General features: G+C 32.2%; 8 protein-coding genes, 5 long non-coding RNA genes and 1 pseudogene across 18 annotated transcripts in view; 2 read left to right on the forward strand and 12 right to left on the reverse strand.

The window, feature by feature from the left end:
* LOC101245576 (pentatricopeptide repeat-containing protein) overlaps nucleotides 1-2114 on the forward strand; it is a 2808-nt gene extending 694 nt beyond the window's left edge. Inside the window, exon 1 of the mRNA XM_004246162.1 lies at nucleotides 1-2114. This exon is cut by the window's left edge and continues 694 nt beyond it. Within this exon, the coding sequence (XP_004246210.1) occupies nucleotides 1-2114 (2114 nt within the window).
* Nucleotides 2115-8944: 6830 nt separating this feature from the next.
* Nucleotides 8945-9911, reverse strand: LOC112940632 (uncharacterized). Its single transcript, XR_003244962.2, has 2 exons — nucleotides 9731-9911; nucleotides 8945-9238 (listed from the first exon to the last, which is right to left on the reverse strand). It is a non-coding gene; the product is annotated as an uncharacterized lncRNA (long non-coding RNA).
* An 8903-nt stretch (nucleotides 9912-18814) lies between these two features.
* On the reverse strand, nucleotides 18815-19388 carry LOC104648982 (uncharacterized). Its single transcript, XR_742928.4, has 2 exons — nucleotides 19286-19388; nucleotides 18815-19120 (listed from the first exon to the last, which is right to left on the reverse strand). It is a non-coding gene; the product is annotated as an uncharacterized lncRNA (long non-coding RNA).
* A 3443-nt stretch (nucleotides 19389-22831) lies between these two features.
* ABCE2 (ABC transporter E family member 2) lies at nucleotides 22832-28549 on the reverse strand. Of its 3 annotated transcripts, XM_004245968.5 has the most exons (12): nucleotides 28452-28533; nucleotides 28251-28369; nucleotides 27228-27313; nucleotides 27045-27142; nucleotides 26840-26957; nucleotides 26667-26756; nucleotides 25823-26127; nucleotides 25544-25739; nucleotides 25284-25469; nucleotides 24917-25186; nucleotides 23461-23706; nucleotides 22832-23271 (listed from the first exon to the last, which is right to left on the reverse strand). In XM_004245968.5, the coding sequence occupies exons 2-12, from the start codon at nucleotides 28354-28356 to the stop codon at nucleotides 23152-23154; spliced, it is 1821 nt and encodes a 606-aa protein (XP_004246016.1). In that variant the 5' UTR covers nucleotides 28357-28369; nucleotides 28452-28533; the 3' UTR covers nucleotides 22832-23151. The 3 variants fall into 3 exon arrangements, with proteins under 3 accessions (XP_004246016.1, XP_069144325.1, XP_069144326.1); XM_069288224.1 differs by having other exon boundaries at nucleotides 28251-28549; XM_069288225.1 differs by having other exon boundaries at nucleotides 25823-25979; nucleotides 28251-28495.
* A 2425-nt stretch (nucleotides 28550-30974) lies between these two features.
* LOC778320 (uncharacterized) lies at nucleotides 30975-33485 on the reverse strand. 3 transcript variants are annotated; one of them, XM_010327005.4, is made up of 3 exons: nucleotides 32537-33444; nucleotides 31811-32121; nucleotides 30975-31539 (listed from the first exon to the last, which is right to left on the reverse strand). In XM_010327005.4, the coding sequence occupies exons 2-3, from the start codon at nucleotides 32106-32108 to the stop codon at nucleotides 31283-31285; spliced, it is 555 nt and encodes a 184-aa protein (XP_010325307.1). In that variant the 5' UTR covers nucleotides 32109-32121; nucleotides 32537-33444; the 3' UTR covers nucleotides 30975-31282. The 3 variants fall into 3 exon arrangements, with proteins under 3 accessions (XP_010325307.1, XP_069143738.1, NP_001234119.1); XM_069287637.1 differs by having other exon boundaries at nucleotides 32506-32688; NM_001247190.2 differs by lacking the exon at nucleotides 32537-33444 and adding an exon at nucleotides 33447-33485 and having other exon boundaries at nucleotides 31092-31539.
* A 1418-nt stretch (nucleotides 33486-34903) lies between these two features.
* On the reverse strand, nucleotides 34904-35595 carry LOC138337801 (uncharacterized). Its single transcript, XR_011211271.1, has 2 exons — nucleotides 35496-35595; nucleotides 34904-35226 (listed from the first exon to the last, which is right to left on the reverse strand). It is a non-coding gene; the product is annotated as an uncharacterized lncRNA (long non-coding RNA).
* A 1133-nt stretch (nucleotides 35596-36728) lies between these two features.
* LOC101253817 (F-box protein SKIP31) lies at nucleotides 36729-43158 on the reverse strand. The gene is made up of 9 exons (XM_004245967.5): nucleotides 42795-43158; nucleotides 41510-41998; nucleotides 41247-41320; nucleotides 40190-40265; nucleotides 38322-38432; nucleotides 37843-38017; nucleotides 37618-37736; nucleotides 37008-37068; nucleotides 36729-36933 (listed from the first exon to the last, which is right to left on the reverse strand). The coding sequence occupies exons 1-9, from the start codon at nucleotides 42867-42869 to the stop codon at nucleotides 36863-36865; spliced, it is 1251 nt and encodes a 416-aa protein (XP_004246015.1). The 5' UTR covers nucleotides 42870-43158; the 3' UTR covers nucleotides 36729-36862.
* Nucleotides 43159-43518: 360 nt separating this feature from the next.
* IDI3 (isopentenyl diphosphate isomerase) lies at nucleotides 43519-64629 on the reverse strand. Its single transcript, NM_001366056.1, has 21 exons — nucleotides 64449-64629; nucleotides 63269-63448; nucleotides 61947-62024; nucleotides 60655-60751; nucleotides 57998-58131; nucleotides 57570-57651; nucleotides 56687-56773; nucleotides 54330-54436; nucleotides 53511-53682; nucleotides 53193-53434; nucleotides 53040-53121; nucleotides 52185-52250; nucleotides 51040-51117; nucleotides 50861-50956; nucleotides 49121-49227; nucleotides 48839-49007; nucleotides 48579-48662; nucleotides 46293-46387; nucleotides 46108-46198; nucleotides 45884-46030; nucleotides 43519-43985 (listed from the first exon to the last, which is right to left on the reverse strand). The coding sequence occupies exons 1-21, from the start codon at nucleotides 64541-64543 to the stop codon at nucleotides 43923-43925; spliced, it is 2352 nt and encodes a 783-aa protein (NP_001352985.1). The 5' UTR covers nucleotides 64544-64629; the 3' UTR covers nucleotides 43519-43922.
* An 808-nt stretch (nucleotides 64630-65437) lies between these two features.
* LOC101253218 (upstream activation factor subunit UAF30) lies at nucleotides 65438-68070 on the reverse strand. Its single transcript, XM_004245965.5, has 2 exons — nucleotides 67693-68070; nucleotides 65438-65919 (listed from the first exon to the last, which is right to left on the reverse strand). The coding sequence occupies exons 1-2, from the start codon at nucleotides 67939-67941 to the stop codon at nucleotides 65794-65796; spliced, it is 375 nt and encodes a 124-aa protein (XP_004246013.1). The 5' UTR covers nucleotides 67942-68070; the 3' UTR covers nucleotides 65438-65793.
* Nucleotides 68071-71105: 3035 nt separating this feature from the next.
* LOC101252912 (ribosomal protein L2 pseudogene) lies at nucleotides 71106-72109 on the reverse strand (annotated as a pseudogene). The gene is made up of 2 exons (NR_166584.1): nucleotides 71979-72109; nucleotides 71106-71898 (listed from the first exon to the last, which is right to left on the reverse strand). The product of NR_166584.1 is annotated as a ribosomal protein L2 pseudogene (transcript).
* Nucleotides 72110-72895: 786 nt separating this feature from the next.
* On the reverse strand, nucleotides 72896-79143 carry LOC101252617 (uncharacterized zinc finger CCHC domain-containing protein At4g19190). The gene is made up of 7 exons (XM_004245963.4): nucleotides 78781-79143; nucleotides 78502-78564; nucleotides 78111-78271; nucleotides 77876-77986; nucleotides 76314-76515; nucleotides 74356-74470; nucleotides 72896-74262 (listed from the first exon to the last, which is right to left on the reverse strand). Exons 1-7 carry the CDS (start codon nucleotides 78994-78996, stop codon nucleotides 73082-73084), a joined length of 2049 nt encoding a protein of 682 aa, XP_004246011.1. The 5' UTR covers nucleotides 78997-79143; the 3' UTR covers nucleotides 72896-73081.
* Nucleotides 79144-81174: 2031 nt separating this feature from the next.
* Nucleotides 81175-83441, reverse strand: LOC104648981 (uncharacterized). Its single transcript, XR_002028305.2, has 2 exons — nucleotides 83364-83441; nucleotides 81175-81383 (listed from the first exon to the last, which is right to left on the reverse strand). It is a non-coding gene; the product is annotated as an uncharacterized lncRNA (long non-coding RNA).
* A 1325-nt stretch (nucleotides 83442-84766) lies between these two features.
* On the forward strand, nucleotides 84767-92797 carry LOC112941982 (uncharacterized). The gene is made up of 2 exons (XR_003247719.2): nucleotides 84767-84972; nucleotides 92448-92797. It is a non-coding gene; the product is annotated as an uncharacterized lncRNA (long non-coding RNA).
* Nucleotides 86815-89864, reverse strand: ABCG22 (ABC transporter G family member 22). Its single transcript, NM_001366507.1, has 5 exons — nucleotides 89640-89864; nucleotides 88758-89550; nucleotides 88244-88420; nucleotides 87946-88133; nucleotides 86815-87717 (listed from the first exon to the last, which is right to left on the reverse strand). The coding sequence occupies exons 1-5, from the start codon at nucleotides 89775-89777 to the stop codon at nucleotides 87073-87075; spliced, it is 1941 nt and encodes a 646-aa protein (NP_001353436.1). The 5' UTR covers nucleotides 89778-89864; the 3' UTR covers nucleotides 86815-87072.
* Nucleotides 92798-111207: the final 18410 nt, after the last annotated feature.

Genomic DNA, 111207 nt, shown 5'->3' on the forward strand with positions numbered 1-111207 from the left:
GCTCAGCGGAGTGTGTATTTATCGATATAGAATGTAAAGATGTTGTTTCCTGGAATTCAGTAATTAGTGGTTGTCTTTATAATGGTAATCCTGAGAAGTCTTTATTGTACTTTAGGCAGATGGCTAATTTGGAAAAGGGTGCTGATAGCGTGAGTCTCTCTTGTGCTATCACTGCTTCTGCATGTTTAGATGAGTTTTATTGTGGTCATACTATTCATGGATGGGGTATAAAGCTAGGATATGAGGAGAGATGCCACCTTTCAGTGGCAAATTCCCTCATTTCATTGTATTTCCGATCTGGGGATACTGATGCTGCTGAATATATCTTTAATAAAATGGAGTGTACGGATATAATAACATGGAATTCAATGATAAGTGGATTCGCTTTGAATGGAAAAATTACTGATGCATTTGATGCTCTTCATGAAATGCAGTTCATAAGGACCATAGAACTGGATGCTGTGACATTAATTTCCATTATCCCGCTAGTTGCAGAATTCATGCTATTGAGAGAAGGAAAAGCTACTCATGCCTTTGCCATCCGTAGAGAGATGGGAGAAGAACTCTCCATGATGAATGCTCTCATGGATATGTATTTTAACTGCGGAAGGGTCAAGGACGCTGAGCAGCTTTTCTTAAATATGCCAAAGAAAGATATAGTTTCATGGAATACCATAATCTCTGGGTATTCCCAGAATGGCTGGTGTAGAGAAGCTCAGTCATTGCTTAAGAAGTTTCACAGTGGGAGCTCAGAATGCAGCCTGTCGACTCTCTTGGCTATTCTTCCTGCTTGTGATTCCCCCAACTTGATTCAATTTGGTAAGTTGATCCATTCGTGGGAGGTGAAGTTGGGATTTGTAAATAATACCATCTTAGTAAATTCGTTGATGTACATGTATACTTGTTCCGGTGATCTAGTAGCTTCTTTCAAATTGCTGGAGGAGATAGCTTATACTGCTGATGTGGATAGCTGGAATACTGTGATTTCAGGATGCACACAGAATGGCCACTACTGGGAAGCTTTAAATGCTTTCAAGTTAATGAGACTCAAATCAAATATCATCCATGATACTATTACTCTAGTCAATATCATACCAGCCTTTGGAGATCTTGAATTGACATGTGAAGGAAAGTCAATTCATGCCTTAGCTTTAAAGACCTCAGCTGGTCAAGACATTCGTGTGCAGAATGCTCTTGTTACTATGTATGGAAAATTGAGTAACGTGAAAAGTGCAACAAAAGTGTTTGAACTTTGCTTTTATCATAACTTGTGCTCTTGGAACTGCATGATATCTGCTTTAGCTCAGAATAAAAATTCTAAAGAAGCAATAGAATTGTTCCGTTTGCTTGAGTTTAAACCAGACGAGATCACCATCGCTACCGTTCTTTCAGCTTGTCGGCAACTTGGAATTATTAGACATGGGAAACAGATCCATTCACACCTCATCAGATCTGGTTTTTACAAAAATGCTTTTGTATCAGCTGCTCTTGTGGATATGTATAGTAGCTGTGGCAGGTTAGACATTGCTCTTCAGGTATTCCAGAGTTCAGCCGAGAGATCTATTGCAGCTTGGAATTCAATGATCTCTGCATATGGTTTCCACAGCAATGGTCAGAAAGCAATTGACATCTTTCATGAGATGATTAATTCGGGACTTACTCCGTCTAAAGTCACATTTATCAACTTATTAACAGCTTGCAGCCACACAGGGCTTGTTGACCAAGGCTTCTGGTATTACAATCATATGCTTGATGAGTTTGGAGTTCAACGTTCCACAGAGCATCATGTCTGCGTGGTTGATATGTTAGGCCGATCAGGGAGGCTGCACGAGGCATATAATTTTGTAAAAGAGCTTCCAATCCCACCTGATCCAGGAATCTGGGGTGCTTTGCTCAGTGCTTGCAATTATCATGGTGATCTTCAATTAGGGAAAGAAGTAGCAAGTCTACTGTTTCTGTTGGAACCTGAGAATGTCGGATATCATCTTGCATTATCCAACATATATGTTGCTACTGGAAGCTGGAAGGAAGCTGGAGAATTGAGGGACATTGTTCATATAAAAGGGTTAAAGAAATCTGCTGCTTATAGTATTATTGATCTTGGCTCCAGCTGAAGCCTCATGGTTTAGTGGAGCAAAACAGCTAACAGAGCATTTAGTTGAGTGTCTACAAGAAACTATCCAGCTCCTATTGGCCTTTGCTGCTGATAGAACCTGAGGTTCGTTTTCTTTTCTTCACCCCTCGTAGGTGCTCCCACCTTTTTGCTCCTTTGGTTACTCGAACCCATAACCCTAAATTCGGAGATGGAGGGTGCACCTACGAGGGGTAATTTTGATCCTTAACTATGCTTTTTCGATAGATCAATTTGCAATCCTTTGGAGTTATTATCTGAATGTTATGTATCTCAAATACTTCGCGTGATTGCCTAAAGAAAATACATCTTTTGCACCCTCAACTTATCCTTGAATCTACTTTGCAATAACATAAAATCTCAATATAATATAAGAACATTGAAGAAATGCATACTTAACAATAAGATTAAAAATCTCATTTTCAATATTAATATTTGTATGAGGATCACAAAATATTCATATACATATATACTACTTTTTACAACTGGGATCCTGAGGATAAAGAGTGCATTTTTGGTTTACAAAAGATTGATCAGAAGACAAAAAATCTGGTGGTGGGAATAAGTTGCAACGTTGACAGTAGCAAGTGCCGTGTGCACAAATTGGTGTCTCATTGTCTCTGCACCTAATATTGCAATTTACTGTTTCCTTACATGGTGTCACTGAAGGTGCATAACCTGTAAAATATAAACAAAATTTTCATATCATAACTTTGTAAAAAATGAACAATACTAAAGCAACATCTAGATGTAGTTGTTCTTAATGTTATTTGCTTTTTCAATCGAGATGGAACAATACTTTGATTCCAAAAATAATCGAGATATATTATCTTCTGCTTCGATCGAAAAATTCAACTTTGTAATGGTAACAAAATATTTGAAACTAACCTCTGGAAAGGAGCAAGAGTGTGAACACAAGGGTCAACTTGAATGAAATCATATTCATGTTTGGAGATGATACTTAGTGACAATATGAAATGAATATTGGAATATCAAAACCTTTTGCAGTTTATGTTATATATATGTAGGGAGAATTGCAGTCTACAACTTATGCTAGTCTTTAAATCAATCACTTTAAAAAAAATTCCTTATTAGGAAATGCATGTATATGTGGTACTCAAAGTTAATTTGGTGATAAATTTTTTTTAAAAATTCCATATTAATATATGTGCAATTGTGCATAACCTTTAAATAAGAGGATATCTATAGAAAAATGATTAATTATTGGCAGTGATAAATGAATAATTTCAATCGGATGGACAAATTAAAATGAATTGAGCTAAAATGGAATAGATTGAATTGTATTGAGTTTGAATGGATTGAAGAGCCTTAGAGCCTATTTGGCATTTTGATTAAAAATTGCTTGAATCTAGAAGCGTTTTTTTTTAAAATAGAAAAATCCTTTTGAAAAAAAGCATTTTGTATTTGACCAATCATTTTTGAAAGTGTTTTTAAGAGTCAAATTATGAAAAAGATAAGTAGCAATGTATTTTTAATATTAAGATTATTTCTATAGAGAAACTATTTTAAATATCTATTATAAAAATTTAATTGTTATAAAGTTGAAGCTCATAACAATATAAGTATAACGGAAAAAGATATCTAAGAGAAGTAGATGTGGGAGAAGACTTTCTTCTTGTATACTTCAAATGGTGAATGAAAATCTCTATTTATTGTATTGAGATATCACTTCCAAAGATCACCAAATTAATAGATACATGTTTATCCACAATGGATTATACGTACATGAATACAAGTAATTCATGAATATCAGATGGACAATCCACTTAATTAGTTCAATGGATTTATAACATTAATTAATTTTTTTATTAAATTAAACGTAAATATTCAAAATTCTAATCAATGAAATCTTTCATTATTTGTTTTCTTTTTTCTAGTCTTGCAAAAATGTTTTTGTTACTTTTTTCTAATACTACAAAATAACATATGAAATATAAAATAATACTGTATAAACGTAAAATAGAATTCAAAATTTATTATATAAAATTTAAAAATAAAAATTCTTAAATGAAATCTAATCAAACTTATTATATGTGTTAACTTTGATAACAGATATATCGATAAATATAAAAATATATGGAAGTGATAGTTTACTCTTGAAAAAAAAATAAGGATAAATTACTTAAATACACACCTTTATTTTTTATAATTTTCATTATTCTCTACTATTTTAAAATATCTCCAAAATCCCTTCTTTTCCTTTCAAATCCCATTGTTATAGATACATTAAGTTTCACATTCAAGCACACGTTTCTATTCCTAATTTCACTCCCTTAATCCCTCCCTATTACACTCCATTTAACCTCTTCCTATTTTCACTCCCTCAATCTTTACTTCCTTCATTTTTTTTTAATTTTCAGATTTATTCTCTCTTCATAAGATTTTTCAAGAATCAAGTAAGTTTTCGCTTCACAATTTTTTTCGAAGAACTACCAGATCTCTTCCCTTTCCACACTTTTACAAAATATATAAGGAAAAAGTGAAATAGATGATGTATCTCCATTGCTCCTTGCAACATCATCGTTTCCAGTGATCCTCTTTTGCTGATGAAATCATTTCCATTGTTGACAGTGAGACAAAGATACAAAAGTTGATATAGAAGAAAGTAAAAGTGTAGGGGGATTTCTTGGTCATTTGTTTCTTTTTGCTTTCAACAGATCAATTGTTGATTATTTTTTTTTTTGTACTTCATCCTTTATAATACATATGATTTCATATTTAATATATTTAGTTGATTTTGTTTCTTAAACTAATGTATAATGCCTTTGTTGATTTTCAATGTAACTCGTTTATTTTGATTCTTAAATTAGTCTTTATTAGTGCTATCAGTGACTTGGTACATCATCCTGTTACAATAACTTTGGTTTTATTCAATGTCTCATATTTATATTTAAGGTGTTGATATATAATTTTAATGTTGTTGAATATTCTATTAGTTTTATCATATTCAATACAAATGTTGTTGATACATAAACACTACCTAATGTATCATCTACATGTATCAAGTTCTTTAATATATCATCAATCTTAGTCAAATTTAAAAGGCTATTAGCCAATAACAAATTTGTCGTGTGTTATGTATCTACACTCTTTAACATTTGTTCGATCTTACCCAATTTAGAATGCGATGAATATTTACATTTACCTAATAATAATCTTGAAACTAACTCAGAATGTTCTATAACTGGAGCACTACGTATTAGATCAAACAATAGGTATATAATATATATTCATTCTTTGGCAAACTACAATTACATGTATATGATACTTAATAACTGCCAAACAATAATGCATCGATCAACAAATATTTACTTCTCTAATGTATCTAATAGGATTACAACATTTAGCAATTTCTAAATATTTTAGGAATAGTAATGTATCATGATTAATATATCTTTTTTCCATAACGTTCACAAGGTATCTCGTCAAGTTGAAATCTACCACAATTACATATTTTAAGATTAAGGCAAACAATGTTTTTTCTTCCAGCACCAAACTAGCACATAGCGACACAAATTTGTAACCGTCTTATCTTATGCACCAGATACATTACAATAATCAATGATACAACCATTCAACAAAATCCAAGATGGATATATATTTGTGTATCATCTACACTTGTTTCTCGATCAAAACAAGTAATTTACATATCTTGATTGTTACACTATTTATTTGTACCGTATACATAATAATAGTCTGAACTCTAATACTTTTATATGAATTTGTGATACATGTACTCGATATTCAACACCTATTTGATCTATCTCAATTGCTAATCCATTTAGTACATGTATCATATACAATATAGTATGATGATACATTATTATACAAATTCCATCCAAATACAAAATAATGACCAAATCATAATTCATACATTCAAAATTACAATACACATGCGTCGTATAACACTAATGTATCATGACTAACATATTCACACCAAAATGACAAACAAAACAATGACCCTGAGCTTTTTTATGATATTGATCACTATATTCTGTTTCTGTCAAAGAAAAATGTCTAAAGGTAATGACCATTGCTTTGTTTTAGTTCTTGTAGTACCAGAGCTTCATCGAACATTTTACTCTGCACAACATCAATCAATTAAACTTGAAATTTATTAACTACACTATGGTTCATCACGCTGTATATGCGCTTCATTTGATCAATAACAACCCCAATTTAGAAAGGCTTTGATTGATGATACGTCTTATTTTATTAAATATGTTGAATTGATGTTGTTGCATCTGACAATTAATCATTAGCCTTCATTTTCAGTTTCTCTGGTGAAATGATTCTAAGAATGTTGTAAACCGTTTTATTCATCACTTGTAATCCCAAATAATGACATATAATGCTAAAAAGATGGATATATAAAGCTGAATCTATTTTCATGTAATAAATTTATGAAGCATACATTGGCATCGGCATCTGCAACTGCACTTGAGAAAATATGTGTTGTTAGCATTTTTAGTAACTTTATATATTCATTAATTTTCTTTAAATAAGAAATAAATTAACTTTTCAGAAATCAAATTAAATTTTAATAAATGAAAGATGAAAAAAGGAGATAACATTTACTAGTTGACAGAAGGATCATGTTAGCAATGTTAACAGCAACCAATATTGTCCTTGTTTAATCAGATTTGTGTGATACATTGAATTCAAATTACTCAACGATTTATTATACTCAATAATTTCAAATTGATGATTCGAAATTGTCAATCGTTTGTTCAATCATCTACAACGACGGATTTGAGACTCAAAATGACGAACCACGTTTTTGTAACTTTTTTTGGACGAATATGAATAAATAAATCAAAATTTGTATTTTCTAATTATTTTAGTGTTTGATATAGACTAAAATTGAATATTTGAAATAACAAATTTAAGCACATTTTGGGTGACTTGATTATGTCAGCGTATTTAGAGGGGATGAAATTAAATTTTCAGGTACTAATCCCATACTTCACGCAACAAACGGATAATGCTGCATCAAAAAAAGAATGTATCCTAAAATTACTAAAAAGGTGGGATTTCTGTAATTTGTGAAAGAATAGAGATAGGATGTAGTTTGTGTTTTACACTATGTGATTTGCATACTTTTTTACTTTTTTTAAGAAGCAGAAACTTAGGTTTTCCTCAAAAGCAGAAAAATTATTTTTATTTATTTCAATTTTACTAATTTATCAAACGCTTGATTTATTTGTTTTTTTAAAAAAATTAACACCCCAATAACATGAGTCCGGAGCCTAAAGGGTATAAATTATTAAAAAAAATTCTAAAAGGTATATGAATTTTTATTTTAACCAAAAGGGCAAAATCGCTAGAAGAACAGCGATGTTGCTCACCAAAAAAAGCAAAATCACTGTAATAGCAGCGATTTCCAAAATAATTTTTTAAAATAATTTTTTAATAAATCGCTGCCTAAGCAGTGATTTCTTTAATTTTTTTTTCAATTTATTATTTGAAATTTTTAAAAAAAAATGAAAAGCAAATCGCTGCATATTTTTTTAAATTAAATTTTTTAAAAAAATAAAAATTTGATTACTACTTATTTGTAAAAATCAATAAAAAAATTATTTTGGAATAACTAGTCAATTTTTTTTTAAAAAAATTATTTTAAAATAAAATTTTAAACATTTTTTAGAAATTTTAATTTTAAATTCATTACTACTTATTCCAAAATAATTTTTTAAAAATAATTTTTAAAAATAAGTAAGTAATCAAAAAAAATTAAAAAATTTTGATTTAAAAAAACATATAAAGAATTGGAGACAAATCGCTACACTTGCAGCGATTTGCTCTTCATTTTCTATTTTTTAAAATTTCAAATAAATAAAAAAAAAAGTTAAAGAAAATCGCTACTTAGGCAGCGATTTATTAAAAAATTATGAAAAAAATTATTTTGGAAATCGCTACTAATGCAGCGATTTTGCTTTTTTCGGCGAGCAACATCACTGTTCTTCTAGCAATTTTGTCCTTTTGGTTAAAATAAAAATTCATATATCATTTTATATTTTTTTTAAAAATATTTTATACCCTTTAGACTCCCTAAAGCAGAGAAAGAGATGTCCTTGTCAGAGGACCGAGCCACTCGAATAAAGTGAGATTAGCGGAATGCAACTTCTTGACCGACGAGCTAACTCCCAATAATGTGATAATTATCGTATAGGCTCTTCTAATAGGATGCAAGATCATATCTTCATAACATTAATTAATGATTGTATGTATCATTGTTTGCAACAAGTTGTAATAATTTTATTAATAAAATAATGTGGGTACAAATTTATGTATTTCCTTATTCTCTCTTTGAATTTTCTCTGAGATTCAAAGGCTGTAAAAAATGTCTTTCTAGGATGATTTAGACCTTTCTCTTGATGTATATATTTAATTGTCAAGAAAAGTTTGATTAAATTTAATATAATTTTTGTGAATATTTAATAAATTTATGTGATTTTTTAGATGCGTGAATATATTATTCTTCCATACACGTGAATTAAGATTTAAGATATAGTAGCCTTCGAAAATCTTTACCCTTTCAAAGTCCTATTCTTAAAAAATTACAATAATATTTTTGTTGTAGTTGTTGTTTTTATTAAGATAATTTAGATCAAATTTATCAATTCTCTAAACGCATTGAAGTACAAATTGAAAGAATAATTGTATTGTGAATTAAATGTGGAGGACATATTCTTAAATAAAAAAATCATGATTTGAGCTACCTTAATATACCTTATTTTATGGTTCTTACCGCAAGATAATAGAAGAATTGCATTAAAAAAAAATCCATACTAAAAGAACAAGATAAAAATATCTTTTTTTTTTATTATTATAATATTATATTTTATTAGAATCATCATCAATATTCATATTAATTGATGTTTACATCGCGATCGGGATGGGAAGAATTAATTGCTCAATTTTTTCTTATAAATTTAGGTTCTTCATCATCAGAGGTTAGTGGAGGGAATAAGTTGCAACGTTGGCAATAGCAAGTGTTGTTTGCACAAATTGGAGTTCCATCATTGCTACACTTAATATTGCAATCTGCTACTGTTTGACATGGTAGTACTGAAGGTGCATAACCTGATAAAAAATATATGTTATAAGTCGTAACAATTAATAATTCAAAATATTTCTTAAAAACATTAACAAAAAACAAAAAAATTATTCAATTATCCAAATAATAACTTGTCACATAAAATGAGTCGGAAAAAGTATGAAAATAAAAAGAATAGGAAACTTCTTCTAAAGATAAACAATACAAATGAAGATGTTAGTCAAAATAAAATTTAAAACTAAACATTTTTGTACCATCAAATTATATAAAAAATCAAATTTAAGAAAGAAAAAACTAAAGCGAAAAGAATGTGTTTCGGATATAGAAAATGAAGAAAAATCTTTATATACTCTCGAAACATCAAAACGATCTTAAAAAAGATTATTCGAAATCAGACACCATAAGAAATAAAATAAAATAGTACCAAAGCAACACATAAACTATATTAGAGGGGTAAATTTTTTGAAATAACACGAAACATACATAGGAACCAAAAAGATCATTTACTTAAAACTTACTTTGCCAATTGAGCAAAAAGATGGAAATCAAGATCACTTGGAATGAAATCATTTTCATCATTTTTAGATAATAATACTTAAGTGACTATATAATAATTTTTTTTTTAATGTTAAAATCAGCTTTACAACAATTGTATTTATAGAGAAGTAAAGACAACCCCCCAAAAAAAGTCTATGTAGGTTATTAAATGTAAAACACCAATTTTATAAAATAGTCAATATATATATATAATTTCTTTATAAATGATAGAAAGTTACATAATAAAATATGCTAAGAAATAAAAAAAAAAGGAATTTGTAGAGATAAGAACAGTTTTATTAGTAATTTACCAGTCAAATAGAGAGGAAAATAATAGTTACTTTCAAATCCTTTTTTTTTGTTTTTGAAAAAGGAAAATTGTAATAACATCATAATAATAAGAAAGATTTGTACTTATTTCTGAATTGTTTCTTGCTTTTCTTGTTTAAAAAATGGAAAAACAAGTGGACTCGTACAAGTAGATTCTTGTCTTTTAATCAAGATAATTAACTCATTTTGTCAGTTTTAAGTTCGTATAAAAGGCGAAGGATTGTTGAATATTAACTTAAAATAATTTTTTTATTTCATAATTAATTTAGAAGTAAAGTTGCACACATTTACTTTTTTAAACTCCACTTATAAAATTATAACTGATTTTCTTGTTGTTATTGTTATTTTAATTAAGATAATTTAAATTTAAATTGTCGATATACAAAAATTAAGTACTGAAGTGCAAAATGAAAGGATAATTGATATTGTGTATTAAAATTTGAACATGACATACTTCTTTTCTGATAAGAGAGCATCATTCCAGCGTCGTCCACCTAATTGTTTAACGGATGTCGGAGCCTAAAGGATGAAAAATGTTAATAAAAAATTTAAAACAGTATATATTTTATTTATTTTTAACTAAAATCGTAAAATCGCTCACTAAATAGCAATTTTATTTGTCGAAAAAAGTAAAATCGCTGCTATAAGAGTGGTTTGTTAAATTTGACTTTTTTAAAAAAAAATTTTAAACAAAACCGTTCCCGAAGGAGCGATTTTCATATATATATATATATATATATATATATATATATATATATTATTATTATTATTATTATTATGTTTTGGTTATGTCGCTGCTGAGGCACCAACTTCAGTTTAAATTTTCTTTTTTAACTTTTTTTTAAAGTTTAAATATTTTTTTAAAAAAAAATTAAATTGCACCGGTTTTTAATTAAATTATTTATTTATTTTTTAAAATCAAATTGCTGCCAAGGCACCGATTTTAAATTAAAATCTATTTTAGCGATTTAATTTTTTTTAAAAAAAGAAAAAAAATTAATTAAAGCCGCTGCGATTTGATTTTTATTTTTTAAAAAAATATTTAAAATTAAAAAAAAAATTAAACTTAAGTCGCTGCCTCAGCAGCGACATATTAAAAAAAGAAAAATTTAGTTTGGAAATCGCTCCTTTGGGAGCGATCTTGTTTAATTTTTTTTTAAATATAAAAATAAAATTTAAAAAATCGTTGCTATTGCAGCGCTTTTACTTTTTCAAGCAGACAAAATCGCTATTTCATGAGCGATTTTACCGTTTTGGTTAAAAAAAAAATTCATATACCGTTTTGAAATTTTTGTTAACATTTTTCACCATTTAGACTCCGGACTCTTGTTTAATGTTTTATGCCCAAATATATAAACAAATTTCTAAATTTGTTAGGTTTTTTTCCTCAGGTACTTTAACTACGTCATTTTTCTATTGAATCATTGAATCATCTATAATTTGTTCCTTCAAAACACTGTTGGTTGATTTTGATCAGTTTTTTTTATTATTATAAATGCCTTCAATTGTGTTGGAATTGTAATGACTTTGATTGAAGGAATTAAGACAAATCGTGTTAGTCTCATTTGTTTTCTAATGTGTTCAAATGACTTGAGTAAAACATAATTATTCATTGGACTAAAATGAGTTCTGAACAACACATGTATCCTCTATCAATACCCTCACAAATCTGGTTCCACATCAGACAACGGTATTTGTTTAAAAGGAACAAATTATGGGTGGTTCAACGATTAAGTAAAAAAATAACGTAATTGAGATACATGGAAAAAAAAACCAACAAGTTTAGAATTCTAATTATGTATTTGATCATATTTTATTATTATTATTTTATCTTTTGATTGTATTACTATTTTTCTTATTCTTATGTCAGTACTTTTCTTTTCTATATTTTTTTATCGTAACTTTTGCACTTAAATATGTCAAATCTATTTTCGAATAATACTTTTTGAGTAGAAAATACATCAAAAATGACATTCTTATACAGCAAAAAGTAGGAGTAAAAACGTTTCGTACTCTCATTATATTGAATAAGAATAAGTTATTATTATAGTTGAGTTGAATGTTAACATTTTACGTTCGTAAAGTTATCGTTGAGTATATAATTAAATTACAAAAGCGCACTCTCTCTAATACTGTAAATTTTTTAATGATAAGATCACATACTTAAATATAATATCAAGGCTTGCAAAGATTTTGAAATCAAATCTCATCGTCATTTATATTAAAATAAATTTCTACATATTTGACTCGTAAAAGAATAACTCAAAAATTCAATTCAAAATTTATTTTTTAAGATTTTTTATAAATATAAAAGACATATATCAGTATATATATCTATCATTCTTCGCAAAGCTAGTGGTAAATCAAATCCTTCAGATACATCAAAAATAATTTATCTTTTGCAATTTGCTGACTAATTTAAATTTCTTCTTTTAATATTAAATTTTATTTTCTCACCCATATTCTTATTAATAAATCTATTATATATACCTGAAAACAAATTTATGCATATACAAAGAATGAAGTACATTTTGAGATTTGTTAGAGGTTCCCTCGAAGCCTCGAACCCTCTCGATAAAAAATTACATCATATATTTAAGATTTTTAAGAATTTTTATGTTTATATATTAATTTTAAATCTTCTAAATGTAAGATTAGAGGTTGACTTAGAGATCAAAAGTTTCAAACCTCAACTTGAGGTTCCAAGATCAAATCTTAGGCATTTTTTTTTTCCGAACCCCATTAATGAAAATCTTGAATTCGCCACTTGACCCTAATTTAAAATTTGTTTATTATTATTTCAAAAGAGAATCACTTTTTAATTATTTTTTACATTCACTCTTCTTTCTTTTTATTTTTCATATTTTTACACTAGAAAGAAAAAAAAATGAGATAAGAAAATAGATCCATAAGAATGGATTTATAGTTATATGTAACGACCCGCTAGGTCGTTTTGAGAACTAGGACTAGTTTGATTCCTTTTGAAAATTTAAAGGGGTATTTTTAAATTATTAGATAACTATGAGTACCCAATTGATGAAACTTTTATTAAATAAATAATTAGATAATAGGTTAGTAGAGTTTCACGGTTAATAATTTCTTATTTAGAAGAAAAGGAAAACGAAAAGTGGGGAGGCGAAACCTTACCACAGGCGACCAGCGAGAGGGAGAAAAATCATAGCCATTGTTCAGGTAAAGATATGAGATATTCGTTCTTTTGAATTCTATATATAGTAATATATTGTCGGAGTGCTTGGGATTATGTTATTATTTTATGCTATATTGATAATGGGTGATAAGAAATAATGGGTAAGTTGGTAATGATTACTAAATTATATTACATTGTTAGCAATTGGATTAGTATTCAAAAATATATATATATATATAAAAATCGATCGAAGTCGAATAGTTGAATGGCTGCAGGTTAATGTTTTCTGTGATTTTGTCAAAAGAATTTATTATATATATTGTTAGTTTCAGAATGGTAGGAATAAGATTGAGCCAATCATTGTCAATGATTGGAAATGATAAATATTCTAGAAAATTAGCATTTAATTACAAATGGGTTTCTGCAAAAAAAAAAAATAATGTATACAATGATAATAAATTTTTTAATTGGAAATTAATGGTGGAAGTTTTTATTTTTTTTTATGTTTTTATGTTTGGATTATATAGTAGGGGTGATAAAAATGGATGCCAATCATTGGGGCAACCATATGCCAATGATTGGCATGGGAGATGTTTGAAATGGGCAGTGCCAACGAAGAAAGAAAAAAAACGTGAAAAGGGGGGGAGGGGCGTCCCACTTCTGCCAATGGGTGGGAAGTTGGTTCGTGTTTTATTCGTATATTAAAATGCTAGTTTTTAATATATATTGGGATTGGTAATTAATTATTAGGTGTTATTTTATATGATCTAACATTGAATTTTAGTCCATTTGAAGAGGTTAGAGTTAAGTTCTTGGCTTGAAATTTAGCAGGTATGAAAAATTTGGCATGCCAATATATATCAAGATTTGGAGTTTGTTGAAAAAAATGAGTGAGTGTTAGCGTCTATGATAGACATATAATAATTTGAATGTCTACAAAAATTGCTTACTTACGAATATTGCAAAATTGGTAGATTGGGAACGTTCCGAAACCTTGCGAAAAGGAAAGGAAAAATCTTAAAAGATTCGTGGCACAAGCTCGGCATCTAAGGTATGTTAAGACTTGTTAGACTTGTTGAAGGACGTTTTCCTAATTAAAGATTAAAAATAAAAATGGACAAAGGGGTAAGGGGAAAATATGGTGGTCTCGTATCAATGGTGTGACGGGCATTGGTACGAGTACCGGTGTTATAAAACGAAAAATTTCTATTATAGAATGTGGGTTGAAATTTGAGAATGCCAAAGCATATGGGCATTAGCTGATATATTATTGACTTGAATTCCTTGTGTGATTGTGTTTTATTTATTTCACCCGTATAGTTGAGATAATTGAGGTGGTTATGTATTATATTCATATTGATTGATTGAGATGCATCATCATTCCCTCTATTGAAACAATATTGTGCACATGCATAGAGATGAGACTGAGTATAAGTTGGGCACGTGGAGATCGTTCGTGCTGGGGATGGTGAGATGTTAAGATTGTAATTTGGGCACGTGGAGACCGTCCGTGTGAAAATTGTTTGATATTATGATAGTGCGTTGAGATCGTCTGCACAGACACGAGGAGATCGTCCGTGTCGGTATATGGACCTCGCGAGTCCCCCATGGGTCATGAACTCTCGATGTATTTCCGAGGAGTATCATGTATATACAGTTGAGTGAATACTGGGTATTCTGAGACATATCATTACATGGCATCATATTGCATTGCATTTCATCCCATCATTCATTCTTGATGACTATATGTTTCGTTTGGTGTTTGGAAAATATTAAATGTTGATTTCCTTTATTGATGAAACTTAAATAGTAAGTGTAATATATATATATATACTTGTACAATCTAAGAATTTATTTTCTTATATAACTCCCGTCACTACTTCTTCGTTGTCGGTCAATGAGACATACTGGGTACACGTGGTTTCGTACTCATATTACGCTTGTTGCACTCTTTGTGGTGCAGATTCGATTCCGAGTAGAAGCACATCCCGTGGAGCAATTTGAGTCCGAGCTTGGAGTTGTGGTGAGCTGCTTGGCTGTTCCGTGGCCCACACCTCCCTCTATCTTTTATTTATTCTGTTATTAGTATTCAAACAGGATATCCCTTATGTTAGATTTGTCATTTAGTTTCAGACTTGCATCGAATTTTAGAAGCTCTTGTACTTAAGACACCAATTCTTGGGGTGATATATTTTATCTTCCGCATTTCGTACTTATAAGGAACTCAATGTTGGAGATTCTTGCTAAGCGTTGGTCTTTTTACTCATTTGTTGGTTTAGTTGGGTTAATATGTTGGGTTGTCTTACCTATTGGTTGGGAACATAGGTGCCATCACGACTTGCAAAATTTGGGTCGTGACATTATATCAGCAATAAGTTTTTTTTTTTTGTCACTTTATTATTATTTTCATGGATTTTGCCCTTATATTGTTATCACCGGATAAAGACGAATTTAAAATTTAAAGATTTTGAAATTTCACCATTTCATATGTGAAATATCATTCACTAATAATAAAAATCAAATATAAAGAATGGATCGTGTCAATTAATTTTGGATTAATTCGATTAGATCTTTAATTTTATTCGTAAAGAAATATATAAATTCAATAATTTTGTTTTTTCTCACATTTATTTAATATATTTACCTAGATTCTAGTCTAGAATAAAGTTGCAAAAACAAAAATCAATAATTCTAGCAAGAGCACTGTTTGCAACAAATTTTAAAGTGATATAATTTGAGTTGAGCATAATTTGTAGAGTCTCAACTCGAATTGAACATAAAGTCTCACAAAATTTTAATGTCTACAAGCACATCTAATTAGAAAATTTTCTCAAAATGTAGCTTAATTTAATTTGTAGATATTTTTTGTTTGACTAGATTAATTTATCTTCAAATATTCTTGAATTAGTTTTTCTGTTTTTAATTATCAATTTTTATGTTAACTATTTTGAACCAAAAGCTCCAAAATTTTAATCATTGAAAATGAGTCCAAATGTCTAGTAAACAAATTTTATACTCCAGTATAGATCAATATAGTGTCAAAAAGATAAAATATATGTGTTAAATAAAATAAATTTAAATTGTTCGTTAAAAGTAAAACTTACATAAATATACTAAAATAAAAAAATATTTACCATTTATAGCAATAATATCTTTTTTTCACTTGATCACTTTTAATTCATTTTTAATACAAGTTTAATACATATTACAAATAACAATTTATTATTCATATATAATACAAATTTTAATAATGGATAATACATTTATCGCACATTTTAATACACTTATAATACAATATGTCAAATTTTTACCAAACAAACATAATATATTTCAAAAAACAATTATAATTCATATATATTGCATACATAATTCACTTTTAATTCATATTGTAGATTTGACATAGCATTGTTATAAATGGTAATAAATAAAAAGTATTGCTAAAATCAGTAATTATTTATTAAAATGTACTAATTTATGTAATTTTTACTTCTCAATATACAAGTCAAACATTATTCTAAAATTTATTTTATTTTACGATGATTTTTTTTAATCCTAAGTTATTTATAATGTTGAATTAAGTCGAATTATTATTGCATGCAAAGTATCCACTTGAAAATATTCATGATAGGTATTCATACATGGTCACATAATTGTGATTAATTTTCACCATAATCGCCTAATTATATTTTTTTAAAATTATAAAGTTTTGCCTTAACTAACACAAAAATCACATATACCGAAAAATCTATCTTGTTTATAAATTCTTCTTTTTATATATATATATATATATATATATATATATATATATATATATATATATATATATATATATATATTCTTCTTTTTATCTAATAATTGATACAAATTCAATTAAATAGATTGACCCAATTTGAGTAAAGGATCAAAATTATCCTTTATGTTTGAATTAAGAATCAAAGTAATCCTTGTCGTTTTAATATGGAGCACTAATAGATTGACCCAATTTGAGTAGAAGATCAAACTTTGAATAACTTTGTGTCAATTTCAAAGTTTGGTAGAGTTGGTAAGCAATGAAGAAGAAAAAACTGTCTTCTGTCAATTTCAAAGTTTGACAGAGTAGGCAAGCTATGAAGAAGAAAAAATTGTTTTTCTTCTGTAGCACATTTGGAGGGTAGTGTATTTGTTCTCTATAAAAGGGAGGACAATTCTTCATTCTAAAGTGCACCAAAAAGAATTACAAAGGAGAGAAAGAAGAGTGAGGTATCACAGAGGAAAATAATCTGTGAGAAAAAATAGAGAGTGTGAGCGATATTGTAGTGGGGTGGAAAAATCAAAAGAGTGTTATTTCTTTTGAATGTGTAGTGGTCTTTGGAATTTAACTCAGACATACAAGTGTAAAATCCTTATTCATTGCTCCTCTCGGGTTGTGGTTTTTCCCTTATTTAGGAGGGGTTTCCACGTAAAATCTTGGTGTCATTATTTCTCTTTTATGCTCGTCGATTAAACGTATTGTTGCGTTCCGCATTTATTGCCTATATTACCGCAAATATTATTTCTGTTACGGATTTATTCCCAACAAAAACTACGTCAAATTTGTACTAGAACGAACAACGCTAGAATTTTAGTAAACCTTTACCAAAATCGCAATAGAGTACCGATAATGCGTCAAAATAGCTCTAAAAGTTCACCAAAATAACATTAGAATTGCACCTAAGCAATATGGTTGCACCAACATAGCAGCATAATAGATTCAAATTACACCAGAAAAGTATCAAAACAACATTTGAATTAAACCAAATCAACAGTATAACCTAATCTGAGTTTCTTACCACTTAATACTTTGTAATTTCTTTTTTGAATCTGACCATTCACTAACCTAATCTCTATATTCAGATTAATAAGAGGGTGTTCTACAAAAAAAAAAAAACTTTTTTATCGAGATATCTAGTTAAGGATCGAAAGAAATTTAACCATTCACCATAGCTTTTAATGGTAGGATCAAGTTTTTTCTTTTGTTTTTACAACATCTCATGAAAAAAATGCGACTAGAAAGTGATGCAAAAGAACAGATAATTCTGTAAAATATAGAATTATATTCCTTCGTATAAAAATATTTTTCTGTAAAATATAGAATTGTATTCCTTCGTATAAAAGTAATAAAGATATGTTGTTATCTTTTTTAATTAGAGATTTTAAAATATCATCTCATCGAGCTATTATCTTACAATCTCATATTTTTTTTAAATTATAATTCACTATGATTAAATGTAAGTATCTAGTAAGGAATAAATATATATAAATCAGTTCATGCATAGATGATTTGACTTACAATAAAAATACACAAAAGATAGAAGTAATAACGATTAATAAATTAATTAAAAAATATTTTGAAGTAGTGTTCTGTAAAAGGGCAAATCGTCACTCCTCTTTTAATGAGTAATTTGATAAATTAATTTTTAACTTAAGAGGTTTTTATTAATATAAAATTGTTACATATTGTTGTATAGTAAGAAATAAATTTTTTTACAGAGTAATAGTTATTACTACTTATAGTTACGTGGTCATTGTGAAATTTACCCTTTTTTTTAAACTAAATTTCGAGACCATAGAAGAACGATCTTTGATTGCATAAAGAAATTCATACTAAAACAGCAAAATGAAATCCTTTTTTCCAATATAATTATATTATTTTTTCAAGGATCATCACCGATGTTATCATATGTAATCGGAATAAATAATAATAATCAATTATTTTTACTTATAAAACTAGATTCATCATCAACTATAAGATCATCTGGAGGGTATAAATCACAACGGTTGCAGAAGCAAGTGTTGTTTTTACAAATTGGAGTTCCTTTGCTGCCACAATTAATATTGCAATCAGCTACTGTCTGGCATGGTATAGCTGCATAACCTATTAAAAAATATAAAAAAAAATTATAAGTCATATCAATTAACAATATAAAAAAATTTGTGAATATCTGTTTATATGCTTAAAATATTTAATCGATCATAAAATTTTTTATGTAAAATCAAACGCAATAAAAAGTAAATAACAGATATACGATATTGAACTTACACTGCGAAATGAACAAGAAGTTGAATATCAAGATAACTTTGAAGGTAAGCATATTCATCTTTTTTTGGATATTAGTTTGATAATTATGTAATAATTTATGTCTGTGTAAATCATCTTTACAACAATTGTGTATTTATAGAGAAGTGAAAACAGTCCAAAAAAAATAATCTATGTAAGTTCTTAAATGTAAAATACCAATTTTATAAAATAGTCAGTGTTGACTATTTCCTTTTATAAATGATAGGTAAGTGACATAATTTAATGTGGCAAGAAAATTATACTAAAAAATAAAATAAAAATGTCCTTTATTATTTATTGGGTGAAAAATATTTATATCTGTTTGAATTCTGAAATCCCACCCCCACCCCCACCCCCCACCCCAAAAAAAAAAAAAACTAATTCATGTTGTCTAAAACTTATTTAATTCTTATATTATCAAATCTTTTTCATTTTATATTTTTTAAAATATGATATTTTTTAAATTTTAAATTCAAATAAATAATTGTTTGTACAAAATAAATATATTTTTTAGACAAAAAATATTGAGAAATACTAATTGGTATTTATGTATACTCCCCTAGTGACGTTCTAGGATAAAATAAATGAGCAAAATATAAATTTATAGTTTGATAAACAATAATCAAAACTCTGACATCTATTTACACAAATTAAAATAACACAGAGTTTTATAAATAAATTTTATATATATAAAAAAAGATAAATAAAACTTAATGTAATGCAATATTAAAATAACAATCATATACATACATACAATGCACATCAAATTTATAGAAGAATTTATTTACTCGGATTATGTTTTATTAAGATAGAGATAAAATCTAGGCAAAATACATAAGCGGCCCCTTGAACTTGTCAAGATTTTTCGTATAGACATTTTAACAAGAACTCCTTTCTACTGAACACTTAAGCCACTCTAAAAGTGTACCTATCAAACACACTTGGCTGACTTGTCACTTAAGAGCGCGTGAAGTGAGAAAAAAAAATTGATGTGTCTTATTGACACACTTAACGGTCCAAATCTTCCCTTCTATTTATTCAAACCCTAGATTTTCCCCTTTATTTTTTATTTCTCATCTCTTTCTTCTCCACATCTCACCATTGTTGCTGAAAATAAATAAAATAAAAAATTTCATTCATCTTCATGATTAAACAAAACCCATAAATAAAGTTGCTAAAAATAACTAAATACGGAGTTGTATCTTTTTTATTTTTTGGTAATTTCAAGTTTTAATCATATTTGTTAATGATAAAAAAGAGAGGAAGAAGAAGAATTGAACTATGCAAGTTAGAAAATATTGTTTGGGAGGAAAGGGGAGGATAAATTATGAATTATTTTTATAATAAAAATAAAAGAACGAATAGAGAGTTCATAAAATTATTAGTGGTGGAATTTAAGTTGGCAGTGAGGAGGAGCTTCAAAGAAGAAGATTTGGGTTTGAATTTTTTTTTTTTGTAAAAGATACTTTTTTTTTAATTTACCACATGTCACGGTATGATTGGCTCTTTTTTTATAGTGTTTGAAAGTCACGCACTCTATACATTTTTGGGTAATGTCATTGAAGCGTCTAATAGACACAATTTGTATATACATAAGATGTTCAATAGGAATATGACCTCATTAAGATGTCTAACGAAAAAAGCGTGCAAGTTCAAAAGTCCGCGTATATGTTATTCGATAAATGACAATATTAACTCTGTCAAAACACGAGTCTCGACTCTTGAGCCCTACTACTCCTCTTCTTTTTTATTTGAATTTGATATGAATAATTGCTTATTTTATTAATATATTAATAGATATAATTTATTTTTGTTAAATATTGATAAATATAAAATATAAATAAATTGATGATTAATGTTAGTACATACAATGATAAAAACATAGATGGTTGTTATTAACATGTTACTGATTCAAATGAACTCGTAATTTTATTACGTGAATTAGATATTCACGTAAAAGATTATAGATTTTTTCAATAAATATAAATTATAAGTACCTTATGTTTAATGTGTCATGAGTTTGATGGTAAGAATAAAAAGATTGAACTTGTTAAATCAAAACTCTAAATATTCTTCTACCCATAAAGCATGAAAAAAATATTAATAATTTACTTGGTGCTGTATTAAAATATTTAATTAAAGATTTGAGTTCATCAATCTTATTTGTTCATCACTAAGACACTAACGGTGTCATTGCCCACCATTAGTAGCTCCCCTGTTGTAATAACTACGTACAATCATTAGTAAACATCATTATCATTATCATCAACCATCTTGATCGTAATAATCATTAATTATTATTGACAATCACTATTTATTATTATATACCACCCATTAGGTAATCAATATCATCATTTATCGTCTCCATTAACTATTACTATTAACCGAAATAACTATTAGCCACTATCTGACTATCACCATCTACTATCATTAGTAAATACCATCTCCAATTAACATCCAACCACCACCGTTACTATCACTACAATTTCGTATAATTTTTTAACTTTATTGATATATAACTATTAATTTAATATTTAATTTTATATTTATAAATTTTTAGACAAACACAAGTTTTATTCTTTCAAACATTGAAAACAATCTTAATCTTTAAGGAGTAATATTTATATTTTGTTATGTTTAGTTGTTCAGTAGAAAATATTCATTAAATGTTTTTTTGGTAATTGTAAAATCTTTTCCAAAAAATATCTTTTATTTTTGGGTAGAAACTAGAAAATACTCTTTAGGAAATGATTTTTGATTTGAAAATCAACCCGATAATTGATCACCGTGATGCCTGAGCTAGGACAAGACTTCGATGACTATTCTGAAATTTGAACCTGAGATCTGACCGACACTTTCGCCCTGGATATATTTTTTTTAAAAAAATATATTTGACGGGGGTGGCCTATGTGGTGGTGGGGGGTGGGGGCAACGTGGCTTTTATAAAAAATTGAAATATTTTTCAAAAATATTTTTTTTCGAAAAAAGTTGAAGGTGGTACTAAAATTCTCACGTTAAAAACTTTTCTAATTAGGTAGTTACTAAAATTAGGTTAAATATTTTTGTTCAAATTTGGTAAAATCCTACGCTAAACAGTTTTGGAAACAACTTTTAATTTATATATATATATATATATATACACGTTTAAGTGACAAAGAGAAGACAACTTATTATTTTGTTTTAGGTCAAAAGTAAAGCCTAGGATCATCTTCTTCGAATTCAACCACAACTATTTTTGTTTAAAAACAGATGCCTTGTCATGAACATCTTACTTCATACATATAATGTTTTATTCTGCTTTTTCAATCTCTTGTGCGATTTAGCTAATTTAGAATAAATATGTTATCTATGTAACTAAATATAGACTTCGGTATGGTATTCGAGTCATCTATAAATATATCAAAAAGAATTTAAATGTATACCATGTACCAATACTAAATACCTTAATACCAAATCAGGATATCAAAGATTTTGATTTGGTATGATAATTCAGTATATGCCACAACATAACCAACCACCTCATGCAAATTAATCAAAATAAATGCCTCAATTATTTGCCAAAAATTCATGTACAAAATGAAAATCTGAGGAGAGAGTAATCTCTTAACGGTCAAAATTGGAGGACAAAATTGCGGTATTTTGAGTACATGATACCAGTAATAATTACTATAAAAACCAACGATTAAACAGAAACGTATTCTGCTGATATCGAATATCTGTTCACTGAGAATCAACCTACGATAATCACGTTAGACATCTATGATATAAATAACCAGAGGCTGCTCATGATCATCGATTAGCACCTAATGGAAGAGGTAAGCAAGGATCATGGATGCAACTTGGTCTGGTTAATCATCCAAATAATAATAGGATCCAGCTAACTTCTGCTCTCTATCCTTGGCTGATTCAAGTTTGTTAATTCTAGGACGAAAATTAGTCGGGTCCCTTCTAAATGTGATGTTCAGATGCTGCACAATTTGGATAGCAAGAAAAAGAAAACAAATCAGAGAAGAATATAAAGCTAGCAATTGTTATAACATGAGATAAAATATGTCGATGAATCTTGAAATACTAAAAATGTTAGTAAAGGAACTATTTCAAGTAATGAGGCAGGGCTAATAAATAGGTAACAAGCAAGATATATGCAGAAAGCTTACTGATAAAAATAAGTTCATTCCGGTCAACAATGATTGAGGTGCATTTGCAACACAATCCATAGAAGGCGTCCCCTCGTATACAATGACTCTATCTGCCAGGTAAGCTGCCATTATAAAGTCATGCTCTACAACAAATGCAGTCTTCTTCGTGTGAAGAATGAATCTCTTGATGACTTTGGAAGCTACAATACGTTGCTCAGAATCAAGATAGGCACTTGGTTCATCAATCAGATATATATCAGCAGGCTGCGGAGTTAAGTAAACAAGTTAGGTTACAATTTATAAATACATGACTAGAGTATGAGAAATGAGTGCAATAGTCTTCATATTCAGCCCCAGCAGACAAACTTTGTTCTTCATCTACACTTCACTACTAAGGGGTCGTTTGGTAGGATCCATTAGCTCCATGTATTACTAATACCTTGTTTGACACTTCTTTTCAACCTAGATATAACTAATGTATACACTCTATTTGGTATTACGCTATGCATAACTAATACATGGGAAACCATGGTAGTACTAATGCAAGATTTTAATGCATGCATTAGCATGGGTAAAGACACAATTGCTCCTCAAAACCTTTTCCACATCATTACCTTTGTATTCGGGAAGTTTATTTTTGTAAACAAATTCTTTTTTGAGAAACATGCAATACATATTATTTTTAATATACTAAACCAAACACTGCATAAGAAATAAACTTAGCATTAGCATTACTACTAATGTCAGCATTACTAAAACATCCTATTCAGCACAGTTCTTATACACTACCAAACGACCCTAAGAGTACCCTCTCATGTTTATTTTTGTGCAGTAAGAAACATATATTTTCAATAATAATAATAGCAGCACATGATTGGACTTATAATAAACAAAATGGAGGCAGAAGAGCAGCAAGATGCAATACGGATATTAACTACCCAAATGCAATCCAAGAAGCAAGGGGAAATTTCTTGCTTGTTTTGTCGATTAAACTTGCAAAACCCTCAATTTGACACCCCAGACAAGGGAAGAAAATAAAAACAACAAACCTAAAAAAAATGCTACAACATCAACATACAGATGGAGAGGACTTGTTGCATTGTTGGATCAAATGCCTTCATATTGCAACAGAACATATCTTCCCTCTAAGTTAAGAGGAAATTTCATTAATATAGAGTACCAAGAAGGTACTGCAAAATACAGAAAAGAACATCAACAAAGCTGTTACAGTTTCATCTCTAATACATATTCTAAATTAGGGTTTTCTAGCCAAAACTTGCAAGGCCATTCAGCCAAAATAGGATACAATGCAGTAAAATTAAGAGAAGGATAGAAAGAAAGAAATGAAGTATCTGTCATTGAGAGACAAAAAGGAAAAGGGTATGCAGAGTTTGTTTGATTGGACCAAGACATATACCAGATCAATGTATAAAACAACCAAAACTGCAGTTCTACAAAGTGGAAGAAAAATTACCTTTCCAAGGCACAGGGTTAAGGCAACTCTTTGCAACTCACCACCAGAAAGATTCACAACTTCCTGGTCCATCAATTGCTCAATTTGGAGAGGCTTCATCACATCTGAACAGAACTGGGGGTGCATATAAGAATCGCGTATTTTCTGATGTAGCAAATGCCTCACGGTGGATTGAAATTTTGGACTAATTTTCTGGGGCTTATATGAAACATTAAACTCTGGTATCTCAAGATTAGAACCTTCCACCACATCAGGCTTCAATAGCCCAGCCTGCAGTATACACAAACACAAGAGGGAGTCTTTATAACACAGAAGACTGGAAACAACAGTCATCTCAGACATGACATAATTGTAAGGCAAAGCATACCAGCATGCGAATGAAGGTTGTCTTCCCAGTCCCATTCTCACCAAGCATCACAATAATCTGTGAATCAGTAAATTCACCCTCGGCAACCTTAAGCTTGAAATTACCCTGAGTCTTAGTCATGGTTGGATATCTGTAACGTGCATATGATTCAATTTCCTCAGCGACCTCTTGTGGGATCTCAGCAACCTATGGAAAAATATTAACGTTCAGATTATAGTTTTGCCATGACGTGTGGGATTACACAAGAATCTGAGTTTTACCTTAAAAGTAAGAGATTCATCACGGAAACGTAGATTTTCTGTAGGAACAAATCCAGCCAAAAATATATTAATTCCTTCCCTGACCGAGAAGGGTAGGGTCACAACCCCATATGCACCAGGCTTCCCATATAAGCAGCAAATGAAATCCGACAAATAATCAAGCACACTAAGATCATGCTCCACAACGATGACATAGCTGAAACATAGAGAATATTTCAGTATGTGACTAATAATTAGAAATCTTGATTGTTAAAAAGTCATACGAGAATGAATTAGAACCTATCTGGTCGAAGCAAGGATCTGACTACATGGGCAGCTTTAAGCCTCTGCCTCACATCAAGATAACTCGAGGGCTCATCAAACATGTATATCTCTGCATTTTGTATTGCAACAACAGCAATAGCAAACCTCTGAAGCTCTCCACCAGATAGATCACCTACATTACGATCCAAAACCTGATTCAGCTCTAGATCAACACAGAGTTTTTCCTTTATGTCTCTCTCATCTTTTTGGTCAAGCACTTGTCCGACATTTCCCTGAACTGCCCTTGGAATATGGTCGACATACTGAGGCTTAATAATTGCCTGTTTGAAAAAACTTCAAACTACAAATGAATAAAATACTACATGGGTGATTGGCGCAACAAATAACAAGCTAAAGAAAAAAGACATCTTGATGTACAATGGTGTGATGAATTTTAAAATTTAAGTTGTTCAGCAATTTTTTGAATCACGCATTCATCATTTTCTTACATTAGCTCAGCATCCTTTATTACTTGAAACAGAAATGGCCTACTGAATATTTTATTCGGATGTAGCAGGTGGTCTTGGATCTCCCTAGTAGTAAAAAAGAATATGCCAGAATTTTTATACAAGTTACGGACACCGCCGCACTACTATTGGAACAATGAAATACATAACAGAACTAGGTCAGGACCAGAGTTAGGTGGATAACTAGTAATGATTTGACCTATCTCAATGGTACAGCAGAAGACAACCTATTCTGGAGAGTTACAACGCTCTCCTGGTCAGACAACTAAATCCAAAGGTGAGTGATACTCACAATGAAACCAACAAAAAAAAAGGAGCATTTAGGATATCTGAAACATTGAATCAGAAGTGACCTTTAAGTTATCTTCCAGAATGCGAGTGAAATAGTTCTGCAGTTCGGATCCTCGGAAGTGAGTCAAGATCTCTTGCCAATCAGGAGGGTTCTGCCACAGAAGAATTAAAGAACGCATAAGCAAACTGTATGGCCATGAATTGACTAGTCATGCAGGATGCAGAAGAGTAGTACACTGAAGCGTCCCAGGTTTGGTTTCAATTTTCCAGCCAAAACTTTTAGGGCAGTTGACTTCCCAATACCGTTTGTGCCAACCAGACCAAGAACCTGTCCTGGCCTAGGGACAGGTAACCTGCAACAATTTTTTCAAGAATTAACTTTAAAAACAAATATTTGATTACCGAAAGACTTCTCCAGAAGAGGTGTAGCTTAAACAGACCTGTGCAATTTAAAAGTGTTGGCACCATAACGATGGGTTGTATCCTTGTCTAAATCCTTTGGCAGATTGATGATCATAATTGCTTCAAACGGACATTTCTGTATCATCAAGTACAATATTAGTTACCCAGCACAATGACCTATCTGCAGCAAAATGTATCCCCACATTGTAATATACACAAACCTTCACACAAATACCACATCCAATACACAACTCTTCCGAGATGAAAGCAATCTTCGAGGTTGCAGTGACCTCTATACATAACTTACCTGCAAAACAAAGCTTAATTGACTGAAGAGCATATATGTAAACACTGCATATAATACAAATGAGCAACCATATTTCTCTGCTATACAAAAGTAATACTACACTCAGCTGTACATATTCCAAAATCGACCCGTTGTCCCAATATCTACTTTCCCAAACACAACCTCTAAGTGACAGAGGAAGGTTTTCAACCCTTGTTTCGTTTTTCCTTTTTTTCTTGTTTGGTGCATGTATTCAGGAACAGTTATAGTGCATGCCTATCCACAGAAAACTACATAGTAGGACATCTACTTTCTATTCATTTTTTTTTATGACAAGGAAACCCACAGCTGCCACCAACTCTGCAATAGCTCGCAAACCACACCGGAGAGGTAACACGCACTAAACAACTCCAGTACGATGAGATCGACACAGAAAACAAACCCCTAGTAAAGAGTTTCGAACTTTAGACTTTCAACGTGAAAGTCTCAAGTTTAACCACTAGGCCACCCCAAAAGGTATCTACTTTGTATTCATTTATTTATAAATATAATTGAAAATCAAGAATAAATGTCAAATCCCAACTACAGAACGGTCAGCACCACTAGGCTAAATTCATTATAAAACATAAAACAAAAATCAAAAGTATTTTATATTTAAACAATCAAAACTACAACTTAAAGTGTCATCAACTTCCAAGACAAAACCTTTTTTAAAAACCCAATAACTCATATCAACAATAAACTCCACAATCACTTCGAAAGACTACACAGCAAAAATATATAAACTTACATTAATAAAAAAAAAAAACTCCCTCATTGATTTACCCACGAAAAAACCAATACTCATACATGATTGCAACTTTAACTTACAAATTCATAACAAAATTTTTAGCACAAAAATAACCAAACACATCATCAATAAATTAAGCAATAACACATAAAAATCAAATATGTTTACCAGTTTTAACAACTGGGCAGCACTTTTTACATTGTAGCCCGCACTTCTTCGGTTTGCACTTGTCGCTGTTAAGGATGGCGATACGGCTCAATCTCTGATTCGACATATCTCTCTTTCACCTAAAAAAAAAAATCAAACTGAATACAGAAAAAATTGAAAAAAACTGCAGAATTCATATAGAGAAAACAGGGGAACTTATACACTAAAAGGATCGATTTTAGAGTTGTGTTTTACAATTCCTAGTTGGGATTGTTTTGAAGGAGAACTACAAAATATAAAACTTAACCTTAATTAGGATCAAATCAACTTAATTAATTGACAATTATAAAACTAATAGAATTTCAATATTTTAATTTGTTATATATTCTTTATTTTTAATTTGTTACGTATTTGATTTATATATTTTTTATTTATTTGATTTTTAAGATTTGCATTATTCAGAGGGAGAAGCTCAAAGTATCAAACTTTCACAAAAGGCTCATATATGTCACCAGTTAAAAATTTAGATCATTTATGCCATTATTGTAAAAGAAAAAGTTCATTCATGCCATTATTTTTTTAACGGTGATTTTGTAAAATCATTTTTGACATGTGATCAATTATAATTCGGCCACATCATCAATTTTTAATCGATAGATCTGAGCAAATTGGTATGAACTTGAATAAGAAAAAAAAATTGAAAACCTTAAAGATGAGAATAAATTTAACGGTATTAAAGTTGAGAAAATTGTATATAAAAGCAAACTAATAACCTAAAATAAATGGAGTAGCTAGGGTTTGATTTAACTATGCTCCATAGCAAACGTTTGCGAAAAATTGTCAGGCGTCTCTCTCACAAATATCTCGCTCGCCACTCTCCTCCAATTTCTCGCTCGCTTCCTCACTTTTTATACAAATACAAGTGTATAAAAATTATTTCTAATTATATAAAGCAGAGAAAATTGTATAAATACATATATCTTTGTTCCCTTCTCTCCCCTCTTCCAGATCTCGCTCGCCACCCTCGCCTTTCTCACTTATACAAACAGAAGCAAAATGTATAAATGGCGTTTCTGTTTGTATAAAGCGTGAGAAAATTGTATATACACATGCAAGTACGTATATTTTCGTCCTATACACTTATAATTATATAATAAAAATACTCCCCTGCTCAGTTTTTTTGTCTTTCTCTCTTCCTCGTTTTATACAATTTTCAAATTGTATCTAATTTATCTCTTTCTCGTTTTATACAATTTGATTCAATTGTATATTCCTTGTCAAGTCTCTTTTGTCTTTCTCTCTTTCTCATTTTATACAAATTCAAATTGTATATACTCGTTTTATACACTTATAATAATACAATTCGTTTTATACAGTTTTCTACCCAAGTGTCTTTCTCTTTCTTGTTTTATACACTTCGTTTTATACAATTTGCTCCAACTGTGTATGTATAGCGAATTATACAACAGTTTCTATGTTTGCTATGAAGCACAATTATGCAAACTTTGTTTTAGCATACAAATATGAATTTTTTATTTGTTATACGTGAAAGTTGCCCATTAAAGTTTAGGAAGAAGTCTAAATGGATAATGAATGTATTTAATGTAAGACTGTTTTGAGAAATAAATAAAAGGAAAGACAAATAATAGTATTTGAATACAAGTTATTCTTAAAATATTAACATTTTAAATAAATATTTTAAAGTGTAGATATTTGTACTAATTAAATTAGAAATTGTGACTAGTTTACTAATCAATTCTTTTTAATATGTTACTTGACAAAAATATCTTAGGGATTTTACATATATATTCTTGGTGTAACAACATGATTATAATTTATAATACTTCAACAAATTGTAAATTTATCTTACTAAATAAACACCAAGTTCAACCCATTTTTTCATACTTGAAAAACAACAATATATTCCACATTTAACAAATCATAAATTTATCGGAGTGTTTGTTATTATTTGAGTTTAAAGTTTCAACTTTCAAGTAAAATGTCCCTATTGAATATCGATAAATTAAAGAAAAAAATTCAATAAATATTTCTTGGGGCCAAAGCATTTGAGACCAAATAATAATATAATAGATAGGCCCAATCTGAGAAGCAAATATTCAACATTTATAATAATAAAAAAAAGTAAATCCAATATGAAATTGAAATTCCAGGAGAGTGATTTTACATGAAATAATTTGAACTTATTTGATACATGAATTTAATATTCTGAAAGTACATATTCGATGAAACAGTATATTTGTCGTATTAAGAATCTATCTCGTGTTTGATTTCATGTGCAATAATCCACAATTGTTTTGAAGTAATTTAGACCAATATGAAATCTAAGAGATTTTTTTTTAGATAATCACTTGAAATGGATGGTACATAAAAATGTTCTTATAAATTATTAAAATTTGTAAAAAGATTAAATGGATATATATACACATTTTTGTGGAGCTTGTCAAATATTATGCAAAAATACATAAAACGTTTTGTAGTGGGAAATATAACTAAAAGAGATTCTTCCCCACTAAAAGTTCACCATTATGGGCCAAAAAGCTCTTCCTCACTGAACATTTTAATCCAATTGTAGAGGTAACCCACACTAGTCCGGTGTGATAGAGCTCAACCCAGAAGGTAAACTCTTTGCCAACTTGAGACATCCGATATAAAAATCCCAAACACAAACAACTCGGCTTCACAATTTATTAAATTCACACAGAAACAAACAATTGATAACAAGACTAGAAAAAAAAAGTCTGCAACTTTTTCAACCATGGAGTTAGTAGTACTGCAATACTGTACAAAAAAGCTAGGAAACGAAGCGAATGAGCGCGAATACAGAAGAAGATAGGAAGAAATAAGGAAAGTTTATGCCCCTATGGGAGCTTTTCGACTGCAGAAACTCACTCAAATTAGTAATTGAAAATGCATAGCAAGACAATATCTCACAGGCCACATATAGGCCATAATAACATGTAGTATGTCTTATTTAAAGAGACGAACATTAGAACACTGTAAAGCCAGCTGAAGTCTTCGATACTGTACCTAGTTTACTTCCACTTCTTGAATTTACCTCCGAACATCCCTCCCTTGCCATGCTTAAACTTGCCGTGCTTTCCATGTTTGAATTTCCCTCCCTTGCCATGCTTAAACTTGCCTCCTCCATAATGACTGGCGCCTCCAACAAATGGCATACCATGTCCTCCCATGTGAGATCCACCGTGTCCGTGAGACAGCTTATGAGCGCCATAAGCAGCAGCTGCAGCTGCAGCACCTCCAGCTAACATTACCCCCATGCCACCATGTCCTGAAAAGTAACAAGCAAACAGACACGAAAAATTAATAATGAGGAAATTGCCAAGATGTACTTGGTCACAAAAGTCGCAACATATTATAAATGTTCATTATTTTCCTGCATCTACTTGTTGAAGTGATACCATTGCTATCAAAGAAACTTAACTAGACAAATCCAAAATAGACAGTACCTTATTGGGATGTCCGGGGGCTGATGACAGCTTATAAATTACTAAATGAAGTCTTTACAACTCGCTTCAAATAAACTCGGGAAGAAATAATACCTGAATGATGCTGTGGAGCACCATGATGACCTGCAGGAGGATACCCTTGTGGAGGATATCCTTGTTGTGGAGGATATCCTCCTTGCGGAGGATAACCCTGCGGTGGATACCCTTGCTGTGGAGGGTACCCTTGTTGAGGAGGGTACCCTTGAGGAGGATACCCTTGCTGCGGAGGGTAACCACCGTGCTGTGGAGGATACTGTCCTGGATGTCCGTGATGACCACCAGCAAGATGACTCATACCTCCCGCTATATTGCTAAAGATTCCCTTATCAGAATCATCCTTACCACCTCCCATATTTCACTAGTACCTAAAACAGATAAATACTTGTCAGACATATTACAACAATAACTAACTCGGAATGAAATGAAATTCAGAGATGATAGAGACTATGGCCACGAGATATCAATTACTACTCTTAACTTCAAAACCTACATAATGCTTTCTAAAACATCCAATCAGTCAAAGAAGAATTATGTGCACAACTAATGATCAAGCAAACCACTGAGTGAACTTATAGTACATGATATATAGATAGTGCACATCAAGAAACAAGAAAGGTGGACATCAACATAAAGCCTGATTGCTAAGTAGGAGAAAGTGTTAAGCAACAAACTACAGGTAGAATTGCAGGAAGACAGCTAATATGTTCTGAGCAAGTGAAAATTAAAGAAACAGGAGTGTAGACATAAACATTTTTATGAATTTCTATACAGTGCCCTTGCCTCCAGTACTGAATAAGTTTTCAGATCACCCTTAGGGAAAAAAAGACCTTCACAACTAAAGATTAGAAGCATCAAAAGTTCTTTTTCTTTGTTTTGGATAAGTTGGAAACAACTTGCATTTTTGAGGGGAAAGTAGAGGCCTTTTTTAAAGGGGTGGATAATAAAGAAGGAAAAGTGACTAAATCTAATGAAACAAAAGGAACTAATCTAAAGTTGCATGACTATTTGTTTATAGTACACCTGAAAAAGACAAAACTCAAATTAAAACAGATCTCTATTCCCTTCTACAGCAAAATCATGCAAGAGGACAAAATCCTCATTTGCTAAAGCATCCAAATTCAGTTTCAGAATAGGACAATCCTCAACCCAAAAACAGTCTCTTCTTCCAATTCAACAAAACCAAAATTCAAACCCAATGAATCAGCTCATCAGCTAAACAGAAAATACAGAGAAAAACACAAAATCAGCTCTAATGGTTGATCCTACCAAAAAAAAAGGTAAAAAAAAAAATCTTCTGTTTTCTCATTTAATCAAATTAGCCCCAAATCCAAATAAATATCAACAAAACATCACAACGGAAGAACCAATCAAACTTAAAAATTTTCAAAATCATTTTTTTTTTTAAAAAAAACTTATCAAATCTTTAGTCGGTGGTCATAGAAACAAAAATTAAAAGGGTTAACCCAAAATCGTTTAATCTTCCCATTAACCAAAACCCAAATCCAGAAAACATCAAACATCAAAAGGGTACAAAAAGATCAAAATTTTCAATTCTAAAAAAAAACAGATCTTGAATTTCCAAACTCATGATCATTATCTGGTCAATTCAGATTATTCATGCATGGCTCAACAAATAATCAAACAAGAGAAAATCATCATCAATGGGGGGTAAAAGGAGAAGAGTTCTTACAGATTTTTCCCCTTGAGAAGTTGAACGAAAGTTTTGTTTAACAATACGATTGGACCTACGAATGGAGTATTTGAAGGCTGTTTTGTGAATGAGATATTTTAATGATTCCACGCGTTACTTAAACGCGTACGTGACGTGTGTTATTGAATAAAGAAAAAATAAATAAATAAATACTATCCAAAATCTTAGCAATACCTTCTTTAATACCAATTAAAATATTCTTTGTCACTTTCTTTTTTTGTATTTTTAGAAAAAATATTCCTATAATTGGAAAAAAGCTTTTTTGATTATATATATATATATATATATATATTCTTTCGTTTTTTTTACTTGTTAAATTTTGATTTGATTGATATATTAAGAAAATAATGATTGATATAGTGAGTTTATAATTTTACCATTGTAGTGTCTTCAAAAACGTTTTTTTTGGGTGAGTCTCGAAGCGGCGCGTAACAAGAACGCTCCGACGAGCAAATTGAAGATGTAAAAATCATAGGGCGTAAAGTCCTGGAATTTGGAGCGTAAGCTCCAAGTGTAAAAATGTAAGTCATGCTTCTTTTTTATTTTCAACTTTTTTTGGTTTGAGTCATATTTTTTATTATTGATGGAATGATATTTTTAAAAAAGTAATTGTAATACTTTTTCTTCATTATTCGTTATTAATATCTACCTCAAATAAAAATCATAACATAATTTTTTTTTTTGAATAACATTATCTATATATAAAAAGAATTCTAAGTCCATCTATGGTTTATAGGATTTTAAAAAAATTATTTATTTTCAAAATTAGTCTTTCCCTTATAAAGTCGTGATAAAAAGTTTGTGTATAAAGGTTTGCGACTTTTATAAAAAATTGTGATCTTTCTAAAGTGTTATAACCTTTTTAGTGATATTTTCGATAAGACATAAAAAATATTTGTTCACGCCACTCTTTTTTATTTAAATTTTCTCTCATTTTAAAAAAACAACGAAAATTTTAAACTTCTTCTCTACGCTATTAAATATTTATGAATAGATTGTTCAATGCAAGTTCACCTGCATGCTTAAGCATATAGTACTTTACTAATGAAAACATTACCCACGGAAGAATGAAAATTCATGCAATGTTTAGAGTTAAAACGGATGAGGCCTTAGATGAAATTTTTTAAGTTAAAGGAGGAATCGATTGTGTTCCCGCTAAAAATCATTTTTGATGGTCGCTCGAGCACTTTAATGCAACAAAAAAGCAAAAATATTTTTTTCCATATAAATCTTCATCCTAAATCCTTCCCAATACCTCCTAGTAGGGTTGTGTATCTACAAATGATTGCGTTTACATACTATGAAATATAGGAGTTACAAATGTTATTTTGTAGCAAATTTAAATAGATTACTTTTATAGTACAAATTTTCTACAATTACTTAATTAAATCATTAAAATAAAGCATACCATGATAATATCGCCCCCTTGGACCATATAATACAAACTCATTTTAATTAAATGTATTTTACCAATTGTAAATTTGTAACATTTCAAAAGAAATATAAGTCAAATCTCAAAATCTTATCCATATATAACACATAAACTCCAACGCCAATATATAGATCATATCATATAAAATGTGTACTAGCTACTCATTATTCCAAAAAAGACACAATCATAATCATAATAGCAACGTATCTAATATAATTTCCCACTTAAAAAATCAAACAAAAGGGGGAAAAAGTGCTTATTTCCACTTCTTAAATTTCTTGCCATGCTTCTTGCAACACCATATCCAGCCGCGGATGTTTCCGTGCCCTAAAAATGTGACATGTACATACACAACTTATTTTACTAATTTAGACGATACAAAAATTACTACTATAATATAGTCGTTCATAATTTGTTACTATAACGTAACTCAGTACATATCTAATATTGAATAGAAAGTATATATATGGTCTCACAAAAAGTTAGGTACATACTAAACATGTCACATGAGTTATCACGAGTAATTAACATTCTCTTTTTTTATTTTTTATATCCTTAGACCTTATGTTATTAGTTTAATTAATGAAGATCGATACCTGATTTGCTTGAAGTGTAACCTGCTGGAGGATAACCATATTGTTTATTTTTACCGCCTCCCGATTTTTTTAACGAATACCTAATTTTCATATCAGTATAGAAATTAGAACATATTACAGGAAATATGGGTGATTATTAAATTAAATATTAACCAATGACTTTGGTGGGTGATTATTAAATTAAATATTGAGGTAATTTATTGGTTGGTTCACATACATCAAAAGTCAAAAATCATACTAATTAATGAGCAAATATGGAGGAGTATATTTTAAGAAAGTGTATGCGTACAATTACTAACATATATATATATATAACTTAATTGTTTTTAGTTCTCATCAAATATTGGAGACATTGAATTATAACATATTGTGACCCAATGGAAAATCGGAAACTAAATGTCTTTTAAGTGTAAAATTAAATGTCTCTCGTAAAAATGACATAAAACTCAATTTTCTTTTATAACAAATTAAAAAGATCATCTCTTTTTTAAAAAAAAATGTCAATATCATCGAAAAATTAGTATATTTAATTGTCAGATGCACGTGCCTTAAGGGAGTCTGACTTCAATATAAACAATGAATAAGGTGGGTCATTACTCAAATAACCATTTTTGTTTATATCAACATTCTCCCCCCCTTTTCTATATCTCAACATTACTCAAATTCTAAATAACTTTTTTATGTTCTAAATATGGGTGCTAAAAGTGGCTACTTGATGTCATTTCTACCTCTTCCTTACTTCAATTGGACTTTAAAAGCTTAGGAAAAAATGATGGATCACTAACAATAACCTATCAAAACTCTACTATATTTTTTCATTGGTTTCCCACCGAATATCTGAAACCACAAATAAATTCAAATCGCACATAGCAGAACCATTCAGAGATGACGCTCCCAATAGAATTTCTCCAAATCCAGAGGTCAACCCAAGACCTCTATTAAGGGTGAAGCAGTCCCACCACTGCACCACAACCGATGTTTGCTTGTCGCTTTCTCATGACAATGATCTCTAGAGAGTTGTATACGCATAAAAGAAAGCAAAAACAAATGTACCATATAACTAGTAACATATGTACCTACTACCTACCATGCATTAAGTCCTATTTGTTTCTATTCCCCTCCAGGATCAATCCAAGCTCCCCCAAAACATGGTTATTTCCTACCCATTATAGTTTTGAGAATATCTCCATCATGAGCACCCAAAAGAAGATAACAACACATGCAAGAGAAATATCAAGTGAAAAAACCAAACTTTGTAATACTTTGATTTAGAGATCTAAAGTTACAGTACAAGATTGAAACAAGACTGCTCGAATGTCATTATTGGAAACCAAAGTTTTTTAACTATACTCATCAGCAGTGGGGGATCAGCAAAAGCGCAAAGCATCTTCTAGTTCTTTCTCATCATCACAGTTATATCCCAGTAAATAAGCTCGAGCTGAAACAGAAAAATGATATTAGGAGAAGAGCTATCAGGAAGATAGAAGGAAAAACTGATAGAAAGGTATATACCAAAACGACCCGATCCCATGAATGGCTCTGCTTCATCTGTAGTGCCAACTTGTTGCTGCTCCTGTTATAAACTTAAAATTAGCTAATATTATACAAAATTAAACATTACAAATGCAAAACATTCAATTTTTAACATTTTTAGCGGTATTACACTTGGTAGCAAGCACATTATCACATATCGGAGATGCTACTATCAATTCAAGGATGTACTTACAAAAAACGCATTATACATGCACTAGGTGCAAATAGTCGATACAGTAACCAAAATCTGCTGCAAGATGCATCATGCATTCTCACAAATCAAAATCAAGCATGAACAAGATTCACATAAAACATCACAAAAGAAGAACGAGAGGAATTTAGATAGTCAAGGAGATAGTTGACTTGCTTTTAGTTCCATCTTTCACAACTGCTGTGTTCTAGTAGTGGTTAACATATCAGTGCAACAACAGAAAACCGTAGCCTTTGAAGTTTATCTTTTACTTTTGCTGTAGTTCCAAGTTGCATTAGAACAACCAATGAACTCTTTCAGCTATGGAACATGAATTTTCCTTCTCTCATAAATTTTGTTTCTTTCAAAAATAGCATCCTCAAGTTAATTGTTTCTTACCCCATCTAGTTCCATTTCGGAAGGTGACAACATCCTATCGAAACAGTGGCCTGAAATGGTACACACCAGAAGACCATTTATAGGATCAGATACAACTTCCTTGCATGTGTCATCACAAACTGCACAACCACACAAAAAAGAGAACCCATAAGCAACAGTAGGTTAAGATCACTCTCATTATACGTATCTAAAGAATAGGTTGCAATGAAGCAAACCATTTCTTACCATGGACATATCCAGTTTTCTCACAAACATATACATCTCCTATTTGATAGTAAGTGCACGTCTCCCCAGAGCACACATGATCAATCACCACTTTATCACCCAGACCTTTGCTTTTCTTCCAAGTAGAGACTTGATCAGCAACTGTCTTATCAAGAATTATTCGGTCATCATTTACCTGTACATTAAAGCCATAGAAAGACAAGTACTCATAAGAAATCTTGACGCATAACTAAGGGAAATAAACATGAAGGGTCTTAACAGTTTATTTAAGTTAGTATCATTTTTCTCGCTGTTTATTTCTTGTTTTCACCCTGGAAAAAAAGAAAAACTAAAAGGAGTAACATTGTTCAGGAAATGAAAAGGAAAGGTTCCTGGACAATTTACAGTCAAAAATCAGAGAAGTGAAATTATGAACATATTTGCAATAGTCCATATTCATGTGCAGTACTATGAAGCTCTTTTAGAAGACCTTCAGTTACCTGAGACGGAGGAGGAGCTTGGCTTCTTTTTGCTGCCTGCATTTGGATGTAATACTCCTTAAATTCTGTAGGAGTATTCCTGACAAACTCCATCATATCATCTGCATCACGCTGCATAAGAAGTATTCAATTCGACCAAAATTAAATTAAATCTGAGGATACATAAAACTAGTAAATCATAAAGCACATTTAATGTTGCTGTGTTAGGTACCGTTATACAGAAATACACACACTACAGAAAATGAAATCAAAATTAACATTCCACTTAAGTATCTCGTTGACAGAAATGAGGAGACAGTTCTCCTGGCACTTCCCCTATATACTTTTACCATGTCCCTTCAAAACCTTGATTAAGTGTTCTCCGGGTCAAAAGTTTGAAATATTTTTCATACTGTATCCACTATGCTTCAAATTTTGCATTCCTTAAGCTAGAAATGGCTGGTGAAAGAGCAGTAAGTCTAATATGACTCAATTTACAAAATGATCAACTCAATTTAGGAATTTTTTTGAAATGTGCGTTCATTTGATCTAAAAGCTCAAACCTTTACCGAGTAGCACATTTTTATCGACTTAGTTGTATTACGTCTCAACATATCGCCTCACATTTTGGCTTGATTACTATTTCATGGGTTAAACACGTGGAATCTATTTTAGCTTTTTGGAAGGGCAGTGAGATTTGAACATAGGACCTCCTGCTTGCCCTGTTATGAGGAATGACAGTGAGATTTTGGATTTAATTTACCCCAATGCTAGCTCATGAAGTGAAAATTGTCCACGTTTATATAAAGAGACAATAGCACATTCCCTCAATCAACGTGGAACATTCTAACATCCATCGTACTTCCAGGAATAGACATTTGGAGCATGAAAAATATAACTTAGGAACTCAATATTCTTTAAACCAAGAATAGGGACGGATCCATCTCTAATACTGTGTTGAAGTGTGTGACCATCTCAACTAAGAACTTAAATTGTTTGAGAGAGCACTATTTTAACAACTTATTATATTATGTGTAACGGATTAACCTTCTCCAAGATAGTTTGATTTCAATTTCAATTTTCAGTTCTAGTCTCAAACTTAGAACTACTCACAAATAGATAGATAAAATGGATGAGTATATGCTTACTCTAGCTAAGATAAAAAAACCAAAAAAAAAGTAAAACCAGAATTTATGTAGGTGGTGATTTCTCGAATAATCCTTCAACTTTATCTACTATAGTAGTATAGTAACAAACTATTTTTGTCACATTACAATAACTCAGCTTTACACAGCATAATAATTGAGTCACTAAACTTGATAGGAAGGTTTTGTCATCTATGTTGCTGGGACTCTCTAAAAATGCTGCTGCACCCATGTTGAATCCTCCAAGAATGCACTATTTTGAAGATCTAAGTTCTGACACACACCCAACAACATTTTTGAGGAGCCCGAGCAACATAGTTTGTCGTTATAGTGGGTAAAAGTTAAGTGACTAACTGTTATAGTAGGTAAAATATAGTTAGTTTGAGACAAAAAAAGATAGTTTTGTTACTTTACTGTTATAGTGGATAAAGTTTAGTTAACTCAATGCAACAAAAAACAATTCTGTAACTTAATGTTAATAATTAGTAAACTTCAGTGTAACATTCCAGAAAATTACATGTCTAGTGAAGAGTCCAATAGGTCTTTAAGAATGCGTATTGGTGGTATATAGGGCATTTGGATGTCTATGTACCACCAATACACATTCTTAAAGACCTATTGGACTCTTCACTAGACATGTAATTTTCCGGAATGTTACATTCAGTGACAAAACATGAAATTAACTCATGCAGTTTTAATGCTTAGCCAGTGACAAATGGAACATACACTTGAACAGAAGGATACCTGGATGTAAAGCTTCTTCCAAGCACAGTCACGTGGCTTTCTAGTTGGGAGCAACAGACCCCATCGCATCCGATACCTAAATGAAATACATTTACCATACATCAGTAGATTTAAATGAAAATTTCAGCTCCAGAAATATGCTTATAGGCGAGAACAATCAAGTAAATGAATGAAAAGGAGCCCTTTTCTCAGCCTATTCTAATTTCACTATTCTATTAGTGAAAGTCAAGGTTGTAGAAAGAAAGTCTACGGAAGTGGGAAAACTGACTTCTAGTTAGGGTTGGCGGTCTTTTAACACAAAGGTAGTCATGGTCCATGAAAGCAATCTTTATTTGTCAGGGGATATCAAATGATTCAAATGTTAAAAACACGCAGTGAGGGAGGAATTGAAATTTCCACACCAGTCATTGGGAAATGAACTCCCACTTCCCAGGGTACCAAGGAAGGTATGCCTCCTCATGTGGTTGACAGCCAGGGGAGTGATCCTGACAGCAGAGAACTGAGGAAGAGGAGAATAACATGTGCCAGTTGGTACTACATGTGTAGATGTTTGGGAGAAAATGTAGATAACCTTTTGTTGCATTGCCAAGTGACTACACGATTATGGTCTGTTGTCCTGAAATGGTTTGGGATACTATGGCTGATGTCAGGTACAGTGAAGGAGGTGTTGCCTAGTTGAGCTTTAAGGAGGAGGAAATGAAAACAGGGGGTCTGGAATGTAGTTCCACTAGCCACTATGTGGGTTCTATTAGAGAGAAAAGAAACATGAGAGCATTTGAAGGAGTGTAATTGATTTTGTTAAGTTGCGAAAGTCTCTTGTTTCTAATGTCTTTTTGATGCACCTAATGTGGTACTCATGTGTATGGAGAATTAGTGTTCTTTTGTAGAGAACCATACTTTAGGTGTAGGTTCTCTCATTTTGGTATACAGCTTTTATATAATCTTTTCCCATCATCAATAAAATAATTTACCTTATCAAAAACAAGTGCACATCCATTTAGAGGGACATAGGAAAGGAGGAGACAAAGGGAGCAGACACAAGGTGCAGAATACTTACAGCCAGCGCCACAAGGATTCATCAGAAGCAGCAAAGTTTAAAAACTTGCAGACCATTGTACATGCCACAAGATCCTGTCAGATTTATCATAGAACAGAAAAAAGTTTTAGACAACAGAAAATCAGAAAAGAAATGCACATCGAAACCACAAATGGATCTAGCCCTCCATTCCCTATCTGTTCTCCTTGTTTGAAAATGCATATATTTTGACAAGCAATATAGAAAAGCTAAAAGATAATCAACAGAAAAAATAACGTGGATACCTCTGGTGAGAGGAACTTGAGGATGTGACGGAGCAATTCTGGAGGGACTTTGCTGAGAATTCCAGTCTCTATTCTACTTGGGACCTGACTCATGTTGTCACTTGTACTGGCAACACTGTTATTATTATCCATGACACTCTGACTCATCCTTGGAGGTGAAGATGCACATTCAACTTCAGCTGGTGCTGACAAAGATGGAGATGATAGTAATGCCTTCACCTTTTCCTCCTCGTCTTCCTCCTCCTCCTCAATTTTCATTACCTTGGCTTCCCTCTTCTCTTCCTCCTCCTCCTCATCTTGTTCCCTCTTCTCCTTTCCCTCAATCTCATCCTCATACTCAGACTCATCCTCATCCACCAGAACTCTCATTTTCTTTGTTACTCGCTCCTCCTCTCCTTCAAATCCATCATTACCATCTTCAACTTTAAGGCGCTTACCTTTCCTCTTTACATCACCTTCGTCCATGATATCCTCTACGATCTCTTCATCCTGAAATAGACAAATAGATTAACAAATTCTAATTAAGTGCTTATAGCTTGTACCAAAAGATCAGATGCATACTGGACATAGATAGACACAAATTCGAAAGGAATGAAATGAAATACCCTCCAACTCCACCCACGAGAAGAACACAAGAAGTGACAGATATTTCTCCCCAAAAAGAGAACACGTCTGCACCTAGTACTCTCCTAGCATATGATCGATCACCCTTTTACCAAATTTTCCCCATAGAAAATAACCATTTCCCTCAATTCATGGCTATCGCAACAACAAAGAGAAAGGGAATATCTTGAAATCAATTCAGAGAAACACTAAAACCGCCAATAGATCATTTATTTTCCCCATGTGTTTTACTAGCAGCTGAAAATTAACAAATGAATAGGATCTTCCTCACGTTTAATATGTATAAATTTCATACTCATCTTTATCTCTCTTTTGTAATTATAGATGAAAACAAGAAGCTGGAAAGAATCCTGGTTCAGCCCTATATCTTCTATTCCATCATATTTTCCTCTAAAGAAACTTAATTTCAGCTGAACAATCAACTCTTCGTTCTCCCCTTTTCTCTTGGTAATTAAAATAAGGAAATTAACCAGATCCACTAATTTCTCTCAAGTACCCAATTAACTTACATTCTTCTTCTTAGCTCAAGAACCCTATCATAGACAAACAACATAAGGAAGCTCATACCGATCAAGAAAATTCTATTTCTACAATTAATTATCCAAAACACAATTCTTATAACTAATTGTAGAATCAGAATGGAGAGATTCTGATAATTTACCTGGTCGGAGAGAGTGAAGATCTCCGATTCGAGAAACTGAACAAGTGGTTCATCTTCATCATCGAAGATTGCCATAATTTAAGCTTTAACTCAACCTAGTCCATACACAGATATCAATATGCTGATATGACCGGAGAATGAACGCCGGTGACCGGATAACGTCGGCCAATATAAGCCGTAGATTGAATAGAGGTCTCATGGATTGGAAAAAAAAAAAATTTGGAAATTTGCTTAGCGAGGAAGATATCGGGTCGGGTAGGATCCGAATATGTTAGACCGGTTCGTTTAGTGCGTAAATTGCAGCCATTCGGCAGGAATTTAATTTTTTCACTTAATTAATTATTATTTTCATGATTTTTCCAATAGATAGACATGAATTTTTCATATTGTATAGTCGTCCGCTAAAATAATAAATGGTAAATAAATAGGTATCTTTTGTATATTAGCTTTCGCGATATAATTATTTATAGCGGAGCGAAAAATATGAAAAATAATAATAATAATTGCGTTGAACTTGCAATTTTAATAAAAGCAATAGCTTCAGAAATTTGAATAGGTTAAACAAAAGAATAAACATTCGTATTTTGATTTTGATTTATTGATGATAATAAAAATAAAATCAAATGCATTACTCAAAACAAGAAAATTGATATATCATAGATTGGTCTAAGGCCATAGACATTGTAAACAAACTGATGATAAATCAATTCTGCATTCACTGGAATTTCAAGACTGCATCAGAGATGGAAACAACAACATTCATTCAAGTTCATTCAGAAGTCAGTATTCATCATGAGAATCGTTACTCGTGAATACGATACAAGTACGAAGTCATCGGAAGATTATTTTGATGTTAGGACCAACAGGAAAGAGGGGTGTGTCGTTGTCTACACAGTACAATAATAAGACATCCATATTTTGGAAATAAAACATTGCAAATGAATTCACACAGTTTTGGAGGGTGCATTAGACATGGAAACAACATTCACAGAAGCAGGCTGAGGAAGTCCCCATTTATCACAGAACTGATCTTTTTTTGCTGTGAGGGCCAACCGGAAGGAAGGATGTGTGCTTTAGCGACTCTTCCATGATAAAAGGAAGGTGTGGTGGATTGGGACAAGAGTGTCTTCAATTGATATCGCGTAAAATTTGGTTAGCAATGGAAAAATCAGGAACTATATCCACCGGAACCTGAAAATTAAGAGGATTCAAAAAATTTCAACGAGAAGTCCATAGGTTCAAAAACAAAATTGAATCACAATCAATAGTCAGTCTAGGAAAAAAATTTCTTTTTGACAAGGTAAAAAAAAAGATCTTAGACTGCAGTTGATTCCCTATTATCATGCAAACTATGCATGCAGAGGCTTAAACCAAGATTTTGCCATTGCGTTGAGCCACCAAATCAGAGAACAGGAAATTTGTTGACGCAAGTAGAAACCAGCTGCTCTTTATATATTCAATCACAATATTTTCTCTATACAGGGTCGTCTATAAAGCAAGGCCATTGGAGCCCTTGCTTTAAGCCTCAAATTACTAGAACACACACACACAAGCACAATTTGCATAAATGTTAACTAAAAGGTTTCTAATTACTTGTACTAAGTTCACTGTTAAAGTGAAAGGAGAGGGGCACGACTATTTTGAGGGGAAGAGACTAGAGAGGCCTTTGGCAAGGGACCCTAAGTCTCCTCTACTCTTTTGCTAGTAAATGGAGTATTTAATTAGAGCTCTCAGGAAAATTATGCCAGATTTCCAGTTCCATCCAATGTGCAAAACTACTAGGCTTACACACCTGATTATTGCTGATGATTTGATGCTATTTTGTAAAGAGAATATATCTTCTATCAACAGTTACAGAATCATGGAGGTAATTAATCACTTAAGTGATGAATCTGGACTTGTGGCTGATCTGGACAAGTTAAGTTTCTTCCTAGCAGGTATTGGTGAGGTAACCCAAGGATACAGAGCAGTACAGGTATCTCTTTAGGCTCTTTACCTATTAGATATCCAGGACTTCCTTTATCCTCCAACAAGTAGAATAAGGTGGAGTGTCATATGCTGGTAGACAAAATTACAGGCAGGATTAACAATGGTTACTCTAGACAACTTTCTTATATTGGAAGATTACAAATTATTAGTGCTGTGCTCTTCTCTATTCACAACTTTTGGCAGGCTTTGTTTATTCTGCCTCAAAGTGTGCTAAATGTAGACAGGAAGAGCAGGAAATTTATCTGGGGTAGCTCAGAGGGCATTTGTATATAATCAAGACAAATACTATGTGGTGGGGATGGGGGCTATGGGGGTGAAGATGAGGTTTGTTGGAGGGTTGGGAGGACACAATTAATATGGAATATCACTTATAAAACTTGTTTTCCCTACTTCCATTCAGGAAATCACTTTCCTCATTTTTGAGAAACTTATTTTCCTAGAGAAAATATTTTCCAAATATTTTGACCAACCGAACATGGAAAAATCAAAAAGCATTTTCCAGAAAATGTTTTCCTCCATATTGAACACACCCTAAATGCAACTCAGTCTCCTCAGCTATTTCTCGTTGTCCCATTTGATTGATCTGTAGAACACAAAGCAAGTCCTTCCTCTCATTAATACAGGAATTTTATTAAGTTCGTTTAAGGTCTCTTATAAAGGTTGATTTAAGATCACAAATTGCATTGTGCCGCCTCAGTTTACGGCCTCTTATGATGATATGTTACGTTGAAGATAGTAGCAACCCTCCATCTAAAATTAATCCTTGGAGTTTTAGCTGCTTGAGAACATGGAAGACACTCAATGATAAGGTCAGGCTATTTCCCTTTCCACGGTTATATGCTTAATACACAGATCATCATTTTTCATCGGCAAATGCCCATCTACGTCAAATCTCCTTTCATTAACACCACACTACTTATGTTACCATTATTAAAAAAAAAAAAAAACACCACATTATAAAAATATTGAAATTAATAGTATAAAGGCACCCGAAACTTAAACGTCAGAAATTAGACAAAAGTAATTTTAGGCCAATTGCACTCCGGCCTCAGCATTGAATTACTAGAACAGCTATTGGTGATAACAAAGAGGGATTATACCTGAACAGTCTCCAGCTTTTCCAGTGCGTGTTTCAGTGGTGATGTCATCACACCATATTTCTGAAGAAGTGTTTTAGCAGCTTCTTTGTCACCTCTTGCTTGTATTGTCAGAATTTCTCTGCTTAAGCTCGCAACACTATCTTCAACCTTTGAATAGAAGCAAACAGTGACTTCATTGGAAGAATTGAGTGAAATATGAAATAGTGATAACCATTATCTCATACCTTCCCAAAATCAACACCAAATGTTTTATCGGGATGCAAAATAAATGCGCCTTTCTCGAACAGATAATTGAACTGCAATGCCTGCCCTTTCCTGATTGTGTTTGAAAAATTAAAGGCTGCTGAGAACAGGGACAATGTGGAAGATTAAAGACTAATGAGAATAACAAACTGACAACAATGCCTACCCATGAGCTTCCTCTAATCCAAAGCGTACTGAGCGGAAACATCCAGCAAGAAAAGAGACATACATTGACTTTGCCAGGTTCTTTGGAAGCAAATCCTGAGCCATATAAGAACAAGGATCGTTGTCTTTTGATTTTGATTATCACAAGGGAGATAAGGAATGTAATACTGGTATAGTGGTATTCATTCTCAAATTGAAAGATCTTATGAACTTCTACTAGTAACCTTCAGCCAGACAAATCACATATATTTGCCACAAGTTTGTACATGGAAAGGCAATAATATAAATACATAGATCATTAAAAAATCCTCTAAGAAGTGATATTCTAACAGTTTCATACACTAACTATTGTTCTATTGAATACAATCTTCCACTTTCTGATGATCCCCATCTCCTTTCAAAGACTAGAAAAGGGAACAAAATACTTTCAAAACTCAGCATTGTAAATTTACCAAAAGAATAAGTTAGGGCAGGAAAGGAGCCCAAAAAACTGACGAGGCTAAAAACTTTTACGAACCATTAGAAGTTCATCCGAGAGAATAACGTGATTTTCTTAGTATGTACGTGCATAACAGATCTCTTACTTGGTTGGGACTGTCACAATGTTAATAAATCTGCCATAATGAAAAAGGAAATGCTCTCAGGCATGAGTCCCAAGGTGGAAAGTTAGAAGTCCCTTTCGGACTTCTGAATCTACTCTAGGGGTCTTGCACCATTGAAGATCCATCATTTTTCTTCCTATCTACCTTTTTCCTTTCTTTCTGGTCTGAGATGGAAAATAGCATTTTCTTCAGCATGGGGGGAAGTCTTATGACATTACAGCCTCTACTACAGTGACCAGGGTGTGGTTTGATTGAGTGGAGAGTTCGGAACTCAATATGAGCAAGACAGATCCTCAGCAGAGGTGCTCTGTTATGGCTATGTAAGAGGCTCCAAGAAGCTTCAGCAAATAGGGGAAAGAGTTTCAAGTCATGGAGACGCAAGGACATCACCACCTATATTTATTGCACCCAAAAGTTCAATAATATGGTTATCTCATTATTACAGTTAAGGGCTCAGCAGAACAGTTATCATAGTACCAGAGACTAAATTTAATGAAGGTTGGGAGAATCTAGCAGGTAGAATTGAAGACTTCATTAATAAATTCTCAAGCACACAGTACACCACTGAGGACAGGACACCGTGGAAGGAAGTCATTGTAAGAGTATGGTAAAGCTAGCCCCTGGTGCACAAAGATGGTAATTGATACCTATGGAGTGGGTGTGGAGAGTTATTAGGAACTTATGATAAATTGGTAATCAATGGAAGCCAAATCTGCCTCAAGGTTGGCAATGGTGCAAGGATAAAATTTTGGAGAGATAGGTGGAATGAACAAACTCCTCTAAAGGAGGAATTCCCTGACCTATTTCTTATTTGTTTAAATCCTGAGGTGACAGTCTAGGAGTGTCGGTCCACACAGGAGTGGGGTATCCCTTTTAGGGGGCTTCTAAATGATAGAGAGATAAAGAGGGTAGCCCTTATACTGGGGAAAGTAGGGCAAGTTTTTATCAGTAATACAGAAGCTAATAGAGCTCATCGGAAACACAATAGTAATGGGATATCGTCTGTAAAGAGTGCTTACATAAGAGGCCTTCAGGTGACTAATGAGAATGATCAGTTCAAGTGGAACTACTTTCGGAAAAGCATTTACAAAGTTAACCGGAATTGTATTGTATCTTTACTTTTTTGGTGTAAACAGTAATGTATAGAGGATTCTGAGCAGATTATAGAGCTGATAGGGAGTTCTTTTATGGTGGTCAGCATTTCCGTAATGCTGATTCATACAAACTTACCAGCTTAAAAAAAACAGATCAATTACTTGGTTTCAATAAGGATTGGACAAACTAGGCTTTGTTGGAGGGTCCACGCGCTGTGTAAATAGAGGCAAAAGTCTCTCTCATAAAGATGCAATCCATATGGAGACCTTCTAAAACATAAGCTACACATATATCTTGAAGTAACTAGATAATCGTATAACTTGATTTCTCCGATAGATTTCAAAACAACCAATAAGTATATATTTTGAACAAAAAAGCCCAACTGGTTAAGGTTACGTTTATAAAGAGGTAAACCACAATATTCTATTTCTCTCCCTAAGAAATAAAGCCTCAATTATATTTCCTCAATAAACCACAAAAACAGATATAAAAACTAAGAAAAGCAATGTAAGTCAGCAGTCCCCAAGCAAAATTGTAACTCCATATGCAAGAGTGAAATGTTCTTAATCAGATGTCATTTAGTTTCTTACCTTATCCATTAGAAACCTAAGCGCCCAAAGCCCAACAATATCTGCCTTTGCTTCTTCTAGTGATGAATGAAGTTCTTGCAGCTCCTATACAATAAGGTACAGGAGAATATTATGTCAAAATGACATGACAACAGATGAAAAATACAATATTTGAAGAAAAATAATCTGTCTAGAAGCAATCAGATGGAATCTTATTCTTTAAACAACAACTAGATGAACAAGGACAAAATTTGGAGAAATAAAGCACAGTTAAAACTGACTAGTCTGACTGTCGACTTCTGCCCATTCGGAAGTGTAATTGTGTGAGGCCCGATTCCATGGCAGCATTCATGACAAATTGTGTGAGTAAAGAAAGAGTCGAAGTCCACAAGCTCTCGTTGTTCTTCCATAATACAGACATCAGCTATAGGCTTAAGGATAAGCTTGAACCTGATCAAAGAACCAGAGGAATACATTATATAAGCATGTCACAGGTACCTAAAACTGTTTGTTTGATAAGTGACATAGGAAATCACAGGAAGGGGAGGAAAACAAATTCTTACTTTGCTTCTGAAACATTCTTAAGCATGACCATTGACGTTCCTCGATCTTTTACTATACGTTCATCATTAGGAAGATTAAATGCAACTGTCTGAGGACCCTTCACATCCTGCCAAAGAAAGGAGTACTTGGATTATTGTAATATTTGGTTGTAGTTACTGTTCAGTATGCTTTCTGATGCTTTTACCTTGATTATTCTAATTTGGATTGCTTTGGACTATTTTTCTTGATCCGAGGGTCTATCAGAAACAACCTCTCTACCTATGAGGTAGAGGTAAGGTCCGTATACTTTATCCTCCCAGACCACACTTTGTGGGACTAAACTGGGTATGTTATCGCTGTAACCTGAAATGATCTATTTCCCTTGTACCTCAATTATCATATTGTAGTTTCTGTTCTGTTACTATCTAAATTTTTGTTATTATCTGATGTTTCTTGTACTTTTACTTCTTTTTTCTGGACTGTTTTTCCTTGAACCAAGGCTCTATCGGATAAAGCCTCTCTACCTCTAAAGTAGGGATAAAATCTGTGTACTCTACCCTCTCCAGAGATCCCACTTTGTGGGACTACACTGGGTATGTTGCTGTTGTTGTCACCTGAAGTGGCCTACATATTGGTCTTTATTCCTACTTTGGTGTAATGTGATTTCACAAGATAGGAATGAGGTGCCAAGTAGGAACTGGCTGTGCTGAATTGTTGGTAAGAACTAAGAACAGAGAACAATGCTTTTTCAAAAATAAAATAAAATTAGCATCAGTTCGTGTAAGGCTAACACTAACTTCGTGTGCAGTCAAAAAAAACAATTTGCAACTTGTCAAACAAAATATATGTTATACATTGGGTTAGCTTGGAAGTTCCTAATCCAAGTATATGTTAAATTGTTCCCATTTCAGCACCTAAGTTTACAGATTTTTTAGCAAAAGAAACAATCTAGACTCTAGTTTTCAAGGAAAGAAATCCAACTATAGAAGAAATCAAAGAGAGCAATTTTCAGCCTATTTCTTTTTAAGTGGAGTTAAATAGATTAATGTCATTTGCCTTTGGGAAGTCCAGACATTCTTTTGGAAGGCATCATCTCGTGATTTTTCCTGACTCTTAACACCTCCCTTCTCGCCCAGACCCAACTGGAGCATGGACCAAGCCCAAACGAGGATAAACCTGGCACTGATACCATGTAAAGAACCTAAATCTACCTCAAAAGCTAGCTCATAAGGGGAGGATTGCCCAAGTCCATATAAGCAGGACCACCAGTCCATTCCCCAATACTTTAAAAGCCCACTCTAACAATCAGTAAAAGTATCTTTCCCCTCCATATCTACCCACTTTTATATGGGAAAAAGCTTGATATTAGATACAGCAAAAATAAAACAAAATAAGATAAAATTTATCCCTCCCTCCTTTGCATCCCTAAGTCTGCATTGCTTTTCTCCCTTTGTTTCAGTCCTAACAGTGAGCAATATTGTTCCGCCGCATCCAGCAAAAGAGCAGAGTTCACGAGATTTACTCAGAAGAAGGCTTGAAAGAATAATCCCATAATTTTGGGACAAAAAACCTTACTTTGTGAAGCCTTGGTGTACAAAATCACAGACACAAACTCACGGTACATATGTAAGATTTTTATCTGATATTTTCTTCCCAAAAATGCAGTTTTTGTGAGATGAAGATAAGAAAACATTTGCTTTTAGATGAGTTGCATAAGGAGAAAAGAAGATTTAAAAGAAAATGTAATAATAGAGACTCACCCCTGCATTGTAGAGAAGCTGAATAACCCGGATGGGGGCAGCTGTAACATTTTCTGACTTGTAAATATCGTCTAGAGGAAGATTCTTCTCCAAAACCTAATATAGCTTATTTTCAGGAAACAGAATAAAAAAGAAATTACAGAGCAAAAGCTGATCTAGCATGGGAGGTCTATAGGCACCTGCAGCTGATCCCCAAACAATTTGAGTTGTGCTGTTGCTTCGTCATCACGAACTCCTATAAATGCCTCAAATGTTGCCTAGCAGATAAGATTACATTAGCTACATGTATCACAAGAAAAATGTACAAGGCCCACATTTCTAATAACAATTTATTGTCAGCAAGCAAAAGATTTTCATTAATATCAAAGGGAGCCAAACACTAGGACCATGCGGGACATTAAGAAAATGATCCATCAGTTACAAGATACTTAAGGTAATGAGATAATGAATCATATAGATCCAGAAGCTTGGGTCATTTCAAAAAACTCTGGCATATGAGCTGCTTCATGGATACTGACTAGGATAAATCACCTGTAGAATGGCTATACACGCAAAGTCACGTTCCACAAGATTCTAAATAAAGTGCGCTTCCCGAAAGAAAACTAAGTGAAAGGCTATGTATAGTATATGTGACTCCCAGAGAGGAAAATGCATGTAGCAAGCAGTGATTGTTAAATTTATATATACTACGTACTGTATATGCGACTAGATATGATATTAAGTGGAATAATGCACCTTTCTTTTATATATGTTTCTAGTTTACTAATCAACTCAATAAATCAAGAATATGATATCAGTTTTTTGATAATGATTTTAATATCTCAATCTTGGCCAGCATCCGAAAACCAGCTGAACTACTACTTAGTTTTAAAAAAATAAAATATTTTGGAGCAATGTAGTTTTCTATCATACCAAACACACCCTTAATTACTTCAATCTTTTTCCTTTCTTTTATATTCTTAGCTGAGGGTTTTTGGTAGAATCTCAGAAGAAAAGAGCTAGAGAATAATAAACACGGTGATGAGATGAAGTGATTTATCTGACGTATTTGATATGTTATTCACGTCAGGACAAATGAGAAACACATGGAGTGAAGGTGTTTAAAATGTACATTCTGATCAAGTTGAGGTGCTATTTGAGAACTATAAATGGTCAGAAATAGAAATCTGTAAATGATACTGCATAATGTTTGACCCTCATTATCAAAGGTAAGGCAATGTGGTACTACACCAAATAGTTAGGTTGAGCATTCTGGATCAAGGAAGAAAATTGAAATCACAGAAGAAATTGTAAGCAAGGGTAGAATTTCAAAATTTGTTGATACCTTGTATCCAAAAAGTGCATCTTCATAAGTTTCATACGGGCCAATGGTGACATCCAACTTGGAGTCCTTCATAAGTTAGAAAGCAAAAGAACATGTCAGCTCTAAGAATGACTGTCAAACCTAGAATGAACGCACATAAAAGGGCAACATACTGCTTACATAACAAGCTGAAACTCACCAAGGCATCCCCCCCCCCCCCCCCCCCGGACATCAAGGTATTTAACTTGGAAAGAGTTGGAAAAACCAACACATTAAAGAATTAAGGAGGAAATTGGTTACACAGTTTAAACAAATGTGTATGGACAGTACAGACACAAGCATCAAGTTAATGAATTTCATTTGAGAATCATAACTTGGCTAAGCTAATAAATAAAGTTAAGTCAAACAACTGAATTTGATAATCCTAGCTTTGCTATCACAGCCTAGATCACAAAGTAATTGAAAAAGAAAAATTAAATAAACGAGAACCCAAAAACATAAGTAAAAGGCAACAATATATAAGGAAGGAAAAGATTTCATTATATATAAGGACAGTTCTGATGTCAATTTCCAAAGTTTCGATGCCAAAGTTGGAAATTTATGGGTAATCAATTAGACTAATTTTGGTGCTTCCCGTTCTGCCAGCACCATCTTACTCAACAGTTTGACAAATCAATAGCAAAAGTTGCTCAAATTGTTAAAAGTTAAAGCATAGTCATGCGTACGATTAATATTCATCTGATAAGCTTTCTTAGCCATTGCATACGAAATGCCTACCCATCAGCTCAAAAAAAAGTCACTCATTATAGATCTTCATGGATATAAATAGTTCCAACACATGCACTACAGACAGATAGGCAGTAGTAGCATACTAACCAACTCCATCCAAGCAATATCTGAATCATAATAGTCATTTGAAAGAAAAGCATCAGCCTTGCTATGAAGAAGTCTCTTTAAACTGAAAAGCAGAGCAACTTACTAAGTCAACCTGTACTCAACATAATTAAATACCTACAACAAATTGAATACCTAGATGAGCTGGTCTTATCTCCTGCTTTACGAAGCAAGGTCGCTGCTTCAGCAAGAAGAGAGTTGTACTCTTGAGAATAAGGAACCACATACAGATCTTGAGGAGAGCTAGTGACATTTCCCATTTTTTGGGATACTGAATCTTCAGACAATGATTCACTATGCCTTCTAATAACATTGAAAAAGCCCATTGCTTCTTCCTGTTTATCTTGTTGAAGACTATCTTTCCATAAGTTGAATTCCTAAAAAAGAAAAAGGCTTAGATAATGAGTGTAAAGACTTTTATACAGCAAATAACAAGTGATTACCATGGTATACCATTTTGTCCATATCTGGTGGGTAAAAATTTGCACCAGGAGGTTTCACAGCAGGAAATGCTGTTCTATATTCAAAACCCTTCCAGCCTGGTACAGGCTTTGTTGCATTCGGAAGAAGCTTGACAGCTGAATCTGCAGTCGTCAAAAAAGCCTCATTTTCATCCAGGCAAGACCTAACAATGACAAAGTGAGCTCAGAAAATTTCAATCAATAGTTTTTCGGAAACTAAAAAAAAATAAAGACACAAAATTGTCTTATGCTACTATGTTTTTAGTGTAATCAGTAGCACTCAAATGATACTATCTCCATAATTGATGTACTAGACTCAATTTAGGAAAAGATAGTAGAATTCAAGTACATGTTGTATATATTGACAAAGAATATACAAAATTACCAGTTTCAAAAAAAAAAAAAAAGGAACTTTTCATTTGCATTCAAAGCAGGGTATTAAGCTACAGAAGCAAATAGTGCAACCTCAACCTTAGGCGAATCCCAAATTTTTGAGATGATAAACCTCAGTGAGGACACTGAGTCCCTAAAGAGTTTTTTTTTTTTTTTTTTTTTTTGGGGGGGAGGGGGTATGTTTGCAAATACCCTTGGAAAACTTCCCTTATGAAAGTATAAACTAGTGACTAAAACAGACCTAATTTGCTCGGATGCGGGTGTGAGCACCCAACACACACCAGGGGCGGACCAGATTCGCCATCACCTAATTCTTAGGATGCTGAGATAGGGATATAGAGTATGGGCAAATATAGACACAAGGACACAAAGAGGAAGGAGGATTGAAGGAGCATAGCTTTTCATAAAGAGAACATACCATGGACTTTTGTTAATTACATAGTACATCCATTTCAACTTGTCCAACTGTGATTTATCGGCATTCTCCTTTAGCCAGTCTCTCAAAGATGGATTGCTATACCAAACCTATGTTATGGAATTAAAAAAAAAAAGAGCATATCAATAGGAGTTCAAAAGAGGTTCTCTATGAGCCACTGCAAGCACTGAAAACATAACATATATAACACCGGTTAGTCATATTCCTCAACATGGATTTTATAAAGGATCATTTCATCTAGGTTGAAAGAACATAACACGGGTCTGGGAGTGTAAAGACTTAAGAACCAAAATAAGTGGTTTGCATCTCTCTCCTCCAAACCTAAAATTGGAAGAAAGGAAATTTCTTTCTTGGATAAAATATTACAAGTTATAAAGGCACCTTAAAAATGTAATGCATCGTTTAATTATATGCCACATTTACATAGCCTAAGACTCCTATATAAGGAGCTCCACTTGTACAATGTTAATCATCAACTCAACAAGTTTTCTCCTTCTATAGCCGCTACAATCTTCATAAAGACGTAACTAACTTCTCGTCTAGTCAAGAAGTACAACTCTTTTCTCAATATGGTCCTTTTTACGATACATTGCTAGTTGTACCCCTCCTCCTGCACCCATTTTTGGAAAAGGTATATAAAATTATTGACGTTGAAAGAGAACTCCTGTATACAAGCAGAGTATCCCAAAGAAAATAGAGAACCTACATCAATTACTTTGAAATGAATCAAAGTCAAATGTTACTAATTTCTTTGAAATATATCAAAGTCAAATGTTACTAATTTCTTTGAAATGAATCAACAATAACGACGTGGTAACACATGGTTTGAAACTCCTGTGTCTCATGTCAAAGAAAAGTCAAATGCATACTACTTCCACAGAAATCCATCAGCAATAACACTTGGTAACACATAGTTTTGAACTAGTTTAATGCACCAGATTAAAAAACTTTGTTCAATTTTAAGGTTTCTAAGATCTACAGGATCTTCAATATATAGCTAAAATATACATATATTTTTTTGATAAAGTTAAAGTTAAATTCTTCAGGATTAAGGGTGTGCTGGCTACCTCCAAAAAGTTACAAGCTAAAACCATAATTACATAGATCCTAGGAAATCTACCAACTGTTCTACTTCTTCTATACCCTCTTCTTTACACCAAAAAAACAACATGTTAATGCAATTTTTTTTAACTTCCTATAAAGTGTTAGTAATATTCTCATGACACATAACACTTCTTTCTCTCCAAATAGCCCACCAGACACAAGTAGGTACTATAGACCACCATCCTTTTTGAGTCTTGCCCCCCCCCCCCACATCCAGCAGCTCAAAAGATCAGCAGTATGTTCTGGCATCACCCAGGGCTCTTGAGAAATGCTGTAGACCATAGACCATGCACCACACCTGGACAGTAACCCTACAGTGTAAGAATAAGTGGCTGTTAGTTTCTTCCTTCTCATGACAAAAAAACATCTGGAGACAATCTGGAAGCCTCTTTTCTTGAGTTTTTCCTGAGTGAGACATGCCCTTCTGGTGACCAACCAGGTGAAGCCCTTTCACCTTGGTTGGGGTGTTGCCCTTCCATATTTGTTCCCATGGACCATGAATTCCCCCAGAGTGAGTCATGACCTCTCTCTTATACAGTCTACGTACAGAGAACTTGCCATCAGAGTCATGTTTCCATCTTATACCATCTGCTTCTGTAGTAAGGCCCGTGAATTCACCCAATTTGAGTAGCAGTTCAGCAATTCTATCCACTTCCCAATCATTTAGTTTTCTCCTGAAGGTGAGGTTCCATCCCTGAGGGGACCAAATCTCAGCAATTTTAGCCTCGGGGTTGGTACAAAACAAAAAGAGATCGGGGAAGACCGAGTTGAGACACTCTTGTCCAATCCACTTGTCCTTCCAAAAAAATATTTTGTTACCCTCTCCCACTTGGGAATTGACTGAACAATTCCGACAAAAAAAACACGAACCTATCTCTAACACAATAATCCCATCCTTCAAATTCATTTTGACGTGCATCATACAAACTTGGGAATGTCTAAGCACATTCTTCCATGAATATGACAACATGCATTATAAGTGATGTCAGTTATGATAATGCCATCTACTATAGCTATGTCCTCAAGATTTCACATCACCGCTGGAAATCCCACACCAAAATGGGAAAAAAAAGAATCGGACTTCTTGCTCCATCGAAAAATAAGACGACGGTAGTAACTAAAGACATACAAACTTAACTGCAGAAACATAGTAGACTACTTGCTTATCTAAACTGATATGCACTCAGCAAAAATACATCAGAATTTGAACTCTCACTAAAAGACAGTGATTATACCTGCACATAAAAGATCTTGTCCATGATTGTTGCAGCTTTAACAAGTAGATTTAGTGCTTCTTTGTCTGCTGCAGTCAGCCCAGTTAACTGTACAAAAAAAACTGGCATCAGAAACCCCCATTTAAGAGAAACCATAACTGTTTTCCAAACTTTATTTTTTCTATGTCTAAATTGTGTAATTCTGACACACAGAAACACACACAGAAGATAGATGATAATCCTGCATAAGACCAAAGCAGCAGTAATTCTTTAACCGGCAGAACCCAAAAAGGAAAGAATAAAAGAAATGACATACGTAAAATGATCTTTTCATTTCTTTTTTCTAATTGTTTATAAAGATCATTTCTCTGTTGTAAAATACCAAACAAGATGAGATATCCGTCACATACTCTTGAAGAATATGCAACAGCTGACATCTGACACTTCAGAACTATAGGCAGAGGAAATTAACATACGGGAGTATAAAGCATCTGTCATAATTAGTGAACTAGTGGTCTGTTTATCTACAAGCACTATATATTCTAGTAATCCTTAAAAGCACTTCTAAGCTAATCCAAAAAGAGAAGTAGGACTATTGTTTCAGTGAGGAGGTGATACCTTTAGTATTTTTTTCTTTTGAGAAGGTTACTTTAAGTAGTCTTAGTGAGAATTCACATCCTTTTGTTGATTAGCGATCTGAACGACAGGTTAACATTACTCATTGAACTTTTTGTTTTGACATTAGCACCCTAGACACCAGTTTTCAGTTTTACTTTTATTGAAAAATCTAAGAAAACACACACACACACGATAGCAAGAAGTAAATCTGGAGGGTAGAGCATTCTTGCATCAGATTTGTGATCAAGATTTACTGTAAGAATGACAACATGATTTAGAAGTAAACCTCTGCAGAGAGGGAAGTACTAGCGTAGCGGTTTAGCTGCTTCTGAAGAGACAAACTTCTAGCTTCAGCATTTTCCTTGTACCTGTAGATATCCCACACCAGCTAGCTCAGGTACACAAAGTAATAAGTCAACAAAGACAGGATTAATATGTGATTATTAAGAAGAAAACTGAAGTTTCAAGTAGATATTGTTACAGCAAGACAAAGTTTATGCACAACAGAAAAGGAAAAGAACCAAGTGTGGAACATAGGAAAAGTTTTGAACAACAGATACATTGTTGAAGTAGGAAAAAATGAATGTATATTTGAAAGGCTCCTTAAAGTAAGGATAATGAACTCATATTTAAAGCTCAAGTAACCATTCTATAAGAAGATCTGATTAGTCAGTTACATAACTAGAACTTTTTCTTCGGCTATGTAAGACATACCTCTTCTCAATTATCGTAAAGAGCTGACCATATTCCCCATTCACATCATAAGGAACATACTCAGGATGTTCTTGAGCAAGCACTCTTCGGTACTCCTCAAGAGAGAGATATTTTACAGCTGAAACTTCTGATTCCTACCAAGAAAACATACGTCAGTAGTGACAATTTGCACTTGGTGCAAAAGAAAAAAAAACTAGCTGAAAAGGGAAGAGAAAAAAGTAGCAACTTATTATTTCAGAGCACTATATGGTTTCAGTACTACCTAAGTATGGATATAATACGAAGTTACTGTTTATCAAAAAAAATCAGAGCACTTGTACTCACAGTCAACAAACAAACTTTCAGACGTTTATGGTATCGGAGTATCAAGGGATAGTGAAACTAATAAAATTATAAGGCATTGTACTTCACTTCTACAGCATTTTAAGATTCACTCTTTGGACAGTGGGTGCAGAAAACATGTAAAACTCATGAAAATTATTACTTCTACAGGAAGATTAAATACATGGTAAAGCACCTGACTTCAAGACTTCTTCATGGGTAAGTGAAACATGAGTGAGTAGTAGCCTAGAGTGAGAGTCGTGGCAGGCCATTATATAGGTGAGAGAACCTATGACTAGCGTAACACAATTAGGCACCGGAAGACTTTGAGAAAGCAAACACGTAACATTTATCAATATATTTGTTGAGTGGCTCCTCAAGTTCAAGTCAAAAAAAATAATTATTGAGTGGCTCCTGAATAGTTGAATAATTCAAGTGTGTGCTTGAATGATTCTAGAAAGAGGACTGAGAGCAACGCCTGAATGGTTTCTAGAGAGGAGAGATAAATTAGCATGAACAGTCACCGAAGAAAAGAATGCTACAAGAACTGTCGCTCGGAGTTTCTTGTGACCTCCTCCATAGTCAAGTTCCTTGCACTTCTCAGTTTGGATTCCCAAGGAGCAAAAAGATATATGTTTTTTTACTTGATTGGCAGTGAGAGTAGCAATCTAAACATCTCAGGATTTAAATAACAGGGAGGAGAATCGATGTGAACGGTATTTTCTGTCCAAAAAGAATCCAGGCAAAGCCCTATATAATCTCCTCCTACATTATCAGGTGACAACTCATTTATCGTGGAAGATTTCGAGATGGTTCAGGATGCAATGGAAGATGTCAAGCACTCAGGAGGCAGTCTTCAACTGCTACTTTATGTGCAAAAATCCAAGCAAAGACGTGGATCTCTCCTTCTGCATTATCAGGTGACAACTCACTCGTTCACCATGGCAGATCTTGAGATGTTCAGGCTATAATGGACAATGCCAGGCACAGTCAATTAGGTTATCAGAGAAGGAAGAGAAAAAGAAGAAGAACGTGGGATGTTGCCCACTAGCACTCCTCCGTAGGTCTTCGAAAAGGAAAGAAACAAGAGAACTTTTGAAAGGTTAGCAAATGATTGTACATTTGAGGAATAACCTCAGTTTTGGTTTTGTTTTCCTTGTGCACCCATAAGGTTTCACTAGCTAGGTGTTCTGGTAGAGAACCATATTCTTCTACAGGTTCTATACATTTTGGTAAAAGCTTGTATATGGGAGATTTTCCCATCATATAAATTTGTTACCTTATCAAATTAAATATAAATGACTATAAAATTTTAAGAATTCATCTCCAACACCGCTCAAGATAAAATAAAAACTAAAAAAATGTTACAGTTAAAGATATGCTAGTCCATTTACATTAATTTTGAAATGGTCCTTTACATTCATTCTTATTGCAGGAATTCTATTTATTTATTTTTTTGAAATTGGTAACTCTTATTGCATATTTCCAATAAATGAACAATAAACCTAAGAAAAAATGAAAATAGCATCGAGAATAATTGGAACACTGTATACAAGACCAGAATAAAATTTGATCATTATGAACAAATCCTAAAATTTTATAGATTGAGCCCTCAATGGGAAATAAAATGGAGCACCTAACAATGCATTTTCATAGACCAGGACTATGAGATCATCCCTTTCATTCTGGGCTGACGTAGGGATTGTACTATTTGAACTGCTTTTTTTCTTGACTTGAAATCGAAATGGGAGCAGATTTGAACAAAGATCTTAGAGTGTGTAGGGTTGGGCCAGGAGGGTCTCTGTTTGTTAAGGCCTTCTTTTTTCTCCTCATTGGAGTTATTTCACAAAGACTTGTCAGGGCAAGGAAGAAGGAACAAAGGGGGAACAAGTACACTTGGAGAGTAAAGTACAACGGGGAGTTGTATGTTGCATTCGGGAAGGATGAATTGCTACTATTGATTCTCTCCCAATTGGTTAAGTGGACTTAGGTGCAATGATTCACTTCACAGGCGAGGTCTCTGGTTCAACTCCAGGATGGCCCAGCTTCGCCAGGGAAAAGAATAGAAGAAGCATCTGACTACTTCATGCATGCTCCACTTGGCTCGAGAGATATAGCTCAGTTGGAAGAGTTCCGCTCTTGCAATTGGGTCGTTGCGATTACCAGTAGGATGTCTAATTGTCCAGGTGGTAATGATTGTACCTGAACCGGTGGCTTCACTTTTTCTAAGTAATGAAGAAGAGGACTGAAACGTTACCAAGTGACAAACACATAGTGTTCTCAGGCAAGTGCCAGAGCAACTACAAGAACATTTAACTACAAACAGAAATACTGACCTGGAGAGTAAAGGCCTCCAAAGGAATTGGATCTATTGTTGTCACCAGATATACATCATTGTATTCATTGTTGATGAACTTGCCATCATTGATAGTGCTGCAATTTATTGTGACATTCAGCATACTCCAAAGACTGACATAAACTCATGCTTTGAAGCACAATAGCTTGTGAAAATGTTATTGAAGTGATGATTAGACATATTCCAGAATATCTGTATTGTTTTCCTTTCTTCCTGGTAGGTTATTATATAACTATCACGAAAGTATATGATTACAACCAAAAAAAAAAACAAGAACTATCAAGAAAGTGCTCCAATTGTTAAAAGTCCACTAAATTGTGTATAGCGTAAAAACCCTCAAAAATTTGGACAAAATGGACAGACATTTGAACAACATTTGGGAGAAATACTTCAAATATTAGTAATAACTAATAACCACATGTCTGATGTCACAGATATGCTTGAGTTATATCTGCAAAGTAGAACTATATGATACTATACCACAGTCTAGTACCCTCCAGGGTGGCCCAGTGGTTTGGGCTTGGGACTTCCATGTTGGAGGTCTCAAGTTTGAAACCCCTTGCCAGCGAAAGCAAGGGGTTTGCCTTCTCGGTCGAGCTTGTCGCACCGGTCTTGCCTAGTGCAGGTTACCTCTCCTATGTGGTTTTGAGAGCTATTGCACAGGAGCGCGGGTTTTACCTTGTGCGCACCCAAAGCGGCTGCGGGTTTCCCTTATCATCAAAAAGAAAAAAGAAACTATACTATAGTCTAGCGCATGGGATCAAATAAAACAATCAGAACCAATAACTCATAAGAGAATGATGGACCCCAAATTTAATGACTGAGGCTTGGTAATTCTAGGCTTCAAACACACATCCAATAGTACCGCATACTCTAATCTTTTGGGAGCTAATTAGTAGTGGACTTTTTCAAAAGAAACTAATGAGATTAACGTTTCCAATACTGTAGCTATCAATAGTTTCTTTTCTTTGTTGTTCCACTTCTCTATGCCATCAAGCTCCCTGACAGCTCAAAGGTGCATATAAAATAACAAACATCTACTTCGAAACTTATAATTTGGTAATTCAGCTGCATTATTCAATTGCAAAGAAAATATTGGCATATATAATGAGATCTTATTTCTAAATTGACTGATAAAGGAATAGCCATTTGTCCAGATGATTCAACAAGGAGGGGAAGCATGAATTCACAGCTCTGAGTCAACAGACAATTGCTACTGCTTAATACTGTATAATAAGAAGACATGAAGAAGTAGAGCTTTAGTATACCAACCACTCTTGAAGAAAAACAAATATTAATTCAAATGCATCTTTTGGAAGAGTTACACCAAGTTCTTCTTGAAGCTCTCGCCTGCAACAATGTATAAGTCAACAACAGTAAAAGCCCCATCAGAAAAGCATTTAGAAGTGTGATGTATGCATTCACACGGGAGAGAACATGTAGCATTGCAAAGGAGTGTAAACTTTCACATACAGACAATCTCGTTACATAAGAAATGTGTATTACACAAAATAAACATATTTAAATATTCTACATAATTACAGAGTATTAGAAGTTGCAGTTAGTGTTTTTACTTGGGCAGTTGAAACCAAATGAAATAGATGATACTTGAATGATCATATGCGCTCCAAAATTGTAACAACTGATCATTACTTAAGAAAACAAATAAGCAAGTTGTAGGAGATGAACATTTGTGAAGTGTAAAAATTCATCAGCAAAGCTATTTTTGAAACTGTTTTTTTATAAAAACAAAACTATTCATCAGCAAAGCTATTCCACTTTACGCAGCACATAAAGTGTTTACATAAATTTGCATGACAAAATACTAGAGGTGTTATTGGTGTGTGATCCATTTCATTATGAATCGTGTCAGATACTGCATTTTTCTTTTTTGAAAATTTAGAGTGTGTGTGTTTTATGATTGTAAAAGTAGTACAAGATAGAGAGAAAACAGTTGTCATTTCAATCTCATAGCGTTAAATTTAGAGAGAGCGCATTTCATGATGGTAAAAGTAGTACAAGATAGAGAGCAAACAGATGTCATTTCAATCATCATTGTGTTAAATGCTAATAAACCAATCCGCATTCCATATATATTTTTTCTGATTTTTTATGACTTTATCTCAGTAATAATCCCTAAAGAAAAGAAGCTAGAACACAGCCTTACTGAAAATGAAGCAAATTGCTGATTGTGTCAGACACATAGAAGGTTGGTTCACAATAGTGGCTTCTTTTTTTTATTTGAGAAAGAGAAGGAAGAAAAAGGAAATCCATTGGTAGATGAAAAAGACGGCAACATATAGAGACAGAAGAATATGGAACTCTGAAATTTCGAGTAGCCCCGCGACACAATTTTATTTTTTTTTTGACAAGGTAAATAACTTTATTAACAGTTATGGAAACACTGGATATAAGTCACATAACAACTACCAGACAATCTATGATCATGGGATAAAAGTTACCAAATAATGATAACATACAGAAAACGTTATACTAAGAATTTGCATAAGGCCATATAAAAGCAAAATCAGAAAAATAAGTCCAGTTCATTTGAAATTATATCTAGAAAGCTCAGCTACATGCTGGAAACCTACATTGCAGAAATAAGAGATGAATCTCCAGCAGATATATGACCTGCACTCGAGATATCCCATTGACCAGCCCAGGAATCCTTGCAATCAGCACGTCGTTGTAGAAGTAGTTCTTGTGTACTTTCAGCAAATATCCACACATGAACAGCTCGATGGTAGTCTCCATCTCTGTGAACATCCCCTCTGAACAAGTAGCACAATTATAGACATCATTATCCCCATAAGTTCATTGTTAATAAAGCTTGGGGAACAGAATTACAAACCATAGTTTTTTATGACACGTGATATATTTGGGCAACTATGAGCTTAGATTTGTTAAATTCTGCCAGTCAATTTAATAAATTTACTATCTTGCCCAGATCCAATTCACTTTTCTACTGATCATTTATTTTGGAAGAATCATTCTTAGTAAAATAAGAAAGGAGATTCATTAAACAGTCTATGAGGTTCGCATTTCATGCAAAATAAAATCCGTAGTATCATCCCCTTTACATGAAAAGCATGCAATAAGCTACTTTTCTATCCTATATACACCAAAATTTGATCCCTACAACCCAAATAAAAAAAAAACATACACAATTCAAATACTCCATTACTTATGCCAACATCTTACTCGGCTAAATCTTTGCATTCCATTAATCTGACAAACCAATAGATACTACCAAAAGATATTGCTCTTCCCAATCAAGTGGGGTAAGAAAGAACAAGAAAAGAAAAAAGATCAAAAGTCACAACCTTCAACTGGACTACTTTGCCCAAGACAAGAGGGGGTTGCTTGAATTATTAGCACCCTTCACCTCCAACCCTAAAGTTGTCACCTAAGGAGGGTTCGGAAAAAAAAAGTCTACTTTGCCCAAAAATATTACAATACATTCAAGCATAAATGATCGGACATTCCCCAACCCCACACATAGCAGGAGCTTTCGTGCACTGGGCAATAACTATGAAAAACAGGTGTCTGTAAAGTTGCTCTAATTGCTAAATCAAAGCATAAAAGATGAGAATAGCAATAAGTAAGTTAATGGACGAGTAAAACTAGTCAATTTACACTGAATCGCACAATTATATAGCCCAACTAGTTTGGATTCAATCATAATTATTGTAATCAAAATTACACCAATAATATCAATATTCATCATAACCCATATGAAATTTTCTTTGTTTTTGATGTGGGGTTTTTCACCTGGGTTTAGAGTAGCCGGTTTTTTCTCCAGTTTTTGTAAGGACGTCAAAATGCTCTTCTTCCTTCACTGTCGTTTGATCAAATTCGGCAGCCATTGATACTATTTTTTAACTTCCAAAATAAACCTACAATTTTGTTTCTTGAAGAAATGCTTGTAAATGGGGGTTTGTTCGATAGAGAAGTGAAGATATTACTACAGAAAATTAAATGAAAGTGTCAAATAAGTAATAAGTCGCTAATTACTACTCAATCCGACTTTTGAATTTTGTGGTCCTAAATTAAAGTTAGATCAAATATACAAAATTATTTTTGGATCTTATAATTTTAAACATGTCAGTATGAAATTAAAATATTATCAAAACAGATTAAAACAAAAAGGAGTTTATTCTTTTTAAAACAGAGGAAATAAAATTTTATATTTGTCCAATATTACTAATCCATTAATAAAAATAATTTTCTGATTTATTTATGATTTAAATAAAAAATAACTTTTTTCTCATTTTAACTCTAAATATATTTTGTAAAATTAAAAAGATTTTCAAAGAATAAATTAATATATTTTATTTATAATTTTTTAAAATTTTAAAAAAGTGAACAAATAAATATAAAACAGAACGAGTAAATTTCTTGCCTATCATGTTCTATATGTTTCTGAAATGGAAATCACCTTTGTAAGCAAGCATTTTACTCGCAAATTCAAATTTAATTACCAATATAGCATTTAAAATGATAAATATGCATATAGCCAAAAGGTTTAAATCTTTTAAATCTTAAATGTTGTATATCTGTATTCTCATTATTTATCCGGAACCTCCATAAGAAGTCCTTGTGTAGCATAAAGGTTTTGATGGGATGGTTGGGTTTCCTCAAACCTTGAACAAAGGTCTCGAATTTCAGCCTTCGAATATAGAATATTTTGGTAACGAGCAATCTGTATCAAATATTTAAGCTGATAAAAGAAAAAGAAAACACTAGTAAATAGACTAACATTTTATCAGCAAAATGAAGAGAATTAGAGAACTAACTGCAATAAGAATTTTACATTTCAACTGGTACAATTTGTGTTTCAAAAGTATCTAATCCTGCATACCTAGCTTAACTTCAAATAAGGAGGGAACTTAGGGGTGGAGGAACACTAAGGGTAGCAGTTCTGTTGCTTTTTGTTCATCTTCAAACTACTTCATTTAAAGAGCATCTGGATCGACCCCGTTTGAGAATTCAAACAATGGTGAAGGCAAATAGTAGAGCTACTAGAAACAGAAAGAAGCTAGCAAGCTAGGTAAAGAACAATGTCCAGTATCCAGAAGGTGCGTAATGTTTACAGAAGTTCCCACTTGACTAGAACTTAAGCAGCCTTACGAAAATGCTGGGATAATAGCCTCGCAATCTCAAGAAAACCAACCTTGTCCTTGCCATCAAATATAGTTTTCAACTTGTCGTCACAATGTATCTCTCTCTTGTTTGTGGGATTCTGCAAGCCGCAAAGTTACAATCACCATGTCAGTGTAACCATGGAAGAAAAGTACCATTGAAGAAAAAATGAAGGGAAAATCACAATCAGTTAGCAGTGATCAAATTGATAAATTCAATTTCTTCTCGCATACATCAGATATCTCTTGGATTGAGTTGAGTCCATAGATAAGAAAGGTCAAATGCCATTTTTTATGACAGTGATATTTGGGCCAACTTGCACACAATTTGATTACTCCACCAGGTACCTACTACCTCCCACCAACATGGGTACTGGGTAACCCTATAAACCAAGGTTTAGACATTAGACAGATGCCAAGAAATCACCCAACACTTTGGTCTCTGCTAAGATTTGAATCTTGATTTGCCATGTTTTTCACCTACTTTATCGACCAATAGGTCATAGCCTTGGATGCAAATGCCAAAGGTCACTTTATGTACTTAATCCTCTTCAGGGGGAGAGGGCAGTTTTTAACAATGGGAGTCATCTAAACATACTTACTGAAGCAAGTGCCAGGAAAAAAGAAAAATCCCTCTTCAGGGTCTAAGTACAATTTTCTGCACAAACAGGCTATCGCAGCAGGCCCCTGAAGGTAGGGATTGCAAATACAAAGAGCCCGTACGTATGGCTATGACCTATGTACAGATCCCAAATTCATTAATGGTGAAGAAACTATTTCCAGACAATCCATGGTGATCCCAATAACTTATTTCCTCTCAGACAAGAAACTACAAAACAATCTTTAGAAGCTTAAATGGACCTGTAGATAATCATGGCTGCACTCATTATGATTCCACTCAATGCATCTTAGGAAGAATAGGAATTCTAGTCTGTAACTCATACCCATCTATGGACAATGCACTCCTTGATCTTCAGGACTTCCCTCGCAAGAGGGTCGAAAGGAATTTTATAGCTTTATGACTTTCTAGGTCGTACAAAGTGTCAAAATAGTTTGAAAACTTGGTGATAAGTAATGACTAAAAGTAGGATACCATAGTATTAGTATCATTCGGGCTAGGTCATGAGCATTCTAGCTCTTCATCATATAACGCTATAGAAGTATGCTTATAAATAGAAAACAATCATAAAAGGGCATAAGACCAGCTCATATCATGTGTAGAAAACCTAAACCATTCGCCTAAAATGATAACCTTAAATCCCTAACTCTCATCAACCACCCACTCACTCGCACTATTGCACTCCAGCTTATGAAGTAACAACTTCCCTTCTTCTTCTTCTTTTAAAAGGTCAACCACTTAATTCGATTCTTAAAGACCTCCAAACCATTCAAAGAAACAAAAGGAGGAAATAAAGATAATCATCTCAAGAAGCAGGAACTATCTCAACTTTGCTTCCACAAAATCAAAAGACCCTATCACATTTTTCATTTATATTTTGAATATGGTAATGTAACAATAATTTATTGATAAAAAAAAAACACCATCACATGTTGATTTACTAGCCAAAATCAATGTCATGCCTACTGGACAACTAAACCAGCATTCTACCGGACAACTAAACCCAATTTAAAATGTTTCTGTCAAAAAAATTGAACTATAATGTCTTTACAGAAGACCATAAAATTCTCCAAGTAATTAACAGAACCACCAAAAGGATACAATAGAGTTAACTTTTGGAGTTGAGTTAAGGTTTTGAAACGATAGAGTTAAACAATCATCATGAAGTTAACAAAGTAAAAATGAAAATGAATAGTGCATCAAAGCTCACCACATTCACTAACGAACTCCAAAACAAAATGAAAAAATTTCAGACCTGAAGATTCTGGGTTTTAATGTATTCCCAAACTTTCTTGACCGCATCAGCGCGGGAGGATTCTTTAGTACCTAAGAAGCTTCCTAGTGCAGTCGAAACTGGTTGAGGCTTCAGTATTCCAGTAGGGCGACCTCTGGCTTTGGTCACAGTGGCTGTTGCTGCCGCTGTGGTTTCAGTTGCTGCGGAAGTTTTAGCAGCAGCCATTAAAGCTCGACAGCAGTTACCGAAAATCCGAGTCGATGACGCCATTGATTACTTTGAAGTTTTCGTAAAACCCTACGGCTGATCAAAGAGGAAAATAGGGTTTTGGAAAGAAGGTCAAAGTCGTAATTCGTTTGGGAGAGTCGAATGATATTTTGAATCATACCTCTTCTTTTTAATACTCTCTCCGTCGTGTTTCCTTTTTTGGAGTCAAACAATCAAAATTTTGACTAATATTTTACGAAGTAATTTTTTATTATATTGATATATAAGAAAATTATATTTTACGATATTTTTTTAATAGTTTTTAAATATTTATTTTTTAAAAAATATTGAATTAATATAATCTAATTTAACTTTGAATATTAGTTAAATTGACTTTCGAAAAGTGTAACATGAGAATTAAAAAGTGGACGGATAGTAATTAATATAAATTTTACTTAATTAAATGATTATGGATGGATTCAAAAGAAGTAGAAGTGGACCTTAGATAGGTTATGACACAATTACAACTTATCAAAGATATGACCTTATATTGGAAAGTATGGAAGACTTAAATCAGGATAGAAGGTTAGTAGGTAGGAGTGTGTCCATCGAGTAAGTGTGAGTGCTTTGTCGTGTCGCTTGTAGTTTCTTGTTCATCGATTCTTGTGACTAGGGTGAGATAGAAATTGGGTTGGGTCCTAAGCAGCCCCATGTATACTTTTGGCTCAATTGGATTGAATTGAAATGAGCTTAAAACATATTGAGTCTTGAGCTGCCCAATTTGACCTGCTTACTCCCAATTACTTCTTGTAGTTTGTTTGTAGTAATATTTTGTGGTAGTATTATTATGTTCGTATTTGTTATTTTATTATTATCTATAGTAAATTGTACATTCATTATGTCTTTTCTAGAGTGTTTTTGCTTTAAACGAGTCTATTTAAAACAACCTCCGAGGTAGAAGTAAAATCCACATACACTTTATTCTATCCAAACCCAACTGAGTGAGACTACATTAAATATGTTGTTTTCGTTGTTAAACTTAATGAAATGATTTATACTCGTACATATATCTAAACTTTATTTTAGATTGGGAGTAGTATTTTAAGCGTAATACAATGATAACACCTAAAACTTGTAGGCATTCACATTGATTTAATTTCCACAAATCCAAGTGGAATCTACACATTTAGACTGTTAATTGGCACAACTAGCCCGATGCCCTTTCATATTTTTTATACCACATAGCCAACTCAAACTTAACTTACGTAGCACCTGAATCTTTCTTTTTAATGACCGTTGTGTTCGACTAATTCCAGAAGATACATGTTACCTTCCACCAGCAACATGACACAAACAGGACAGATGAGAAGAATCACCAGTGTTTTTTGTCTCCACTGAATTTTAAACCTGAAAATTCAAGATACCCAACCACTTCATTAACTACTACGCCACAACGGCACAACCTCTAAACTTCTGAAATTTCTGCACTCCAAAGTATAAACTGGAGGTTCCACATCTAAAATTAAGGCAATTGTCATATGTGGATCTGTTTCAAGTTTGAACACTTCAGGAGCACTTGTTTGCTTCAAAATGTTCTCCTTCATAGCTTCCCTGATCAGCTTAATATATCAACGACGCAGAAATGATATTCTGTGGAACGTTGAACTCCAAACTCGTCAAGCATATATGATTGTAATACCAGAAGCCTTGGTCAACCAGCCCTGGGTGGCTGCAAGCTGTTAATAAGTTGATAAACGTGACTTTTAATGGAGTGAGTCCCGAATCAATCATCTCATGAAAGATGTCAATTGCTTCTAAGCATTGCTGTGGAAACCATATGCAGAAATCATTGAATTCCAAGCTGCAATAGATCTCTCAGCTAAACTTCGGAATACCTGACGAACAATGTCAAACCTGCCCACTTTTCGTCTGTCTTTGAGAAATAGTCACTCTCAGGCAGTTGCCAATCCAGAACCCCAAAACAATTTGAAATTCAGACATTGACTATTTTTCAATTAAAGAAGCTAAAAAGGTAGCTACCGCATTGGAAATAGCAATAACTACATGAGGGGCCAACACTTCAAATGTTGCCAATGATGTAAACTTGATTGCAACAGTTACACTACACTCAGGTTTCCAACATTTAAGCCTAAGCAATATATCAACAACTTATAAACTTTAATAAGGGGAGAGGAGAAGACAGGAAGCTAACATGGCATGCATGAATAAGATATTTTTCTAACTGTTTTTCCAGTGATTCATGAACTGGTTCCTACTGCAGTTGATCTACTGCTTTCAGATTGCATGAGGCATGGAATATCTCCACTCGAAAATGATCAAGGAACAAAGTGTATCAAGTTTTCTGAGTAGTGGTGCTCAGTTCGCGGATGATATACTTTGAGTCTTTAACAGGAGTTACTTTTGAAGATAGCTAAGAAAAGATGTGGCGAAACATGAGGACAGAACCCACCAAAGTATGTGACAAGCTTGACAGAGTCGTCTTGACACAATGATCCAATCAACAAACAAGTTCCCCATTCATCTGCAGGACTTTCCGCTATGTAAAGAAGTTATTAGTGATAAACTCTAATCACAACCAAATGGATTCACCATAACCGCAAGTTTGAGTACAGTGACATCAAGGTTGGGATATTAAGGACCTTTCCCTCCTGGGAAATTCTGTTCTGATCTTTCATCGGTCATACACACTTCTCCAATTGTTCGCTCACAAGGTGACTAAGAACGAAGAGAGTAAAATAAGTCACGGAAACAAATTCTGAATCAGCACCTGGCATGTGATGCAGCTTTAGCCTGTGGAACGGCAGATAACACACTAAGATTACCAACTGAAAAGAAGTGGATTATGTCTACTGATACTTCGGAGCAAGAGACGATCTGCACATGTCATCAGGCTGAGGTCCTCTTTTATATAAATATATAGATGGAAACTTCCTCATCAGATGCTATGGACAGGCAAACGCAACAAAATACATATATATTCCAGCGTGGATGCATACAAGCACAAAGGGCTATAAGAGGGAAAAGGATCACATACCTTTAATTCCGCAAATGCAGAGCAAGAATCAACACAAAATCCAAGTTATCCTCCACATTTAGGAAAATGAACTGTACAGGACATATAATATAGCAGCATGGAGAAAGAAACTTATATTAAGCAAATGAAATGTAATCATCTTTGCCTAGGTAAAAATAACAAGGGAGTAATATCAAGGCATATAAGATCCTCAGAACTTACAAAAACAATAGCTTACAAGGTGTTTTTCTAATGATCGTTCGAGTAACCATTAGTTCAAAACAATCAGAAGTTACACAATTTCTATCAAACCAAAATGCGGAAAAAACCTCCATCATTCCTAAACAAGTTTCGGACTTGATTTGCTCATAATTATTGTCTCCCCATAAACTTCATCAAGAAAACATAACATTGACAATTAAGTATCCATCAAAATACCCAAAAAAAGAACTACTTTCTCCTCTTAAGCGGCCCAGTTTTATACCCACCCTTAGTAGGTTTTCCCCAAGGTGTCAACGAACCTCTCCCATGACTTCCACTACTCTTACTCCTCCCTTCACCACCACCATGTGGATGATCCACCGGATTCATCGCCACACCACGAACAGTGGGTCTCCGTCCAAGCCACCTAGATTGTCCAGCCTTCCTCAACTTCTTCGTCCCATGTTCCGGGTTCGAAACTTGCCCAATCGTCGCCCTACATTTAACATCAATCAATTTCTTCACACCGGATGGTAACTTCACTTCACAGTACTTCGTAGAAGCATTAGGTTCCGTAAGGATCTTAGCACACGTCCCAGCTGAACGAACCAATTTCCCACCTTGCCCAGGTCGCAACTCAATATTATGAATTAGGGTTCCGATTCGCATCATACCTAATGGCATACAACTTCCGATTTGAGAACTGATGTCTAATGAGAACTGCTCCATCATTGATTCAAGCTCCTTCGATGGTTTCATTTTCGATATCATTGCTTCAAATGGACCTGTTACATTGTTAAAAAAAATCAAAAAAAATTGTGTTAAATTGTAGAGATTGAAATGAACATATAGAAATCGAGATTACTTGTAGAGAAAGAGCGATTGATGACATTGCGAAGAAGGAAAGATGAAGCCATTCGAGCTCTGCAAAGAGCCATTTTTTGTTCTTTTTTTTTCTGCAATTCGTTTGTGTGTTCTTGCAGGGGTAGGGTTTAACAATAGTGAGCTTTTCTTAGGAGCTACGAAAAATATATTTCTGGGATAAAGTATAACTTTTTAAAATTTAACATTATTCCAATTCTTTTATTCTATTTATGATTTCAACTAATTTTTTCAATCATTTGATTAGAAAATGCATGATTTTTACGTAAAAAGAATATTTGTTAAAATAAAAAATATATCTACAAACTATCATAAATAATATTTAAACATAATTTTCAAGTTGATGTTAGTATTTAAATCAAAAGTATAAGCATTTCACATATTCTAAATATAATTTGTAAGTTGTATTCGAATTTTTCATTTTATTTTCAAATAAAGTGATAAAAAAGTTCCCCAAAGAAGTGAAAATTAACTTTTAAATTAATAGTAAAGACTAAAGGTAATATAACTAAATTTAATATGGAATATCCTATTTCCAACTTAGGGGATATTGTGCATAATCAAACAAATGTCATTACTTAGTCTCATGGAATAGTTTGTATTTTATTTAACTTTATTCAAGATCAGTTTGGAGTTTTTGAATTATGAATAATCATTTTAAGTAGAGTGAACGTTTTATTTAAATTAAAAAATTTAAAATGAATTTAAATTAATTGAACTCAAAGTATGTTTAAGAAAAATAAAATAAAAGAAAATGACAAAGGTTTTTTCCTGGTAAACCGTGAAAAAACATGTATGCACTTAGTCTTTTGCACTTTGTATCCTGACCATCTTTCCAGCTCTCCTTAAGCTCTCATAGGAGGAATAGAAAGGCTGGTAACAAAAGAAAACTCAGTCAAATAATCCCAAATTGAAATGAACACTTTGCATAGACAGAGGGTACATAGAGCAGAGTCCATGATTGAACTGATCACTTTGTTCAATGGTTTTACACGACCATTTCTTCCTTTTACCTGTTTTGCATTACAAGTGAACGCTAGAGCTCTTTTTATAGGAGGAAAACATCTACATACTAAAACTTCATGGTCATGAATAGTCAGAATGATTATGCCGCTGATGATGATGATGACTACGGTGATGGTGATTCTTCTTCCCGTGTTCCTTATCCTCAGGCTCAGGTGACCTTGAACGTGAACGTCTCTGTCTCCTACTCCTTTTCTGATGCCTGTCATTATCATTGTCGTCTCTGTCACAATAATGAAGGAGATTCTTCTTCTTCTTACTGTGTTCCGTATCTTCAGGCTCGGGTGAACGTCTGCTTCTGTTACTCCTCTTCTGATGCTTGTCCTTGTCATCTTCCTCTCTGTCATGATAATGATGGTGATGATTCTTCTTCTTACTGTGTTCCTTATCTTCAGGCTCGGGTGAACATCCACGTCTGTTACGCTTTTTCTGATGCCTGTCATCATCATCGTCCTTTGAATCGAGATAATGGTGGTAATGATTTTTCTTGCAGTGATCCTTATTTTCAGGCTCGGGTGAGCCTGACAGTCCGTGTCTGTTACTCCTTTTCTGGTGCCTGTCATTATCATCATCCTTAGAGTCGTGATAATAGTGGCGATGATTATTCTTCCTGTGATCCTTCTCTTCAGGCTCGGGCGGACTTCTCTGTCTGTTATTCCTTTTCTGACACCTCCCACTATCGTCATCCTCTGAGTCACGATAATGGTGGTGATCGTTCTTCTTCCTGTGATCCTTCTCTTCGGGCTCTGGTGAACTTGATCGTGACCGTTTCTGTCTATTATTCCTTTTCTGATGCATGTCATTATCATCGTCCTCTGAGTCATGAGAATGGTGGTGATTCTTCTTCTTCCTGTGTTCCTTGTCTTCGGGCTCGGGTGAACTTGACCGTGAATGTCTGTCTCTGTTACTCCTCTGGTACCTGTCATTGTTATCGTCCTCTGAACTTGACACAGAATGCTTTCCCCAACTTGACTTTTGATGTCTCTGTCTGTTACTTCGTCTCTGATGCCCATCAGAATCATCAGAAGACTTGGATTGCTTTAGAGACTTCTTATGTTTTTTCTTCTTCAGTGATCTTCCTCCATCATCATCCGAAGATGAACTAAAGTCTTTATCATCACGTAAATCTGCTCTGGCTGGTGAAGACCGCTTTCTGTTCTTGCTTTTACTGGATTTCTTTTTCTTCTTTGGCTTGCTTGATAAGCTGGCAAGCAAATCAGGCATATTATCCCCAGTAAGAAATCCTGCATAACAAACAGGGCATTAGGATTCGATGTACACAAAACACTACTAAAGAATTTAAGCTCAACAACCATGGCACGAAAAGAAGAATTTACCTCCGTACTCATCAAATATGTCCTCAGCAACTATCTGTTGGTTGGGGTCGTCAAGTTCGAACCCACCTCGTGGAGGACTGATTCCAGGCTTTTGTTTGAGCTCCCACTTCAAAGGCTGCAGGGAAGGCCGCACAACAGACAAACGAGACATTAGGATCTTTTAGTTTGGTAAAAGAAATTTACACTTTTTTGTGGAACACATAAGAAGAGAAAGTCCCTTCCCTTGATTGTTTCAGTAGAAGAGGAGCACAAAGCATTAATACTAAGAAAACTTTTTTTCCTCCGAGCGTCTCAAAAAGTAAATTCATGAGAAAGTCAAATATTTCCCGTTTTCCTTACTTTCCACTCAATATTCATTCCTAGTTCCAACTATAGGTTGGACTAAGTATCAGCTTTCTTTCAAACATTTCTCATTCAATGCCATCTGGGACTGTGAATCATGTTTTCAGCATTTGTTTTGAAGTCATCTTCCAGTACCAGCTCCAAATTACTTATCTTAGGAAGTTCTTGGCATCACCAACTAAAGACCAAAAAAAGTTTGGAAAAAGTATTCTCCGTCCATTACAATTTATATCTTCTGTTTCATTTTGGAACATCTCAAGGTGCTTGGCATCGTTCCATTTATATACAGCGTTAGCTTTGATGTGATATTCTTTTGATAAGCCATTATATTTTCTCTATCAAAATAATTTTTTAAATTAGTTTAGTTAAATATATCTACCACAATTACTAAAATATAACACAAGTCAAATTACTATCTTAACTCCGTGCATACTAAAGCTCCATTGCAACTACAAACTATGCAAAATAGGTTATTTGCATCCATCTGCAGCACAAATAAAGCCTCCTACCCTCAGGTGTTCTTGTGTTTGACAAATTTCATGCAACCATAATAAGATATTGGGGACTTGGTTTTTCCACAGAATTCCATGTTATTCCTTTCCAATACTCACAGGCCAGGTTCACCCCTTAATTAAGAATCTTTAAATTAATGAGGTCTAAGACTTTGGTTTTCCAGGACAACTACACAACTCATACATTCATTTCCTTTAATTTGTTTTGAAGAGCTTGTGGAAAAAATGCAGGTACCCAACCAAAAACCTTAAGCAAATGAGCAGGGCAGATCAAGACCTTTATAAACCCTTCAAGTCGTTGAGTGCCCTAATATACCCAATGTGGGATGTCATATACTTCAACACCATCCAGCGCATGGAACTAAATTTTGAGGTTCACATGCAGACTTGATTGTAAACATACACATCCTAGAATGAGCTTCTCAATTTGGCTTTGATAACGTGTGTACATATTGATAGTAGACATGACATATCCATGCTAAAAAGAGTGTCTCGACTTGGTTTTGGGAACACATGAACGGACATGAGTATCCACTCCAACACTTTTAGAGGTTGTATCCTAAAGGTTTAGATAGAAAAATGAACTGAGCCTAAAGACTTAAAAACATAATGAATTGTGCAATCGGAAAGATGAGACAGATATACACCTTGATTTCGACAAAACTACAAGAAACAAACCAACCTTCCAAGATTAGAGCTCCAAGTTCAAAGAGGAGGCTTGGCATCCTTATGGATCAACCTACAGGTGCTTTAAGTGAAATTGCATAGTTAAAACTAGACGAGGAGCTATGCTAGGGGGTTGTTTCTCCAAAAGGACTTCCAATCCTCTGATTCCCACTTCCATCTGGTGACAAGTTCAACAAGTTAACTTTGTTGAAAAAGTGAAGCTACCTCTGTTAAGTTCACTGTTTTAACCACTCTCCCCCAAACTTTTCTTCTTTCTGGGAGGTCAGCTGGTGAAGTCAAAAAGTCTATGTTAGACATCGGTCCATTACCTCTGTTGAATTGGACCCTAGGAATTTGAATAAATTTCAACAGACAGAGGGGGGGAAGGATACGAAAAAGAAAGAGTACATGCGCACACACATACATAGACCACTTTACCTCAGAAGCATCTGTCTGAGCCAGGATAGCAGTTAAAGGGTCATCTCTTTTTATTCGACTCTCTTCATTTGGCATTATAGCATCTTTCAATGGACATTCACGATCACCACTCTGATGGCCAAAGGTTCCACATCTGACGCACTTGACATTACGTATCTCAATTCCAAAGGGTTTGGCCCTTCCAACTACACCTGTTTCCAGCCTAGAGGTGAAGAACAATCATTTGTGTTAATATATCTTGGTATCGTAAGGCAAAAACTGCCATAAGTTTAGTTACAATTAGAAAAAATAAAAAAGGACAGAAGAAAGATGAATATCCGTAACCAAAAAGATCTTAAATCACACAATCACACTATTCACAGTGTGTTTTAACTCAAAGAAAAGAATTGGTTAAGCACTGGAAAAAAATTATTTGAGTAACTACCACCAAAGAAGCCAATCAAAGACCAGAAAAAGGTTAGGACAACAACTCTGATTATTTTATCCTCCAAGTGTGCTGGTTGTAATTACCGAACATGCTCATATCTAATCTTATCAAATCTTGTATGACCGCACATCCATCTTAACACTATTACTCTGCAACACTCATCTTATGGATACAGTGGACCTTAGATGCACCATACTTACTTTCAGAGACGAGAGACGAAACAGAGAAGGCCCTTGATAGTGTAGCCAGAGAGGTAGCATATATGTGTAATATGAGGGATCCTATGGCCATTAGAAATAGACTCAGCATTTTCTGTAGTTTCCTCCATAGAAGAGGTTGATGTCTGAGTTTTTATACTGTTTGGTAACAAACTGTGATTAGGTTTGTTATGGTTTTGTAAATACTCCTTGGTGATTAATGAATATAGTTAACCAAAAAAGGTGGAATGCCTCAAATTCTCATCATCCTGTATAACACTAATTTTAGTTCGATTCCTAGTTCCGCAACCAGGACAGTAGAAAAGTAGTAGCATCATTGATAAAAAGGAGGTCAAAACTGCTTGCGCAATGACAATGACAAAGGACGACGACAGCGAGCAGATTTAGTCTATTTACATAATTGTGCCTAAGGATAATAACACCATCTTGGTGAAGAAGTGATGAGTAGCTTTGACTTGTTACAACGACAAAAAAAAAGTACCTACAGAATCAACTTTTCAGAAGTTGATAGCTAGACAAATTACTCCATCCATGTCTTATCAGTATCTAGTATCTACTTTCCTCCAAGTTCTGCCCAACAATCCAATTAATGATTGAAATTCAATATTGCAAGCTAATTGAGATTTAAGGGAGAACTATTCTCTTCTACGGATCACAAGAGAAGCATTTTTCCTAGTTTTGATTCCATACAGCTCCTTGAAAGGGAGCAAGAAAAGAAAAACAAGCATGAAGTATATATAGAGCTCATAAAACTGCCACAGCAACAAGTGGTTCTAAACAGCTTTAGCAAACCAAACTGGTAAACTGTTATAGCTTCTCAAATCTCAACTCACAATCAAATAGCTTAAAACTGAAAAATTCATATCTCAAATAGCTTTATAATTTGGTTATCGGCTCTGAAGGAAAACAAAACATACCTAGGAGCGTTTTTAAGCACTTCAAATTCTTCTTCTGTTGGCAACGGACGGCCATATATATCCTTTGCCCTTGGTTTTTTTTTCTCCTGATCAGGTGGCACTTCAGGTCTCCTATGAAAGAGTTAAAGCAATCAAAGTGACTCCAGATTTTATAATCATGATACATTGCGCTTCAGTTTTTTAAACAAAATTGAGATTTAGAGTCTCTAAAACTACAGCAGCTTAGCAGCATTACCCAGAAGTGGAGGCCCCTGCTGCAGATATGTCTTGAGAAGTGCTGCCATGCCCCTGCCCCTGCTCTCTTGCTTTGTCAGCAATCTCGGCAGCTTTTGCACTTTCTGGATTGTAGCCAGGTGGTCGAACATACATAAAGCTAACAGCTTTCATCATCTCCATCTGACAAAATGTCACACAACCAAGTCAAAACCCCCAAAAACATCCTGGAACACCACATATTCAGTCCACATTTACAAAATCCTAACAGTTTCATATCAATACAAGCCTGAAGTGAATATACCCATCTTAAGGCACCCAAACTCTTATGTCTGTTTGTTTTGGATTATGATACTGATTCTAAATCTTTAAACAAGTAAATAAACAACAGTGGTTACTACTTACTGGGTTACCTTTTCTTTCTCTTTTTTGGAGACGAGAGCAGTCTGACGAAAAAATTCCTGTTCTTGAGCATACTGATACACACCCACCCACAAGAAAAGATAAAAGAAGTTAGCTAATTTAAGAAATCTGATAAATCAATCAAACTGAAACAAACCCAAATCACAAAAACAACAGAACCGAAATTGAAATCAGTTTTAACAAGCAAACTACCAAAACCCCAAATCGAGAAAATCGCCAATGAAAAGGGAAATAGGATATATGGGTCGGTTGAAAATAAGAGTAAAAACCTCGCGGGCTATTTCCTCAGCTCGTAGTTCTCTCTGAGCATGAGTCTGCTCGGCAATCCATTTTCTCCTTTGATTTGGGTAAGAGAGAGGATGCCAAGGCTTCTGGTTAAGGAAAGAGTGAGACCACGCTGTACCAGCTTTGGTTTTGTAATCAACTTCCCCTCCTTTATCGGAAAACCTCTTGCTTAGCCGGGGTCCAACTCCCTCCTCCTCCATGGCGGCTGAGTTCCGGTTTGGGGGTGGACGGGAGCTGCTGTTGGGATGTATATGGTCCTTCGTAGATGAGTATTAAGTGCAATAAAAACCCATAAAATGTTGATCAAACTATATTTGTGTTGTCTAATTTGGCTCGCATCAATAATTATCTCTTTCAATTTTAAATGTGTATATTTAAATTTGTATAAAATTAAATAAATAGATATATTTTTTATATGACATAATATAAGTAAAATATTATGTAAGCTATAGAATTATCGGATATCATGTATAACGAATATGTTAACTTGCTAAATTATATACAAATTTGTGTAAAATTAAATAAATAGATATATTTCTTATATGACATAATATAAGTAAAACATTATGTAAGCTATAAAATTATCGGATATTATGTATAACAAATATGTTCACTTGCTCAATTATATATTCAAATGAATATAGTTAGTCACTAACATCAAATTAAATATCATGTTTACGTTAGATATAAAATGATATTATTAATATCAATCATAAAAATTAATATTATTATTAATTGTAAAATCATTATTGCATTTGAGGTTCTCGATCATCATTAATACACACATAACTATATTGATGTGCAAATAATTAATATTTATTTACGTGAAGCATCCAACACAAAATATATATAATTTACATCTGTGAAGTTTGTGAAAATGGTGATATTTGTAATATTACAATTTTGAACTAAATATATTTGATGTATTAAAGTCGTTAGTTTTAAATTTACAATTGAGCTAACACTGTTCATCTTCATTATATTTTTTTTTCATTTTAAATTATTTACAAAGATATTTTCTTATTATATAAGAAAGACGTGAGGCTGAAACACGCATGTCATGTCTCTGTTGATATGTCTGCTTCAAAGTGTTTTAGAAAAAAAGTTATTTGTTCTGCTTTAATATAATTAGTGTATAATTTTCGAAATTATAAAATCCATTTTAGCTATGTCTTTTTTGTCTCAGATTCATATTATTTAGTTACAACTTTATTATTTTAAATGTCAGTAATAGTATTTATATCTTATAACATTTTGAGTAAAAAAAAAATTTAACGATTGATAACGAAAAATACTTTAATTATGATTATCTTAATAAGCATATTCACAATAAATTTATACAACCAAAAAGTAATTATTAGCTTAAAATATCCAAACAACCATCTTAAAAATAAATTAAATTTCTAAAATTATCTATATATATCATATAAATTAAACTAAAAGTTTATTAAATATTGGGCTCGTGCTAGGACTGACAGTTGTGTATTGAATAAGTGACACTAAGAGCATGTTTAGGACTACTGATGTGAGACTAGAAGTGTTTCATTTTTTGAGAAAAAAATATTTATTTTAAGAAATTACGTGTTTGGCAAATTCTTAAAACTGTTTTTTAATGAAAGCAGAAACAATTTCTCTGCATTAAAAAGAAGTTAAAAATTTATGTTTAATATTAATTTTTTAAGAATAAAATATCACTTACATATATATATATTTATAAGTATCTCTCTTATTAACTTATCAACATATCTCATAACTTTGGCTGATTTTTATTCAAAAATTTTGTTTTTTATTTTTATATTATAAACTAGATAGAGGTGGCCCGTGCCAACGTTGGAAGATTTTTGTTAGTTGGATCTAAACATATAGAAATGTATGAGCCGGCTAAATGTACATATGAAGATACATAGATATATAGAGATCGTTAGATATTGTAAATATAGTTGGCAATTGTTTAGTTTGTTTTTTTAGCTGTATTATTTAGATATTTACATCCTATTATATTTACATAATTCTGCCTTTTAGCTGCGTGAATGTAATTGTATTTTTGTGCAGGCCAACAATATTTATAGAAATAATTCAGAGAATCGGGTGCATGCTCAAAGATGAAAAAGGACAAGTCTATCAGAAGGGCGGTTGTGGAGGCTTCGGTAAGGGAAACTTATCTGAGCTGTTTAGATCGATCAAGGAATACGAGAAGATGTTTGAAGCCAAACATGTTAATCAAGTAGCTGTTGTTGAATGAATATATACGAGCATTAGCTTGCAATCTAATTGAAATAGAAGTTCTCCAATGAAATGATTTCATAGTAGAGAGTAAAGATACATAGTGCATAATATGTACCATCTCATTTCAACTTACCAAAAAGCAGATCATATAGTTTAAGAAGCAAAAAAATTTAATTCATATTTCGAGTTTGTTATATTATCAAAGAAATAACTTGCACATATGTAAAATTTGAATACAAAAATTAAGCAATCAGGCTTTGGCCTTCACTATCAATGCCCCTCTGTATAGTTAAGTCGAACATTGATGATCGAAGGTATGCCTTCTGAAATTGGCTGACCTTCAGAACAATAGACTGGCCTACTGAAATTCAACAAAATATGCAAATTATGTAGACAATAACAAATTAGATGAAAAATTCATGGTACATTAGATAATGATTCAAGAATTAAAGTTTATAAGTTAGTATGCTGAGATTTTTCAGAAGCTCCTACATATAAATCTATCAGTGCAGAAATTAGCTTAATTGTACCACGACTACAACAAAATTCAATTGATTCGTATTCAAACTTCTTAGCCGAGTCAAGTTATGAACCTTTGTTAATGGAACATATACAGAGCATAATCTTCTAATATTAGGCATATTTTCTCTGCACATGCCAAATAACCATAAAAACAAAAAAACAAACAAACAAGGAACACGCACCAACGGAGAGGGAAAATCATTTTAAAGCTGGAAGTACGTGGCAAATATTTAATAACATATGCCTCTCTATCTATCAAAAGTAATACACTTGAGAGAGATCAAAATAGTCGGGAAGAGTAAGACTTATCTCAAATCTCTTCTACAAATTTTGTTAATGGTCACAGAGAAACTTTTGCATCAAGTTCTTCATCAAATAGGTTCAGTGATTCACCTTTTATATCTGAATCCAGCAGCTTCGGATCACACTCTTGGTCCTCTTCTTGGTCTCAGAAGGCAATAATAGCCACAATAACATTGTTATACAAGCAAAAATATGAGGAATGGTAATTTTGAAAACAAGTTTGGTTGGTGAAATAAGAATTTATCAAAATTTTGGGCTATCCCCAAAAGCTGGCTATCCAGCACAAGTCTCTTTAGAGACCTACCTAAATTGTTGTTAGGAATTAAACTGATAATATTATGTTCTTGGGTTTCATGATAAATAATCAATATGGAATAACAAGCCAAACCCTTTTCATAAACTATGAAAGGATAAACAATTTCTTTTCCCTTTTAAAACACGAAGCACAAAGACATTAGATAAGATCATCACCAAAATGGCCCCTGAAGATATCATTTCACAGATATATTCTTTCACAGAACTTTAATGTCCACTATAACAACTCAAGATTTGTAGTTTCCAGGAAAGTGCAAATTTTTTTGATAACAAGGGAAATTGTAGTCGCTATCCTTGGGAGGTTGTGCACAAGGTAAAATCCAGTCCTATACAATAGCTCTTGTCATTCCAAATATAAAAACAAATTCTACACTGTACCGAAACAACATTAGTAACAACTACTATAATATGATTTTTCACATAGTAAACCAAACTATGGCGACAACACATCGAGACACACAAATGGGAATAACCAAATTCAAGCAAGTTAACATCAATGATATAAAGGGAACTCAAATAAGAGCATTAATTGAGGACAACAAGAATGGTTTCTTTGATCAACGAAGCAGAGGTTTAGTAGTTAGTAAACACTTTTATCAAACACTTCATATGCAAATCTGAAACCATCATAATTTAACCCGACTTGTAACCCCCGATAAAATAAAAAAAGAGAACAAATAAAACACATAACGGCAAGGAAACTAAACACAGTGGAGTAAAATCCATAAAAACTATGAAAAATCAGAGCATCGCTAGAACCAAATGAAAGCAAGGTGATGAAACATGCGTATTGACCATGAGTGCAGAGGCTTCTTTATTTAGTATATCTCAAAAAACTAAAAAAAACCAAAATTCAATTAAAACACACCAATATATCATGCATGAAATCGAAGTTGAAAAACAAGCAGAAAGATTCAAACAAACCTCCAGATTTAAGTATCAGTCAAAAGCAGAGGAACACCGAGAAGAGGATTGAAAGTAGAATAAATTACCAGTTCCTATGTTAAGTAGTACCACGTGTAACTACACTTGAATGACGAAAAAAATTCCTAGCTGAAGCAGGCATGTTGACCAGATCTGTATCTTAACACATTGATATGTTCAACCAAAGATAAAATTGGGGAACATTTTTTAGTGCAATTTTAGATTAAGTAAAACAAAGAGATACAAAAAATCAAAAGAAAGAATAGAGAAAGATTACCTAATGAATGCTTGAGAAAGGAGATACATTTTGTGAGCAGTAAGTTCTTGAAAAAATCAAGACAGCTAAACGTACATTGAAGACACAAAAGCAAGACATCTAGCTATATTTAAATAGTGAAAAGACAAAAATAACATTAAGTGTGATGACACAGACATGTTGAAATAGTCTTCTTCTAATATAGTAATAATTTCTATCCTATTTATGTTTTATATTATTATTTGTATATTATATTGTATATATTACTTTATGTATTATTTTATAGAACTAAAAATAGAATAACAATGATATTTTTATAAGATCAAAAAAAGGAAAAAAGAATAAACAAAGATTTGGACCTTTCCGAAAAATAACAAATAACAAATTTACTTTTCTTAATTTATCTATTATTTCATTTTAGTTAAAAAATTTACAATTTTAAAATATTAAAACATAAAAAGAAAGGATAATAGCTGATGGAATCTAAAAATATGTAATAAATAATATTCTTCTTTTAAAAAAATTTCAACAATATTTATTCGATGTATAATGTTGCTTGAAAAATTAAATATGCACACTCCAAATAATTGAATTGAAAATGTAACTAAAGTTTCTGCATTATATATTTGAAATAATTTTTCTCAATAAAATGGTCTTAATATTAAAAGCACATCAATATATGTTTCTTTTCGTAATTTGACTCTCAAAAACATTTTTAAAGAAAATTTATCAAACACAAATTGCTTAACAAATATACTTTATCATGGAATTTCTCAGATTTTTTTTTTGAACATCACTTTTTTAAAAAGTTATTTTTTTTAAAAAAAAACTTATAGGATTTAAAAGCTGGTCAGACTGATTTAATAGTCAACTTTTTGACTTATTAAAGTGTTTGATAATTATTAAAGTGATTATTTTAAGTCAAAAGCTAAAAGTTAGGTGAGAGATTCTTTTTTTTTTCTATTTAAAAGTCATTTCATGTTAATCAAGTATATTACCTTTTGGCCCTTAATTCTTTTCTTTAATTATTATTATTTTATTATGGTGGTTGTTGTTGTTATTATTATTATTATTATCATTATATTAATTTGTGATGATAAAGAAACATGTGAATGATAAAAAATATTATTATTTATAGATGTAAAAATATAAATTAGTTTTGTTTTAATTTTTTAAAGATAAAAACTTTAATTTAATTAACTTTTTATCATATTAACAACTTTAAGAATATTTCAAACATCTTAAAAGTTATTTTATAAATCAATCTAAACGAGCTCTAAATTATTAACAAAGAATTCTAAGATAGGGAATGCCTACTAATCATTTGATGGAAGAGCGAAGATTATGATGAAATGATAAATAGTGTAATTTGTATTTAAGCCTTTTTTGAGTATATATTCACCTTTGTTACGAAATATTTATCCAATATTGTACTTTTCAAACACAAATGTAAATTTAGTCGATTTCAACATGAATATCGAATATTATTGCAGCGAAAAAAGAAATAGAAGCTTAACATGGTCATTCATCTTCAATCCACTGAGAATTGGATAGCTACCATGGCATGATTTGTTGTCTCTTTCATCACACAGTAGTTTTTGTTCGGATCCTACCATGCCAAGGCCCACAGGTAATTGAATTTCCCACTTCCTTTTTATTTAACCCTAGCTAGTGGGAAATTGTGCATCTCATAATACAAGAAAAGGACACTGTTAATTATAAACAAATGTCCTTTATTGAGAAAAAATTGTGGATGGGGGGGCAAATGAATTGAATAATTCTCAATGTTAGAGGGATTTTTTTGGATATGATATCTTGTTCCTCCACCATTTTCGTGTTTTCAGCACCAAATGGGGCTCCCTGCCCTGTTAAGCCGTAGTTTTAAGAATATCTTCATCTGGCTGCTGCTGTTGTATGACATTATTTGATTTCACTGTTATGTATATCTTCTTCTTATGTTATGTACTGGAGAATGATCTTGTTGTGTCATCATTACCTGGAAGAACAACTGTTTCATGTAGTGTTTGATATAGTGGAATTTAGCTTAATGGATGATTTTCCAAATGGGAGAAAATGACTTCCTTCACTCGTGGGCAAAAGTTTTTTTTTTTCTTGTGTGGTGTATGGTTCCTTCACTTGTGGGCAAAACTTCTGTTTATTGGATAACTGTGGTGTTCGAACCAGCTTGCGTACATTAATTTCACGAGATAGATTGAAATCACCTTGTGGCTGCTTTTTGGCTAAGCTTAGATTTGAATCTAAAACTTCAACGGTTGTCAACCACTTCATTGGTTACAAGGTTACCAACCTGTGGGGTGTGTGGGCGAAACTAGTGTTTTACTTAAAACTATCTTAGCTTTTTAAATCATTATCATTTGCTCCACCCAACATTTTAGATATTATTATCCATCTTTAATGCTCAAAATTTCATCAAAGCAAATTACTATTTGTAATCCCACTTCGGTTTGGACAATCTTCACCACTTGATCTAATTTTTGGGGTTGAGTTGGACTCAATTTCCATTTCTACCCAATTCTTGTTTCACCTGATATTGATCTCCATATTTTCTTGTCCAAGCTCTAGTTGCCAGGCCTTGGCGTGCGGGGTGTTAGTAGTCCCACATATATCGGTCTGCGGGATGACAATTTGTCTCCCTATACTGTCCTGGACAATCCTCATCTCTTGAGCTACCTTTTGGAATTGAGTTAGACCCAGTTTTCATTTCTCATCAGTATTCAGTTTGCTAATATAATTATTCATATTTACTTGTTGGAGAATATTTTCTTATGAAAAACAGTTTTCATGAACTATAACTTTCATTGTACCAAACAGACACAACACATTAATTATCTTACCATATGCAATTTATGATAGTCCTTCCTCTTTTCCTTGTTCTTGGATGTTATAACTTATATAAGGTCTTTGGCAAGAAGAAACTCTAAATGCGTTGTAATTGGGAAAGTTTTGTTCCACTGTAGTTCAAAATATTTAGTTTCATTTGCAAGTGCTGGTTCAAACTTGACCTACCATTCAACAAAATATAATGTTATCTTGATTCTTCAAGAATCTCACCAACCACACACTTTGCATGTGAATCCATTGTTTGTTCTTGATGCTCTCACGAAGAAGTTGGTTTAAGATGTTCTAGAGGCTCTAAATAGATCCCAAGCATTAAAATGGAAGGTAGCAATTGATTCTGAATCAGACTTTTGATATTGGTATTATAAAAGTATATCACCATGAAATCATAATACAAAGAAAAGGAAAGGCACTGAGAGGAGGAAAAAAAGAAGCTCATTTAGTGATCTAAACAGGTGCTGTCTTTATGTGGTCAATGCACTTGTAGAACTCATTAAATTATTGCAATCTTCTTGTTTTAGAGACCCCACAGAGATATTCCTAAATCTTGTTGTGTGCATCAGTTATTGCTTTCTCTTTATCTTTTAGCTGTGATAAAAAAATGATTCTGATGTTTGCTTCATTGTGCACTAAGCATATTTATTCAGTTCAGACTGTTACAGATTTTATTCTTCTCAAGCATCTGAAGTTTCCTAAGTCAGTTAGGTAAAACATTGCCAGAGTGGTACTACTACATTGGAATTTTCGGTGTATATGATCTAAAATCTGGCAATGTGATCATAATCTAAATCTAACATTATTACTATATGTTGTTGTTGACGGAAAAAAAACCATTTGATTTTGCTCTTGAAATGGTTCCCTCTTCACGTTTTCATCGCACACGATTGAGTGCTAGATAAGCGATTAGCCGGTATCCCACTAACATTAGAGCCATGATGAATACATCCATCCACATATTGTTCAGGCCTATTGATTTTATGGCTGGAAATTCTGCAACCTGGCAATAGACGCCTTTTGAACACTCGTAGTAGTCGTTATCATTGTATTGTACCCCTAGAAGCAACTTGTAGCAGTAGTAGCTGTAGCTCAAATATTTTAACCAGACTATGAAAGGGGGAATTTGTTGAATGTAATATCCTCCGGCAATTAGGAAGACTAAAGTTGTGACTGATGCTAAGGTAGTGGCCTGTTTCACATCCATGAGCATGGCACCATATGCTAGACCGAGGCTCTGAGAAACAAGTACGCTGTAAAGGACTACTAGAAGAGATAGGATGAATGTGGCAGGGTTGGCTTTGAGCCCACCCATCCAATATAGGATGAAGGTAAACGCTGTTGGTAGTGCCAGTTCCAAGGGAAGATCCCCCACAGTTTTAGCTAGAAAATATGATGAGAGTCTGTACATTCCTGATGATCGCTCTTTAATGAGCATCCTTCTTTCTTGGGGAAAAGTGAAAACTGCATTGTAGAGTGGATAGAAGCCCCAGAATACCGCGAAGAAGAATACCATTGCAATCTGCACGAGGAAGTCAAATTATAAATATCATATTAGCAATTGAATTTTTGCAATTTTATGATGATGCGAAATGTGATAAGATTAGATTGTCAATATTAACGTTGGAAATGGTTTTATATTAGCAGATATTGTCATGTTGCTTTAAATACGAACCTTCTCTGCTGTTATTGGAGCTACCTAGTGTAAATCTTGAAACTAGTTTTCTTCCTAACATATAAAAGTTCTTACTCTGTCTTCAATGTGGGATGTTGGAGTGTGCCACCATAACAATCCAGCAAGAAATGCTACACTAACAACTTGGAAGATTCTAAGCTTGTTGAAGGTCTCGTATCTTCGTTCCTTCAGCCCCCTTAGTAGCAGTACCTTAAATTGATAGCCCCAACTCGTGCACCAGTGCTCTGACTTCGCACCATTTCCTGCATGAGTAGAGCACGATAGAGCTGGAATCAGTGACTAATTCGAGGTAGAGAACAATTTGATAGTCAATTATAACCATCCCTTTCTTCACAGTTAATTGGAAACTTACTTGTTGAAACATCCTTTGTGTAACTGTAGTTATTGGTATCTGAACTGCATAGCTCAGTTTTCAGCCTTGTATAAATGTTCTTGTCATAAGCCGAGATGAGAGCTTCTCTAACAGATTTCTTCTCCTGTTCACTATTGTCACCTTGCTCAGTTGCATGCTTGGAATCAGGTCCGATTCCTGAAAATTTGAAGATCCTTTTTAAAGAGATGTTTGACACCATATACATGATTTTGAATGTGTCACTGTTTGCATATGTTTTGCTCCTCCATATACAGTAATTGGTCAAAAAGGAAAATTAAAGAATTTAGATTGAGATATACTGATTAAATGGTAGGACAATTTATGAGTGGATTCTCTTTTACTCTACTTACTCAAAGGTATTGAATAATTACCATTGCTTATCATCTAGCTTAGTGACTCATCTGACTTTAGCAAAACCAATAATGAAAACTATGGACCTCTAAAGTAAGTTGATTTGCTAGGAATGATATATATGTTAGAATGTTTGAATTACCATTGGCAAGATCAAGCAAGAGATCAGCAGGATTGATAGTGATGGATGTGGAAAAACCAACAGAGGAGAAGTACTCGAGGGCGGTTGATGCAGGACCATAGTAGATAGGGCAGCCTTCAGAAAGCAAGACTACCTTATCAAACATATGGTAAAGCCTACTGGATGGTTGGTGGATTGTAGTGATCACAGTTCTGCCACCATCAGCTAGGCGCTTAACCGTAGTTAGAATCCTCAGAGCTGTAGTAGAATCCAAACCAGAAGTAGGCTCATCTAGCAGTAGTAAACTCGGGTTAATTAGCATTTCTTGTCCAATACTGACCCTCTTTTTCTCCCCACCTGATATCCCTCTAAACAATGGTCCTCCTATCATGCTGTTTCGACACTTGTTTAACCCGAGCTCAACAATAACATGCTCCACATGCCTTTCTTTTTCCTCCCTGCTGAGGCTTTGGGGAAGCCTTAACAGAGCTGTGAAGAGGAGAGTTTCTGTTACAGTTAGATGAGGATATAGGACATCATCCTGTGCCACGAATCCAGTACGACGTTTGATAGCTCCTGAGAATGGCTGGCTGTTGTATGTAATTTTCCCTGATAGCTTACCCGATAAACGGCCTCCTAAAGCCGTTAGGAGGGTAGTTTTTCCACTACCTGATGGACCTAACATTGCTAGCATCTCCCCTGGACACACAATACCTGTCACTCCATTTAGTATAGTCTTCTCTTTTGTGCTTGATGGTCCTCCACAACACATTCCTTTTGTTTCTTGCTTAATCTTGTAAACAACCTCTTCAAACTGCATAACATATTGATAAAGAAACAAAATGAGTACTATTATGCATGTAACTAACAAGTCTAGAGAGAAATTAAGTTAGAAAAAGAGACCTTCAAAGTTATTGGAAACAAGGCCCTTTGTATAAAGGACTCTGAGTTATTCATCTCCGGCTTCGACGAATTAGGTGGAGCTGCCATCAATTCTGTGCCAAAGTTTTCTGGTTTTGGTGCTACACAATGAAGAGGCATTGGTGTTTTGTTTAAGCAGTTTGTTATACTGATGATGGGGAGAAGTTATATAAGAAGGAAGAGAAGTTAAAGAGTTGCTTTTAACTTGAGTTTTCCCAAGAGAAGTGAACAACCATATAAATATATAAACTGAGAAAGACACAAGAAAAAAGACCAGTATCTATTGTGTGTTAAAGTCTCCATGATGTAGGCCTATCTCTCCCTTTCTTTTTCCTTTGTGGTTCCCACCCTTTTTCTCTTTAAGTAATGCAACACTTTCACTTAATCAAATTATTTAAACTATCTTCTTTCATTTTGATTCCAATATTTGGCTTTAGGTCACTAATTTAATACGTCTAACACGTATTTCCAAAAAAAAAAACTTGTGAAAATGTTGTTTTTTTCCTAAGATGTGGCCTTTGCCTATGCCACACTAGTAGATCTGTTTAGAAAATAGCAAAATTAAGGGTACTTCATATATATATATCGTCCAACAATAAGAAGTGGGTAATGAGAAACATGCCACTGAACAGATCATTTTTTCACTTGCCTTGCAGCTCTGATTGAAAAGAAACTTAGATTTAGACATTAATTATCTTTGAAATGATTTTTTTTTCTAAGGCAAGTTGCAATAAAAGAAAATGAAAATCTAATGTGGCAATACCCTATGAATTATGGGTTTTGTAGGCTAATTTTGTCGGATTTGTGCTTTTTTCCTCTACTGTTTTGTTATTTTAGATTAATCATGTACGGATGATTTATATATACTAAAAAACTATAATGATTTTCACCGTTCAATAAAAAACAGGAATTAGATATGGTGTACCAGTCGGTAAATAGTTCATAGCCAACATAATTTTTTTGTTAATTCATCGTCAAATATGATTAACGATAATTTTTGGATGTTTAGTTATATTTTAGCTTTCTTGGTAGATCATAGTTGAGGTCTCTTATTTTTCAAGTTACTATCTTCACTTGTTATGAACAATCATATATAATTATTTGATATTGAAAAAGTATATTACATTAACATGCTAACAACTTATCGAACTAAAACTATTTTGTTATTCATTTGAATTTCTTAACGAAATATACCTCCAAACTCTCGTACATGGTATGCAAATATCCTTTGTTATATTTTTAAGATATTAGTACCCTTTCGTCTAAAAATTAGATCGTATATACCCTTTATAGTAGCGAAGATACACGCGTCAATTTATTAAATATCTGATCGATAAATAAGATTGCGTCACGTGTTTCTATTTAGTCTTCGTTAGTGAAGGACATATATGTTCTAGTTTTTGGACGGCAGGAGCATCAATATTCTAAAAGTATAACGGAGGATATCTGCATATCATTGACGATAGTTTGAGGGAGGGTATATGTGTCCTTTTCCCTTCCTTAACTTGAAGAGTTTTTTATGTACTTCTTTATATGACTGATAGTGCTTCCCACCTTTTTCACTCTATTATTTTTGGACTTTTTTTTAAAGTTTTCTGCAAATGGGTTCTTACATTATCTGCATGTCAACTCTTGTGCATGCTACACCTTTTTTTTTCTTGGCTTTTAATAACTACTATATATTTGTTTTCCTATCTTATGCACTGCTTTCTTTTTCTCTTTATGTCATGCGTCTTAACCACCAAGGATTATAATAAGATAGATACAGTTCCTTCATTCTTAATCAGTGATCTTAGGGTCGATGAAATGGTTGAGAATTCTGATGTCTCAGGTTTGAAACTTAGAGGAGACAAAAAGAACATCATGTGATTCTTCCTATATGATCTAAGTCTCGATGATAAAGTTACATGGTATCTGTTGTTGGTGGGAAGTGACAGGTAACCCGTTGGGATGTGCAAAATTTGTTCTGGACACCACGATCATTAAAAAAAAAAGAAGAAGATAGGCCTTAAACAACACAAATTCAAATTTTAGTCAGACCTATTAAGTGGGAAACCAAAAAATGTTACGTGTCTTAGGCTCTATTCTTCGGAAACAACCTTACTACCTACACACCTACCTGAGATAGTGATAGGATCTGCGTATACTAAGTTGTGATTAATGAAACTTAATACTCATTGACATTTGATTAATGATTTGGTGCTCTTCAAGTGATGGAATCTACAACGTAAGGTCACAGATTAGTAAGAAAAGCAAAAAGATGCCAACTTTACTGTTTTCAAATGTTCATAAAATTCTCACAAAATAATTAAAAGAGAACTAATTTATTTCTGTAAGATTTAAAAAAAAAAAAACTTATTTGGTGATTTTGTCAGTGGGGATTGATGCAAAGCTGCATTTGCAGGAAATATTCTGAAAATATATAGAGTAACATGACTAAGCTGAGAGTTGAGTCAGTTGAGTGGTGCCCAATTTATGTACATGGCCGTACATTATTATATATAATTAACATAATATAAATTTCGAGTGCGAAAATCTTAATAGTTCAATCGATTGACTACTTGAACTTTCATTTTGTTATCGCGGGTTCAGTTCCCCTCCTCCATTTTCCCTTCCCTTACCCCAATGCAATTAACTTCTTTTTTGAAGTTTCAGTTGGTTGACTTCTTGAACTAATTTCGACGTGGGTTCATTTTCCCTTTCCCTACACCGATGTAATAAACTTCTTTTTCGAGCAAACAACAAAATTCAAACTCTTTTTCCCCGACCTATTTAACTCTTTACTCATAGTTATGCAGGTGACATTACGAGATCAAACTAGTAACAATCTAAGGTCGCATATCCAGATGAGGTAAGGAGTATAAAGCAATTAGTTCATAAGAATCACTGTTTAATTAATGTCTTGTTGGAAGCCTATTTTCTACCTCCATAAAGTAGAAGTAAAATCTGCGTAAATATTTAATATCAAGCTCTCTAAACTCTACTAGTAAGATTATACTGAGTATTTTGAGCTTACTAATTTGTGTGAGAACATAATGACATGCACACATTTTTCAGCTTTTCCATTATTTAAACTATTTCCTCCTTAAATTTCTGTTTGCTACATTTATTAAGTTAAAATAAACATATAGTTTATACCATCATAGCTAGCTAGCTAGCATTGTTGATCTAGATATTATTCTATTTCTTCTTTTGTAGATGTTACCATGTGTAGATCAAAACTCACACTAATTTGAAATTTGATGCTTTAATTCTTAAGATAAATTTAGAAAATTGAGAGAATCCCTAATCCAAAATTGTGGTGCATTTGTCACTTTCCAGTTAAAAAATCATAGGATATGCATACCACTCGTGGGGAGCATTTATTCTTATCTCCAGTTAGCAGTATAATAGAATTTCACTATTTTAGTAAACAGGAAAATAAAGTGGAAAAGGATCAATTCTAATACTCACTTGTTTTAACGTAGTGTGTCTGATATAATTTGATTCGACATAAAATTTTTAAAAAGTAATGAAGATTTAAAACGTGGTCCTTGATATGGTTGAATTTAGCTTAACCATCCACTTAATTGAGACTTTTATTAATGTAACAAAAGATTAATAAGGACATAGTCTCAAACAAAATGGGACATAATGAGTAATTGGTAACCACATATTAAGCAAATAAAAAGTGAAAATCAATGGTTTCTTTTTCCTAGTAAAGCCATTTGATTCTTATATTCTACATTCCCTTAGATAGAAAATTGAACTATAATTTTCAATATTCGTATCAAGCAAATCCAATATATCACCATATTCTATAATTAGGTCGTTGATTTCCGTAATATTCATTAAAGAAATTCATGATAAACTAAAGTTTGATTAGGTTATTAATTTCTTGATTCTCTCGTGATAATGAATTCCACCTTTTTCGATTAATAATGAAAATTGTTAATTAAATAATTGAGAACGTTCACTTGTAGACCTATATGATTCAACTTTTGAATAACTTATATACAAATATCTAGAATTATATAAATTAAATAAAAAAAATTAAACATGACAATATTTTACCTCTTTTTTATTTTATTTTATTAATCCTTACCATTTCGATTTGTTTAGTATTTTTTTATTTTTACAAATGAAAGAGATTTTGTTCCACTAGTTAGTTCATTGCTTTTTTGACATATATATATTTAAAATATTCTTTCTTGCTTTCACACCTTTTATAATTTATCTTGAGCCCCATGTTGCATGGTAGAAGATATTCTCTCCCTATTCTTCCTAATATATATATAGCATCATACTTAAATCATCTTTGACCAATTGTAACCCTTCAAATTTTCTAAACTTTTCTATACGTCTTGTTATGTCATTCATGTCGATGGAACATTTCATTTTTACAAACATTATACTTTTTGTATAATCACGTTTGAATGTTTTTCTAAGTATTCCAATTCGATCTATATCAGACCTTAAAGATTTTCGAGTTTATGAAAATATAATATACCACCCGTTTGAACTATGGACTTAACTCATACTTTTGGGAGTAGTTGTTTTCTTTGTAGAGCTTTTGACTGGGGCTTTGTTGGTCGAAAGCTTATTTTTAAGCCACTTATTTAATTTCTTGACTGTGTGTGACTGCTAAGCGTTACTAGCAAATAATTCAGCAAGATCAGCTCAGACCTAAGTAATTTTGATATTAGGTATTGTTACAGAATGACAAAAGTATCACATCGATGGTTAATGAGATGGGTGGACTCCCTATAAGGCTTGGACAATCCTCCTCCCTTTGAGCTGACTTTTGGGGTGTGAGTTAGGCTTAAGACCTAATTTCACATGGTAGCAGAGTAGGGCCCGTCTCACCCGATGTTGGGACCCCCAAAATTAAAATTGCCTACGCACTAGATGCTAAGCACTGGGCGTGAGGTGGGGTGTTAAAGAATGACAAAAGTCTCATAACGATGGTTAATGAGATGGGTGGACTCCATATAAGGCTTGAACAATCCTTTTTCCTTTGAGCTAACTTTTGGGGTGTGAATTAGGCCTAAGACCTAATTTCACAGGTATCAGTTGTGTGCCTTGAATTTGGGATGTGACATTAAAAAAAATCCAACTTCGTGCCCCTTAATTAAATGATCCTTACACGAAGTGAATTTAAATTAATCGAGACATCAATACAAATTTCAAACATTCTATGGAAAAAAAGGAAATTAAAGATGTCATTCTTCTTGTCCAACATTTCATGTTTGGATGGTTTTTTTTTTATAGACTAGCTATAGGTCTATAGTTTATTTTGAGAGCATCTAAGATTTGTTAGGCCTTTCTTTTAATTCGTTTGATTACTTAGTACAAATATAAAAAACAATTTATAATCTTATCAATCTCTTTTTTAAAAAGTAAAGTCTATATACTGATTATCTGAATTATTCTTTCCCATCTTATTATCATCTCTTTTTCTCATGCAAAGTAGTTTCTTCTACTTTTAGAATTGTCCTTGTCTTGTTTATGATTCATATATAGAAAAAAACATTTGTTGGATAGACCTTGATTCAAAATTTTGGACCCTCCCACCTGTAATTGTTAAAGAATGACAAAAGTTCCAAATCGGTGATTAATGAGATGGGTTGACTCTTTATAAGGCTTGGGCAATCCTCCTTCCTTTGAGCTAGCTTTTGGGGTATGAGTTAGGCCTAAGACCTAAATTGCCCACGCACCAGATGCTAAGCACTGGGCGTGAGGTGGGGTGTTAAAGAATGACAAAAGTCCCAAATCGGTGATTAATGAGATGAGTTGACTCTTTATAAGGCTTGGGCAATCCTCCTTCCTTTGAGCTAGCTTTTGGGGTATGAGTTAGGCCTAACACCTAATTTCATAGTAATGAGACTATAAGAGCTAGGGAATATATATAAATAAAGAAGTGCATTATATTGGATGTGCGAATAAAGTTCAGTATGAAAATCATTTGAGAAAAATCACACGAGTTTGAATTGTAATGGTTAATATAATACCACGTACGAGTATAATTTAGTTATTTTAGCCCAATAATTAGTATTGAAATCAATGAATCAATGACAAGGGTATGAAAATGCCAGCACCCTCATCTTAATTGTCCTTGAATTTCCTCCACTAATAAAATTTTCCTCTCTCACACAAACATACATTTTGGACCATTGATGTGTAAAATATATTCCTTATTATATGCAAACACACTCTAATGAACAAACAACAAAGGGAAGTCATGTTATCACTTATTTCCTGTCATGTAACAACATGAAGAACCAATACTCACATAATAGGAAGTTCTTATCATTCATAGATTGTAAACATAAAAACAGCCTATCAAATTGTGCCAATAGAGATTCCGAGTTCGAGTTTTATCATCATTCATTCTCATTTAATGTGATTGATCATAGAAAAAAAATTACACATGCATCATATGAAAAGGCGTGTTGAAGTCTTGAAGACGTAATAAATTATCCTTTTAGGTAAGATGATCATGCTATATATATTTTAAGAATATGATATTGAAGCAATCAGAGGTACTAAGTTTGAATCCCGCTATCACTTATTATCGTAAAAAGTTCCATATTCTTGGCTCGTGCATAATTATTTTCTAGATACACGCGTGAGAAAACAGATTGATAACATAATTGAGTGTATTTTCTCCAGCAACTTACGCTTAAAATGATCCATTATAGTGGTAAAATACAAATTAAGTGAGTAACCAATTAATAGCAATGAATTAGCGATGAGAAACCGTGAAAATAAGGATTATATTATAGCCCTTTTAATTAGTCCTTGCCGTATTTGAATGTATCATTTAATCTTTAACTACTTGAAAATATACATTTTTAATTCTTTGCTTATGAATATTTACATTTTTTTTTGAACTATGCCTTTTAATAATTAAATACGAAGAGTTTTGTTGAATTTATATTGTTACTTAGGAGTATAAAATATACTACTAAAAATAGTTCAAATTAAATATATTGAGTCATAAACATAAAGATCAAAAATTACCAATAGCGAAGGGACCAAAAGAATTAGTCCCTTAGTTTTAATTTTATCTTGTCCTACTTTTTTATAGTTCGTTTTTTTAAAAAATATATCTTTTCTTTTTCAGTAATTTTTAATTTTTATTTTTCGCGTGATATGTTTAAGACTATAAAATTAAATATGTTTTGATCTATTCGACATATTTTTAATTTAAGATTAAAAGATTCAATTTTTTTTTTTTTACTTTCTTAAACTCTGTATCAAATTAAAATATGTGAAATAAATTGAAAGAAAAGAATAAAGGTTTTTGGAGCCTTTTTTTTTTTTCCGCTGGTGAGGCAAATTACAATGATTAAATATAACTGTATTTGCTAGCAAAATATACATATAAAAAATATATACTATTTTATCATACATTAAAACAAAAATTATATTTTATTATTATTATTATTATTATTATTTTAATGAACGACTATTTATGTAAAAGAAATTTCAAAGATTCGAAAGAAAGTTCCACAAACAAACCCTTCACTCTTCCAATATATATTCTTAGTAAAATCAACAATAAATAAATAAATTATGTTCTTATTTCTACCGATCGTCTTTGATTTATATGCTTTAATTAGTCAACTCAATTAATAAATGAATCTTATATATATATCGTATTATTAAGGATTGACAGGTAATTCAAAGCTTAAATTCTCGAATATAATTAACAAGTTATTGGAGAATCCTTATCACTGTGATTCTAAACTATTCTTTATTCAATTCATAAGTATATATAATTTCATTAATTTTTTTTAAATCATCTTCAACATGATGAGTACTACTTTTTATATTTTTCTAGTTAAATTTAGTATATTCCTTTATGATAAAACGATTGAATTTAATGTACAAAATATTTGTTTTTGGCGCCGATTAAATCGAATAAAGATGAAAATTATAATTTTTACTCGTTTTAATTGACTACTTTGTTATTTTTTTTTAGAATGAGAAAAAGTAGAAGATAAGAATATTAATATATTCACATAATTTATTTTTTTGCTTTACAAGTACATATATAACTTAATATTCGTTTTTAATTGATATGAACATGTCAATAGGTGATATTCTAACTAATTTTATGAAAAGATGTAACGGAATAGAATTTAATTTGGTTCAAGTCATTTCTGGAGTTATAGTTCAATGAATGTCAGATTGCCTTATCTCCGATATCTGTATTGAAATCTGATCAAATTTAGATTCGTATTAAAAAATTATATATTAGTCAAGTAAAATGCTTCTAAACATAATCGACTATGTATATAAGAGAAACGCTATACAACAAGTAAGACATTTGATAACAAAAAAAAATTCTTTTATTATTATGAAAACATCTAACGACACTTAATTTAATGTTATTTATACTTTACCGAATTTATATAGAGATACTCATACATATTATTATTTTAATCTTCTATTTATTTTATTCTTTTACATAATTTTGATTTCACATTATAAAGTTGTAAATCAAAATTTGTGGTAATAAGAATATAAATATTTCTTTTAATGGAAAGTAGTGTATTCTCACATCATCTAGAATTTTGATATTCCTAATTTGAAAGTCCAAATTGTGATACTAATTACATTTGGTCGGTTTAACAATTGGAAAGTTTATAATAAGAATCATCTAAAATTTAAAATATTAAAAGATGAAACATTTCTTCTTTAATTATGTTACGTCGATATTACGCTATGCTTAATTTAATTTGTATGGACTAATTCTTTTTTCCTTAACAATATATATGGAAATATTTAATTTGTTGATAATTAATGACTATAGTCTATATAATTAATTAACACAAAGCACAACCTTCCTGTTCTCTTTATATTCAATCTTTTCTTACGTGCGGCTAAACATACATATATAATATAAATATATTTAACATAATGGTCCAATTTTATTTATATAATTCAAAAAATTAAATGATTGAAAGGTTTTATCATTATTGTATTTTTATTTAAGAATAATTTCTTAGTACAAAAAGTTTATATGTTGATATTTTAAATTTCTATTCTTCTCGTATTATAACATTATAACATTCACAATATATAATAGCTTGAAGAATTTTATTTAAATAGAAATTAGAGAGTACTCTTTCATTATTTTGTATCTGATTATTATCTCTAAAAATTTATAATTATTTTTCACATGACATTTTATTATTTCGATTTGAATATATAAAAGCTAGTTAGTGATTGTTGTCGTTAGGGATGTGAATAAAAAATAGTTTAGAAGGCAAAACGTGGTATACACTCTCATCTTGTGGTGGGGTTTTTTGAGATATCATTTTGTCAATATTGTAATGGATTTTTTCTGCTACATAACTATATTATATAATATAAATATATATAGTATATAGTATTTTTCACTTTTAATCTTTGTGAAACTTTCAAGGTGATGATGAAGGAAATCATGTTTTTTTTAAAAAAAATTTGGTGGATTATTATTGTGGGCTGTCCCTACACAAATTAAAGTGTCTAGTGTAGTACTCAATTTCATTATCTTCTCAATTATTATATAGACTTCTACATTTCATACACACCCCTCTTTTTAATTGAGTGACTATATAATAACACCTATTAATTATTATCTCTTTCACTCATTTGTCCTAATTATTGCCACTTTAACAACCTTAATTAGTTGTTGACCCCTAATCTAACACCCCCACCCCCCTTAATTTGAATTGATAGTGACCGTCCATCATCTCTTTAGTACTACACACCTAATTTGTTATTATTAATTCTTTAAAAAGGATAAAGAAAAAGTTAATATATAGTGATGATTTCATAATTTTCTTGTTGAAGATCAACATTCTTTGTGACATCCTCCTAACTGAGACAACTCCATCCATGTGGGAGTGATCTTGTGAATTTTTCCCCCTCTATCGCTATTTAAAATTTACTAATTTGATTGTTTGAGTTTCGTAATAGATTTGATTGTTTGAGTTTCGTAATAGAGTATTAGGTATAAAGCTAGAAGGAAAGATAAGACTCTATATTAAGATATTATCGATTTGTGTGCAAGCTTGAACACTCCCTATGCTTGACTAATTGATTTTAGTGTGAAAGTTTGCTTAATTTACTTTCTTATATTTGATTAAATTATTGCTAGGTTAAAATAAGTCAACGATATTTTCATATTATCGATTTGTGTGTAAGCTCGAACACTCCCTACACTTGACTAATTGATTTTAGTGTGAAAATTTGCTTAATTTACTTCTTATATTTGATCAAATTATTACTAGGTTAAAATAAGTCAACGATATTTTTATTATACTGTGATATTTTTCATTTTGAATAAAATTCGCATGATTATTTCGAAAAAGGGTCTGATCACACTATTAAGAGTATTGTCAGACCTTATGTATATCTTTTTTTTTTGTTTTCAACAACGAATTAATGTACGATTTTGTTTGAATACACTAAAACAAAAATAACTTTTAGCTGCATTAAATATTGACATTAATAAAAAGTTCTAAAATTTTTACTGACAATAGTTAAGTGACATTAGAACCAATGTCACTAAAAATTTTAAGGACATATACAAAGAATGTTAATTATCACTAAAAATACATATATTTAGCGACAATTAATTTTTATTGCAGTGATACCTAACAACCTCTCTTACAAATGATCCATCATCTCAAAGGCTTATGTATAGACTAATTGTGTCACCCACATCAATTGAGTATTTATAATTATGGTCACTAAAAGCTTATGAACTTTCTTATTTATTTTTATAAAAATATATATATACACACACTCACATCTTCAAGGTTTGGGATAAAGATAGTAGTAAATTGGACAATAAATCAATAAAGGCGCTAAGCTCGGATTTCACAATAACACAATTATCAAAAGATACTCTTAACATGATATGATATTATCTGTTTTGAGTCGAATCTACGCTTATATACCCCACGAAAGGACCCATTTGGCCAAATATAAGTCCTATGTGACTCTAAAGTGAAAGGCTACTAGAATTTAGTTAAGTTTAAAATTATGAAAGGATGTTTGAGATTTGCAAGTCCTTATCAACAGTTAGTGGTACTGTATTAGGTTGTGATAGCCACTCTTTGTTTAATACTTAGTAACTAATGCTAATCCACACTTAATCCTTTAACACTTTGTTTATACAAAAGAATTAGTGAACGTAATCCTTTATTTTGGGTTTATTTGGGACATTGCTAATGACACTTCCATTGATCACCTCATTCAAATCCACAAATATTGCAGCATGACGCAACACATCAACTTTAATTAACTTTTTTTCTTAATTCATTCCTAGTTACTAATACATAAATAGTAATACTACTTTTAATCAACACTTCATTTGCCCTCTTGTGCGTGAGCATTTTAGGTAAAGACTACCTCATCAACCAAAATTAAATGCATTAATCGTTTATTAGAATTGTGCAAATATTAGTAATTATAACATTAGGTAATAGTTATTCATGTATTTATATTATCATCACGGCAAGAAATCAGAGCTTTTGAGATGATTTTTCGTAGAGACTTATTTTTATAGCCACAAAATGAGATGAATTAGTGACAACAAATAAATGTTACCACAAAATGTATAGTTTTTACTAGCGACCCTTGAAATCACCAAGGAAGATAATATATTAGTGGCAACTTAATCACCTTTGTCACAAATAGTCCTACTAAAGTTAGAGTCGTCAATATGGGCTAGGCTCATTGGGCCGGCTTGGCGTAACCTGGAATTTAATAGGGACGGGCTAAGATTTTTGGAGCTCATTTAATAAAAGGATTTTTAAGCTCGGCCTGGATAAGCCTGTTGATTTGTGGGGCTTGAGAAATGTCGGTAGTGCCGACTTGTGGGCTAATAAAAATTAATTAAAAAATATAATATAATATTTAAATTTAAAATTAAAGAGAGTCCAAACTCAAAACAATTAGGCTATCTATTTAGATATGTTATACTTTTACTTGAAAAAAAACTTAATAAATATTATAAAAATAGCTTTATTCGTGGATTTGATTAACAAGTAATAACTTTCACATCATGTAATATTGTTTTCTCGACATTTATAATAATTTTTTAAATTATAATTTATAATTTAATTTAATAATAATAAATAAAATATAATTTTTTAAAAAATGGATTGGCACGGCAAGCCTGTAGCCCACGTACTTGTGGGTTGGTCCGACCGTTTTTTGACTCACATCAAAAATGGGCTAGCCCGACTGACCTGTAAAATGTCAAAGCATGTATGGGTTAGCCCGAATGGGGTGGGCTAGTCCATATTGACAGCTCTAACTAAAAATATGCTTAAAAAAATTAATTGGCTGCGATGAAGAAATTATCGCTATAAAAGGTCTTTTGGCGGCGACTTTATCGCCACTAAAGAGGATTTGTTGGCAACTTATACATCTTTTTCATGACTTTATCGCCACTAAAGAAATTATCGCTATAAATATTTTTCCTCATACCAAACACACACATGTACATCTTTGATTTATTGAGTGTTAAATAAGAAGAGGGGTTCATGAGTTTCAGCTATTTAGATACGGATAAATACTATATGAGGTTTATATTGAAAAAAATTATTGTGCAAACTCTTGATAAATATATATTGGAAGATTAAATATAATTTATATTTTAAAAAATTGTGGGTGGTTGATTTCATGTATTTGGGTATTTGTATAAATGAACACATAATATATTATTTCTATATAAGTTAAATTTGAAAAAAGTAACTGAAGTTAAAAATAAAATAAAAATGAAATACTAGAGAGTTGATATGATAGTAAGCACCTCTCACTTTCAACTTTAAGATTATGAGTTTGATTCCCAAAAAAAGCATAATGTGGGATGAAATAAATTGTTCCTGTATTTTAAAAGTGAAAAGTATTGTGATTGCATTTAAATAATTTGATTAAGAACAAAATAATTATTCACCTTTTTCCAGTATTTTACGTTTTTGTTGGATGGTTTTTGTAGCAATTTTAATACAATTTTTGTGGCGTCATCAATCGCTGCAAAAAACCAAACCTTTGCAATTCAAATAACGTATTAGCCAAGGTGTGCTAAATTTTATACGTGATAAACGAATGTTGCCAAGCATAATAATACTAAGTGGCGTTAAAAAATTATACAGAAATCATTTTTTTCTTTTGACCGAATGAGTGTACTAGAAATTTTAAAAATTTAATTACGTAATATACATGAAAGTTTTTGGAAAAAAACTTAATATTCATGAAAAATTTTGAAAAAAAAGGCTTTAAAGTTGCTATTAGCGAGATTTGAGCTCACAAACTCATAAAAGTTTGACTCTTTCAACGCACTTTAAACCACTAGGATACAACACCTTTTTATTTTTGAAGAGTGTTCAGAATACGTTATTTAACCATTTTATATAGTATTTTACTTGTATATACGATATAATTTTTCGACGAAGGGCGTCCAATTTTATATAGCTACACCCCTGATAATACTTATACAAGATTTAAATTTAATTGTAGCATAATTTAGCTCCTGTTAATACTTATACAAGATTTAAATTTAATAGTAGCATAATTTAGCTTCTAATTAACGACCCCTAAATTGTTTGATTTGCCTTGCAAGATAAAATAATCAAGACACTCTCTATATAGTAGGTAATTTAATTTCTCGTAAAAACTTTCCTTGCAAAAATATAGATACATCAAAAAATATCTTTAACGGTAATAGTTAAATTACTGCTAAATTTATTTTTTCGATGATTAGCACTCTTTATAGATGTCTTAAAGCTTATATATAGCGACATTAAATTTAATGATAATTACATAATACCAATAAAAAACTTTAACACTCTTTAATAATGCGCATATTGTAACGACTAAGAAAGGAGGGGAACACATCGAAAGGATTACACGTTTTTTGAAAATCTCCATATATCACAATCAATAATATTTGACAAATCCAACTTTGAGAGATTTGATTTCTTTTTGCATTTGATACAATCTTTACCTAACTATACCTAGCATGCTACTAAACTAGGTCAAGGGGTTTATTCAAACATATTTAATAAAAAATTATATTATTTATATATAAAAGATATATATAATAGATACTGAACAATTTTTAATTTTTCGTATATTTACTTCTTCTTATTTTAAAAAAAATCCAATTTTGTGTCACTATATTCTTGATTCTATAGTGCTTCTATAAATTATATATGTGTGTCGACAATCTAACCCTTCTACATCAAAGAAAAGGACAAGTCCAAGGTCCATGCATTGTGGAGATAAAGATATTAGGTACCCTTAACTCTTTTCTTTTTCCTTTTTTTATGGACCTAAAAGATATATATTGTGTGTTGATTTAACGTAGAGAAATGGACTAAATATATCTTTGAATCATTCAAAAAGGATCAATTCATTAAAAAAATATCTTTTGTCGATATGTTTTAGGTTCAAAAATATTCTTTAACTATCAAAATAGCTCAAAAGTACCCTTCTTACAAACCACTATTCCAAAACAAGGGGAAATGAACCAGTTTTGCCCTAAAACTATTTGAAAATAACATCATTTAGAAAAAGAAATAAATGACTTGATAGTATAAAATGTCTTTGTATCTTATTAAAGAAACATTTGATATTGTTTTGTATTTATTAAACACAAATATCAGTAGAAGGAATATTTCTTGTAATATACGAAATGAAAGGGAGGAAAGAAAATCGAAGAGAGAATACATTTAATTCATTGCATTGAATCAAGTCATATCTTTTTAAATTATAGATCGATGAAGACTTTGATATCACTGTTATGAGATGAAAAATATATGATGGAAAATATTACTAGAAGATAATATCTATAAACGTTATGGTACTATAGATTGATTCATTACATTGTTTCTTGCATTGAAAATAAAAGTCTAAATCACTATTAAAAAGACACAATCAATATGAATGTCATTAGTAGAATTTAATTTTTTATTTTAATTTTAAAAAACGTATTTTTCTAAAAATATTCTTGACTAAATCACTATTAAAAAGACACAATCAATATGAATGTCATTAGTAGAATTTAATTTTTTATTTTAATTTTAAAAAACGTATTTTTCTAAAAATATTCTTTATATCAAACTCATCCTAAATTATATAAACACTTCTAGATTAGGTAAAAAAAAATAAACTATATATGGATTAGTGCCACTTAATCTACTATAGAATTGGCACTTTCAACAACAGTGAGACCAAACACTTGTTCATCAAACAACCAATACAATAGTTGCCCTACTCTTTAATTTTAGCTTTAATTGTGTGATAATAAAAACAACCTATGCAAACTTTAAATCTTGATAACCTACATTATATATTCCACCTAATTTCTAGGAACCTACTAACCTACGATGAAAGAGAAGTTATGTAATTTTAATAAAAATTATCTTGTTAGATCTAATTGAGATTCACTATTAGAAATGAAAGTTACTAGCCCGCTAATGATATTATTCATTTTGGCGTAGGTTCGTAAGACTTTACGATATGTCATTATTTAGTAGGATTTTGCTTACATATAGATTCCATATATCATTTGTGTTTTGATAATATAGAATTTCTGATTTTAAGGCAGGGTGTCAGATACACCCATTTATGGACTCAATATTCTCACTAAGGTTTGTCCCATTGCATGATATTTGCCTAAACTCAACAATAAGGTTTGCATCGCCGTATTAAAAATTGTCCAAACTCAGTAGAACTCTGGCTCACATTCATGACAAGGTTGACATATGATTGAGTGACTCTAATATCATTTATAACAGCTCAATATGCTTCTGATATTTTTTATTTTGGGCCTAGGTTTACATCGCTACATGACTTTAAAACAAATTAATAGCTAGTTGATAAGACATGCTTACTTATAGAGCCAACATTTATCATTTTTTTTTGCCGATGTGAAATTTCTAATCTTGAATTGGGGTATCACAAAATTAGTTCACTAAAAAAAATACATAACGAGAATTGAATTCTCATTTAAAGAGTAGAAAACTTCCAAACATTTTCGTATGAAAACATTTATTATTATTTTTCTTTTTCTGAGTGATTCGATCAAAATTTATATATGAAAATAGTCACAATTATGATGAAATCTCATTCAAAATAATGATCCAAAATAGTGAAACAACGTTAATTGTAAATCTATTTAATGTTCATACCTTTGCGATTTGCAAAATAATTACTTTTGACCTCCATTTAATAATTTAGACTAATATACAAGTATCCTTTTCTTTTATACTAATGGCTCCATTATGGACCTAATTTTGTGCCTATTAAAACAATAATATGCCACTATACCATATAATTAAACTCACTAATTTCGATAATTATTTTATGAACAATCCATTACAGAATTGAAACTTTTTTTTAAAAAAAAAGCTTTCTTACTACAAAAATAATTAAAAATTTATAGACCAAATTGGCCTGAAGTAAATCACACAACATGAATATTTTATAAGTAATTAATGCCTAAATATTTAGTCTATCTTATAATTAATTATTGCACCTCCTTTGAAATAGAACACACCAAAAAAAGGACACATTTTTGGTAGCTTACATGTGCAAAGTAAGGTGACAATTGGTTGACATGCTTCTAGATAAGGGTAATCACCAACCCCTTAATAATTGAAAAAATAAATCAATTCCTTTTAGTGCTATTGAAAGTAAAAACTTAATTCATTTTGTTTTATATGAATTAGAAAGAAGTAAAGAAATGAAATAATTCTTTCTTAAACTATATCTTAAAAAGATTTTCAATTTCTCTTCACATCCATAATAATAAAATAAAATGTCATGACATATTTAATTTAGATTATAAGTTTTAAGGATGATCATTTGAATCGAATGTATGCATATAAAAAAGAACTCATTTTTAATTTATATACTGAATCAAATATCGATATATAAAAAATGAAGCTAAATTTAGATAACTTAACATTTCAATAGTCGATTGGATAGATGGATAGCATTTTATCAGGGTTGATTCTCTATGATCTTTCCACTAATATTATTTTCTTAGAAAAAATAGTTACACACTTTAGTCAAGTGACCATCTGCGAAAAAGTTAAGCGAATATTTAACCAAATAGATAAAAAGAGAAAAATCTTTGTATAACATAAAGTGCATATTAATTGTCATGTTCCATACACACAATTGACAAGTTTATCTTTATGACTAGTTTGCGTCAACCTTGTCATGAAAATCTATGAGAATAGTACAACACAAACACAACTTTATTATAATTACTTAATAATGTTATAAATGTACATGTTATCTTATTAATTTTATTAATGCCATCTCATCAAGTACCTAATAATGTTTGTTAAAATCATGATGAAATTGGTGATAAACTTATTAAATCTATAACTTAGATATAATCATAATGTTTTTATGCAACTTGTCTTGTTGCTACACGATGGACTACTTAGAGATAATTAATTTGATGCTAGCTTAATAATAAATAAAAAATTAGCCCATGATTTGGTTCTTTAATGTTTTAACTAATTATTCTTTGCTTATAATAATTAATTGACTAGAACTTGTATATATTCAACAAATGTCCAAGTGGAATGCTTCCTTATTTGGTAATGAATATGTCCTATACACTAAGGTAAAAAAAGTAAATATGTTAGCAACAATGTAATGACGCATTATTTAAAAATAATCGTATGATGAGACATCAATATTGATGATAAAAAGAAATTGGAAGGAAGATCTTCTCGAAGATTATCATTCTCTATCCTGGTACGAGCAAAACATTAAAATATTAGAATATATACATGCATAACAATATATTCAAGAATACATGATTATCCAATTTGATGGACTGTCCAAAAAAAAAAAGAGTTTAAAATGTTTAAATTATTGTATGACAAGACACCATTGATGGAAAAGAATGAAATGAAAATATTCCCAAAGGTGACCACTAAAATAAAAATGAAAAATAAATCAATAAATTAAAAAATAAATAATATATATATATATATCAAAGATAATAGAGTTTCAAGTCCTTTGATTTTTTCACTAGAGTATAAGATTTGAGTATATATCCAAATGAAATAAATAGAGCTAAACACAATTAATTAAGGAGTCACTCATTTTCCTCAACTCCATCTTTAATGCCTCAATTAGGATAAATAATCTCAATTTTCACAGTATTAATTTACTGCATAAATTAAAGCAAAATTCATTTGACCATGAGTCCATCAATTGGGCTCATTTGGACATGATTTCAAATTTAGTATTTTGAAATTATGTTAATTTGAAGTTAGGTAAGCAATTTAGTTTTTTTTTTTTTTAAATTATAGTTTTCTTGCAATTATGAAAATCTCATAATTTGTAAATCTATCAAAAAATTTCAAACTCTTATACAATTTTACCAAATAAACAAATCATAGGTTTATAAATAAACTAAACATCAGAATATTCTAAGACGCTGAATTAATAAATCACAATAAATCTATAAGTTTTTTTTTAAAAAAAAAAAACTTTCAATACACATAATTCTACAAAAGCTTGTGTACATTGGTCTAATAAATCAATAATAGTAATAACCATCTATTCTTTAATAAATTTCTTCCACACGATACAAAATAATCTTTCCAGATCAAGCATAAGCTTCTTCTTCATTCTTTATTTTTTTTTTGTCGCGAAATTCAAAATTATGGGCCTTTTTTCAATGTAAAATAAACAACTTTCCGACTTGTTTATATGAGAAAGTTTTTTTGTTCATTTATGCTCCACCTTTAAAAAAAAAAAGGATCATGATTAAGGCATAGAAAGAAATTAAAATATATACCTTTTCAAGAAATGAAAAAGTAGGATGATTATTCTTTTTTATATTTATATTTATATCATATAGAAGTAATAAAATTGAAGTCATGTACTATTTTATTCCTTTATGGAAGGGAAGAAAATAAAATAAAAAAGGTAAGCTAAGTGGGGTGATGTGGTGAAGAATGACATATATGAAAAAGCAATGATATATAATATATATACACAAAGCTTATTAGGTTTAATATTTGAAGACAAGAGAACCCACAAACCCACGCGTGACCATGTGTGTTTTGATTCTTTGCTTAGTTGTACTCCCACTTATTCAACTCTTAAGAATAATTTTTTTAAAAAAAATATGTCCCAACATAAGAAAAGAGTGTATAGTAGTATTTGATTGATATACTACTTACTAGTTAGGTGATTTATAGGTTTGTCGATCGACCTTTAATAATCACGACTTATATCATCAGTATTAATTAGGTGATTTATAGGTTTGTCGATCGATCTTTGATAATCACGACTTATATCATCAGTATTAATTAGGTGATTTATAGGTTTGTCGATCGATCTTTGATAATCACGACTTATATCATCAGTATTAATTAGGTGATTTATAGGTTTGTCGATCGATTTTTGATAATCACGACTTATATCATCAGTTTTAATTTGGAGATTTATAGGTTTGTCGAGCGATTTGCAATAATCATAACTTATGTCGTCAGTTCTCTTTTGAATAGCTAATCCTAATTATCTGTGTTGATTACGGGTTCGATCGAATTCAGTAACTTTAGTTCGAATTATAAAATATGTAGAGAAATTTATTAAATATGTACAAATTATGAATTTAAACGTTAATAATTTAAAAGAATTAGAACTCAAAAACTTCGATTATAGTGAGAATTTTTTTTTAACGCACATAATGATATAATTATATGTTAAGGATTAAGATTTAGAAGAAAGACAAGCTAAAGTAGTATTTAATTGATGATCACTTGCTGACTTTTAAACTTTAAACGATGTCTTTAGAAGCTATAATAATAATTATATAAGGAAAGAAGGTTCATGTTGTTAATGTAAATTTCATAGCTAATTAATAAAAATATCATAATAACTTCATTATGTTGTGGATTATAAGAAAATTGTTTTATAGAAACAGATTAATTAGAGATTGTTGATAAATTCTGTAGCTAATTCTATATTTCAGTGTAATGATTAGGCACTTAACCAACTTGTCCAAGAAAAACAATGGAGTAACTTTTATTTTTTTGAAAATCTTTCAATTTATATGTGCGGCTTCATGTTATACGGGGTAGCTCGACAGTGTTATAAAAAAGATATGCGCATCAGGCCCTCAAATTTAAGGGGCTTCATTTTTAATAATAATAGATTATAAGTTATTATTTTTTAACAAATATTAGATTTTATTTGTAGAAAAAGTTAACTTTTCATGAAAAATGAAAGAAATATTAGTAAAAATTTGACATATTTGAAGTACCATATCTCATGAAAAATAATTTAAAATATAAATGGTTATATTATTAATTGAAAACTAGAAGAAATCAATAACATAAAAGTTATTAACGGCATAAGTTTAAGGCCCCGTTTGATTTTCGCTTTAGGTCACCAATATAGTTGAGCCGCACCTGATGTTATAATAATTCTTGAAGCAACTTTTAGAGGACTACATACCATTCTTGAGAAGATCACATTTATAAATGAAATATTAATGAATTTTTTTTTAATTCCAAAATAGATTCGCAATCGCTATAGTCTTTGTCACAGTCCCTGCCTTATAATTGATGAACTTTATTGCTAAATGAAAATCTCCGGGATTTATATTATTTTATATGAAATATATAAAGGGAAAGGAGTAGATCTTTTAAGTTACTTTTTTCTAATATTTTAATTGAATCATGATCTTCAATTAGTGATTAACTTGAGGGATGTAGAAGATATGTAATGATCGTTTAGTTGTTAGAATTTACAAGTTATAATAATTATCTATGAGAATTACAAAAATAGAAGGGGAAAAAGGTCATAAAGTTTAATTAAAATCTCTATCTCTCAATTAAGCTATATGCAAGTGGAAGAATATATATATAAACTCTGCATTAGCTTATGCATACAAATATTTCATTTCTCACGTAAGCATGAGACCACTGCCCCCCAAAAAAAAAAGAAGAAAAAAAGGGCGATCGAATTAAGGGAAAAACGCTTTTTAATAATATATTTTTTTAAACTCAAGGCACTAACCCGCTTTATGTTATTTTATTTTATACATTGTTTATCTCAATACTTTTAAATTTTAACTATTAAAGAGAAATATTATATAGAATGTATAAAATAAAATAACATTTCAAAAAAGGCTTAAACATTATAATGAAATACCATCATAGGGAATGAATATTATAAGAAGTAAATATTTCCCAAATGAATTTTCAAATCAGTGTGTATAGTGTTTTAGACGATGCATTGATACATGAAGTGTTTGCTGATACATTTTGAATCAGTGTGCTTGCTGATACATTTTGAATCCATCAAGTGTGTATAGTGTTTTAGATGATGCATTAATACATTTTGAATCCATCAAGTGTGCTGATACATTTTGAATCCATCAAGTGTGCTTGCTGATACATTTTGAATCAGTGTGTATAGTGTTTTTAGACGATGCATTTATACATGAATTTGTTGTGTATCATAATGTTTTCTATGTATCATGCGGTTTTGAAAATTGTATTCAAAATAGATGATA

Source organism: Solanum lycopersicum, chromosome 8 (genome assembly GCF_036512215.1).
Source record: "Solanum lycopersicum chromosome 8, SLM_r2.1".
Lineage (NCBI taxonomy): Eukaryota > Viridiplantae > Streptophyta > Magnoliopsida > Solanales > Solanaceae > Solanum > Solanum lycopersicum.

Excerpts from the sequence above, each read along its gene's own strand:
- ABCG22 (NM_001366507.1), bottom strand. The coding sequence starts at position 89,777 with ATGCCTCTTCATTGTGTAGCACCAAAACCAGAAAACTTTGGCACAGAA. Across the intron at positions 89,551-89,639 it reads TGTTTCCAATAACTTTGAAG|TTTGAAGAGGTTGTTTACAA; the intron begins GTCTCTTTTTCT and ends TATGTTATGCAG. Across the intron at positions 88,421-88,757 it reads CTTGCTTGATCTTGCCAATG|GAATCGGACCTGATTCCAAG; the intron begins GTAATTCAAACA and ends TCAAATTTTCAG.
- LOC101253817 (XM_004245967.5), bottom strand. The coding sequence starts at position 42,869 with ATGGCAATCTTCGATGATGAAGATGAACCACTTGTTCAGTTTCTCGAA. Across the intron at positions 40,266-41,246 it reads GAATCCTTGTGGCGCTGGCT|GTATCGGATGCGATGGGGTC; the intron begins GTAAGTATTCTG and ends TATTTCATTTAG. Across the intron at positions 38,018-38,321 it reads AAGCTCCTCCTCCGTCTCAG|GTAAATGATGACCGAATAAT; the intron begins GTAACTGAAGGT and ends TTTAATGTACAG.
- ABCE2 (XM_069288224.1), bottom strand. The coding sequence starts at position 28,356 with ATGTCGAATCAGAGATTGAGCCGTATCGCCATCCTTAACAGCGACAAG. Across the intron at positions 27,314-28,250 it reads CTGCCCAGTTGTTAAAACTG|GTAAGTTATGTATAGAGGTC; the intron begins GTAAACATATTT and ends TTTGTTTTGCAG. Across the intron at positions 25,740-25,822 it reads TCCTTGCTTCGACCAGATAG|CTATGTCATCGTTGTGGAGC; the intron begins GTTCTAATTCAT and ends TCTATGTTTCAG.
- LOC101253218 (XM_004245965.5), bottom strand. The coding sequence starts at position 67,941 with ATGGCGTCATCGACTCGGATTTTCGGTAACTGCTGTCGAGCTTTAATG. Across the intron at positions 65,920-67,692 it reads TTAAAACCCAGAATCTTCAG|AATCCCACAAACAAGAGAGA; the intron begins GTCTGAAATTTT and ends TGCGGCTTGCAG.
- IDI3 (NM_001366056.1), bottom strand. The coding sequence starts at position 64,543 with ATGGCTGCCGAATTTGATCAAACGACAGTGAAGGAAGAAGAGCATTTT. Across the intron at positions 49,008-49,120 it reads AAGAATGTTTCAGAAGCAAA|GTTCAAGCTTATCCTTAAGC; the intron begins GTAAGAATTTGT and ends TTCTTTGATCAG. Across the intron at positions 48,663-48,838 it reads AGAAGTCGACAGTCAGACTA|GAGCTGCAAGAACTTCATTC; the intron begins GTCAGTTTTAAC and ends CTTATTGTATAG.
- LOC778320 (XM_010327005.4), bottom strand. The coding sequence starts at position 32,108 with ATGGGAGGTGGTAAGGATGATTCTGATAAGGGAATCTTTAGCAATATA. Across the intron at positions 31,540-31,810 it reads TGCTCCACAGCATCATTCAG|GACATGGTGGCATGGGGGTA; the intron begins GTATTATTTCTT and ends GTTACTTTTCAG.
- LOC101252617 (XM_004245963.4), bottom strand. The coding sequence starts at position 78,996 with ATGGAGGAGGAGGGAGTTGGACCCCGGCTAAGCAAGAGGTTTTCCGAT. Across the intron at positions 78,272-78,501 it reads CCAAAAAAGAGAAAGAAAAG|ATGGAGATGATGAAAGCTGT; the intron begins GTAACCCAGTAA and ends ACATTTTGTCAG. Across the intron at positions 74,471-76,313 it reads CTCAGACAGATGCTTCTGAG|CCTTTGAAGTGGGAGCTCAA; the intron begins GTAAAGTGGTCT and ends CCTTCCCTGCAG.